The sequence below is a fragment of the Lytechinus pictus genome, chromosome 10 (genome assembly GCF_037042905.1).
Source record: "Lytechinus pictus isolate F3 Inbred chromosome 10, Lp3.0, whole genome shotgun sequence".
Lineage (NCBI taxonomy): Eukaryota > Metazoa > Echinodermata > Echinoidea > Temnopleuroida > Toxopneustidae > Lytechinus > Lytechinus pictus.
Genome location: NC_087254.1, coordinates 21284677 through 21393534, shown reverse-complemented (window position 1 = coordinate 21393534; position 108858 = coordinate 21284677). Strand labels below are relative to the sequence as shown.

Sequence of the window (108858 nt, the reverse complement as noted above, 5' to 3'; positions counted from 1 at the left end):
TAATGATGATGATAATAATAATAGTAATAATAAGAATGATAATAATATGAACAATAACAATAATAATAATAATAATGGGTGTTTGTATTGCGCGCATATCCATCTTGTTAGGTGATAAATGTGCTCCAGAACTATATTACCCCGGCTAATCTTGGTAACCGATTCCGGCTGCTCTCAGCTTTTTGAGGAATTACTTCCTGCCGGTACTCAATAACCTAACTTGGGTTGAGCGCAGCACTTTAATTGTTGATAATTTCTTGCTGATGGAAATTACGCTATGGCTGGGATTCGAACCCAGTACGACCCTCTGTTTCAAAGTCCGGAGACTTATCCACCGCGCCACAACACTCCATAAGTTAGATGTCGATAATTAATTCTATGAAAAAAAAATACGAGATAAATTTTGTATGGGTTTCTTTCGCAGCGTGTTACCCATACCCTTGTCTTCACGGAGGAACGTGTATGGAAGAGCTTGATTTCGCTGCTCTTGTCTGGGAGGTATGTAGGAATTAATTGTGAACAGCATGAGGATGATTTTAAGAAGAAAAAATACTCCATTTTCATTTCTCTATTCGTGTCTTTCAGTTAGTAACTGAATAGATAGGTGTGTACCACAATTTTACCACATTGTCAGCTTTCCTTCAGAGTACTTAACCTTGAATATCAAAATCCAGAATATTCAGATTCAACTTCTTAATAATTCATCTTATTTCCACATATGCATATAGCTCAAAGACAAATGAACTTGATAAACCGAAGAAACAAAATGAAAGAGTATTATACAAGGATTAACATTATAATGATGCAGGTGCGGTGTCATGGTACTTTGATAAGAATTTCAATAACTGGTGTATTGTTACTCGGTTTTTTTTTTCATTGTCTTTCCCCCGTCTTTTCTTTTGATTTAGCCAGGGAGCACTCGAATCATATTTGACAGGTTTTGCCTAACAAAACCTCGAAATGGGGTCTAAGACAGGGTGTCAAATACGGGGTCTTGGGGGATTAAGATCTATCGAGCAGAGTGAAAAAGTGCCCGGGGTCCGAGGAACTGTATTAATGTATTCGTCTTTTTTTTTATCTCTTGTATTTTTTTTTTGGTCTCGTTTATTGTATTTTTTTCATTAACTTTCTGATGTATAATCTATGTTCTAAAATATTAATTTGAATTATACATATTTTTGTGAGAACGTTTAGTTTGCAAAGCCATATCAGGCTTTTCCAAAGGTTCTCCTTTTCCATTATCAGTCTCTGTACATGATGAACATTCTTTATGCATTATTGTTTCGATTTTAATATTTGTATATACATATGCATTGTTTGTAATAATTTGTGTAAACATGTTTTTAAGAGAATGGAATAAATAAATGATCAATTCAAATTCAATTCAATGTGTAAGTGCTATGCACCACGATATGAGAGCGCATGTTTACTTTGTGGAATGAGCCTTCAACCCCCTTCTACATCTTTTGGAACAAATGGACAATTACTATAACAGGTCTACTATCAACAAATCAAATTGAATGGTTTTAGTGGCTTTAAACGTTATCGCAAAGTTTTTACTATAACAATTTTTTAGCTTCCCATGTTTCTGATATACGATTTCTTTGTCGTAAGGGGTGACACTACATTTTCTCCTGCCACAATTGCTACGGTCTTGGTAATTGTCATAAAATTCGTCAACAAAAATATTTGCAAATCATAGTTGATACAGATAGACTACGTGCGAATCAAAAGAACAAAGTCTAAGCTTAATCATATAAAATTATCGATATAAAAAAAATCCCATAATCTAAAACATTGCGAGATATAACTAAATGCTCAGTTGAATAAATTTACCTTATCCCTTAAAATATAGCTTTACCCCCACTGAGTCTATAATAATAGTCTCGCACCCCCCCCCCCCCACACAAAAAGTAGCATGGATGCACATTACCAATACATTGCAGATAACACTACAACTAATTTCAGTTGACATTCTTAACAGAACCTTGATGTATTAGAAGAAGCATACTCACATTTGATCTCCACAATTTGAATAGCGAAACCTCATCCTACTTAGAGTATAAGTATTCACCATTAATGTTGTCACCCGTCAAAAAAATAATAATTACAAGTGGTGACCTAGATTTCACGGTTTCAATGCAAAAGGAGTTAGAGACTGGCCGCTTCAGCGGGGGGGGGGGGGGGGAAGGGGTCACCGCCATTAAAGTACAGCATCCGCGAGAAAAAAAAAGTTGTTGAAAAGGGGCTGTATATATTCGCGGGTAGGCGAGGAACGTGAATAAAGTGTCAAAGGGTCACCAAACTATTATAAAAAAATTAACACCCAAAATCATAATAGCTAATAAAGTACTCATTTTTCTTTTTTAATCTGTGACATCTGCACTGGGCAGTGGGCAGCATCCGCGAGAGAGAAAGAAAAAACGCGGAAAGGTTTTTTTTTGCAAGTAGGGGCTGAAAGCGAATAGTGTAAAAAACGCCAACAATTAGAAAAAGTCTCCTAAATCACGATGTCCTCAATCTAACAGGGTATGAAATTTACTATATGATATTATACACATATTTGGAATATCTGCACAAATCCGTGCTTAGAGTGTTCTAGCGCTTTATTTCCGATTGGTCTTATGCAAATTTGTCCAATTGCCAACTCGTCTAGTATAATTTGGTCTACCATCAGTTTGTCCATTATCCATATGGTCTAATTGCCATTTCGTTCACTCACCATTTCGTCTCACGACCAGTTGGTCCAATAGCCATGTAGTCCATATACCGTTTGATCATTGTACTTAATTAATTAAAAGAAAGTGGGTATTACTAGTGGACCAACTGGTTATACGATACGAAATGGTCATAGACGAACTGGTGATTAAACGAAGTGATTATTGGACACATGCAATGGCTGTTAGACGAAATGTTGATAGACGGAATGACATTAAACTAAATAAAGGTAGACAATATGATGAGTGGACGGGTTGGGAATAGACGAATCATATAATAATAATAGCCAATTTTTATAAAGCGTTTTTCCCAGAATGGCACAAAGCGCGTTACAGCATATTATTACCCCGGTCATTGGATTAATTTCAATCCCGCACGAAAAGTGCACAATTTCCACTCCCTGGGGAGCATTCCTTGCATTCATCGCAGCCTCATTATGGCACATACAATATCTTTCGCATCCTACCGGGTACCCATTTAGCACCTGGGTCGAGAGTGGCAAAGTGTGGATTAACGCCTTGCCAAAGGACGCTAGACCGTGGTGGGATTCGAACACACGACCCTCTGTTTACAAGGCGAGAGTCAGAACCACTACACCACGGCTCTTCGGCAGTTTAACCCTATCTTAACTGGGCTGTTTCAGACCAACATATACGGGGGGGGGGTTAGATCTCGGCCGTTGATCGCGCGATCATCGCGAAAATTTGATCGAGCGTAGAGCCAGATGTAAACTACAAAACTGTATAGTAGAATTTTCAAATAATTAAATGTTTATTTTTTAATTAATTAATTATGCAAATGAGCGTATGATATTTTCCCGAATTTTGTTTTTTGTGTATGTTTTTTTGCGTTTACCACAATTTATGAAGCTAGTAGAACGCTATTTTTGTGAACATATAGATGTTTACAATCCTTACAAAAATCTACAATAAAAATGTTCCTCCTATCCTAATTTTAATTAGAAAGCCTTTTATTTTACAACCGAACATTCACGAGATCTTGAAAATCGTTCGCTTGTAAAAAATAAATATTTCATTAAAATCGGGTTTAAAATATGAAATATATGGCCTTTCAAATTTCGCTTATTTTTCATGAGACAGTTATATTCAGATTTTGCAATATAGAATCTCTCATTCGAATCGAAATAGGGTTAATGTTAATTTCACATTTACAAAGATGCCATGCAAGCTTTGATTCATATAGGCCTAATGAGGGAAAATTTCAATATTTCATAATTAAAAAAGAAATAGTGAGTTGATGATGTTATAGGTTCCATCGTTTGCATAACGTACATCATGGTCCTGACCTTTGGATCCTCTTCCAGACTCAATTAAATCCTCTTGTTCCCTACACTCATTTAAAGCTAAAGTTAAGGTCATGTTACTATCGGAATATGCAAGGTAAACTTTATGGTCATAATCGTGTTCTCTTCCTTTTCCACCATCATCATTATTTCCACCGCGATCACCACCATCATCATCACCTTGCATATATATATATATATATATATATATATATATATACATTATATATCTTAAAATTGGCTTCAGCAGGGTAAGGTAACAAAATAATGCTGATGATAATGCTTTAATTGCCAAGCATATTAATTTTGCTTACAATGGCAATCCAACTTCTGCTGATTTTATGTTAAATGATACATGTCTGATTTATTGTCAAAATAGATTTGTTACATTATGTTATATTATATTGTTATGTAGAAGAAAAACAATAAATCAAATCAAAATCAAATCATTATATAGATATATAACTATCTTGTGAAATCTAGCGAAAAACCTAGATGTCGTGTCTTTTTTGTATCCCATTTCAATGGAATTTCCAGCGTTGACCTTGTTTGGGTTTTCTCTTTTATTCAAATTATTACTCTTTGTGAATTGTGGGAGCGTGCTCTTCTTCTTTAAGATCCATCATATAATCTTGTGATGACTGAGAGTATATCATTTTTTAAATTATTCACTTGATATCCTCTCCGCTGTTATACATTTTTAATCTCTCTCTCTCGCACAGCGATCTTTATTCTATCCACTTTTACTTGCCAAAATTAATTTCCATTAATGAAAAAAAGATGGCCCATGTCAAAATATTAACTACCTACCCATTTTAGTGTTGCCAAACAGTTCGTACCGATTATGCATTCGTACTCATTATACGACAAATGAACTGATTTTTCTCTCTCTTTAAAGGTCAAGTCCACCTCAAAAAAATGTTGATATTAATCAATAGAGAAAAATCAGACAAGCACAATGCTGAAAATTTCATCAAAATCGGATGTAAAATAAGAAAGTTATGACATTTCAAAGTTTCGCTTATTTTTAACAAAATAGTTATATGAACGAGCCAGTTACATCCAAATGAGAGAGTCGTTGATGTCACTCACTCACTATTTCTTTTGTTTTTATTGTTTGAATAATACAATATTTAAATTTTTACGAATTTGACGATTAGGACCTCCTTGCCTGAAGCACAAAATGTTAAAATAATGGAATTCCACGTGTTCAGGGAGGAATGAAACTTAATTTCACTTGACAATGACGAGAAAATAAAAATATTTCATATTTCATATAATAAAATACAAAAGAAATAGTGAGTGAGTGATGTCATCAGTTACTCATTTGCATACAGACCGAGATGTGCATATAACGGTTTTGTGAAATGAAGCGAAACTTTAAAATGCCATAACTTTCTTATTCTACATCCAATTTTGATGAAATTTTCAGTGTTATGCTTGTTGAATTTTTCTCTTTTTATTCAAATCAAGTTTTTGTTGGGGTGGACTTGTCCTTTAAGAAGGATACTTAATTTGTATGGATCTATAGGAGGCGCCCAGTATCATCATATATGTGAAATAAGATATGTGGAACTGTCTCGGCTTCTTTTAATTTCACTCCCATTGACCTCGTATTATAGTAAAAAAAAGTAATGTGGAGTACCACAAGGATCCATTTTCGGCCACATGTTGTGTTTTATTCATACGAATGATATAGTAAATGCAACATCATAATTAATATACACATTTGTTCGCAGATAACAATTTTTCAACCTAAACAACTAAATACCATAACTACAACACTATACTGAGTTACAGAAATTCAATTCGTCAAGAGGACGAATCAGGTGATGGTCTGTCAATCCCTATTCATTATGGCCGGAAGACATCAAAGATTATGAAAATAGTTTGTCTCACTTTTGGGTAAATAATTACATTGATATATCGGGGGAAACCGACAAAATATAATGTGAATGGAATACATGAATGCGAATACTTGGATAAAAAAATCTTTCTCCGTAAAGAAATATATAATAATTTGCAATATTATATCCATAATTTATTTAACAATACACATACGGCAGCCAATATGTGTTTACAAAAGGTTCATACATAAAAAAGAAAACACAGATGCACACTAATACAGGTTTACGATAAAAAAATATATCACGTATTTGTCATAAAAGATGGTAAGAATAAAGGGCGATATATTAAAATCCTTCACCCGGAATCGAATCAAGGGTCCTGGATCACCAAATCGGACATAAAGGAAGCACTTCACACTAACGACTAAGAAATAGGCTGCAACTGAGCAAGAAACATGAGAAAGGTGCAAATTTTCGGGAAAAGATGCAGACCGAGTAATATATATTTGCAACTTTAAATCTAATTGCATAGCACTGTCACATTTTATGGCTGATCTTGTATGGATTTTTGTTTACCAACTGTGGTGATTAATCGATAGAAACGCAGACAAAAACTTCTAGAAATCATGAAAACAAATATGGACAATATATTATTGTTGAAGCCCGTCTAAAGCTTTTTTAATAATGTGAATATCTAACATTTCAGTCTTGCAAACTCGTAGTGGTCTGTGGTCACTGAGATTTTTTTTCAACCATTATTCTTTTTTTTTTTAATTTCGATCATATAGGCATGTAACACAAATGTGAAATATTGACACTTGATTGATTTTTCCCAACATTAAACATTTCACTGCTCTTGCAAGCTTTACAAAAGTCGGCAAGGCTCACTCAACGTAATATTTTGCCAATAATCATACTGTCATCTCATGGAAGAGATCGAATCCCAAGAATGTATCAGAAAAAAATAAATCGTAAAAAATAACATCCACGTTGTACTTTTTTTACAATTGCCTGGAGCTTTTAAAAGTGTAAAGTTTTTATTGATACGCACTATTATAAACGATCATACCTTATTGATACTAATAAGCTGCATATTCTTAATCAATGTATGATTTTAGACAGAATCACTCAACTGATTACGCAATCTTATCATTCACTATTCTGATTTCTTTCTCTAAAAAAAATTGGAGTATTTATGGATCTATCGAAGGCGCCCAATTCAACGAATACAAAGACCATCGTCATGATCGTATATTTTTGTAATGTATTCAATTGTCTTCTCCTGATTAGAAAAGTCAATGTGTTTCTTTAATAAAAATACCACAGGATTTTTTCTTCTCTCAGTCATTTTATTACCATCATCATGGTCATATTTTTTTCTGTATCATAATTTATATTATCATTATAGTTTTTATCATTATCAGCGGTATCATCATTATCAACGGTATCGAAGTTACCATATTTTCTTTTATTATAATCATCTGCATTTGCATGAGGATTGAAAAGTTGTATAAACGTATGGTATACATCTGTAACATACTCATGTTAAGCAAGGGGCGTTGTGGCCCAGTGGATTAGTTTCCGGACTTTGATACAGTGGGTCGTGGGTTCGAATCCCAGCCATGGCGTAATTTTCTTCGGCAAGAAATTTATCCACATTGTGCTGCACTCGACCCAGGTGAAGTAAATTGGTACCCGGTAGGATTCATTCCTTTAACGTTTTAGCGCGTATTGATATGGCGGCTCAGCTACTGCCAGGGTACTGATGCCAAGTATCAAAGCGCAGTTGAGTATATGCGCATGACTGCGCTATATAAATGGACATACTTATTATTCATTATTAAGGTAAAAGCTGTGTCTTCTCATAATAAGCGAACGGTGCCATCGTGAACAGAAAGTAGTCCGTCTGACTGTAGATTAAGAGTAGACCACTTTACATTTCGATTTTGGAGTCTGTCTGCAATCTTTGACATCACTAAGAATTAGAGAAAAGAAAAGAAGAATGTTGATGGCATCTCTCTAATAACATGATTTCCTTGGCAAGCTCGTAGAATCCGTTTGTGAAAAGCATGTCATTCACCTTCTTACGTTCTTTCATAGGATTTGACAAGAAACTGGTATCATTTGGATCAAACTTGTCCATCCATTCTGTCACCCAGTTGATCAATAGTGATATCGTATACTTGATGTCACGGTTTCCAGGTGTACCTACCTGAAGAAGACCAGCCAACTTGGAAATCATTTCTTCATTCAATCTGCAGAAAATATTGTGAAGAGCGACTGGATTTGGTTTCTTGCTTTGACGACGACCTGTGCAAAATGGGAAAAAAACATGATGGGAAGAACGTGTGACCAAGTGGATATATTTAATTATAATTAGTGCTTTCTCAAGAAAATTTGTAGGACATCATAATCCAATGTGAATATTAATGTCAGTCTTTTGGGTATAATAATAAGATGAATAAACGAAATTGATTTTTTTTAATTGAATCTGATTGCCCTCTTCATGACTTGTATCACATTAAATTATGAGATGAATTAAGCTTGATCGAAGTCGGTGACTTATACAGTTGGAGATAATTTGAATTAAGTATTTGTTTTATTTGTGTCAACGATATTACCTGATAATACTTCATTTGCGAGTTCTCCTTGTTCAGCAGCCATCAGAGCAGCAACAAGTTTATTTCGGTAAGGATAAGGAACAGGATAGATATGATGCTTCCAAAGTACCATGGTCTTAACACGGTCTATATCTCCTTCTTCATCAAGACATCCTTTCAACTCTTCCTCCTTGAACCCAAGATGTTTCAGAAAGCAATCCATTTTGTCATTCCCGATGTATGTCGCGATGTTGATTAATTCGGTCAAGCTGAGTTCATATTCTGCGTAAAATTATATAAGATATTTATTGAACAAATATGAGTCGAGTCTAACAACTTATTGATTTTATTGAACATAAATTTAGAAATAATAAAGCTTGGAAATGCACTTTGAATAACAATTCAGTTTAAAATGTTTTATTTTTAAATTATACTCATGCACGAGTGACATTCGAATGAGAGAACCGGCACGTCGATGATACTAACCATTTGCACCATGCTCATGAGCACGTGTGCATTTAAAGAGCGCCCTAAAAAAAACATGATTGATGGGGGGGGGTGGGGGCACTTCCATTTATGAGTGGATACCACGCATGACCAAAGAAACACGTAGAAAGGATCTCTTTTTTTTCTTCAAAATATGGCACGTTACGTACGTAACGTAATAAATGTAATAAGGCTACCAAAAACGCTAAAATAATGAAAAAGGGGTATACCTTTCGCTAGGAATTCGTGTTTACGGTCCAATTTGCGAGGGTAAAGACTAAAATATTTTTTTGCACCTTAGGGTTCCGGGAAACTTACTCATTAGTTTGTTTGTTAATTTGCTTCTCTGATGTAATTGTAACGCATTGCAAATGTGCATATATATTTTAGAAAAGGGAATGCTGCTAATGCTGTGGCTGTTAAACTATCGCTGTACTTTAGGGGGTCAAAGTAAGGAAGGGAATACTTGTCAAGGGTACCGTTTTGTTGTTCATTATTTGTCAAGGGTTTCACAGGCCAATACTTGTTAAGGGGTGCATTTTCAGAACATGGAAAATACTTGTTTGGGTGCTTTTCGAAACCCCATGGTCACGCGTGGTATCTATTCGTCAACGGAAGTGCCTCCCCCGGGGATTGATCATAGAGTAGGGGAAGGCGGGGTGAGTTGAATATAGGGGCAAGTTGAGCCACCAGCCCCAGGCCAATAATGAATGAGTCAGACATTGTGGCGGTGTCATGTAATGATGACCCATTACATAACCCCTAACCCCACCACAGTGTTTTCAACTTTGAAACAAAAAGTACTTTTTAGAGGAAAAAATACGAATTTCAGCCAAAAGATGAAAAAGGGTGATAAGTGCATTTTACCCACACACGTCTTTAAATATAATAAAGATATAAGAACAACATACATTGTTAGTTCAGGTATGGATCTTCATTCTTGTCATAGTCTTTTACATGATGGATCCATACAAATGTGTGTATGCGGGCGAAATTATCGCAATAAAATCGGACTGGGGTCAGCTAGCCAACATGGGGCAAGTTGAGCCATGGTAATTCCTATGGTAATGTATGTATATTTATATTTACATGACTGTTCTTTTCCTTTTAAAGGATGTTAGTATTTAGCAATTTTAGAATTAGCAAATGAAAAGACTTTGAATAAAAAATTGACATGCTGGTTCTTCCCCCAATACATTTTGTACATAGTTTTTTGGCTCAACTTACCCCACAGATGGGGCAAGTAATATTTGCAACATAAATTTGTATGTCTCACCTAGGCATACTGAACGAGCGACATCAATTAAACCTGCATCATTCAGGGCTTTACAGAAATCAGTTCGATCCCGTTCCATTCCCATGATTCCAGTATATTCCCTCTCCATGAGCTGAAGAACCAAACAAAAGATTCCCCCTTTTTCGACCGGCTTCGGTTTAACCACGATGTACTCCTGGACCTTCTGTTGTTTCAGTGACAGCTCTTTTATCAGAGGAAGAACATCTTTCATCACTAAGTTGAAAGCCACGTCAGCTAATTCTACTTGATTGACGGATTTCTGAGCTGTCTTGCCTACGATACATTCTGAAACAGAGATGGATGGAAGACGAAAAATTAAGATTTTATAATTCATGCAATTTCTCTTTCCATTTATTTGATTTTTTTTTGTTTTTCAAATGGTATATCAGTGTCATAATTGCAATCTGGTTAAAAATTACTAGCTAAACTGTCTTTGAAAGTTTTCGATGTTTCTTAGTGCTACATCGGAACAATTGAATAAGTAGCAATTTAGCTTACCATCAAAACAAAGTTCACCGAGGATCTTTCGTAGCTTATCGCGAAGTTCTGCCGTGAATTTGATATAATATTCAAAATGTCTCCAGTCTTTCAGCACTTTATTAATAGACGACTGTTCCCGCCCGACTTCGATTCTGTCTACCTTTTTGAGGAATTCTTCAACAGTGGCTGTCGCTATAACCAGTTTGTCAATATCCTCTATCTCCTCATCCGTCACACAATTGTCTGTAAATAAAATGCACAAATGAACGCCAAATCCTTTTGAAAAAAAATCTTCTAATAAAAATATCAGTGATATTTCTCATCAAGTCTTTGACATAATTATGTTTCAAGATTAAATATGGGATGTGGTTTGGACATTTTACAAAGATGCAGAAACAAATATTTCTAAATACTTATCTCCTCTCCCCTTTTCAGTAAGGGGGGATATAGTCTTTGGTATAGGTCTACTGTTTCATATTAATGGCAAACTAAGGGAAATATTAGTGCTCGTCATTGTACATTCATGAATGTTCATCAATCTCTACGATTCACTATTTCTTGGCAATATTAATGATTTTTTTTGCACATTTAAAAGAGACAATACGTTATGGTAAATATTCGAACGGTTTTTCACATTTCTTCTTTTTCATAGAAGGGTGGTTTTACGATTGTTTTGTTTTGTAATAGTATTTATTTAAATCATTCAGTTCACATAATACAAGTAATAAGATATTGCAAAATGTTGCAACATCAATCACAAAGACAAATGATTATTCATAATACAGAAAATTATACAAAAATATAGTATTTTAACATATTCATACACAGTGGCGTACCGTGGGTCACGGCATAGGGGGGGGGGGGACACCAGCAAGAAAAAATGGAGTCACTCAATGAGCGCATCGCGCGGTCAGTTGCCAGGTATACCATGTATACTGACCTAATAGAGACTTAAGGACAGTGCATTTAAACGGATATAATGCGAGCGCGAAGCGCGAGCTGAAAATTTTTGATATTCAGACCTAAAAAGGGACATTATAAGGACTATTTTTAAGGAATTCATTAAGAGTATACGTATGTCACAATAGTCATCTAATGCGAGTGCCAAGCGCTTGCTGATTTTGTTAGAATTACATCTAAACACATGAAGCACTTTTTGTAGTCATTGTAATCATGATTATCATATGCATCTCACTAATCAAATATTGCGAGCGCAAAGCGCGAGCTGAAAATTTAGGAAATTCAGACCTGAAGAGGGGCATTCTAAGGCTTGTTTGTATGAATTTACTAAGACCATATGCATTTTACTAACCAAATCATGCGAGAGCTGAAAAGTTTTGATATTCAGATCAGAAAAAGGGACATTTTAAGGACTGATTTTAGGAATTTAAGAGCAGACATATCTCACCAATCCACTAATTCGAACGTAAGCACGGACAGGAAACGTTTTATATTAAGATCTTAAAATGGGGCAATCACATTAAGTAGTCATGAAAAAGAAGCATATGTCACTACATAAAAAAAACTCGAAGTGCAAGGAAATATATTTGGTGTATAGTGACTTGAAAACGGGAGGTTTTAGTACAACATGATTATATATCTCGTTAAACAGACAATGCGAGCACCATGCAGGAACAATGAATACATAGGCCCTGACAAAATTATGCTTCATAAAGTTATGAAAGAAATGTTTCTTGTGTAATATAACCTAATTCTAATATAATATAACATTATAATGAACAATAATTTATTTTTTCCCACTACGTTTCTCTTCCTGTCTCCCTCTTTTTCTCCTCCCCCCTTTTTTTTTTTTTGGGGGGGGGGGGCAGCCGAAGGGGGGGGGCACATGCCCGCCCCGTAGTTACGCCACTGTTCATACATGCGGATAATTATCGTAACAAAAATCTAAACATAAGCCAATTATACCCCCCCAAAAAAAATCACAAAAGCAAGTTATAACACTTATGCAAAAATTCATATTCCATTGCTCAATGATTAATAAAAGCAAAATAAGATTCATAGTGTAAAAAAGAAACGAAAGTGGTTCATATCGTAATACTAGAATAATGGACTTGATAAGTTCTTACCACTGTACATTGTGTTCTTAATAGTTTCTTGCCGAAGAGATGTAAATTCTTGAAGTGCCTCGTTCTCTGTCCTATTTTGCAAGATGGTGTCTCTGAATTCCTTCAGTTTCTCCACTAAACAGCTCTTGTCATGGGATCCATCCTCATTGTAATCAAATTTAATTCTGTCATAAAACTCCTCTTTCTTCTTCAGTGGAAGATACTTGACATATTCCATAAATTGAATTATATCATCATCATACAGACTTCCATGATCTAAGTTAGAAAGATAGGTTGGCAATGATTTTTTTTTCGTTAAAAATAACATTTTGGGTTCCAATACTCATATTGTTCTTACAATATTCTAATTTATTTTTTTTCTCTCCTGCATAGCAGAGCGAGACTATAGGCACCGCTTTTCCGACGGCGGCGACGTCGTCAACATTGAAATCTTAACCAAGGTTAAGTTTTTGAAATGTCATCATAACTTTAAAAGTATATAGACCTAGGTCATGAAACTTGGACATAAGGGTGATAGTGTATCACTGCAGATCCTGTCTGAGTTTCAGGTCACATGTTCAAGGTCAAAGGTCACTTAGGGTCAACGAACTTTGACCATGTTGGGGGGTATTTGTGGAATTGTCATCATAACTCTAAAAGTTTATGGATCTAGTTCATGGAAACTTGGGACACAAGAAACTAAGGGGGAAGAAGGAAGAATGGACATTTATAAAATATATCCCTGAATATCTTGTGCATGAATTGGCATCATAACTTAGAAAGTTTATGAATCTACATGTAGTTCATGAAACATATTAAATAAAAGGGTAATCAAGTATGAATGATTGTTTTGCACATGTCTGAGGTCACGTGATCATGGTCAAAGGTCATGTTGGGTAAATGGACATAGTATTTTATTATCATATGAGTGTTTTCTTTTGTAAATAATTATTTAATAGCTGTTTTCAAAGTCAGCACTGCTGCTATATCGAATCGCGTAATGCAGGCGAAATGCCAGAGGCGTTCCACTTGTTTATTATATAGCATATAATTTTAGCAAGTATCTTTAGACATATACACTTAGAATAAATAGGCGGTTCACGAACCACGAGTCTCGCCTGATTTCGCAATCAATAAAGTATGCATTATGATCTTTTGACCCCTAGATGGCATTTGACCCCATCATCCTTGTTAAAACACATGTGGTATATTACCCAAGGATCATTTGAAACAAGTGTGATTAAAACTTTAAAATTGATGCAAAAATAAAGAAATGAGAGCAAGTTGGACAAATTTGTTTAAAAAGGATAAACATGACCTCATATCATTTGACCTTTTGATCTCTAGGTCACCTTTGACCCCATCAATCTCATAAACTCATATTTGACATTACCTAATGATAATAATGTACCAAATATGAACACAATTGATGCTCAAATAAAGAAATGAGAGCAAGTCAAACATTAACATTAAGTTAAACTTTTATATTTTCTGTAAGTGATTATTAGGTTTCTGTTGAAATTCATTCAGGAGAGACAAAAATGTTGATGTCAATGACGAATAAATTTACATATTTGTATTTTTAAACATATTTGTTCAAGAGAGCAAGTAGCATAGAAACTTTTTACACCTTGGTACTGCGTAGGTTTAAAATAAAAGGCAATATATTATGTGGAAAAGGAGGAAGGAAAGAAAGAAAAATATGAAAGCAAGAAAGACAGGAATTACACAAGAAACTAAGGGGGAAGAAGGAAGAATGGAAATTTATAAAATAATAATGATAATCAGCGGACTAAGAGAGGTCGATGGCCTTGGGGGTGGGGAAGAGCCAAAAGATTTCCCGGTCATATCATGATGTGACACAGGATTTTTCATTTTTGTCTCGCCTGCATGCATAGCAGGGCGAGACTATTATAGGCGCCGCTTTTCCAACGGCGTCGGCGTCGTCAACATGAAATCTGCAAGGTTAAGTTTTTGAAATGTCATCATAACTTATATGGACCTGGTTCATGACACTTGGGCATCAAAGTAATCAAGTATTACTGAACACCCTGCCTGAGTTTCTGGTTACATGATTAAGGTCAAAGGTCATTTAGGGTCAATGAACTTAGACCATGTTGGTGGAATCAATATCGAAATCTTAACCAAGGTTATTTTTTTGAAATGTCATAACTTAAACTGGATCATACATGTCAAGGGTAATGGTTACCTCAATAGGCTCCACTCCACTTCACTACCGCTACACTATATGCTACACATACCCGAACTTCAAGGTACAAAACTCGCTCTGATACTCCGAGTGACAAGGGTGGAACTTCACTGGTGGAAAATTTAAAACTCATGCAACATCATGCCCTTACAATTCATTTATAACAACTCATCTTACATTTCACAAAGTTTCACCTCTTTTCCACGCTTCTATCAGTCTCAAAATTTAGAGCAGTATCGGTTTCCTCATACGTCATACGTATTAATGCACTGCCGATTCCAAAACATCGCAAAATTAATGATAATAATAATGATAATGATAATAATGATAATAATAGTAATAATAATAATAATAATGATAAATGGATCTATCGCTTTTGCCACAAGATCTATTTTCATACTTTTTTATTTGCAAGATTTAAACTAAGGGCATGCATCGTCCTGATTTTTTATAGCTCTCTATGTGGCGTAAATTATTGAATTGATCTTTTACATACCAAACTGTTCTGCTTTTGGATGGGGATGTTCTTGAAGTGTACCTTCATTGCGTCGATAAGTGATGGTTCCAAAAGAATCTGCCATGGTTAGAATATTGCAAATCGTGCTTTTACAATTCAAAAAGGCTTTCATTATGTCGAACGATTTTTTTTTCAATATGAGCATCACACTATGTTATAGTCAGACAGCAAATTGGCCAAGTCTGGTTTTCTCTTTTATGTGATTGGTGTCATCACAAGGAACAACTTTCAACTTGGTGACAAATTTCTAATAGTCATCTAGACCATGTTAGGGGTCAAAATGGGGCCACTTTGTGAAAACGCCCCGATTGATACAACACATTGTTTGTCTTGTTAATATACTGAACAAAAAAGGTGTACAAAACCATATACCCTTGACCTCCCGGTATCCCGGTAAAAGGTTATGACCGGAAAGGTCAAACGGTCAATAAACTTTAATTCATTAAATGGGAAATTACACTGGAAGTGTTAATGAGCACATTTCTTCGTGTGTGTTTTTGCATGTGTGTACTTTTTTTCGATTTTGATAAGTTCATCTACAGAAGTCCTTATCCAGAAGATATAGAGGGTCAAGGAAAGGTCAACATGTTTTTGACGCCCATGGAAAAAAAACGAGCTGCTCAGCAAATAGCTCTGTGTATTGGGCCATCCAATTAAAAACTAACCGTGTCATTGCATTGTTAATATTTTATCAATTGTGTTTTATCATAATTTCGGAAATGAAATAAACAAACCTTGTAGATCATACCGGCCAATTCTGATAAATGCATCATCGAGTCTACATCTCTTCTCGTAATTACTGCATTCCTGTTCATTTATCCAGTCCATGATCATTGTGAATATATCAAAAATGTTGGTATCTTGCTCGATACCATCGATTTGATAGACTTTGATGTCCCCCTTGGTCAGCCTCATACAATGTCTCCGTATCAGCTTCTCGGTGATACCTCGTACAGGATTTGGTGAGAATGGTTCAATGAGTTTATCAGGTACTTGTGTTTGGAAAGGATTAAACAAATTGTAAACATCTTCAATGTACAGTATATGCATGAAACGTCATTAGGAAACTACAAACAGAAAGGAACTTGTGTTCCCTTTTGATTGGATGATCAACATGATCAAGGGTTTGATTGATTAATTGCATTTATTTTTTTCATTCCAAAGTTCAATAAAAGTTACAAAATAAGGCAAAACAATAAAATACAATACACAGAAAAAAAAAAATGGAACCCAGTGGAAAGCATAGTTTGTTAATGCGTGGGTTCCCTGCAATAAACAGTTGATTAAAATTTATAAAATAAGCCCGGGGGGCCACTTACATTGACGAGTGGATACCATGCGCGACCAAAAAAACACGTAAAAAGGATGTCTTTTTCAAGATAGGGCACGTTACGTACGTAACGTGATAAGGGTGTCAAAAACACTAAAATAATTGAAAAAGGGTATCTATTTTCGCTAGGATAGCTACGTGTTTAGGGTCAAATTTGCAAGGGTGTAAAAAATTAAGACTAAAATGTTTTATAAAGGATGTACTTTTGCCCCAAGAGTCAACACTACGTGTTTAGAGTACGATTTGGGCGAGATGTGGGAGGTGGGGCTGTACTAAACCCAATTATGTGGGTGAAGGCCGGTAGGATGACGTCCGTGACATAACAATAAAAATATCGCTGTACTTGTTTAGGGGCTCAATTCAGGGAACTTGCCAAGAGTATCGTTTTGTTTCCAATACTTCTTAAGGGTATGGTTTCACACGCCAATACTTGTTAAGGGGTGCATTTTCAGAAAATGGAAAATACGTGTTTAGGGTGCTTTTCGAGACCCCATGGTCGCGCATGGTAACCACTCGTCAATGGAAGTGGCCCCCCCGGGAAAATAAGTGTATCATTTCAAGCATCGCGATTGGCCAATACGCGTCACATGACATCCAACTTTTTTGTGTACTGCTAGGAAGTGCAAAAGGTGCGCAACGAGATTTGACATTGCACGCTTGTTAAGGTCTTAAAAGCGACTCGAGCTTAACGTGTAACTCGCCGGGTAAGTTCGCGATAAAGTGTTCCATTGCAATTATAATGTACGCGCGCGCACTGAATGGGGAGTTTGTGCGAGAAAATCACTTCAGTTCAGTTGTACACAGTACCACGACGGTACCATCAATATTCCATAAAACACGTGAGTATTAATACAGAAAGAATAATACAATTTCAGTTTATGTAATATAATTCGGCGCGTGAATTTATACAATCTACGGTCTAACGCATTCGATATTCGTATGTAATTGCCTTGAATACTCTTGCCCAGGCGCGGACCATGGGGGGCCGAGGGGGCCTTGCCCCCCCCCCCCCCCCTTCGGCCAAAAAAAAAAAAAGAGAGGGAAAGAAAGAGAAAAAAGAGGGGAAAGAAAAGAAGAAAAAGAAGAAAGGAAGAGGGGGAAGAAGGGAAGGAAAAAGAGAGAGGAAAAGGGGGAAGAAAGAGGAAAGGAGAGAGGGGAGATGAGGAAAGGAAAAGGAGAAAAAAGAGAGAGGAAAAGGGAGGAAAGAAGGAAAGAGAGAAAGGGGAAAAGAGAGAGGAAGAAGGAGAAGGAAGAAGAGGAGAAAAAAGAGAGAGGAAAGGGGGAAGAAAAGAAGAAAAAGGGAAGAGGGGAAAGGAATGGAAGGAAAATGGAGAGAAAAGGGGGAAAGAAAGAGAAGGAAAAAGAGAGGGAAAGGAGAAAGAGGGGGAGGGAGGGGAAAGAGAGAGAGGGAAAAAGAGGAAAGAAAAGGAGATAGAGGAAGAGAAGGAAAGGGAGGGGGAGAGGGGGAAGAAAATGAGAAAAAAGGAGAGAGAGGAAGAGGGAGGAAAGAGAAAAAAAGAGAGGGGAAAGAAAAGAAGAAAAAAGAAGAGGGGAAAGAAAAGAAGAAAAAAGGAGAAGAGGGGAAAGAAAGATCAAAAAGAGGAAGATGGGAAAGGGGGAAAGGGAGGGGAGGGGGGAGAAAAAAGGAAGAGGGGGAAAAGAGAGAAGAAAAGGGGGGAAGGAAAAGGAGAAAAGAGAGAGAGAGAGGAAGAGGGAAGAAAGAAGAGAAGAAAAGAGCGAGAAAGGGGGAATGAAAAAAAGGAAGAGGAATAGGGGGAAGGACGAGAGGAAAAAAAGAGGAAGAGGAGGAAAGACAATGATGTTCGAACAGGGGGCCGATTTGATGTTCGAACGGGGGGGGGGGGGCGAATTGATGTTCGACGTAGGGGCGCTATATTGATGTTCAAACTAGGGGGCGCCAAATTGATACTCGAGTTAGGGGGGGGGGGCGAAATGATATTCTAACTAGGGGCGCCAAATTGATGTTGGACATACATGTAGGGGCGCCGAATTGATATTCGAACTAGGAGGGCGCCGAAATGATGTTCCAACTTGGGGGAGACAAATTGATGTTCGACCTAGGGAGGCCAAATAGATGTTCGACGTAGGGGGGAGGGAGGGTTGCACCGAATTGATGTTCGACGTAGGGGCGCAAAATTATGTTCGACATCGGGGGGGGGGGCGCCGATTGAATGTTCGAACTAGGGGGCGCTGAAATTGTGTATGGGTAGCCTATAGCTTAAAAAAAATTAAACTAGTATAAGTTATACAAGTTGCATTCTTTTTAAGCCATATACCTATAATTGCATAGGTTACAAAGCACATGTTAACATCGTCAACAATGTTAACGATTATGTTATGTTACATTACATTACATAATAAAAATTTTTATCATAATTTTTTGCCCAGGGCCTACGTCTTCATTGTTCCTGGTGCTCGCATTGTCTGTTTAACGAGATACAGTACATAATCCTGGGGGCCGTTTCATAAAGCTGCTCGTAAGTTAAGAGCGACTTTAAGAACGACTGGTGATTATTTAGCATGCAAAAAAGGTTCACCAGTCGCTCTTAAAGTTGCTCTTAACTTGCGAACAGCTTTATGAAACACCCACCTGTTGTACTAAAACATCCCGTTTTCAAGTCTATATAAACCAAATATTTTCCCTAGCACTTGAGTTATGATTGTTTTATGTAGTGACATATGCTTCTTTTTCATGACTCAAAAAGTGATTGCCCTATGTTAAGATCTTCGTATATATGAAACATTTCCTGTCCGTGATTACGTTCGCATTAGTGGATTTGTGAGATATGTCTCACATATAATTCCTAAAATCAGTCCTTAAAATGCCCCTTCTGATCTGACTATCAACAATTTTCAGCTCGCGCTTCGCGCTCGCATCAATTGGTTAGTGAAATACGTATGGTCCTAGTTAATTCCTTCAAAGAAACCTTAAAATGCCCCAGGTCTGAATTGTCTAAATTCTCAGCTCACGCTTCGCGCTCGCAATATTTGATTAGTGAGATGCGTATGATAATCATGATTGCAATTACTACAAAAAGTTTTTCATGTGTTCAGATGTAATTCTAATAAAATCAGCAAGCGCTTGGCACTCGCATTATAGATGGCTATTGTGAGATATGCATACTCATAATGGATTCCTAAAATATATTCCTTAAAATCTCGCTGTTTGGGGTCAAAATATACGAAAACTTCAGCTCGCGCTTCGCGCTCGCAATGTTTAGCGAAACAGGTACCTGTCATGATTACACAAATTTGATTAAAATGTCCCTTTTTAGGTGTGAATAAAAAAAGTCAGCTCGCGCTTCGCGCTCGCATTATTTGATCAGTGAGATACATATCCGTTTAATGACATTGTCCTTAAAATGTCTCTATTGGGTCAGAATAACTAGCAACTCAGCGCGCTCACTCAGTGTTTCAAAAATGTTGCTGGTGACCCGCGGTACGCCACTGTGGACATATCAATGACAATTCCTTGCATATTTAAAAACATGATTGCAAAAAAAAATGTCAAAATATTTCAGTCATCCCCCCACCCATCAACACGGATTTACGCCAGTATAAATGGTGTTACCAAATTTTCGTTTGCACGAGCAATTTTACGATTTTTCTGGCTTTTACTGCTATCTATTCGGAAATCAAAGTTCATAACTGAAACATCAATTTCTTCTCTTTTCATAATTATGAGAACCTCTTCGTAAAATATGAATGACGCACGGTCGAGAAAAAGTTGCATGAAACATACTTGATTCCTGACCTATTCGATGAATCGTTGGAAAAGAAACATTTCACGGCAAAAAATGTTCAGTTATGCCAAATCGAATATTTGTTTCCTTTGAATTATGGCTCAAAGCTCATGACCAGTTGACCATCATAGTCATGAATGTATTTCGACCCTAGTGATGTCCAGGCGCGTAGCCAGGGGGGCGGTGGGGGCGGTCGCCCCCCCCCCCCCAAACGTCCCCAAAAAGAAAAAAAAAGGGGAAAAAGAGAAGAGAAAAGGAAAAGCGAAGGAAGGAAAGGGAAGAAAGGTAGCTTTGTGGACTTTCTTTTTATTCTTTTTTTTTTTCTCAAAAAAGAAACTCTTTCACTCTTGCTCTGAATTTAAAAATATGAATTTTGCTTCCGCGCTGCGCGCGTTTAATGACAATAATTATTGCAGTTCTCCTTTGTTTCCCTCACCCTTTCTATAACTCTATTTTTCCACCTCAGCTATATGTGTTTCTTGCCAGTTAAAGTTCAAATATACATTAGGGCATGAAATTAGAGTAAGGATAGGCCGAAGTATGAAGTTATCGGTTTTTTTAATTGATCGCGTAACTTCTGGTCGGGTCGGCTCCGGGCGGGTAAAATCTTTATATCACTTTCTGCCGTCAGTTCAATATAGGCAAATTCTCCCGCTTTTCAGCTCATTTTTATACTAAACAACCATAATATGGGGGCAAACAGGTTCCTAATTAAAAAAGAGGAAGGTAAAAAAAATCGTACCGTATCAAATAAAAAAATACAATATTTTACTTAACTTCTACTTAACTTCATATCATTTCCCTGCACATTCATCTCATGTTCTGCATGTTTTGCGCCCTCAGTGTGAAATTGCGAATGACACTTGAGTTTCTTTTTCATTCAAAATGAAGCGCATCAGGATAAGTCAAAGAAATTATACATCATCCCGTTTTATATAATTTCAATAAATCTCAGAAGTTTCAACTTTTTGCGCACTATTTTCCTTGTAATGAAGTTCAATAATCTTATAAAAAAATTGAATTAGAGCCGATTGGGGTATTAGAGATATCTGCATTGATTGAAACGTCTGCCTTTTTAAATTTCAGAGATTCATTGCTCTGCGTGGGGAGGCATATCTTCCTCTCAGCAGATATCCTTCTTCTCATCTGTTTTGCGAGTTAAGATATGCACTGTCGCTAAATTATTTGTAATCAAATCTGATCTTTCCAAGGAAAGTATTCAATGTGACTTAGAGAATACCCTTTTTCTCGGGACCCTTTTCTTTGCAAAAAAAAATGATAAAATGCTTTAGCTTCCGCGCTTCGCACGGGGTTAATATTATTTTAATTTCCTCCGTTTTATCCCCTTTTTGTGCGTTCACAATCACTTTTGAGAACAAGGTTTAAAATCGCAATATAGTCAACTGAATTGGGGCTGATATAGGTACTAGAGACAAGAGAGGCGGCTCCTTTTGATTTTAATTTATGAAACACCGAAAGCTTCGCGCTTCGCGCGGGAGGGGGGGAACTCCCCCTCCCTGCACCCAACCCCTAGGGAACGCGCTTCGCGCGCTTTGTAAGTACTGGCATTTACCGCCTCCTCCAAAATGACATCCTGGCTACGCGGTTGGTGATGTCAGTATGTTATATTGAACCCCAGCCTGTGAGGATAATTGACTGACGGCTAGTCCATATGGGGAGCTAAAAAATCGGCCTTAGAGCTGAGTTCCAGTGTATTTCCTACCCTGCTTTGGGGCCTTCTCATACAATAGTTGACATAGACTCTATGATATTTGATATTTACCAAAAGAAAGACTGGAACATTTCGTGCATCACTCTGAGGATTTTGCTTGCAAACCGAATTTCACCCCCCCCCAAAAAAAAAAGAGCCATTATTTGCCGACAAGGTCAAAACATTTCTTTTGATGTATAATTACCATTACTATTACATACATAATACAAACATGCATAAAAACATTTTGGACTTAATGATTTCACAGATTCAAGTAATCTATTTCTATAACGGCTTTTGGGGTAATTTTCCAAACGATATTGGATTCGACGTTTTTCTTTCTTTGTACACTGCAAAATCCTGCATTGACCCTAAATTACCTTTGACCTTGGCCATGATTATATAATATATCCAAACACTTACAGATCTAAGTAGGCAGTGCACTCCCAATTAGTAAATGCTGAGTGCTGACTACTGAGTCTACCTCAACTCTATAATAAAAAGCATGTATATTTTTTCAAGAATATATTACCCAAAAAAAACACTAACTTTTTGTCATGCAGAATATGCAATTTAGTTATTGCACAACCAGTGTTCATACGCGGCGATACAGGGATGTCATCCCCGTAAGATTTTTCAAGCCCTGAAACAAAAAGTAGAAAAGAAAAAAAATGGGAGTACCCAGAAGAACGAAGTATGCCTATACAATGCAAGAGAGGTTTATGTGTGAAATAACTAGACATTACCCATTCGGCAATGTGAGTCATTTTGGCACGATTATTACTTGACTTGAAATTAGGGGCCCCTAAGAAATCCTGGATCCTTGCCTGGCTCCCGCTCACATAATTCTTGCAAGGCCTACTCTGATGAGATCTTAAACGAGATTGAAAGCATCAAATGTTTAAAATAGAAATCGCTCGCGCTTCGCGCTCGCATTGATTCTTTTTTAAAGTGGTATTGCATTTATTCATGATCACATCATTATAAAACCATTATTCAATTGCCTCTTCTTCATGTGCCTATGAAATGAGATAATTTAACATGCATTTAAGGCACTTATGATTGCCTGGGGGAGGGAGGGGCCGCCATTTTTCCGAAAAGTACACAGGGGCGCCAAAATCAGGTCGAATTTGGGCCCCTCCCTACGAAATCCTGGATCCGCGCCTGCTCTTGCCAGTATTGGCTGCTCTAGGGCTAGGTAACCAGGGGCTTACCGTGTATTTGGCCATAGACAAGGGACTAGGGTAATATGTGTAAATAATGAATAATGTGTGTGAGCACCAGCACAGTAAAAGTATTGTGGAATTGAAAAGATGTGACGAATATGCACTTTTGACACTGACGAGTTATAAATTAATGTTCAGTGATTTTTTTTTCTCTAAAATGTGACAAAAAATAGGAATATACAAGAGGTGAGGCACGAAAATGTTAAGGAGGCTTATATTGGATGTATGACCCGCGGTCTATGAGAAAAGATGAGCATGAGAAGACTGATAAAAATCTAAAATCATCTTTTAACCAAGACGGCGATTTAGCTAATTTATAAAGAAATGCTATGCGCTGAGCTGACAATTTTCCGAGGCCAAAATCAGAATAAACTAAGAGAACGATATCTTTGCAGATCTTGCTTTTCTTCTTTTACAAATAAACAAGTTTTTCCAAAGAGTTTTTCACCTTAATAAGAATTTGTTTTTCTACTATTTGAAATGCTAACTTTCACCTCTGACATGGCAATAAATACCCACGTTTACAACGTATAATCCTACTCTGTTTACTATTATGAAAAAAATAATCAGTTTATTAATGATTCAAACCACTGGCGTAACGAAAGAGACTCTGGCTCTATTCTCAAAGGTTCTAAAACTGGGGGGGGGGAGAAAATAAGAAAGAGAAAGAGCTTGAGAAGGGAAATGGTTCAATGAGTCATTTTTTTTTTATATGTGCACTAGGTACCAATTAGTACAAGTGCAGTACACAGGGGAAATGCGTGCACCCCATGAAAGTTGAGGCTCATAATAGAGCTTTTCCCGCTCAATTTCAGATTCAAATCTTTTATTTCAATTTTTATATGTTAAGCGTCAACGAATTTGAAATCATGGTGATTATTCGGCGATTGTATTTCATGTGCATACCTACTTTTCCTGTTAGTAATATTTGAAATAATGTGATGGAATGAACTGGAATATTTTTTTCTATAATAAAAACACAGGTTGATGGAGACACCCCTTCCGAATACGCCATGATTGACATACAGATGATCACCCATGAAATTTAATGAAGTTGAAAATATTTTTGAAAGGGACAGCAGTGGCGGATCTACTTTCGAGAGGCACAATTTTCTTCTTTTTTTTTTACTGCAGCAATGTGTCTTGCGTAGAAGTAAGCATCAATGAAAATGCTCACATAGTCAACATTGTCATGACTGTCGGTTGAAATAAAAAAATATATATATAGTATTGCTCTTAAAACCTTTGTAAACGAAACGTAAAAACCCATGCATAAGATGCCAAAAAATGTTTTTATGGTGAGAACTATGGAAATTGTAGAAACACTCTATAGGCTTCTGGTTAAGTTTTTTCTCCTTCTTTTCGTTTGTAGTCCATTCTAAAAATAAAAATAAAAGGAATTCAAGACATATAATAACCTGATGAATATAAGTTCCCTTAGGTCTTTGCCTCCCCCCTCTCCAAATGAAAATATGTTAAGCATTGCCCCAGATTTACTTTTTAAATCCATGTTATTCTAATTTGTAAAATATTCACGCACAAAACACTATTGATTCTGGTTAAGTTTTTCTTCCTTTTTTGGTTTGTAGTCCATTCTAAAAATACAAACAAAAAAAGAGATTTTAGACATATAATAACCTGGTAAATAGAAGTACCCTTATTGTCTTTGCCTACCCCCCCCCCCCCCTCCAAATAAAAATATGTTAAGCGCCGCCCCAGCTTTTACTTTTTGAATCCATGTTATTCTAATTTGTAAAATTTTCACGCACAAACCACTCTATATGCTTCTGGTTAAGTTTTTTTCTCCTTTTTGGTTTGAAGTCCATTCTAAAAATACAAATAAAAAGAAATTTAGGACATATAGTAACTTGGTAAAAAAGTGCAGCATATTTTTCATTAAGAGCAAATCATACATGTAGGAGGCAATCGTGTGCTTGTGCATGTAGAGGATCCTATGCGTGCATCCAATCCCAAACAACACAGAGGCAAACACAGAGGCAGTGCGCGCACACACTGGACACATTTTCAATAAGCTAGGGAGCGAGTTACGCTATAGCAGTAGTTGACACTTTAAGACCTTAACACACGCTCAAGCAAACCAGTGGGACTAGTGGGCTAGTGCGGTAGAAGTCCCGGGAGAAGTCCAACAAAACTGTACTGTAACTTTTTAAGAATTTGTTTGTGTTGCTATTTTATAAAACAATGCACCGTAGGCCTACTTTGCTCTGTCGTGCGTAAAAGTAAATGCAGAGAAAGCTCGGTTTCTTCAGATGGTGCTCAATGGGCACTCGCCGCCAGCGGCTCGTGCACAGTGCGGCACCTATATAAAGAAACCTCGCGTGCTGTGCATTTCCACTAACGCACTCGGCTGCATGCATTATTTGTATTTTTATTTCATACCTTTCTTCAATGAAATTCAAATCGTAAATTAAAAAAGGTTAAGGATTGTCAGGGTTTTGGAAATGCCTGATCAGAAAATTGTTCTAATTTATTTGGTTTTTAAATCAAATTAGACTAACAAAGAATTACGTCATTAATTTTGTCGCCGCAAAAATTAAAAGCGGAATAGATAAGAAAATTGTCAGTGCATCAAAATGTTGAATGATGGGATAACTATATTTTTATTCGTGATTAGATCAATATACATCAATATCTTAATATTTGGCATACAACTTAATTTATTTAGAATTATATCATATAACATTATAGTTTTACGAATAAAGCTTTATACAAAGCCCTGATTAACTGTCCTACTTACTTATGAAGAAGGTCCTGTCTACAGATCCACATTTTGTTTTCTCCAGGGCTAAGCTTAGTAAAACAAAAGGATTAGCTTTCAATGGTCCGTTACTCCACTCCATCAGATCATTTACTGCAGATTGTACGGCAACTCCCATTGTCACTTCATCACTAAAAACCGATGATGACACGTGACCTGGATTCAGCTCAGCCAAAAAATCTTCCACTCGTCCGCGATCATTGATATGCCAAAAAATATGCTCAAAATTTTCTTTAGTCATTAATTTTGAAGTATCTTTTCTGTTTTCTGATAAAAGGAATAAACAATTATAAAGTGAAAGACGTGAACTACATAATAAGAAAAAATACTTGGCAGAAACAGGTTAAATTATTAATAGACTCATTTCCTAAATATATTATATGGTTCAGCTTTTTTGCATGAAAAAGACTTCAGGGTTATTTGGTAAGTTTAGCATGTCTAGAAGGAAAGTTGTAAAGTCTTGGGGAAATACGAAACCCCCATTGAATTATCTACATAGGAACTGATCATCGTTTTAACATTATACGTTTTAAATATTAGTTCATGATTATAAATACATGCATAATGATATATAAAATAGTTACCACAGAGACGTTTCCAGATTCGTTGGTATTTTTCCATGTCGGGGTCGAATGCATTCTTAAGAGCGTTTTCCAAGCTTTCAGCTTCATTTGAAGAATCAATCATATCCTTCCAGGTACACAGCTTGCTGTATATTTGATGTTTTGACAAACCTTTTGTACTGTCAATATTCAATGTTCCAAGTAACTTCACTGCGTCCGCTTCTTCCAAAAGATGATTCCATGAAACCAGACACCAAAGTTCGTAGAAAGAGATCTTTCCTGAAAAGCAAGCATGAATTATTGATGTGGTTACTTCCTTGAATGGAAAGTGAAACGCTTGAAATGCCTTTTTTATGTTGAAGGTGAATATCACTCAACGAATAATCAAAATGAAACTGACATCTCCTTAACTCCAACCCATAGTAACCTGCCCAAATTATACAGGTATCGTTTTAGACGGGTTTACAGATACATGACTTTTATGTGAATTGGTCAGCAAAGTTGAATGGAAAAGGTTTAAGCTGGTATCTAAGTATCTGGTTGTTTTTTGGTTGCGATTTCAAGAGGTTTTAAGAAATTCAACTAAACAAAATATGATTAACTATAGATGTAAAAACAAGTATTGAAAGAAAAAAGGAGGACTAAAACTTTAAAAAATGTAAGAAGCGAGATATGCCTAGTGGTCTATATAAGTACTCAAGGAGTTATTTTCAAGGGATTTCATAATTTTCAATTTTTTTTCAAATTTTATATTCTTGCTTTTTTCATTCCAAACAAAATTAAACATGCTAGAATTCATATAGCGATGTAAGAAAATCGTGTCGGAAAGAAGGAAATAATAATCAAAAAATATATTAATTTTATTGATTCAAATGACAATCAAATATATCAATAGATTTGAATAGGAACCCGATCAGGAAGGGAACAAGCCTAATACAATGCGGGATTATGAATACTTTTTTGTTCGATACGTTTGAAGGTCAAGTCCACTTCAGAAAAATGATGATTGCAATCATTAGAGAAAAATCAGACAAGCATAATGCTGAAAATTTCATCAAAATCATATGTAAAATAAGAAAGCTATGACATTTTGAAGTTTCGCTTATTTTCCACAACATAGTTATATGTACAATTTAGTCACATGCAAATGAGAGAATCAATGGTGTCCCTCACTCACTATTTCTTTTGTTTTTTATTGTTTAATTACACAATTTTTTAATTTTTACGGATTGGAAAATAAGGACCAACTTGACTGAACCATAAAATGTTAAACAATGGTAGTTCCACATGTTCAGGGGGGAATAAAACTTTGTTTCAAAGGACAATGAGGAGAAAATAAGAATATTTCATATTTCATACAATAAAATCCAAAATAAATAGTAAGTGAGTGAGTGATGTCATCAGTTCCCTCATTTGCATACTGACCGGGATGTGCAAATAACTGTTTTGTGAAATTAAGCAAAACGTACAAATGTCATAACTTTCTTATTTTACATCCGATTTTGATGAAATTTTTAGTGTTGTGTTTGTTGGATTTTTCTCTTTTTATTCAAATGAACTTTTTGTTTGGGTGGACTTGTCCTTAAGAGCACAGAATACAGAACGTATATATAGAGATTGAGTGCAGATACCTGTTAGTTGTAATTGTTGAGGGACTAATAGCGACATCTCATGATCGCCGTTATTTTCTGCAAATGAATATGGTGAAAATATCATAAAAAATCAATAAACATTGTCTGCCCATCTTTTATATATTGTGCATTGGTCATGGTGTTAACTGAGCATGCTGACAGGTAAGTCCCAAATTTTATATCAAGAAAATTATCTCGATAACTTTCATTAAAATGACTTTGATTTTTGTTGGCCTAAAGGAACAATCTTTGCAATAGAATTGCCAAACTCAAGTCATTTTGTACAATAATATTATTCTAAAAAGAAGAGACATTAAAGAGGAAGAGGAGGAAAAAGAAAAGAGGGAGATACAATGGAGAAGAGAATGAAAAGAAGAATAATACGAAGAGGGAGAAGAAAAGAAGAGAGAAGAAGAAAAAGAAAGGCTGCAAGTAGTATGTTAAAAAACAAGAAGGAACAAAAGATTTTTCATAACGAATAAATCTTCTTACGCGACCATTCGGCATTCCCTGTCCTTTCTCTGCGTTTTCTTCTGTGCACGACAACCATAATTACAGCTGCAAAACAGGCTACAACTAAAATTGGCACCACTGAAATGGAATCAATATGATGAGATTTATTAGAATATAATTGTGGGGATGGATTGACATTCTTGGGTATTGAATAAACATGAAAATGCAAATTAATCAAATACTACACGATCGCATTAGCAAGTAAGGCACCTAAACGATTGAGAAGTGTATGAGGGCGGTAAAGTATCATAAAAATTTAAAATTGAACAATCAGTTACACACATTTGTTGGATCTCTTATGACAATGAAGGTTTCTCAATTTCTCACGACACCGGCGAGCCTTCGCACCGCCATGCAGAACTAATTCTCGAGCACAGTAATGTTTGAAAATACAAGTCAAATCACAATGGACAGCTGAGGGTTCTTTGTCGAAAATAGATTAACCAGGACAGCAGATCGTCCTAAGTTTCGGAGCTGACGACAAAATAACAAATTACCTCTTCCAAGACGACCAATTTTCGACAAAGTCTTCTTTAATTGGTTGCCCATCGTCACGAAGGTCAGTTGACAATACATTTTTATGTTCTTGAGAGGAATTTTGAGTCTATGACCACAGCTTTATATGGCCAGAGATACAATATCGATATCACTAATTGCATAAGGATAATACTCTCCTTTATCAAAATCTAATTCTGATGCCGGATGTTGCTGATCTGTGTTGTACTGCTTTTATGAATACTGATTATCTCAAATCGTGGATTTTCTCTCATGCATGAACGGGTCAATTGAGCATTTAGATCATTATACGGATATGCATCGTAAAAACTCCCGTCACAATTTGAAAGTACTATTTGCATGAGGCATGTTTATATATAGGCACTATAAATGACACTTTTAGCTGTACAAAAAAAATATTGGGTATATGTCCTACCAATTTTGACGATAGATATGTTAATTGGCGGAATTGTTGAACTCGATGTGGTGTTTGCATTCGGACTCATTACATAGACGGTAGCAGTTCTTTGATCTTGAGATCCAGGAATATTGAAGGCTACACATGTATAAGGTGTACTACTGGGTTTGGCTTCAGTGGAGATTGATTTGCTCTTTGTTCCATCTGAATTTATCCATTCCTTTGTATCTTTAGTCCCATACTTCTGAGATCCATGAAGGAAGAAGAGATCTACATTTGGGAAGTAGTGTCGAGCTGTACATGTGATTGTGATGTTTACTGTATTGGGCATAGAAATCGTACAGTTCTGTCTCTGGTATTCCTCGCACTCGTCTAAGACAGGATAGGGTTCCGTTGGTGATGCTTTTGAAATTAGAGGATAAAGATAGATATGGAAAATAACACTTTAAAAGGAGGTAATAGACTACGATCCTCCAATTTGGCTACACTTTAACAAATATTGGGTAAAATGCTCCATGAGGATAATTATGTGTCCAACCAATATTGGGCATTTCTTTAGGGCATTTTTATTTATCCAGTGTGATAAAGATTTTGCCCATTCTAAAGTAATTGCTGCTTATTTTGTTCACCTTACTGGACAATATGCTTCCCGCATTGGGCATTTTTAAAATACTGCCCCAAATTGGTTGGACACATATTTACCCTCATGCTGGTTAAAAGTTTGCCCAATATTTTTTACAGTGTACGCATCTGGCCTGTTGAGAGTCCATCCCAACAAAAATTGGTCTGAATAATAATAAAAAAATAATTAAATAAAAATGCTGAATATTTCATCAAAATTTGTTGGAAAAGCTGTTATATTTTAAAGCTTTGCTTTATTTCACAAAACAGTTATATTCATAAATGAGGAGACCGGTGGCATCATCGACTCACTAATTCTTTAATAATTGAATCGCTGTAATTGCAGACAGTTACTAATAATCTATTGATTGTTCATGACTGTATAGTATTTTAATGTTGAACTTTTGTTGTAAAATAGCTTTCATAATCAATGAAATCAGTTCCGAATTTAAATGCGTTTCTGTTTACTTCTTTATGTTTGCATGGTTCATGACAATGAAGTCATCACATCACGTGCCCGATGGCGCCAACTTCAAGTTTCTTGCCTTTCTTACATAACTACGCCACTTCCATTACGTAATGCATGCATGTACACGTATACGGCGTTTTCATTTTAGCAAATTCACTCGTCCTACATAGCTTTGACACATTAATTTCATTACTTAAGAACCATATTTCACCTTGCCACTTGGCTTAAATGATAACATAACTAATAAACTTTTAGATAACAAATAATACTCACGTCATTTGGCTCGTATAAAAAAATTAAGAAATTAAACAACTATGGGCAAGCAACACGCTTCCCATGACCAGACATAATAGCAATACGCCCTCAATCGGTAAATTCAAATCTAATAAAAAATAGATTTACAAGATGAAAGAAAAACGGTCATCATAACGAATTGAGCAATTACAAAAATCTCATCCTGTACACGACATCCGATTTTTATACAATTTCAGTGCTATGCTTCTTTGATTTTTCTCTATTGATTCAAATCAACGTTCTTCTGCCAAGTGGGTGAAACTCTTTTCATGTCGGAAAGATTATCCAAAACTTGCTTTCTTGACAGATTATGATTATTTTCCTTCAATATGTAGTTCAAGTTGATGTATTTGCATTTAAGTTGACGACCTACTCATTTACGTTTAGTATGTGCATGTGTGGGTGGATGTGGTTGTGGGTGTGTATATAGATGTGTGTTTGTAATAGTTTTCCATTCTATTTTAGCATATTAACCTTATTATATATATATTTTTTTGTATATTAGTATACCATATATTCTCTTTTAATAATCATACGTATTCCAGGGCCCCACTCACAAGCTTTGCTTTTAAAGGGGTCCTAAAACCAATTCGTCTATGCTATAGTGATGCGTGTTTTTGTACTTGATTTACGTTGTGTATTTCAATTTTTATTATGATGTGATGTTTTTGGTTTTAAATAAAACTTGAAAAATCATTCTCTATTCTATTACATTTACTCCGAAGAAATTTCATCGCAAGAATCTAAAATAAATCACAGTTTTACAGTCCAAGTTACATGTATCTGTTTGAAATTACATCTTATTTTATTTATGTATTTATATAAACCATGTGAAAATATAAAATATTGACCTACCCCCCGTCATGAAATTTGCTTTTTACTTACCGAATACTTTTATGTCAGTGAAATTATGAATCAAGACTCCCAAGTAGTTCGAAATCCTGCAGATGTATCGACCTTGATCTGCTATGGTAATGTTTTTGATAATCAAAGAGTAGTTGCTATTCATCTCACATGTCTTGTCATTAACACAAGACCCTGAGTCTTTCTCTCCTTCAACCCAGGTTATTAAATTTGGAAATGTACTTGGGTCATGACCCTTCTTCCAATAGACAGCGACAGGTACTCCATAAAACTGACATTTCAAGTTAGCCATGTCTCCAAGTTTGAAGATTTTGTGAAGATCAGTATACACTGCGTCTTTTGGGACATCTCCAGTGATACCTGTTGAAACGAAAATATGTGAGCCCATATTCTAATTATGTTAAGAACAGATTAAGGACGTTCCACAGTTATGTTTGTGCGCATCATGATCTGCGCATATTTTACACTCTGCGCGCTGACGTCACAATGGATGAACTGGTGATTAATCAGCTGTACTGTGAGCTGATTTTTCTCCTTATCTTTTATAACTGCAGATCCGATGTGTTATTTTATGAAGCTAATAAACTGGAATTATTCCATGGACCATTTTTTTATTCCTCTACAATTTCAAAATAGTTTCTCTAAAGTGCCGCAAAGTATGATGAATATGACCCCGAGTTTGAATAAATGGAAAAGTGGTTCGGAATTTTTCCTCACATAGATACAAAGCTTTTGGCGCGTTTTCGGGTGTTTTAAGAAGCAAATTTGCTCTAATCAGAGTGCTGATAGTTTGAAAACAAGCACATTAACCCATATGTTTTAATGTTTGCACCTCTTAGGTATACCTTCCTCTACAACTTTGCAAAGTTTTGTGAAAATGACATGGGTTTTGACTAAAGTGCAGCATTTCTTTTACTTCTCAAGTTTGTTATTGAAATTTTTGAGGTTGAGTATCTTTCCCGCAATTTCTAAGAACTGAGAGTGTTGTTAAACTTCAATGAGCAAACAATTGACAGCAATATAAATCAATTATCAATCTTACGGATACAATTATTAATCATATTGCAAAATTTGATGAAATCTTTATAGATTTTGACTGATTAATAGAGCTTTAAACTCATGGTTGTGATCTCGTGAGGTCTAAAAATGCCAAATTCTTTTGGATGCGCAATTATTAAGAACATTATCCATTTTGGGTTAACTTTGAAGCTCTATAGCAAAAAATCAAGCACATGGACCCATGTAAATTTTTGTATATTTGAAATATTCAGGTTCTAAAGTATATATGTGCAAAGTATAATGAAAATGACATGGATTTTCAATGTTTGGGAGCAAGACTACGGAACCATTCGCATTTTAGACGGTATTAACAGACTTTTGCTTGTTTTCGGCGCATTTTGGGCTGTTTCAAGCCAACCCGCAATGCTTTGGACATTGATAATTTGAAAATGAGGACATGGACTCCATAGTTTAAATATCTTAACTTCTTCAGAATATATTCCTCTACAAATCTAGAGAGTATGATGAAAATGACATGGATTTTGAATGTTTAGGAGCAGAACTACGGAACCATTCGTATTTGAGACATTTTGGATGGTATTATGTGACTTTTACTTGTTTTCGGCGCATTTTGGGCTGTTTCAAGCCAACTCGCAACAGTTTAGACACTGATAGTTTAAAAACGAGCACATGGACCCCATATTTTTAATATTCTAATGTCTTTAGAATATATTCCTCTACAAATCTAGAGAGTATGATGAAAATGACATGGATTTTGAATGTTAGGGAGCAAAACTACGGAACCATTTGCATTTTAGAGGGTATAGACTTCTGCACGTTTTCGGCGCATTTTAGGTACATTTCAATATTTTCAAGCCAACTCGCAACAATTTGGACACTGATAGTTTAAAAACGAGCACATAGACCCCATATTTTTGATATTTTAATGCCTTAAGAATGTATTCCTCTACAAATCTAGAGAGTATGATGAAAATGACATGGTTTTTAGTGTTTGGGAGCAAAACTACGGAACCATTCGCATTTTAAACGGTATTATTAGACTTTGCTCGTTTTCGGCGCATTTTAGGTGGATTTCAATACTTTTAAGTCAACTCGCAACACTTTGGACACTGATAGTTTAAAAACGAGCACATGGACCCCATATTTTTAATATTCTAATGTCTTCAGAATACATTCTTCTACAAATCTAGAGAGTATGATGAAAATGACATGGATTTTGAATGTTAGGGAGCAAAACTACGGAACCATTTGCATTTTAGAGGGTATAGACTTCTGCACGTTTTCGGCGCATTTTAGGTGGATTTCAATATTTTCAAGCCAACTCGCAACAATTTGGACACTGATAGTTTAAAAACGAGCACATGGACCCCATATTTTTAATATTTTAATGTCTTCAGAATACATTCTTCTACAAATCTAGAGAGTATGATGAAAATGACATGGATTTTGAATGTTCGGGGGCAAAACTACGGAACCATTCGCATTTTAGACGATATTATTAGACTTTTGCACGTTTTGGGCGCATTTTCGGCGATTTCGATGCCAACACGCATCACTTTGGACACTCATAGTTAAAAAACGAGCACATGGACTCCATATTTTTAACTTCCCTACACCTTCGATATGCATTCCTCTACAAATTAGCAGAATTTGATGAAAATGACATGGATTTTGAAAAAAGTGCAGCTTACAAAATACTTTTTAAATTTTTGAGTAGATTCACGTCTTTGAAGATTTGCTTTTTCCGAGTTTTTGCACCATTCTTGCCAAATGAGGGCGCTGCTGACTCCAAATAGATATAGTTTTACCAATTAAAAGGCTTTCTCTTACTTTGGTATACACTTTCATTGTTATATATCTTGAAAATTTGATGAAGTTTGATGCGATATCCACTGAGTAAAGATGATTTAAACTCATTTGGTGAATTCGTGAGGTCTAAGAGAGGCAAAATTCTCTTAAATTGCGCAAGATTGCATATCATTCAAATACGGCGACTTGGAAGACCCGTAGAAAAAAAATAAGCACATGAACCTATATTATTTTTTGCATTTTCATAATCCATAAATACCAGAGTAACTCTCTGCAAAATTTGGTGAAAATGACATGGACTTCATTTTAACTGTGGAACGTCCTTAAGCGCCTTTATACACTTTCAAAAACAAACATTTATATCCGAATTTGTTAAAACAATCTCGACCTTTTGACGCAATCCCGCGAAACTCTAATCATTACATACTTTTTAAAAAAATTCCATAATCCAATGAGGAGTAATGTGACTGAAGTAGGATTCGAATAATAGGATTTCACATCAAACAAAATATTGGGAGATGAAACAAATACGAAAAATGTCATGAAGATGCTCCAGTATAGACAATATGTGACATACAGCTCAAGCAGTTTGGCCAACATTGTGTTTAGTGTGCACTCTAAAAATAAAGCGCTAATTCATTAATTTAGGAGCCTGTGTACAGTACGTCCCATAAAAAGGATCGAAATTTACTGATGATTTATCATATCGTAATCACAAATAAAATAGACAAAATGACCCATTATTGTTAAGCCTACACTCTCCTCTTTAAGCTGATATAACATATAAGATTCCTCATTCGCAGGTCTAAAAAGTTCAATATCTTCTCTTTTGATACCCCATTGTTCACCGAGAAATCGGATGATTGAGACGTGGCCATTATTTTGTATTATGGCGGCATTGCAGAAACTTCTATATGTGGCATCAACAATAAGAAATATAATATAATTTCAATGATTTTCATGGAATGTATGCCGGAGCGACTACGTGCTCGTGAAATAAATGTTTTGAATACTCCAATTGGATCAGATGCATGGGGTGCAAGAAATAAAGGAAATGCATTTATCAAGTTTATAATCAAACTTATTTACAGAAAAACAATTACAGAAAACTCATTGACTCGAAAGATTTTTTTCCTCCATTCATTAGTTTGCTCGGGAGTTTTCTTCTGTTTTCCGTCTTCTCTCTCTCTCTCTCTCTCTCTCTCTCTCTGTCCGTTATTTCTTCAAACCGTTGGGATGAAAGCACCCCCGTTTCTCGATCCCCCCGTAAATAATGATTGTAGTTCAGCTTCTGACTGTAATGCCCAGTTATTACATTTGCTACATACCATGTGTATAGCAGTTTTCAGGACGGCGAATTTGACCAGTCCTGAGACTGAGATCATAATAAGTACATGTAACAGCACATACTTTTCGCACGACATATCGGAGAGTATACAACACTTCTACATAAAGTTTCTTATTTCTGTTCAACTTGGATAACCTGCTCTTATTAGATTCACAAACTATTTTGAACGTGATATTATGGCGAGTGTGGTAAAGATAGATTACACTGACCTGACACAAAGCAAACTGCTAAAACACACCAGACAAATGCTTGAGCGGGCACTCGTTGTAAGCCTTTAGTTTTGGATGCCATCTTGGGTAGTAAACGTATGTTATAATTCAGTCTAATGATATCATGCCAAAACAATAAAATTATTTGTGTAAGATATATGGAAGTATCAAAGGTAAATTTATATTTCAATTTTATTGACATCGTGCTGATAATAATGTAATTGCGTGTCAGGTGCAATAATCATAAAACTTCAGGTATCATAATCAACTCTAGGCGGCTTTTCTTAACAAAATAGTGGTAAACAGATAAAAAGTGAATTAATTCAACCACTTTAAATCTCTTTGAAAGAGAACTTTAAAAATCCATACATTCACCTAAGGGGTCATTTAGGGGCCCTTTTCTACACACCAGAATATACACCCCTTTGTTTTGCATCACCGTTAATCTTCCCTAAATTTTACTAAACGTTCAGTCTTCAGCATAAACATTATTTACACCCCTGACTTCTACAATGGAACATTCTCAAGCTTTCAAGGTACTCAAACTTGAATTTTATAACACTGAATACTGAGATCAATCGAATTCATTTTATATGAAAAGTATGTCAATTTAGTACAATGATAAACGAACTCTGCATGATTACCATGTTTTACTGTTTTATTAATAACTTATTGCAGTCACTGCGTTCAGAAGTTAAGAGGGTTCACTTCAATATTTCAGTCAATATGTTTGTAGTAGAGGTTTAGCTACTTGAGTGAATACAGTGAAAACATTCACAACGTATACGGTACATGTTTGAACTACTACACTTTCATTTCTACTGGTGCCATTCAGATAGTAACTATATATATTCAGATTCGAATTATAATTGACTCTCTCTCTCTCATTAATCGATTATTTTCTTTAAATATGCCAATTTAGTACAACGATCAATGAACTCGGCAAGAGAATCTGTTTTATAAGTAAAAATGCAGTCACCGGAGTTATGAGAGTTCACTTCATTATTTCGGGCAATATGTTTGGATTAGAGGTTTTGTTACAATGATTAACATTACATGAGTGAATACATTCACAAAATACTAGAAATGTGTGAGATTTTAGAAAATTTGATTAAACGCCGGTAACTGGGGCCGAGGAATGAATTTGAAAGTAGAGGGGGGGGGGGGGAAGTAAAATAGGGGGAGCTGAAAATGCATGAAATCATAGTTTGACAGCCATTTAAAGATTTTTGCACATGCTTGTCGAAAAAAGTGGGAGGGGCTGAAGCCCCAGCCCCTGAGAGGGTGGTATTAGGGATAGTTATATATTTATTGAGGATAAAATTTGTACCTTGAACTTGCAAGTCAATACATGCATTCTAAACAATTTACAAGATGCATTTTGTGTTGCTCCAACCCTTGCCTCATGGAGAAACGTGCATGGAAGAGCAGGATTTAGCTACTATTCTCAGGGAGGATATGTGGGGGATTTGTTGTAAACAGCATGGGAATTCTAAAGAAGAAATACTACACTTTCATTTCTATTGGTGCCAGATAGTAATATATATATATATATATATATATATATATATATATATATATATATATACAGTGGCGGACCGTGACCCGGAGGAGACAAAGCATTGGAGGGGCACTGTATTGTTTGTGAACAATGCTGTGCCCCTCCAACGCTTTGTCTCCTCCGGGTCACGGTCCGCCACTGTATATATATATATATATATATGTATACATGTATATATATATATATAATAAACACAAGTTCACAAGGTTGACTGGAGGTTCATCAAATTTAATTGCAACTCTGAGTTTCACGCAACCTACGTGAGGTGCGATCTTCAGGCAACTGATAAAACTTTTCAATACCATGTACATTGAACAATGCATGTCGCGATCGCGCGAAGCGCGTTACACCAAACACGCACATACTGGGCGCAGGAAACTAGGTAACCAGTGCGCGCTGAGGTTTTTATAATTTGAATGTTTTTCAAATGTTTTTCAAATAATCGATACTCCGCGATGGGTGGTTGATCGATTAATCGATAAGATGAGATGCCATAGAATTGATAATAATGAAAGTGAAAATGAAAATTATGCCTATAAAGGCTGCATCACTAGTATTGGTGATGTCACTGCATTATACGATGTGCGTGCATGGTGATTACGGAAGATTGTCTTTGAAATTGCATAACTTGACCTTGTTTTGGTGGCGGCATTTCGAAACGAGTTCTGGGCGTTTGTTCAGCAGTGACTGCTTATATTATCAGCGTTCATAATGAGAGGTTTTTCGGTGAGGCACAGGTCACATCTCTTTGTCTCGTTGGAGTATGCTTGCGCATGGCTGGCGATGGACCACTTGATGGTATACGGAGTGTCGCATCGTTTCAGGTCCCATATAAACTTCGACAGTTCCGTGCTGTTCTGGTACCGTTCGTGTCGGAAGGATTGGAGGTGGTTATAGTATCTGGACTTGAAGGGGGGCTCCGTGAGGCCAATGTAGGTCATCCTCTTGTCTGGGGTTGTTACTTCCGCGTTGTAGATGACGTTGGTAGCCAAGCAATTCCCTTGGAGAGGGCAGAGGTCTTTTTTTCCGGCAGTTGCACGTTTTGCTGTTTGACTTATGTCTACCTTCAGGGCTTGCTTGTTGTGAGTTTTGATGATGCTGGCGACGTTCGGCATGCAGCTGTAACTCACTTTGAGCGTGTTTCTATTGAAGATGCGATTGAGTTTGGATTTCTTTGGGAAGTGTTTGTCGACCAGCTTTAAGAAGATGCAGCCGATATTGGTTGATACATTCTGATATATATTGGTTGATACGTTATTCAAAGCTCTTCCTGTGAAGGACATCGAGCACTCTATACAAGGATAGAATTCCCGAAGTATATATATATATATATATATATATATATATATATATATAAACACAATTTTACGACATTGTCAGCTTTCCTTCAGAGTACTTAACCTTGAATATCAAAATGCAGAATGTTCAGATTCAATTTCTTAATAATTTATCCTATTTCCATACACATGAATATAGCACAATGATCAATGAACTTGATAAACAGAAGAAACAATATAAAAAAAGAGTATTACACAACGATTAACATTAGAATGACTAGGTGCGGTGTCATGGTACTTTAGTTCGATAGGAATTTCAATAACTCGTGTATTTCGGGGTTACACGACAAATTTTTACTGTTTTTTTTTTCATTGTCCCCCCCCCCCGTCTTTTCTTTTGATTTAGTCAGGGAGCACTCGAATCATATTTTACAGGTTTTGCCCCACGATACCTCGAAATGGGGGTCTAAGGAGCTGATTAGACTACACATGCTACAGGGCCGGTGTCAAATACGGGGTCTGGGGGATTAAGATCTATCGAGCAGAGTGAAAAACTGCCCGGGGTCCAAGGAACTGTATATTAATGTGTACGTGCTATGCACCACAATATGAGAGCGCATGTTTACTTTGTGGAATGAGCCTTCTACCCCCCCCCCCTTCTACATCTCTTGGAACAAATGGGCAATTACTACAAGTCTACTATCAACAAATCAAACTGAATGGCTTCAGTGGCTTTAAACGTATATTGCAAAGTGGTCATTATAACAAGTTTTTAGCTTCCCATGTTTCTGATACATCTTGTACGATTTCTTTGTCCCAAGGGGCGACACTACATTTTCTCCTGCCACAATTGCTACGGTCTTAATATCTTAGAGGGCATAAGGTTAGAGTTAGAATTGTAATAGGGTTTTTGGTTCAGAATAATGTAAAGATAAGGACTAGGTTTAACAAGTTTTGTAGTTGGGTTTTATGTTTGGCTTAGGTCGCACGGGCCTAATTACAACTGGCAGGCAAAAGATATTCATTTGAGCCAACCCATTGCTCAATTTTTAAATTTGATATTGCTGATTGACAAAAATGAATGAATATGACTGACAACCTAACACTGATTCTAGGGAGGGTACCTACTGAACTTACTTTTTCCAAATTGGAAAGATATTTCACCACTATGGAACTATATTTTTACTGGCGGAAGAATTAGGGTCATTTTACTCTCTGAAGTGATGAATTTGGTCCCGTCAGGTGTAGTCTTCGTAAATGCTGATTTATTTTTAAAATGAACCGGTCGAGGTACCCTTTTGTGGTCAGATATGGAATGTCAGACATTTATCCTATCCACTGGTAGAAAACATTCAACCCTCGAATTTCCTCCTTATTTTTTATGAATTCTTTTTAAGTGCCACTTTAACACACGAGTCTATGGGAAATGAATTAGGCCTGTGAGCCCCTTAATGTGCAGATTTTCCATTGGAGCAATTGTTGCTCGAGCAAAATTGTCATGGAACCTCATAAGGCTGGGTGTTAGTCTGCAGGCACAGACCCTAATAGAGCATAATGTAAGCCCTGAAGTAGTGAGACTAGATTCACTATGTACTGTGACTGGCTCTACAGAGCCTTTGGTGTGAAGTCTTCATTCTAGACGTGGTATTGGTTGAGAGTCAAATACGAGTCTGTGCTTGCAGACTAGCTGCGTGCATGGATAAGCCCCAGATGATATCTAATTCTCATGGCAGCTGGATAAAGGGGAAGTCAACCTGAACGTCAAGTTGGTTTCAATAAAAGCTGCATATCTATAATAAAATAACAGAGTTGTGAATTTCAAGTTTCAACTTTGTGACAATGTCGTTATTAAATATAAATTCTCTTGCTAGTTTTTGATGATTCATGATATCTGATATTACACTGGGAAGGAAAAAGGTAATTTCATGCATTGTATATAGTTGACCTTGAATTGTCTTAACCATCAGTCCGTCTCTAAAGGACAAGTCCACCCCAACAAGAAGTTGATTTGAATAAAAATAGAAAAATCAGACAAGCATAACACTAAGAATTTCATCAAAATCGGATGTAAAACAAAAAAGTTTGGCTTAATTTCACAAAACAGTTATATGCACATCCTGGTCTGTATGCAAATGAGGAGACTAATGACGTAATGCACTGAATATTTCTTTTGTATTTCATCGTATGAAATATTCTTAATTTTATCCTCATTGTCAAGTGAAACAAAGATTAATTCCTCTCTGAACATGTGGAATTTGCATTGTTTTAACATTTTATGCTTCAGTCAAGTTGGTCCTTATCGTCAATTCTGTAAAAAATAAAATATTGTATAATTCAAACATTAAAAACACCAAAAGAAATAGTGAGGGACATCATTGACCCTGTTATTTGCATGTCACTGAGATGTGCATATAATTTTTTTTTTTTAAATAAGCGAAACTTTAAAATGTCATAACTTTCTCATTTTACATCCGATTTTGATGAAATTTTCAGCATTATGTTTGTTTGATTTTTCTCTATTTATTGAAATCAACATATTTCTAGGGTGGACTTGACCTTTAAAGTCAGTTACCGTGAGCTGTATGATATTACATTTGTTTTATTAAAAAAAATATTTAAAAATGGTTTGACGTACTACTGATGAAGTGTGTCATAACAGAAACTTATTTTAATGCAAGAAATTACAGTCATTATGAAATAGACCAACATAATTGAAATATCAGACAATGATAAACACAAAACCTGAGCCCCATTCATCAGTTCTCCTTTTGTATGCAAACAGCCTCATTAATCATTTTATTAAATACATTTATAGCAAAAAAATTATAATCATTCTTTCATATCAATGAATCCAATTTTACTAATATTTTATTGCTAGATCAAAAATAAGCACTTATTTTGGGCAGACTTTTATCTTTAATCATCACAAACTTTCCAGATCATTATCAGACGTTCATCATTAACATCACATCTTGTCAATTAAATCTTGGAAATTAATAGGCTGGTGATGTTGTTTATCTATTTTAATCAAGCATTAAATCATGCTATCATTACAAAGGTGCTTTCAACACATCTTTACGACACTTACAAATATGAAGATATGAACAGAAAATTAATCATTACAATAAGTAAAAACATACTCTATGTCCTAAAACATGTTTATAGAAATACAAATAATATTCAGTTAATATTATAAAGTAGAAGAAGAAACAAAAAAGAAAGAAAGAAGAAAATAAGGAGAAAAGAACGAATAAAGAAAGAGGGTAAGGAAAGGTAGAAAGGAAGAAGACAAGGAAAAATAAGAAACAAAAGAAAGAAAATAGGACAGGAGATAAAGAGTGAACAAAGTGGGAAGGAGAGGGAGAGAAAGAGAGAAAAGGACCTAAGAAATAGCGAAAAGGTCATACAAATATATTTTTTTTAAATAGCGAAAAGGTACATATCAAAGTTACCACCTCAAAGCTTTAGCAATAAACAGGCCTGAATATTTAACAATAATTCTTAGAAATCTTAAGAGTTCACATATTTATACAACATTACTGTTGAGTGTATGTTTCAAGGGGAGCAGTGTATGTGAACAAAGAAAAGTTCTTCTGATCGCCATTCATATGTCAAATAATAGTCCTCAGATGTAGTATTATCAGGCCAAAATTCATAACATTTTAAAAAGTAGGTTGAAACAATATCTTGCGCAGATTTAATTAGTAAATTACGAAATTTAGCAGGAGATTGAGAAAATTCCATTGTTGGTCAATGCATTGTTTCATTAAGCCCCAAGTTTTTAATGAGTTAAATGTTTATTCATATCAATACTATTCAACAATAGAATCAAACCATTAAAAAGTGAGTTTAGTGCTTTACAAAATATAATGTTTTTTTGTTCTCAATGTATTCACCAAGCAATAGAAATCATGCAAAATATTCATAAACCTCTGCTCTTGTAAAGCCTCTCTAAAAATTTCGGGTCTCCACTTCTATCCCACGTCACTTCCTCACCCCAAAACCCTATTACATTTACTTTCAGAAGACAGGATAATAATAGCGATGAGCAATTTTGCAAGTTCATCGGTATATATCTATCCCCCAAAATACCCTAAGACATATCCCAAAATATATATAAGAAATCAATCTATGGAGGGTCAAATATCAACTCTATTATGGATGTTAACTATCCAAATGTTAGCTAGGTTAACACATTGACTTAATACACAATAAGCATGAGTGAGTGACAATGCAGTCCTCTTACTGTAGTGGGAACGGGTGAGGGAAAAGTTTGGGAGATAACATTTGTAATTTGTATGTGTCTCTTTAAGAATTCCAAATGCAAAAACATATTTTCTTAGGAAAATATCTATGGAATTTATCAGAATACATCAGCTCAAATATACTTTTAAAAACATGAATAATTTTCTTTTACTTTTATATAGCATTTATTAGTTATCAAATTCAGAAGAATGTTGCTAAACCCCAGTCATCAACTATATACATACATATATATATATATATATAATATATTACACTGTAATCCTGTAAGATTATACATTGTAATATCCTGAAGCATTTTCCATGTTTACATTTATACTATTTCTTTAAGCAAATGACGACATAACTGTCAAAAAAATTCTGCTTGAGTGAGCACCACTTACTTTTGAAAAGTTCGTAAAATATGATTCGCGCAGAACTTAGAAATAGTTAAATGGCTATAAGTAAATGTAATCATAAAGAACACACCGAATTTAGCTAGGAAGATTGATTTGAAGATAACTTTTACCCTTCTACACACTTCATAGAGCACCATTGTGCCCCTTCCCCTCAGCACACACCAAGGCCTTCGTGATGATATCTGCTTTACACTGATCTGAGATTAAAATGAAATGGCTTAGGCTTGATTTTCACTTTGTCAATCATTGCCAAGCTTGGGGAAAGTGTGGATAAACTAGTATTAAATGAAATATGAAATGTGGTCACTCTTTAACCTGTTGCCTACTAAAACCAGCTGGTCCCTGTATAAAGCCTATGAAATAATAGAATTCAGTAGTCAAGGGATTAAATGATAAAAACTTAGAGAAAGGATTCTGGAGATATTTGAAAATAACTTTTTTTTACATTTAGTTATATGTCCTCAGATCCAGATGGCACAAAAATGGTAAAGGTTATGCTTACCTACAGCTAAAGTGTTAATTTGGGTGGCAAAGATGTTACAAAATGTTTGATTTTATCTGTTTTATTTCATTTTGCTTAAAATGCCAAAGAAATGTACTGCATGGTGCACTTGTTTTCACCTCATTTCTGCGCAAAGCGATTTCTGGGAGTTTTACAAAAATGGACAGTGCTCACTCAAGTGTAACGCTCTCTCAAAATGTTTACTTTCATTTGATAGAGACCCAAACCCAAGAATATATATAAAAAAAGTATTTTAAATCTTACAGCAAAAAAGCAACATATTAAAACAACTATTCTGTTAATCATAAGAACAGTAAACATAATGAAATGAATTAAAATCAAGCATTTAATCTCTTATTGGGGTGTAAATCTGTCATCACCAGTTGTATCAATGAGCATACATCGACCTCTGGGTGGATTTAGTGTAAATGAATTTCACAAGCTGATTACATAAGGCTAATTTTGTTTAAGCCCTATGTTTGTGACATCAAGTGTGCAAAAGTAGAGATCTATATAGCACACCAATGAAAAGCTACATCACCGACTAGGGTAACATCACATTGATCAAATTAACTTCTAAAACATGAGCAGCCCTGAAAATTAGCATTTTCCAGGCAATCAGCATGCATAAGTATTATAGTCCCCTATTTTTAAATCATTTTATCAACTTTACATTCTTATTCGAACAAATTATTCACTTGATTGAAAGCCTTGTTAAAGGCTCAAAATCTGACATTCAATCTTACAAAACAGTAGTGAGCACTATATTCATTTGCATCCATTGGCTCTTTGTAAAAATATGAATTATATACCATATTATCATATACACTTATAGTGAACTATCTTGGTAAAGTTTAATATTTATAAATGTAGGCCATCTGAATACTTATTTTACAAATATTGTGATCATACAGCCAGGAAGCTATACAATACAAAGATTAATATAATTGATTTCCAGCTCAACCTGTGCTTGAGATATAATACTAAAAGAAAAAAGACAGTACCTTCATTCTTGTCAGGGACCCAACTCTTGTGATTGAGACACCAATATCATATTTTATACTCTTAACTATCAGATTTTTTATCACATCTTTCACACAATTATCATATAATAATTATTCATCATAATTTGACAATGAATTCAAACTTTGAAAATGAGAAATCTTGAGATGTAACTTAATAAAGATAATAGCAGGTTGCAGTATTGTTGTTCGTGATATAAAAGGGCACTTTGTGTTGAAATTGGGTGCAATCAAGTGCATGCTATCGGAAGTAAATAACAAGGAAACAAGAAGCCTCGCAGGGAAAAATAAACTTAAACATTCAGCAAACAGAATGAAATAGACCATCAACAAGGATATAATACCCCTTGTTTAAGAATACTTTTGGCAAGTGGTAAAGAACAATTATGAATAGTTATACTTGTAATGAGAAATTAGAAAATACTAAATTTACCAAGGGATCAAATAAAATGGATGACTATGGACCTTTATAAGGATACAAACACACACAAACAATATAAACTGACATTACATGTAGCATGCAATAATTGAAACAAAAACACATTCACATAACTATGTGAAATAAAGCAGTTTTTAAAGGAAAAGTCTATCCTTAAATCATCTGCTTTAATAAACACAAATATTAACATTCATAAGAAATTCATCAGATGAAATGTTAGTGACTTTTTTTTGTTTGTTTAAAATTATGCAATTTGTTGGGTGCTCTCACATGTATGCTGTGAATGGTTAATACACATACTGCACTTTAAGAAGAAATTATTCATATATACATGTATTTTGAACAGACACATTCATGTACAAAACTTTATGAAACATATTTCTCTGTTCATCATAAGCCTTAAGACATGGCCATTTATGAAATTTATAGAACACAATATATGAAAGAGCGGTCCAAAATATCTTACTATAACTTAATATAAAAATAACTTTATTACAAAAACTTTGATGTGTTTTTTTCATTGAACTTTCATGGACACGCTTCTCTGGTTTTTCAGCTTTCATCAGGACCAAGATGATATTATTATAGACTCTCCCTTCCTCAAACTATTAAAAGCACCATCAAAGAAAATAAAAAAAATATATTCAACGAAAACCCCCAAAATATATATATATATCTTTAAAGTATAATCTGTCTATAAAAATAAAGCTACAAAAGACTTTCATATATATAGATATACAAAAATCATTTACATCTAACAAACATCCTTAGCTGACCAATTGGAGCATTCTTTAAAATTCAATTTTGTAAAAAAAAAGTTTTTGTCATTGTTGATGAAAACTTGGAAGACCATATTTCTTTGCATTAATATAAATGTTGAGCAAGATATTACAAATGTTCATAGCACCATTTTACTTGTTGGACTCTATAAATATCTATGATAGTATATGTTAATGTTCAGTTAATAGAATTTCTTACAAGCATCTACCATATCCTCTTTAAAGGACAAGTCCACCCCAACAAAAAATTGATTTGAATAAAGAGAGAAAAATCCAACAAGCATAACACTGAAAAATTCATCAAAATCGGATGTAAAATAAGAAAGGTATGACATTTTAAAGTTTCAAATCAACATTTTGCTGGGTTGGACTTAATCTTTAATATGTGAATAGTAATATGCATGATACATTTACCAAATACATCAGGTTTAGGTAACACAGCAGTTCAGATGATTGAAGTATAACTTAAAAAGATGCTAACATCCCTAGTTCTATGCAGTATAGAAATATATTTTCATCAGTCTGTCAGACCATGTTCAGAGAATGTGCCCATTATTAAAATAATAGGGAAGATTAATAACTTATTAAAAATATATATCATTATATCAGTCAGACCAAGCTCAGAGAAGATAGGTTAAATACCATAAATATGACAAACTGAAACCCATTCAATGTTGACTTAAATAAATGTAGATTTTCACATAGTTTAAAAAGGCAGATCCTAAGCCTTACAACACAACTACTTGATTAAATGTCAAGAACTTCAGATAGATAGTTGTAGGAGAAACTCAATTGACAATAACTCTTTTTTACCAAGAGTAGGCATTTCAGCTCTTATAAACTACTAGCAGGTCTCCCAAATATGTCACTACCATCCCTCACCATTCTAAGCTGTTGAGAGGCTCCCTTTGTCTGGGATCCTGGTGAGTTTCATTAGGCTTGTCTGTCTTTGAAAATTCTGGGGGGGGGGTTATATTTTTGAAGTTGAAAACAAAAACTTTTATTTTTACAAAAAGGTCATCCAAATCTAAAGGGCTCAAAGAGAATATTGGATACATTTAAAAATTACCACAAAATGAACAAGTAACTTTTTATTGATACTTTTATTTGTTCCTCCGACACCACACATGGCTCAAGTAATTGATTTTAAACACGACATGTATGAATACATTTTTCTCAATTTGGGCAACTAAGGCTAAGATGAAACTCTCACTGAAGCTACAGACAAAATATTTCTTTGTCACTGAACTTGATAACTTTGAGTAGATTTCCAAATGCTGTCTTACAAAATGTGCTTTGTATATTGTGAAAAAGTTATCACCAAAAGGGTGAGGAGTTGGTGTTTCATTAAGTGTGAGATAAATTTGGAATACATATATTTTGATGGACACTTTATGGACTTCCCAAAATTCACTGAAGTTCCAATGACTATGATTCCTCCCGAAGAATAGCAATGAGATCATAACGTTCCAACCTCTTCAGCTCAATTACCAGTTGATCTGGAGTGAATGGCATGTCATCTGGTGCATTGCACTGCCAGTATGCTAACACTATTTCTGTTGAAGTGCACTTGCCAGTCTTACAACTTGCATCATTCACCACCTCCATGTCTCCTTGTTTCAACCCTAAGAGGAATGAAGATAAAACACTCTTTAATAAATTTCAAAACAATATATTACCCCAAAAGAACCAAACAGAATCACTGTACTCTGTAGTGCAGCTGATGCATTTTATACCTTCATTTCAAGAAATATCTATAAAAAAAAAACATAGCCTTAACCCGACAACAGCTGGGGTTGGGTGGCAGTTGAATCAACCCCTCCACAATAATCGCACTATGCAAAATTTTTAAAACATGCTTCTCATTTTCTTGCACATCTTTCAAGATTTTGTGACACCCAGGTAAGTGGATCCAAAATCACATAAAATTTCTTAATGGTATATCAGACCCAAATTGGTCCAAAACATGTTTTTGTGTTCAAAGCCAATGAAAATGGATTTATTCATAAATATATGATTACCTTTCACTTTCTTGTCCTGAAATCAATTGATTTTAAGTTTTTAACATGATTAGGCTTTAAATAGTTTCTGCATCATATTTGGTTAACAAAACGAAGAAAAACAAAGAAAGAAACAATTCATTTAACAATAAAATGCATAAGAAATGGACTTTTAAACCAATGTTATTTTTAAAATAAATGCCTGTGAGCAACTTGCCAAATAATTATGTCCATTCATAAAACTCACAATCTAATACTAAAATAGGCTATCTACTTTTGGGAGACACAACATTTATTGCCCTGTGGGTTGTAATACCTGTGTCTTCTACTAAAGGTAACAAACTTCTTTGTATCCCTTGAGGCCAATTTGTATCATATTATTACTACCATTATTATCATATTATTATTGTAGAAGTAGCAACAGATACTAAATTGTATTTACTAAAATTAGCTCATGCACAAACTATACAAGGTGATTACATCAATTTGACTTCTAAAGACTAAACATTTTTTTTTATAAAACTAGCAAAACAATTAAGCAAAATTAATAAGTACACACAATTAATCTTTAAGACCCAAGTAGACCTTGAATAATTTGATTATGCCAGGTTCACATGTCAAACCTCAAATAAACTTACCAACTCTCTCAGCAAGATCTCTCCAGTCTTTGATAAGAAATGAGGACTTCTGAACATCAAAGTATTGACAGAACTTTTTCAAAGTATTAACAGAAGGCATGAAATCTTTCACAAGAAACTTTCCTGTCTTAGCTTGTTGTACCAATTCATGGAGCTGTAGCAAAGAGAAACAAGATACAATGAGAAGAAAAGATCAGGGATCATCTTAAGGCAACCTTTCATTGACAAATCACGGGGAAATCAAGGCTTATCTTAGAACAGAGAAGGGATTCAAGTCTTTAAATCGGCTGCATGCCTGAATGTGTTTATGTAATAGACGCTGGCATGTCTGAGAGGTCTATAGGAGAGCAATAGTTAGTAGACTAACCAACCAGAAGTAAACTGCGTGATTTCACTTTGAAACATGTAACTTCAGTGTTTATTTATTTTGGTTTAGCAATCAAGAGAACTGCTATGAGTCTAGAATTTAGGATTGTTGGAAACTGGAACTGCGATGATCAGAAGTAAATAACGATCACGAGTTCGGTCAAATTCGTGCTGTCCGAACTTTTAACGCATTAGTCCGACTGGCGCTCATGACGGACGGATTATATTATGCAAGACAATTGGCCTTTTGCAAATTTCGTATTGTTTCAATTTCCCCATGATTTGTGAGTGGCTGAGCCCTTTAAACTCTTTGTATGACAATAATATAACATGCAAATACAGCACAATATGGAAGAGTCTGAACAGTAATAATGTTGAACCAAGTGCTGAAGCTGACCTAGACAGTGTCAATATCCGTTGACAAGCATTTTTTCGGGCTCAAGAAAAGAATGAGCCCTACTCCAACTTCTGAAGATTCACATACAATCATGTTTGCTACATGTGAGCATATTGAGTCGATCATAGAAAATCCATGTTCAAAAACTGGTTAAGACTCAGTCTGGCAGGAACATCAGTCTACTTCTAATTTTGAATTCAATGTTTGCAGAAAAACAGGAGCCATATGGCGAGTCAGAAACAGCCAATTTAACATTTTTTTGTACCAGCTACACCCTGGGTAAATATACCTTTATTATTATTATTATATTATTATAATTGTAGAGTGAAAGACGACTGCCCTCTGCAGGGTGATTGCTTAAGGCTACCGTCTTCAAGGCTACCATCATCCATGGTCAAAATGATTATTTTGGTCTAATGAGAGGAATCTTTAAGGAGACTGAAAACCACACTAGATCAATCCACGAGGAAAAGTACGAAAACGAAACAGACCTTTCAAATAACAACTGAGGTCTACAATGGAAGGGGACAAATCACAAGCTTCATGGGACATCTTGAAGAGATTAAACCTAGGAAAGAGAAAAAGTGGGATGTGCCATATGTGCAAACTAGCAATAGCAATAAATAAGGGAACTCAATCCACCATCATTCAGAGATAATTACAAGTGCCATACACGTGGTTTGAATAAAAAGCCTGTTTTTTACTCACTGTACGGCCGCCATAGGGGAAATATGACTGTGCCGTTAGTGCTATAGTTGGATTTATAGCGCTTTACCCGGACGACACAAGGTATTATCACACTGCCTTATAACCTTGATTTTGAGAAATTTAATTTAGGCCTAACTTCTCTGCCCTATTCCCTGTCATTCCGTGCATGTACTGTTATTAAGCCATTGTAAAAAACCAAATTCTCAACCCACAGACAATTATGTGGAAAAGTTCTGCACAAATGCATTTTCAACATTGGCATTGCCTTAACTGTAATGTGTAATTCCATTTAGCACTGAATTGTCATATTTTGGTATTGTTATTTTGCTTAATAGAATTGGTTGAGATAAAGTTACATACAGATTAGGGTCTAACCTTACAAAGAGCTGCGATTGACTATATAGAAATCCATCATTGTCATGATTTTTTTTCTACACGCAATTCTTGGTAAGACAGGACTCTGGTTTGGTTTATTTCGTTCGTTTCCCTGGGCCCTTGAATGGTGGCAGCGGTGGGATAGTCCCACACCTTCAAAATGAGTATGTAAGAATGAAAGGTAAATCCTGAAAAAGCACAATGGTCACTGTTGCAAATGGTAGTATGCAAACAAAAAGCTTTTTATCTTTTTTTGTAGTTTCCCCTGTATTATGGTAATAGTAATTACTCTAATTATGTACATGTGCTATATTGTGTGTTTCCTACCATTCATTATGACGTGACATGACATTTGGTCCTGTGAAAATTGCTTTGGGCTTTGTTTTGTCAAAGATGTAGGGTTAGGATTAGGTTTGCAATAGGGTTTTTAATGATAGGTTTGGGGAAGGTATGGGGTTAAATCCAGGGTTGAAGTTAGTAATTCGATTAGCGTATGAATTTTATAGCGGAGCATTTGTCGCCAGAGCAAATGTCAAGGAACCCATTTTAAAAGCACTAAATGAAAAAAAAGAATAAAAAGTCAAATCTGACATAATTTACCGGCCGTTTCCTTGGGGGTATACTTGGAGGCTGAGGCTTTGGAGCAACCACAGGTCCAACATTGTCCTTGACAGGTAGCTTCTGGAGAGGAGGGTTGACATAGTGGGTGTTATTATCAAAATTCATGTATGTATTCGGATCCTTAGGTTCTGTTGAATGGTCAACTATGTTTGAGTCTCCACGGGTGTTCATATAGGTTGGATTGTTCTTTAGAGTTTCCTTCTGTTTTAGTTCCTTTTCCTCACAAAAACCCTCATCAGATCGTCTCAGTATTTGAGGTGAGAGATGATTCCTTTCTTGGGCATTGTTAAATGTGTGAAGATCTTTAGTAGGTGGTGATGATGGTCTTTGAGGATGAGGGTCCAGGTGAGTACTTACAAGGTTACTGTGAGAATGAGGATCAACAAGGGCCACATGGTATGGAGAACCGGGACTTGGTGTCCTAGAACTGGGAATAGGCCTAACAGCTGGGCTAAGACTACTGCATGCAGTTGGCGGACTGGTTAATGTACAATCACCAGAAGAGTTCCCAAACCTTTCACCACCTACTCCATTGGAAGGAAACACAAAGGGGTTTTTTGAAGTCACAAAATTATCTCCTTTCAGGGGGGTAGGTGAGGGTGTCGACATCACTGAATCAGAACTTGCGATGCTCTCTCTCTCCCTGTTCAAGGAATGTGTACTGCATATGCTTGCATTACTGTTGTGGTGGTTAAACGGCGATGAATTTCTATTTCGCGGAAGGTTCTGCATAATGTTCTCTTCATCTCCATCTGCGGAAATGTGATTGACTGATGGGATGGATGACTCTACATTCTCTCCTGCAATATAAACATCCATGTGAAACAAATATAATGCTGAGAATTTAGTCAAAAGTATATCACACTGAACATGTTGTTTGCTACGTCAATGGCCTAGTGATATGTTTGATATCTGAGTTATGAGCAATACCAATTGCATTGCACTAACTACCACTTTAGAAAGTACATTAATTTCATGTTAAATACCACAATACATTGTATGTGCTTTTCCTGATGTGTTTAACATATCAAAACCGGGATTTCCTATACTGTGGAAGGTGATACACCAACAATTCAATATCCTCCATTCACTAAAACTTCAAGATATTTTTTTATATGATTACCTATCATGCAGTCATAGCTCCTCTGCCTATATTGGTAAGGGCCCTAATAATAGCATCAAAATATTTCTACAGGTTGAGTGTAAACCATTTGAACATACAAAAGGATTATCCCACAAATCCCCACCTTCCCCAGAAGGTGCCTAAAATTCACATTTCACGTTTTCAAATCCATGAAAATGACCATTCATTGTCTTCACACATTTTCTTGGAAGTATAATTTATTCTTTATCAACCACCCCCACACTTAACAAAAACCAGATATTCACAAAAAGTGATTGAACGATTTTCAAGAAATCCTAAATAACTCAGGCTTTATAAAAGTATATGCATTTTTTTCCTGTGACTTACCATTATCATCTTGTTTCAATTCACTGCAAACCATCTTTATCTTAGAGGCGTGTTTTGATCGAGTGACCTTCACTTCATAGTAACCTGACAACATAAAAATAATATTAAGAAATGTTATTCATACATCCCTGAACGAAAAAAAAATTCACAGACATTTCAAGCTATAAAGTGATAATGTCTCAGTGCCAGACATTGCTGTAGTGGTTAAACAACTGAAGTGTTCCTCTACATGTCATTGTCAAACTGAAAACAAACCTCGTCATAAAAGCTCAATCATTGGTTAGACCTGAACATAATTTGGCCCAGATCTCATTATTTTGGCAATCAATGAAAGAAATGCTATTGGTTGAATCAATAGTACCTTTAGAAACAAATGCTTTAGATTTAAACAAAACCTTTCAAAAAAAAACCCAATGCCACATTTTACAGAAGGCTTGATCAGTACAGGAATCTTGTGGCCGAGTTAAAAAGTAAAACATGTTTACAGTACAATCATTGATTTTTCTTACCTGGTTCGTCATTACCAATGACTGTAAAAGTGAAGATACAGTCATGGCAGTCTGGATTGGTGATACTAGAGAGAGGCCAACGTAGCAAGTGCCTAGGAGGACTAAGCAGAGCTAGACATAAGCTGGATGTATTGAGATGTAAAACAAGCTTCTTATATTCTTCTACAGCTGACCCTTGCATTGGAGATACTTCCCAGCTTTCTGTAAAACAAGAAAACATTTTTTTTTTCTATATCAAGTGACCTCAAACCTGGGCAGGAAAAAGGAATTAGAATGAACTATCTTGCATGATCTAAACTACTGGCAATTAATAGCCTTAACTCTGTAGCATGCATACAATAGCTAACAAAATTGTGAGATACAGGGAAATATTTTCCCTACATTTGCAAGGAAGCTTCCTTTGAAAGAAGGCTATTCAAGGTTTCCTCAGTAAGTCCTCATTATCAGAGGTTGCTACAGTGCATGGTTTCTACCAGTAGGCTATGGATCTTAGTTTCAACCATAACGCTTTGAAAACCACTTTTCACTTTCATACGCACACACAGGTACCAGGTTTCAAATGAATTTTTCGTGGGGTTGCTTTCCAAAGTACATATCCCAAACCTGATAGTTTTATTGCATGTATCATGACATTTGTGACAAATACTGTACAAGCTGTTATGATCGGCCATAACATCGCGCAAAAATATTGACGCATTTTGTAATCACTGCCAATGTCCCCAACAGCAAAGCTTTGCTATAGCAAACATCCTGTGTTGTGAAAAACATGGTAATATACAAAAAACAAGGTTGAGAAAGTACAGTTAGTTATTCAAAAAGTTAGCTAAAATTTCACTTTTTAATTTCTCCAACAAAATCAGAGGCTAAATTATTTCCTAACATATTCTTATCAATATTTATTTATTCACTGTATTTTTTTATTGTCATCTGATTGACTCTTTACACAGTTACATTGGCAGCTATTTGCATACTGATATTTGTATTAATATTCATAGGTCACATGACGAGAGGTTTTTTAGAGACTTGTGCAAGATTCTGTTCACAAATTTCAACATTTCTGCACTTAAACCAACTTCTTAAAACATCCAAACTTCCAAAGATTGCTATGTATGATGAATTTTCAGATCTAAAGATACCAAAAAAATGAAATTTAAGTCACGTTTTCACACTTTGTAACTGTTCTTTATAGGGATATATTCATGTATAAAATACATGTCAGTATAGAGGATTTGAGGAGCAAATTTTTGCACAAAAGTCATGTTTTGCACTAGTTTTGCTTCTCTGAAATGCTGTGGGAGTGTTTGGTACATCTTCCGATCAGGAATTCAACGACCCACTAAAAATTATGTACGCGAAAATAACAGCTTATACAGTAAGCTGTAATACTCATGATACCAGAGACTCCCGGGGGGGCCACTTCCATTGATGAGTGGATACCATGCGCGAACACGGGGTCTCGAAAAGCACCCTAAACACGTATTTTCCATGTTCTGAAAATGCACCCCTTAACAAGTATTGGTGTCTGAAACCCTACCCTTAATAAGTATTGGAAACAAAACTATACTCTTGGCAAGTATTCCCTGAAATGAACCCCTAAACAAGTATACAGCGATATTTTATTGTTGTGTCACGCGTCCGTCGGTCGTCGGTTTTACCTAATTTACACACCATTTTGGTTTATACGGCCCCACTTTTCTCACCTCGCGCAAATCGGGACTCTAAACACGTAGTGTTGGGGCAAAAAGGACATCCTTTATACAACATTTTAATTTTGTTTCATCATCCCCGCAAATTTGACCCTAAACACGTAGCTTTCCTAGCGAAATAGATACCCTTTTTCATTATTTTTGTGTTTTTGACACCCTTATCACGTTACGTACGTAACGTGCCCTATCTTGAAAAAGACATCCTTTTTACGTGTTTTTTTGGTCGCGCATGTTATCCACTCGTCAATGTAAGTGGCCCCCCCCGGGCAGAGACTATTCTGATCTCTTATCTCAATTATTTATAAACTATTATTATCATTCAATCTGAAGAAATGCTAAATGGAGAAACTTCAAACTTTCCTCATAATAATAATAATAATAATAATGGTGGATTCTTTTAAAGCGCACACATCCATCCGGCATTGACGTTCAGAGCACTATGTACAATCATAAAAATTAATGACATAAATACAAATATAAATGATGTTGATAATGCTTGTGATTACGTTTTAACTTCATTCAGCCAAGCTGACTGGTAATTTTCTTGATAATTCAAGAAATATCTTCAGATTACACAGATCAATTTTAGTTACACAGTCTCATGTCATGTTCAAGAAAACCCTTTTAAAAATACTGAGAATATGAGAAAGGTAGTTCAAAAATTGCTTTTCAAAATAAGGAGAGAAAACGGGCTTCAAATAGTGAGACCCCTCAAGCAGGTAGAACTTCATAGAAATATAATTTCACAACAATTAAAATTTTACTTGATGAAGGGTTTCTGGTTTTTAAGAAAAGCTCAACTATATTCTGTAGTCACATTAGTTACGTAAAAAACTGCTACACATGGGAAATGTTGTGTAGAAGTAAAAAAAATGTGGAGCAAATTGCGATGCGATACCATGAAAAAAAAGATTATATGTGAATCTGGTGTATAATGACATTAGTCTACACATTATTTCCAATTCCTGATATTGGTATTTGTAGACCATGTTCTATCCTGTAGATTAGAAAAATGATAGATAGATACAATATGCCATTTCAAAAAAAATAAAAATAGTAAATTTTGAACCCTACTCTGCTGTATGTTAAGGTTCTTTACACTAAAACTCAATTTGTGACTTACTGTTTATTGTGCACAGTGAAGAGTTGTAAGTAAAGACTTCATAAGGAAGAAGAAGAGGGGTAAAAGAATAACGTAAAGAAGAAAAGGAAATGGAACGAAACTTACGGTGTTTCCATTGTTTCTTCACAACTTCATTCCATCTTTCAAACTTTGAATTTGATTTGTCCAATGCTTCTTTATCATTGAAAAGAATGGATTCGTCCTTCAAGATGATAGCCCAATATAACATATTGCGTTTGTCATTGCGTTGTTTAATTGTTCCTCTTTCTGTCCCAATAAAATTGCTGTCGGTGAGTTCATAGCGTTTCTTCAAGTCAGACTTTGTTCCATGTGCTTGGCGATAAATGCTGAGGCACACATCATCTACATATGAACAACAATGGAACAATAATTATTTTTATGGAATAAAAGGAGGAAACTCTGAAAAATGGGATTATAAAGGATTAAAAAATAAATCACAATATTGCCTCTATCTTAAAATATGCATACATTTTCCCAAATAAAACACATGACACTAAAATTGCCAAAGGAAAATGAGAATTGCACATCAACTGCTTCTTTCAACTCATAGCCTAATCAAAGTAGATATGAGAGAATGTTATTCACAGGACAATGAGTCATGTTAGCACATTCATTAATCAAACAATGAATGTCCATCTCTCATAGGTCCATGATTTGAGCACGTGCCCCGCCCCCTCTCCCATGACAACAGTACAACACAGAGCTTTAACCCAATGCCTAAACCATTCAGCCATGAGTAACTGACTAACTTTGAGTGTTCTAGAGGCTATGTAGCCTATAGGGGGAGAATATTTCTATGACAGAACCCTATAACATAAAGATACAAATTCATTATTGTCAATTGTTGAAAAATTCTGTAAATTGTTTTCCACAGACCTACAGCCACCCTGATGTGTAAATTTCTATCGTATATTTTTTATTGGGGCCAAGAGTAAAATTAATGCAAAAACAAGCCAACAAGCATTTTTCAATTCAATCGTAAATATGAATAAAACAATTAAATAATAAAAGGATTAAAAAGAAGAGATCTTTAGTATTAAAGCATTTGACTTACCCGATGTCAAACTCTTTTCTAATACTACCCATCTCTGAAAAAAACAAATATAAACAACAAAATTAGCAATGTAGGGCAATACAGATAATTACTTAGAAATAATATATGTGTAAGCAGGATCCACATAATGAACTAGAATCATCTTTCCTGGTTCATATCAGCATGGACCTATTGGGGATTTTTAATTTCACAATTTGGGTAAATTCAAGGAAATACTGATTTTTATTTTAAAAAAGATATGCAAACAGAATACTGTTGTACTAATGATATATTGTGAAAGCAGGATCCAAAGTGTCCATAAATCATAAATGACCTTCTAAAAGGCATATTTCATTTTCATGGTTCATCAAACACATTTCTGAATCAAGAATTAACAATGTTGGGAACTAGTGGAAAAAATTATTGATTTGCAATTAAAATGTAAAATACATATGTAGGACATTTCTAAATACAGCTTTTATATAACGGTATTCATTATACAAATTTTGTCATATGTCATAACTTGGATGTTAATTTTAAACACTTTGTATGTACAGTATCTTGATGTTTGTATAAATGTGCTGTTTGATATGAAAGGAAATTAAGTTTCGATTAAACTGGAAATCAGTTCTCTGATAATTATGTAGGTCATAGGTTTCCTATAATAATAACTGAATGGTCAACAATAGATGAAAAGCACAGATATGCAGCACAGCACTTGTTCCTAATGGCTCTCCACGGTGAGCTTATAGAGTTCACATCTAATTCAAATTGTCCAATATATAGCTTTCCATACTGTTCTTCCAAATTATCTTCAGGTACGATCTTTAAAGGTTTCCATGGTCGGACAGATAGCATGAAGTAGTTTATAATTCACCACATGATCGTCATGTGAAGTTGAATGATGGTAGGAGGAGTCAAAAGTGAAACTAAAGAAAGACAAAAAAAAATCAAGTGTTCTTTCTTGGAATTGCTAAGGTCCTTTGAAGAAAATTAAAGTGTCCTTTCTTGGAGCTTGGAAAGAAAACGAAATCAGTGCGTAGGGAGAGGCTGGCATGGAAATACAAGATGGAGTTTAAAGTTTAAACAGGTGCATAGCCAGAGGGCGATGGGGGCAGTCACCACCAAAAAAGGAAAAAAAATTGATTTCATATAACAAAATTTCTCTCCTGCTCCGCTCAGTAAAATTAACTTTTCCCTTTGTTTCCCACACCCGATCTAAAGGGCTATATAGTGTATTTCTTGCCAACAACTATAAAAATATACATTCGGGCATGGAATAAGTGTAGAAATAAGTATGTAAATGATAAAACATCTTTTTTTCTTTCAAATATTGATGACACAAAATGTCCACACTTCTGGTTGGAGTGGATAAACTCTATCATATATGGAATGTGAGCATTTTGTTGTTCTGTAAAGTACATTTGTATGTTAATTATGCAATATGGAATTCTATCAATCAGAGCAAGGAGAGAACCATAAAGGCAATAGCTGCTGATCTTCACAGACCTGCCAACCTTCTACAACCAAAAAAAGTATTCTTATAAGGAAAAAAAATGATTTTTTTACCAAAAAAAATTCTGAAAATTTGTCTCAATGTAACAATCGCCAGCCTATTGTAGTGAGATCAGTGAAAAAACATGTGATATTACTCTTCTTGAACACTTTATAATTCACCCTTTTAAACATGTGCTTGTAGGCAAGAATTTACTTGTTCTTTTCATGCAACAAGATACTGGCCTGACAGTGATTTTTACTGGTCTGGGACTGTCGGACCGGCGCTAGTGTCATGCGCTGTGTATAATACATACTGATACTCCATGATCAGAATTTTTTTTTTAAGTAACAAATCATAAAAAAAGTATTGGTGTATTTATAGCAAAAAAGAGGAACAAATACGCTAAAAAGGGAACGGTTGGCATGTCTGCCTTCATGCTATTCCCTCTTTTTATTTTTTTCTACTTTGTATTTTTATGATCGAAATAATAATAACAGCTTTAGTGAGATATGCATTGTTTTCAGGTTATTTGGCAGCCAAGGCTACAATTTGTGATATTTCTGATTCATCGGGAGAAGGGGGAGGGGGAAGACCATCTACCATTAACTGCTGTACAAAATTTGCAAATCGAAGGGGGGGAATATCCCCCATCCCCTATTGCAGCCTATTATTGGCGGGGATGATGTTTTTCACCAATTCATGTCGTTGAGGGTAAGGTTTTGACATTTTTCTATATAGCTGATTCGCAATACAATGGGAATATCTTTTCCTTTATTTCTTCTTTCAATCCATCTCAGTTCCCTTTATAGTTATATTTCGTTCATTCAGTGGATTGAATTTCTTCTTTTCATATATTTGACCAGATACTAGAGTTTCTGCCTTTTAAATCAAAAATAACATCACACATGAAGATTTCATAACTATCATACAATAGATGTATCCTGATGTATGTTATAACTAGGTCAGGTATGAGGTCATACAAACTTGAACATATTCTTCGCCTCCCCCTGCTGTTTATACAATCAACCAAGCCAACATTGTTTGTATGCATTGTCCTTCTAGTGTATGAATGCAGAAGAAATGGGTCTCAATGAAATTCAAAAACATGAATGAAATGTGTTTGAAAAGAAGAGAGGGAGAGGAGAGAGAGGAAGAGTGACCAAGCTGATTGCGAGATGGTGAACTCAAGGTGCATGATTTGGATTGAAAAAGAACCAGGGCCCTGTATTACAAAGAGTTACGATAGATCCAATCAATCTCAGCTGTATCGAAATCCATCCATACCATCATTTTTTCTACACACTGAATTTCCAAGAGAATGATGAATGTATGCATATACATCATAGCAAGAAAATATTCTGAACAAACGTGCAGTTTGGATGTTGAAGTTGCTGGCCGTCCATAGTTGTGGTTGATCGGATCAATCACAATTCTTTGTAAGACGGGGCCCTGCCATACAAAAAAAATGAGGAGCTAGAACTAGCTGCCTCATCCCTACAGCTTTGATCCCTCCTAGCCATTACATATTACTAGACCATTCTTGAATAGGAGACATTGGTGAACATGAATAAAATAATAATTAAAAGATAAATCTATTAATAAAAATGAAAAAAAAAGTGTTTGATTATAAGAAAAATTCTAGGAGGAATTACATTCATTCCTTTAGCTCTTTTCTCTAAAGAATTTCATTGCATTATAAAAATATTCAAGAATATAAGTTAAGCTTTGCTATGTACAAGCATATTTAATGAGGCTGAGTAATGTTTGGTATTTCTGAAATGTACAAAGGCAGACAATAGGACTGCCAGCAGTAAAAAAGGACAATAGGATTTTGGCTATGTTGTTTACATTGTTAATTTCACTGAGGTCATTCAAGAGTCTTCTAGAATTAGGATTGCTCTTGAAACAAGGAGAATGTTCTCTTTAAAGACAATACTAGAAGCTTCCAGAAAAGTGGAAATTTATAAATATAAGCTGGCAGTTTCTACAAGGTCGTCATCATATCAAATCAGAACTCAAGGGTTTCATACCAGACTTTATGTCAGAGCATTTCCAACTGGAATAAACATTTATCTTCTGTGGAATTATTTGCACACCATCAATGAACTGTTTGCAGTTATTTTAAGAGAGGAATTCTCACCTCTTGAGATCATCAACCTGTTCTACAGAATATTTGTCAACCCATGCATTGCTGAAATCGACTATATATCATCAACTTTGTCTTGTTTTCACGGACATTTCAACTCACTACAGTGGTCGCATTCAACATCAATGTCATCATCGCCAGGATTGTGAACTTTAATTCAAGGAATCTTTGCCAGCCAATCTGGATATTATTTGGATTTAAACCTGGAATATATAATTGTGGACTAACCAGACCTGATTCTTCAATATGTAAGATAACTCAGTATTTTGTTTGATTATTTTGTCATTTGTTGTATGTAAATAAATAAGAAAGAAGATCAAATTCTTTTGATCAACTGTTTAATTATTTGTTGCAGTATCGTTACAAATGTAAAAAGCTATCTCTTGCTTTGTTTATCAGTTTCATTTCCATTGTTTCTAAGACTTTGAAAGGTCACATGTTTGTATGTTTGTATGCCATTGATTGGCATGGGAAAGCCTATTAGGAACTACAAGTAGTTTCATTTGACTTTATTCCTGGACAAAATGGCATTTCCCTCCTTTTTTAATTTCTTGTGTAGATATATTTCATGTTTCTTTTACATGAAATTTAATGCATACACGTATACATTATTGGATGAATGAATAAATACAGTTGTAATGAAGTACATAAACATTATGGTCCTTTTCAGGAAAATAATTTCAGGAAAAAGATCCCCCCATCTCTCCCTCTCTCTCTCTCTCTATCTTATCTCGCTATTTATCATCTTGCCTTTCAATTTGAATTCAATTTGAAATGTTTTGACTTCTAGGCAGACACAACTGAATTTAGGACCATAGCAAGTCCTGGTAAAATGTAAATTCCTCCATGGTTAATGATGTGGTTCAATCTTACTAAGGTAACCTATTGGCTACTGAAATATGTAAATCACAAAGGCTACATAAAGAAACACCTTGTTCCAGTAGACAATGGCTTAAACATAAATAGTTGGTCTTACCAGGGCTGCTCTTGATTCTAACACATGAGTCAATGATCCTTCAATGATGACCTCATGACCTTTTCCTTCCATTATGTCAATCTTCTCAGTTGAATCTGTTACATTCCATTTTGCACCTTTCACCTGAAAAACTGAGAAATGAAATCTCTGCAAAAAGGTTCTTCTTAAGTTTAGCCTAGATCTCTGATGCCTTGATTTGGTATTGGAAGAGCATATTCCTGGAAATAAAAAACATGAACAATAAAAAAAAATCATTAAAATTTACATCTGAATACAAATTTGATTTGCAGTCACTCTGGGGCTCTTGATGAATGTTCAAAATGCGGAAGGGTCCGATTTTCAAGCAAAGGCTTATCCAAACTACATTTTAGTGGAGGCTGTGAGGGATTTTCTGTTAAAATTCTTCTAAAACCACCGAATCTGTTTGGAGAGATGATTGAAGAAGTTGGAAAAACCTTACTTCAATTTTGAATGATAACTTAGGGTGCCATATTTGCTGGATCCAAAATTGCCACTGAATGAATTGAAATTTAACTATATTAAAAAGGGACACAAAAACTGTCCTTTCTTTGTTATTGTCACATGATGCAATTAGTTTTAATGTCTTATAAAGACTGAATATTGAATCCCCCCCCCAAAAAAAAATAGTATACCTGGCAAGCTTACATAACAATTAATCAAGTTCCAATCCAAAATATATATTTAACAAAAGAACGGTCATTGCATGGATGGCCTAGCTTGATCTTATTGATACTCCTGTTCTACCTAGTATTAATGGTGGCAGCGGTGGGATCATTTCGAGGATTCTTTATAGGGTTTTCTTGATAAAAATCAACATGATGCTGGAGTGATCTAGATATTATAATTTTGGGTAGTAGCTTTCTGATATTCTACCTCTAATTTTGTATGTATGTTTTGAACTTAGACTCTTATTTGGTAATATATATATCAAATCTTTCATGAGGGCTGATGAGTATCCAGGGATAGCGCTAGCTGGGTTTTTTGATGGGGGGGGGGGGAAGGTGACCTATCTTTTTTAATATTTCCAGATCACTTTAATTTAGAGCTACATGACCAATAGGCTTAAATATTTCTGATGCTTTTTGTGCCTCTCTCTCTCTCCCTTTTCTTCAAAATTTCTTTTTCCAATCCTCTTTTCTTTTATTTTTCACCACTGAAAAAATCAAAGGGGGTGGCCTACCCCCTTTTATTACCCATCCTTACTGTATCACACCTAAATGGGACTATAATATGCTTTTCACACTGAACTTTTTTTCCTTAACCCCGGGAAATTGGTGGGGCTAAGGGGGGCCTTAGCCCCACCAATTTCCCGGGGTTAAGCTTAGTCCACTTGGTTTTCACACTATGTTTTAGCAAAGTGGGCTAGCACGGCAAATAGTACGGTACTATCTGGCCCTGCAAAAAAGCAGGGTTAGCCGGCTTATTGTGGTGCTAGCACCACAATTGCGGTGCTTAGAGATGCAGTGTGAAATGAAACTGGGCTAAGGAAAAGTGGGGCTAAGCAATAGCCAATCACAGAAGTTGAAATTGCACGTTAATCACGCTCTGTATGGTAAAATAATCAATATTCATGAGCTGTGGGATAGTCCGGGTTAAGGCGTTAACCCCGGCTAAGCAGATAGTATGGGGTTAAGAAAGACAGTGTGTGTGAATCCAAAAAAAGATAGTATGGGGTTAAGGATAGTCCAGGGTTAAGGATAGTATGGGGTTAAGGAAATGCAATGTGAAAAGCATATAAGACTATCAAATGACCTCTGAATTAAATTGGACATGGCCATTTGCAATGTGTTCAATTTCAGGTAAAAAGAAAAACCTGTTAAACATCATGAAAGTTAAGGAAAGAGGAAAGAGGAAGGGCTGATATTATATTAGTCAGCTGAAATATCACAATTGAGGACATCATGTTAGAAACCTTTTTTCGAGACTCCCATGATCTCTGGTATTCCAATCAGTTGGGAACACATTATCAAACATTAAACAATCAGGTATTTTAATTTCAAGTTTCTAACAACTAAAATTCATCAACTTATTTCCACATGTTAATATTTTTTTAGATAGTGTGCCAGTTTTTATCTCTAATAGATTCCCATTTTGCCTTGGGATATCATCAGATCATATGGGATCCGATCAGCTTTAAAGGGGAATCCAACCAAATAAAAACTTGTTTTTATAAGGAAAAAAAATCAGATAAGTTGATGGATGAAAGTTTGAACAATATTGGACTAACAACAAGAAAGTTATGAATTTTTTAAAGTTGTAAATATTGGTAATCACTGTACCCATGGAGACTTCAAATTGGCCGCATATGGGATGTCATTGTGATGTAAGGCAAGGACTACTCTTCCATGTACTCCAATACATATTATGGCTAAAATGTCATTTTTCCAAAAAGTTTTATTTCAAATTATATTTTTCTTTCATGAGGACATAACAAAATATACTACATGGGTTATATTTAGATATACTGCCTCAGGGGAATGGGTACTTAAGAGAAAACCACAAATCCCTGATAATAAAGTACATGGCCTATGGGAAAGTTGTCCTTGCCCCTTGTCATAATTTACTTACAGTTGCCAATTTGAAATCTACATAGTATTAGTGATCTCAATTTTAAAGCAGCTATAACTTTCTAATTGCTTGTCCGATTTCTATCAAACTTTAACCATTCTGTTTGATTTGTTTTTCTCCTTCCCAACACAACATTTTATTGCCAAGGCTGGATTCCCCTTTAAGTACGGTAGTTTCATTTTCCTTTATTTATCTAACCACCCCCCCCCCCCCCTCCCGGAAATAGACATATGCAGGCCAAGGGGACACTCATACTTTTATGACTAGGTACACATGTACAACTCTAAGCTTTAGTTTATTTACTCTGCATTTCATTAATACTATAATAGTTTAAAATACATATCAAAGTACAACTAAATCAACATAAAATTATGTGGATAGCAAACAAAATATTACAAATGATACTTGAAGTAGTGTCAGACCTTTTTTATCTGGATGTCAACTAACTAACATATCATTTTATTCCAAATCCAAACTTACTAGTATTAATACTAAGGCAGTGCAAAGACAAGGTTGTGAAACAGGAAACCAGTACAGTAGTACAGTTAGTAGTACAGTACAGTAGCGCTGATCAGATATCATCACATTCAATCTCGATGCCTTCCTCGCACGTACACAACAATTGAGTTTTATAAAGTTACGAACATTGTTGAGAACTCGCGAGTTCCCTTAAATTAATCTAAACCTGTCACTTAAATACACGGCAACTTACGTTTGGATGAATTCACCGCTCAATAATACCCCGTGCATTCCGTCAAAATATGTTGGCACTCCTATTATAAGCAAAAACAGAGTCTCTCGTCTGCTCCACTCTTATACTGTACACAATGCATTGTACTACACGGAATCATTCTACAGGTGGCCGGTGAAATATGAGAAGAGCGAGCATGAGAAGCATTACGCGCGAGAAGGACGAGGCGAGAGTTTAAAGTAGTTTATAGAAATTTATTCAAAATTTCCACGAAATAAGAGATGCCACAGGTATACTATAGGCTTACAATAAAATGCAACAATACACTGGCACAATATGCAACATGAACAGTTTGCAAGACATTCAAATAAATAACAATGTATGCAGATGCAACAAATAAGGGAAGTAATTTGGAGGGACTCCGTGCATTAGTAAACCAAGGAGATATCACCTCTCCTTGATAAAACGGGGGAAAACACGGGTTAATTTTTTTTGTCGCCATTCACTTATTGTTTTCTTCTTTTCATCAACTGAAAAGTTGTCATTCGTCAACGACAACCCTTTTTCTTCCTTCTTACAAAAAATTCATAAAATAATAATTGACCACCTGAAATTTTGCCATAGGTTTGCTTTAAAAAAAGTTTCCTCAGTGCAAGAAAAGTGCCGGGAAAAGTGCCGCATCCACTTGGATCCTGGCTCAATGTGACGTACAACATTTATGAAAAGTGCCCCTGTCTAAAAGGCAAAGGGATGAAGGATATCAATTTCATTTGTTTTCTTCAAAGTTTAGGTGAATTTGCTACTAAATAATTAATGTATCACTACAGTCAGTCAGCCACGAAAAAAACTCAGCTAGCTTGCATAAAATAGATTAGTATTTAAAGGGATGATCCGGGCTGAAAGTATTTATGGCTTAATAAATAGAGTAGAACTCACTGAGCAAAATGCTGAAAATTTCATCAAAATCGGATAAAAAATAACAAAGTTATTGAATTTTAAAGTTTGGCAATATTTTGTGAAACAGTCGTCATGAATATTCATTAGGTGGGCTGATGATGTCACATCCCCACTTATTATTTTGTATTCTATTATATGAAATAAGGTTTATTCAAATTTTTTCCTCCAAGAACTAGAAAAATGGGATTGACAACTGATTTAGTGCATTAGATATTTATTGCTGCAACTTATTTCATTATAAGGGAGACATATTATTCACACAACCTGCACACAAGTATGAAATAATGAAAAAAAAATGATTTTATGTAATAACATAAGAAAGCGGAAAGTGGAGATGTGACATCATCAGCCCACCTAATGAATATTCATGAAACTGTTTTCACAAAATATTGCTTAACTTTAAACTTCAATAACTTCATTATTTGTTATCCGATTTTGATGAAATTTTCGGCATTTTGCTCAGTGAATTTTACTCTATTCATTAAGATATAAATATTTTCAGCCTGGACCATCCCTTTAAAAAAGAATTGAAAACCACTCATCCGAAGCATGTCAGTGAGTCAGGGGTACAAGTTATGAGTAATGAAAATCAAAGCGAATCTCTTTCAAAATTAATTGTTATTTGGATTATATAACGCATGCAGAATATGGCATCACATTTCAGGAAAATGTTTTGAGCAAAGTAATGTTTCAAAAGATTTTTATCCTGAAAATCATGATTCTCATGTAGCCTATGATACAAATATGGGCGGGGGGATGCCCGTTGGCATACATGAAAAACAGTAAACATCCGGGTTTAGTGCGGAATACCGGCCAGCGAGTACAATAGCTGCTTTTAAAATAAAATGATCGAAGGTATTACCTCCGCGGTATGTTTCAGAATGAGTCCATGTCCTTGTGAGGTGACCGACAGTTTAATTGGCATTACTCCTATAGATTGTATAAGTGAATAGCGTGTCAGATGCCAAAACTTCTACATTTCTTTTGTTTCACTGATTTATCAAAATGTCTATTTTTTCATTGAAATATATTTATCTTTCTTTTCGTCTATTTTTTCATTAAAATGTATTTATCATTCTTTTCATTCTTGAAAATGCCCCTGAAATTAACGAAGATGATGTGATAACAGGCCGTTATGTCGTGTGAGTGCGGGTGTGTACCTAGACTTAAAGGGATGCTCCGGGCTGAAAATAATATGATTTAAACAGATAAAGGATAATCAGGCAAACAAAACAATGAAAGTTTGATCAAAATTGGGCAATTAAGGAATAACAAAGTTATGGCATTTTAAAGATTTGCATTGTTTCGGTGAAACAGTTCTAGGCATGTCTTAATGAATATTCAATGGGCAAATTAATGATGTCATATCCCCACTTGTTCTTTTGTCTTTTATTATATGAAATTAGGTTTATTCAATTTTTCTACCAAGAACTGAGGAAATCGGATTAATAACTGATTTAGTGGCATTATTCATTTCTGCAACTTATTTCATTATAAAGGAGACACATTATTCACACATGAATGAAAAAATTGACACAATTTATGATTTCATGTAATAACATAAGAGGAAAATTGGGGTTTGAACATCATTAGCCCACCTAATAAATATTCATTGTGACGTTCATATAACTATTTTCACAAATATTGCTCAACTTTAAAATTCAATTACTATTCTATTTTGATGAAATTTTCAGCAATTTACTTTGTGAATTTCACTTTATTTATTCAGATACAAATATTTTCAGCCCGGAGTTCCCCTTTAAAAAGAGGGGAGAGAGTGAGTGCGAGTGTTTGGGTGAGTGGGTATGTGGAACATATAATCTTAGTTTAAGTTATTTGTTGGGAGGTGTGCTTGTGGGAGTATATATGAGCAAGGGTATCTATACATGTGTAGATGTGACGTGTGCGTATGGTGGGTGTGGGCCGGCTGGCTGGCTATTTTGGGAGGAATGTCATTTTGTTCTATTCATTGATTTCTTTTTGGGTTTTCTAGGAAAACTCTTTACCCTAAAAGGGAATGTTGGTAGTGGGTGTAGTGACTCATTGCTGGGTATTATGTGATCATAAGGAAATTGTGGTTTTGAGATATCACACTCACACCTATACTTTGGAATGCTATACAACTACATTCTTCAAATTTACTTGAAATCCAAGGTTCATAAATACAAATGACTCTGTTTATAATTTTCAGGCCAAGGACGAGGTTTGATTACCTTGAAACATATTCCGTTCATTAAAATGTATATGTTCTATTCATTATTTTGTCTTCCACATCTTCCACACATCCAGATACTATACAGATATACTCAAGCAAGAATACACCCACCATTTTAGCAACCAAATTTCATGGTGACACAACATTTGCTCAGGAACTATTGCTCCGGGCTTTTAATATTTCGTCTAAGATATAGGGTTAGGGATGCAATAGGGTATAGTGTTGAATCCAGGGTTGAAGTTGGTCATTCCATTAAAGGAGAAGTTCACCCTGACAAAAAATTCATTGTAACATAGCAGAAAAAAATATTAAAACGTATTGCCGAAGGATTGAGGAAATCCATCAAAGAATAAAAAAGTTATTAGAATTTCAATTATTTGATTTGTGACATCATACACAAGCAGATTCCCTACAAAGCGTATGGTGTAAAAAAGGTCCTTTTTTCAGAAAATTGAAAATGGTTTTTACTGTACCTTCAGTATATCAATAAACATCATTTCACACCCTTTTCTAAAAAGAAAACAAAAATATGTCATCATGTACCATTTAAAAAATTTAAATTTATGCATATCATATTACATATGGGGCAGCTGCTTTTTTATGACATCACAATTCAAAAATATTTAATTTATTATAAATTTCTTATGCTTTAATGGATTTTTTTTTCATACCTTCACCAATATTTTTACATATTTTTTCTGCTATTTTTACAACAAACTTTTATTCAGGGTGAACTTCCCCTTTAATGTGTGGAATTTCCAGTGGAGCGATTGTCGCCGGAGCAAATGTTATAGAACCAATTCCACATCTGAAAGCAATAATGCACTTGATATATACTACCAAATCAATATCACTAAATACAGTAATCATCTCCACAGCTCATACCATCCTCACAAATGGATGAATCACAATACCACTGATTCAAACAAATAAAGCAGTTGTAGATAATTTGAATTTATTACGATTTTTAATACTTTAAAGGTGTGCTTTGCATCAACAAGACTGGTTGGAGTAAAAATATATATTAAAAAAACTTTATGTATTTATACATTCACATTGAATGATTTCATTTATTAACTTCAATAAAGAATGGGTAACCGGAATCAAAGTATTTTGTTTCATTGTTTCCACACACTTACAATGGTGGTACTGTCTGAATTAAATACTGACCAGCTTAATGAGAAAACTGTTAATGTAATAGCTAACAAACCATCTTCCCAAACTACAAAATGACACATATGCACATTATGACAAATCTTCTGTCAAGATTGACACAAATCTTGTGACACAAATCTTGTGTCACGATAGGCTCATCAACGAAACACTGCAATGTTCTTGTCTACAAAGTCAAGTGGATACAGCATAATGAATTTGGAGAAGCAAGAGGCTTTTTGTCACACAAGGCTTAATAAAAACTGCACGACTGAATTCTCTTAAAAAGCACAAAATGATTTGTCCAGAGTTGCACCGTAGACAATGTTCAACTTCATTCAAGCATCATAGTGCAGAATCATTCAATATGGCATCATATGGGTGCGTCATGGTCTAGTGGTTCTGACTCTCGCCTTTGAAACAGAGGGTCGTGGGTGCGAATCGTAACCAAGGCGTTTTTTCCTTCAGCAAGAATTTTATCAACACTGTGCTGCACGCCCAGGTGAGGTGAATGGGTACCCAGCAGGAGTAATTCCTTGCATGCACTAAGCGCCCGTTATGGTAGCTCGAGCTAAAGCCGGGGTAATAATAGCAGCGCTTTGTATCCTCTTGCAAAAAGCGCTTTATAAATCCAGCTATTATTATCATATGATAAATCCTAAACTTCTCTTTGAAAAATAAGTCATGACCCCATGTCACCATCAAATAATTTCCCAGAACTTTTTTTTGGAAAAAAGACTAATAGTATATAATAATCCGCTTTATATAGCGCTTGATACATCGGAACGACGTGTCTAAGCGCTTTACAGATATATTATTACCCCAGTCATCAGATTCAATCAGTGATTCCCGCACATGCATATAATGCATGCTAATATTGTCATTAGTTGAGCGATTTGTCTTAAATGTCTGATCACTGGAAAATGTTGTTGAGCATGAAATTTAGATTTTTTTTTTACTTTAACTTGAAATAACAACTTATCTATATCTGATACACAACAAATGACCATTCACTTGGTGACAGACCAAAAGGCAAAAAATTGGATTACTGAGGTCGAAGATGAAAAATTGATGTTAATTTTTTTGTTGTCCACTTTTTGTTGCTGCGGTGTAAACAGAGGTTTTAATTGGTGTTTGTTGACTATCCTTCTCAATTTCATAGTGTGATAGAATATTTCCCTGATTACGCCTCACATGAATAAGGAACAAATTTACATGATAAAAAATGTACATTGGGTACTTTAGCACACAGCAATAGCATGGTTTGACAGGTATCATGAAAATTGTTTTTATGTAAAGTACTTCAGAGTGCAATATTGAGATCCTAATAGTGTAAACACAATTTTGGGTATCACACTATGAATAAAATTGTATGTTGGATCTTAAAAAAAAAGAGATTTAGCACGATACCTGTGCATTCTTCATCTTATATTAAATAAATAAATCTTCCATAAGGCTACCCTGTTGTCATTTATACACTTGGCCCTCCAACATAAAAATAATCATTCAATATCTACATTCGATTGTAACTTTTTTCTCCAGTTCTCCAGAGGACAATTGATTTCAAATACCATACTTGTGAAACATGCCCCAAGTTTCTCAATCATTGAGAGTGTACACAATGCAGATAAATAAACAGAATGGCATGTTTCTGTCATCTTATATGTGGCCTGGCAAGATACGATTGTCCACTTCTGGCACATAGGCTTCATATTCCTACTAATTGATTTCAGATTGATATAAAAAATGCAATTCTGAAGGACTGTTACTTATTACAATATTTTACCACTGATTATACACATGATCACATTTAATAATTGGTGATCATGAAGCTCATAGATTTCTCTTACATGATGTTAAGTAATAAACATATAAAAAAATTCATCAAATATATTCCACTAATCCAGAATAATTTATTACTTGAAGGTGTGTGACATAAATATTCAAGTCTGACTAAAATTAGCAATAAAAATCCCATATGTGTGTGTGTAATACAATGAATCACTTCATCGGTCAGATCATGTTTTTGAGACATGCTACATTGTATTTGAATCAATGAGATTATAGTATCATGTGCACATTGGCACCAAAGCATAACTTTTTAATCAGACTTAAAACTCTTTGTTAAACAACCCCTGGCATGAAATAGTGGCAATATCAGGACTATCTATATTGAATTTTATTACCCTGCATTTTCTCATTATAGAGAAATGCTAACCTTGTTGCACTTCCCAGTATTTTTCTCCATATTGATTGTTGTATTATATTCTAAGTTTTTTTTCTGTATAGTGAATTTTATTGCCCTGCATTTTCTCATTATAGAGAAATGTCCTGGGCGTACATTGTATTCCTTTAATGTGCAGATTTGCAAATAAAGTGATATATAACAACAATTCATTTGTTCACCCATGAAGAGAAAAGTTAGTGAATAGAAAAAGTAGATTCTGCACTTTCTTATCATTCCAACCAGGATTTTTAATAGCCAAAATGACTGATTATGTATATATTGTTTGAGATTTCTGCCTTTTTAGACTTCCATAATATAAAACTACAGATATCTATTTTTACAAGAGTTCAGATTTTATGATTTAAAGAGCAAGCCAAACTAATTCCTGATGATTAGATACATAAGAGATGTACCTACTACCTGTCACAATGTAATTATCAACTTGCAAATTTGACATTGTTATTTAATATTGATCTCATTTTTCAAACAGCCATAACTTTCTTAATTCATGTCAGATTATTTTCAAACTTTCACCATTGTTTTTTTTTTCTTCTTAATTTTCCATTATTACTAAGGCTACATTCCCCCTCTTATTCTATCTCAAATATGAACACCATATCTGTAAAGCATAAATATAACCCTGTATACTGACCATCTTCATGTGTCATATAAAAAGCAATACTATTCAGCAAACTTCATAACCCATCGAGAAAGCAATAACAAGGTTCAAACTAAATGGTCTAAGTTAACAGATATGATTTGAAAACACATTTTGTGCCATTTCATACATTAAAGAGGACTTACACTTTTTTTTAAATTCTGAGCACTTGGTTATCACATTCATTATTTGTTAATATTTTTGAAAAGGCAGTATGCAGAAGTTGACATTTTAATAGCAGCTTCTCCATTTCAGTCTGAAAAGTCCCTTAATAATTTCAAACATGATGAAATAATTCTTTTAAAACAACTGACAAGTACAAGCGATTGAGATAAATTTCAAACTGATCAAAACCTAAAAGATCATAGCCAAGTTCAAAGGCAAAAAGAATTACAAGAGCCAGCCCGAGAAATAGCGTTGAAAAGTAAATGGATCTTCCAAGGAGAGCAAGAAAGATATGTCCCTGTATCATTGCTTTCCTATGGACCTAGCGAGTCACTCGCCCTGGGTTCGAGTGAGGAATGGCCAACCTGGCTATGTCTTAATCGCCTACGGTCTAGTGCAAAGTCCTTGTGCAGAAATGGGGCTACAACATAGACGGGGAGACTGCTTGCGAGTGTGGGGAGGATCAGACGATGCAACACCTTCTGGTCTGCCCCCTCCTACCAGAGCCATGCACTGCCGAAGATCTAGAGTCTTTTAACCTCAAAGCCAGATCTTGTACCTTCCACTGGACAGGTCTTGTGTAGTGACCTGACAAGAAGAAGATTGCGAGATCTGTACCTGAAGTCACCCAATGATGTAAAGTAATCATGAAAACAAAAATGAGATGGATGTCAGACAGAAAACTCAATGAAACAATATTTCCCTGGTGCCTTCTTTTTGTTGGCAGAGGCATAAAAAGACATAACCCTAAAAATTGTGGGGTCAATGATGAGAGTTTTAAAAGGAACGTCCAACTTAATGTTTGGCTGGTTTTAACATGACTAAAAACATTGAGACACAAATTGAAAAGGTAGAATATAGATGTAGAATCTCATGTAAAGTAACATTAAAAAAGGGTTGTGCTCTTCCAGATAAACACTTGCAATTTGAACAAGCATTCATACCAATTTTTCTCTTAATCACTTTTTTTTAACTTTCTATCGGGAGAGAGTACATAAAATAGAAAGAGAATGCTGAAAGATTTGATTAGAAAAGCACTGGCAAAATTTCAAACAGTGTTATTAAGTTGTACTTGATCATTTTTTTTACAGTTCATGATTTCATTATTTCAAGTAAAAAAATAAGCCCTTTCTCTTATAGTATCAAACAAATTCAATACCAATATAGGCTTCTTAACATCATGGTACAAACATACAATATTGCTTTTTACTACATGAAAAGAAAAGCCACCATTTTGAGATGCAATGTTCTTTGGCTCAACATGTAGGCTTATAGAACAAATTCTTCTGTACAACCATCATATACATTTTAAATATCTAACTACATTAGCAGTTGACCTTGACATATCATACAAAACTTGTGAGTTGTGACCGATTTGTGACCATACATGTAGCTCATTGCTTCAGTTCAGAAAAGAGAGCAAAATTAAAATTGTGATGAAATTGTTTAGACGAATACATGTAGGCCACGATTATCGAGGGCAGATTTTTAATCTGTCGTCAGAAACCATTGTTTATAAAGATTACAGTCCGTATTCTGAAGTCGGTTTAAATTAAACCCTGGTTTAAAGTTGTGGTTTAAGTATGGAGAGCCAAATGGGGCATGAATCCCTAACAGTAAACATTCAATTATTAACTCACATGACACCCAAATTGTCCATAATTGTCTGGGAATGATAACTGAAGTATTTTCTTAATTAAGAAAGCAAAAGGAAACAAAATATCAAACATAAGAAATATAAAATATAAAAGTAATTTTTGATTTCTTGGCCTCCCATAATTTTAGTACAGAGTTAGACCGTGGTCTAAGTTAAACTTGACTTCAGAATACGGGCCTATGTGTATCAATTACTCTTGATTAAGTATATATTGAGCAAGAGTCAAATAATGAATGCATGCGTTTGTCACATGACAATAAATTCATGCTTGTTACTATAGTTTCAGCATAAATAGTCCCACTGTGTATGTTCAACGAATTTTATGTGATCAGTGGGCTCATTAATTAAAAAAAAGTGTGCTCGTTTAATGCTGTAACCATAATAACTAGCTCAAATTCAGCCAGATGCATATTATTGGACTGTTTCTCAATATGAATTCAGTGTAAATGTACACATGAAATCTTCATAAACCATATTTTTAGATCAGAGGTTAAAAAAACTACCTTTGCAGGCACTCAAGCCAGTGGCTCCTTGCATCAATGAGCACACTACTTATAAGTGTCGCATAAACAGATGTCGCTTGTTCTACAAAGCAGTTATGTTTGTCTCTGATATCTCAGCAATTTCTAAACCAATTTACTCAATTAATAACTTCAACAATTTTCATTTTTTTATTTGCTAGCAATGAAATGGTTATTTTAATTTTTAATTCACATGGCAAAGTAGGTAGATATCCAAAGCATGAACTACCCTACTACTGAACCTTACATTTAACTCATTGCCTACTGGATGCAGAGGATGCCTGAACTTCATCTAAGGGATTTAAATAATTCTGTAATCAATAGAATAAAATATAAATCCTACATTTGGTTGAGTTGGAGTCCATTTTGGAAGACGAGGAGTTTGAAAATAATACCAAGAAAGAAACTGAGTCTCAACATGACAATCTATTATGAGTATGTATTTGATCACACATATACAGACGTGTAATGATGTAGACTTCTTATCTGCAACTCCAACCTAGATACAGACATCACAATACATAAGACACTTCATCATGTTATAAATCCACATATTTCATTTCTAAACCTAGTTTTAAAAAAGGGTTGATTTGCAGTTTCTCAAATAGAAAGTATATATATATATCATTTTGTGACTGTGAAAAGTACTGCAGAATTGGCAAGCATAGAAACGGCAATATACAGTGATATCATCTAATCCTTCCATTTGGTTTTATAAGTCCAAGCTCGGACTTGGGATCTGGAGAAAGGGAGCTCCAATGCTGTTGTTCACACGGCCTAAATTGTTCGCATTGTTGTTGCTCAGCCTCCTCGTCTTCTTCAAAGTCACTCATCTTTGTTCTAATTGGTTGCGATGGATAAGATGTACAGAATGCCATGACATTCCAAAAGTGCTCTATCTCAGAGTCTATCCACTCTAACAACTCTGAGCCTTGTTTACGGGCTCTCTCATTGGCTTCTGCCAGCAACACAGGCGTGTCACGAAGCGTAAACATGTAGCGCATGGCGGAGAAGTCCTTGGAAACATAGGCATTATTCGGAGGACCGTTATTGATTTGATAACCACCTTCTCCTTTGATTGTAATGCCGTTTTTAATTGAAAGAGGTACAACAAGAAAGTCGACTTCTGTGACGATCATCCAGTTGAAGAGTAGTCTAACGGTCCAGCGACCAGGACGTAAAGGTTTATTGAACTCAGGTTTGTGATGTGTTTCCTCCCTATCGTGCTCGACGCCGGTATCAAACGATGCGGCGATGTGATCGGTGGGGTCAAACCACGTGAGGGTTACAGTGAAAGCTTCTCCTAGACTCCATCTGATGAAGATTGTTGGGTCATCATGAGGTCCAATCACCCCCTCAAACTTGCGGAAGACTCGCTCTTTGGGATCAAAGACCAGTCCAACCTATCAAAAATCGAATGACAAAATCAATAATAGTTGGATAAAAAGGCATAATGAAAATATAATTATGTGTTTGGACAGAAGCACAATAATAGCTCCCAACTAGAAAATATGTACAGGAAGTTGTATACAGATGATCAATCTTGCAGAATAGAGAACTAACCAAGATCATCACCATCAACTACAAGGAAAGTGTTCTATACCAAATACTTAATGGATTGGATACCCTTTACAAGGTACTTCCTAAATAATCAGAATGAAAATACTGTAGGACACAAATATTGCGATACTGTGTGGGAAATTCTTACTAAACTGATGTATATTAGATCTGTATCAAAGATCCAAATATTACCTCCATACTAAGAAGCCGTTTGTAGGGGCCAATCTCGTTGACTACTCTGAATTGTTTCTGAGGCGATAACCATGCTTCCATTAGAGTTGACTGTCCATTTTCTGCATAACCTTTGACCGATGCTACCAGCCCTTGAAACTTGTCCCGTTGGAATAGATAGTGGACTTGGTAGGGTTGAGGCATCACTTTGAACCGACATTCCTTCTCCTGCACACCCCCCTGCATACACAAAAAATAATAGTTCATGACAAGAATTGGGTTCTTTCAACTCTAAAATAGGTGGGGCGGTGTTGCTTTACCTGGCCCAAGTGCAGCACAATGCGGATGGGCTTTTTCTGGATGAAGGATATCAATTCATTGAGTGCTTCTTCCTACTTTTTTTTTTTTTTTTTGGGGGGGGGGATTTAGTGAATAAATCCTGGTCAGGACAGTGTTATTTTTCCATTATTATTTTGAAATAGAATGTAGTTGATATCAATAGCTGGTCAGATCTACAATATGAATCTGGGAGGCTTATCAATGGTTCCATGTGTCTAACGAAGGAGAATAAAATCCTTCAGTAATGGAGATGCCAAAATAATCAATTCAGCTTATTTCACAGACAGTAATTAAGTACAATTTTGGCAATCTATTCAGATCAACCCAATGACCTCACACCTATGCAAATTTTTACCCTAAAATGATCGGACTCTCAAGAGTTTAAAAAGTAAAAGTGTGAGTGTTTTGTATCCAAATAATGTTATGTGCTCAGAAAACATGGAACTCATATCTATCAGAAAGTTATTTTAACCCTAAATCTCCCGGGTATTTTTAATCTTGTCATTCCCGGGGGGGGGGGGGGGGGGGGGGGCCATTATGCCCCCTCCCCTTAAGATCTCAGCCGCGGATTGCGCGATCACAACAAAAATTTGCATGATGGTAGAGAATGACGTAATCTACGCAGTTGCATTGGTAAATTTCACTGAATTCATATATTTTTATTTTATATGAATTAATTATGCTAATTTATTCATGAAATCAAACTTTTTGCTCTGATTCACTTAAATAAAGCTCCTAGAATGCTATTTTTTGGTGAAAATATTCTTTATAGCATTCCTAACAATTGTGAATGAAAAAAAATCTGGTACCAAGACCGATTTCTTATGTATTTTATTGTTTTTTTAATTTCTTATGTATTTCTTTGTTAATAGCTAGAGGGTATTCATTTGTCTCGCAATCTACTATGGTCAACAAGGAAATTCGTGATCACTGATCCGTTGTGTGATTGGTCGGGCGTTTCACCAATCAGTGCGTCGATGTATGGTGCGGCCGGTGATCCGTATATACAAATACGACAAAGTTGGCGGGCTCGCTAGTTTACCGTGGGTGGGGGTTGACTAGCTGAGCGGTCCCTCGCTTGGGGCCGGGAACGATCGGGTCGGCGTGCACTGCCAGGTAAGGGGGTATTGTGCTGTCGGATGGTTCGCATCCAGAAATCGGGGATGTCGATCCCGCTGTCTCTGTTGAAGTTGTTAGGACAAAGACGTATACTAATAGCCTCCTTAATCCTGCGTGTATACCAATGTCTCTCTTTGGCAATGCAATGTACACCCTCCCAATCTGGGTGGTGTTGCTTCTCCCAAGCATGTTCTACCAACGCCGATATGTCGGTTCGCTGTAACCGAACATCGCGCTTGTGTTCAGAAATGCGTTCAATTATCGGTCGGGCTGTTTCACCGATGTAAGACCCGTCACATCCCTGGCAAGGAATGTTGAATACTACGCCATCACGTCTGTGATCAGGGATGGGGTCTTTGGGGTGTACAAGCTGTTTGTGTAGGGTGGTGTCCGAGCGGAAAACCGTTCGGATACCGTGACCTTCTAATCGGTGTTTGAGTTGTGGTCACTTTATAAAGAGTTGCAGCCGCACTCGAAAGCTTGTGAACTTGTAAGCTAGTGAACACTTTTTGCGAGAGTGATCACGAATTTCCTTGTTGACCATAGTAGATTGCGAGACAAATGAATACCCTCTAGCAATTATTTCAGTCCGCAATAATGAACCTATTTAGTATTATTTCTTAGTTTTTTTTACTTTTTGTTTTTTTATTGTTTTTTCGATGGAAATCGTTCCAGACTTAATTGTGATCATAAACAAGGCAAAATTAATTAAGTTTAACCAGTAAAAGTAGAAATAATGATATATTTATGAATTTTGGCTAATACACAATCTGCATTGGATTTGTACATGAAATCACGTTTATGAGCAATTTGGGGTGTGACATGCACTTACACAATGTTGCATAATGTCGTAACTGCGTACCCGGGCGTCACAAATTTGGTCTCAAAATTTGCGCGAGACTTGAAAGTAAAAAGTCAGTGAGCGGCGAGGTCAAAAAAATCTGCGCAGCAGATATATTGCGAAAATTGTTGGGGGGGGGCCATTATGCCCCCCCCCCCCCGGGAGAATTAGGGTTAAGACTTTAATTTTATAGTTTTGTGGTTTATGTTGTGAGGTATATGCATGCAAATTTTTGGGGTAGTCGCATGGATGGGATCAAAAGAGGGGCCATCATGCCTATAGCATGTGAACAAGTTCTTATATTACATGTCTCCATGGGAAAAAATTATCAAGGGAAACCAAACTAGTGGTCTAAACAGACAAATGGTCCTCCTTTACAGGTGGTCACTAAAGCAGAATTATAGTATTTACAAACCTTGACTGCTATGTTGATATACTTGGCCATAAGTCTCACAATGGCATGGTAGAAAGTTTTCTCTCCATCTGAGGCCACAGTGCGTGTATCCTCTTCATGGAAGCTATTCTGCCAGTAGATATCAACACCCGGTGTACCGACGGGATAGTTGCCATAAAGCCAAGTATCAAGCTGATTTATCACCTCTTGGTTAATGACAGGCTCAAATTTACGGGCAAAATATGCTGGACGCGTCGTCTGAAAAGGAATCAATTTTATAAAAAGCAAATTACACTAAGCAAAAAATTAGATGGTCTCTCGACTAACGCTAAGTGAAGATTGACATTAGATCCTTGCCTTAACCAGAAGCAAATTAGACTTAGCAAAATATCAGATGAATTCTCGACTAACGCTAAGTGAAGATTGGCATTAGATCTTTGCCTTATCCACATCAGTGCATTGTAAAATAAAGAGAGAAGAATGTACTTACAATTTATTTTAACATATAGTAATTGTTTACCAACCATTTTATAGATAAGCTTAAATACTTAATTGATCGTATAATATATTTCATGTTTACTTTTCAAGTTATAGGTGCTCATATATTTTTTAATAACCTTCAGCATTGGGGGAAATAATAAAGCTCTTCCTATATCTTGTAGGAGGCCTAATAGCAATTAACAAGAACAAATTTGCAATTTGAAATGGCTTTCTTGACATTTTGTGAGCAAAAAGCCAATAATTCATATATGCATTTTTTTTTAAACAAAAGATGTGTATTCACCCTGAAAATAGCAAGAAGCTGTACCAACACGACTTGGGGGGTGTTTCATGAAAGTTGTCAGCACTATCTAAATTGTCAGTGCTGACTATTTAAGTGAAATCCTTGCTTTTGATTGGCTGAAAAGCTCTGCCCTCTGACTGTTATTATAGTAACTGTCGGAGATAGACATCTTGTCAGTGCTGACAACTTTCATGAAACAGTCCCTTGGTCATCCAAAATTCTATCATCAAAATGACTGAAGAGATAATGAAGCACAATAAAACTTACTTTGATTTTGTAGAAATCTGCTGGTTTAAAGTCATTAGGTGAGCATCCACACCAATCCACAATCTCTTTATATTGACATTGGCAACCAAGTTTTCTCTTCCAGTTAGTCACTCTAAGATTGTTATCCACCAGAGTATTGCAGAGTTTACTGTTCTGGAGCACTGTATGGAAAAAAGACTGAAAAGAAAACACAATCATGGTTATAAAAATTACCCTGGAATGCATCTTCTGAAATTTCAGGAATGTAAACCCTCTTACAGACCTCCCAACCTGTACAACTGAATACTTGGGAAGAACTTATTACAAACAGTATCTGGGTCCCGTTGCATAAAAGTTACTACTAAAGTAACTTAGTCATCCATTGGTAACTGCCATGGTAACAATGCTCAAGAGCCAATCAAAATCAAGGATTCCATGAAAGATACCATTGGATGGCAAAGTTACCATAATGGGAAATTTTACGCAACAGGCCTGGTACTATAAGCATGTACACAAAATTCTAAGTTTTTTAAAACTATCTGACAATGTAAGCTCTTTTGTATGATCCCAAATTTGTTAAGTAAGGAGGTAGTTTTTACCTTTGAAGAAAATCAACTTTTTGTGAAGAATTACATAAATGAAAAGATTTTTAATCCATCAAACAAATAGCACCTGTAAAAGTGCAACCATTCACAAAACTGTATTCAGAATAATATTGGCAGAAACGTGGAGTGGGTGACTGTATTGGTTCTCTCTCAAATGTTGTCACAATTTTTAATTTTAAATAAATGTTTAATTTTTCATACAAAAAAACTTGATGACAGAGTAGGCTTGTTCTTTTGAATTCAAATTAACTTCAGGAGACCATTTCATTAAACAATATTCAGTGATTTTCACAGACCATTTGTTATTAAAGCTACTGAGATCCTTGCATTTGATTGGCTCAGAGCAAATTTGTTAATGAAAATCACCAAGTATTAATTTTTTTTTCACAACATACTTCCCTGGTGTCTTTATCCTTATACATTTTGTACAAATTCTGTGAGAAAGTAATGAACTGGCAGCATACCTCAGCTGGGAGGAGAGTATATTTGTAGAATTGTTTGAGTCCATTGAGCAGACTATCATTGCCTTGTGCGATGTATTTTGAGAACTCGTAATTAACAGTAATCCAGTCCGATCCGCCATCCATGTGAATGCCTTTAGGTAGCTCCCTGTCACCGATACGCCACATGTGGTTATCACATTCATAAAACAATCGGTCCAGTCCTTGCTTCTTAATGAATCGACTGCATGAAAGAATTACAGAAGGGGAAGAGGGGGAGAGAGAGAAGGAAAGTGAAAGAAAATATAGAGGAGATAGTGAGAGAGAGAGGAAAAAATCAAGAGAGAGAGAGAGAGAGAAACAGAAGAGCAAGAGCGGGAGGAGGGAAGGAGAGTAGGAGAAGGAAAATTGATAGTTAATGGTAGAAGGATAGAGAGTTAGAGAGAGAAATTAAAATATAGTAAGGGAGCAAAGGGTGAGAAGGGAAGAATGAAATAGAGGGGAGGGGGGGGGGTAAAGAGAGTGAGAGACAGATTGGCGATTTAAATAAAACTTAACAAGTATACTGATTCCCATTAAGCTAACTTTCAAACAATAGAAACAAATTAGTCTCGGAGGAAAGAGCAAAACATACAAGGCAGAATGTTGGAATTGTGAGAGATAATAGACTAGGATATTTTCTGGTTAAGTTTGTGTAAAGCAACTTAGTTGAGTATCCATCTCTTCCAAGACAATTTATACATGTAAGAGCAGACATTTTGGTTTAAAGGAATATGAAATTTTGCCCAAATGTAAGATTTTAAAAGATAATCAAACCAAGATACATGTACTTTGTTTGATAAACTGCCATGCCAGGGAGGGGGGCAATTGTGACACTCTGAACACTGCCTCGTACCCATCCACTTCCAACCTCAGAAATGCACCCTTAAATGATATTCACTATTTTCATAACAAAAATTAAAAACCTCAATATAACAAATGAGAAGAGCCATGCAGTCTATATGTTTATGACATGAACAGGAAAAGCCACTAATTCGGAAACCCTAAGTGGTTGAACAGGAAAATCCCTAATTTGATAGCCTAAGTGGTACAATTAGTGAAATCAACTAATTTGATATTCTAACAGTGTCTTTCTCTAATCTAAAATGCATAATTAACAATACTGTAAAATACACAAGCCTAAAGATGCTCGTAATAAAAATTGAATTTAAAAATAATTGCCTCATGACCAAACGTCAAATAGCGTACATCACTACATGGTGTAAACTGCATAAAGGAATGAGCAACTATTGATGTGATGAGTGAGAAACGGCTACCATCTGTGTTTTATGGGATGGGTAGCTGTTCATTTTGAAAGTGACATACATCCCCCCCTTCTCTTCCATTGTACTTGCCAACTAGACATGTATATAAATTTCTACCACAACATGCAAATAAAATGCTAAATAACAAATCTGACAACTTTCGTCTAAGAGAAGTAATAAAAGCTATAGACCTATGCCTCACCTGCTATCATCTCGACCATGAGATTTAAGAAAGTTGTATCTTCGATTCTTTGACAGAAAGCCAACCAGGAGCTCATTAGTTCTGTAAATAAAAAAAATAAAGAAATAACTGCTTAAACCTTCAATGATGCTGTAGATATGGTGCATTAAGAATAATCATCTCTATGCTATGTGAGGGTGTCTAGTTCTAGCCAGAAGAAGAGTATGTGCCTACTGCAGGAAGAATTTAAAAAGTAATTCAACAATTAATTGTAAATCCACAATACAAGCTCCCGATTGGTAGAAAATTAAGTTGTTGATCTTGATTGCATCTCTATAGACTTGAATTAGCCCATCAGAGAACTGTGCACTAAGCATGCTAGTTCAATGAAAATTAAAAGAAAATTCTTGGAATCGTCGGCAGAGCATCTCAATAACTCCTGGAAATAGATGTTCTATTTCTGCTTCACTTCCAGCTAAGGAACAGGATTTACGTTCATGAAGAATACATTTTACCTACAGAGTCAAATTCACGCTTCAGCTCATGCTACCTGAAGGCGAGGCTGATTCAGAAAGAAATTGCATGTTTTAGCTGCCTACTGAATAATAAATTAACATGATCCATAGATGAGAGATGCCTTTCATTCTCAAGTCAATAACTCTCCAATATTACTCAAACTTATAGAATATTGATGTCTTTCTTGCTCTCAATGTATGAATGAATCCATGGAATGAATCTCACGACTTTCTTTTTTTTTTTTTGGGGGGGGGGGGTGAATTTTAAGCTTTAGCCACAAATACAACAGGAATTATCGCCACACTGCATAATATGTCAACCTGTGAAATGGTTTTTTGGTTATATATAATAAATTTTCTTTAGACTAGAACACTGACAAATATTCACACTGTTTGACACAAACAGGCAAGATTCTGTAATGAAATATGAAAAAAAGGATGAGCTTGGAAATAAAGTTTTCAAATGAACAATCCCAGCAGCATGGCAAATAAGACATCAATCAAGCACTCATATGTTGACTACCAATTTATAGGCTGGTACTATATACTGGTACATTGAAGTGGGTTTCCCTGATTGCATTTATTTTTCATTTCAAAGCAATTAAATATTAAAGATGTCTGGTTATCATCCATACATCCTAGCTTCCAGGGTCCATTTCATAAAGCATCACTTCACATAACACCTATAGTATATCTGGTGTTCTGTTTTTTTAGCTTTATGATCTAGCTGGCATTAACAACATGTTGCAGTAAGGGTGTGTTTATGCTTCCATTGCGAGGACAGAATCAGCGTTTTCAAACGTTGTTTCAAAACGCCGATCGTAAACGTGGTTCTGGGAGTGCTGTTTATGCTCAACTTTTCAGAGGTGAGATCACGAACTCCAGCTGGCTTCGCATCATAATTTTCGTTGAGCAGGAAAGCGAGGTCAAATTTGGCGCGCCCTTTTTCGAAAGTTTTTTTTTTCCGAGTGTTGTTATGGGGAAGGTACGTCAACTGTTATTAAAACATCGAACAATTTCCGATATTTTAGTTATTGCATGGAGCTACTCGACATAGCCATATAATTTCTACCATGGTGAGGATAATAGTGAGAAAAAATATTAAAGTATACATAATAAGATAATAAAACATCTATTTGTTTATGCTACTGGGGCATCTGGCGATGTCTCCTCATTATAACTCATGTTACAGGTTTTTTGGTAAATCCCTTAACATTCATCGTGATGACAAATTGGAAGAGTAATACAAGTGATAGTACTTAAATCAATTATCACACATGTAAATGTAACAAGGGAGATGAGAGGTAATTCCATGGAGGTAACATGCGACCATGGAGCAATGCGACTGTATTTGCCCGCGGACTTTCATCTCAAGCATGTACCAAATGATGTCATTTAAACACGTTTACGATCGTGGTTCTGTTTACAGTTCCCCATAAAGCCTGATTCTGGTCAAACAACGTTTACAAACGCACCTTTTTGTGAGTTTCCGATCGGCGTTTTAAAACGTCATTTAAATGAAAGTAAGCATGGACGCAACCGTGCTTTGGACTAATCACGTATGGAAACGCTGATTCTGGCCTGAAAAGTGGAAGCATAAACATGGCCTAAGTCTTTTATAACTTGGGAACAGAACAGCTTTATGAAACAGTATAAAATCTGGCACTGTTTCTAATCAAACATTTATGAACAAGTACACAATATTTCAGTCAAGTAAAAATTACATTCAAATATTGGTTGAAAATTGTTAGTTGATAGATCACGCTTTACTTCAATGTATCACAGATGAACATTGTATACTTTCTGTAAAACAGAAGCAGGCTAGATTTGCAAGACAACAATAATACTTGCAATACTTGAAATTATTCTTAACCATACAATTAACTTGTATTAGATATATTTCTTGCAGCCCCCCCCCCCCCCCGACCTCAGACAAGGTCTGAGATGAAGGTACATGTATTGTCCATGGCCTAAAAATGAATACAGAAAGAAAATAATCAATCTACTCAGTCAAAAGAAATTAATTTTCATCTGTGCATAATGTATGAGATGTGGTACTGTATAATCATTCTAATTGCTTCAATCAATTTGTTACTGGGAATGCTTGATGAACAACAATGAAGAAAAATGCCTAATTTAATTCAGTTGATCTGTATACCTTGACGGTTTAGGAGAGATCAATAAGCGCAGACGCCATCTACATGTAGACGATGGCTAGCTCGCTTCAACTCTCTCTTTCTTGTAATTCTACAGGCAGAGCTGCACAAATTTTGTAATCAATCAAAAACAAAAATCAAACCCAAGTCTCGCAATTAATTGCCAATAATGAATTTGAATGATGGGCTGTTTCATGAACATGAATTTCAATTAACAATCAATTTTAAATAGAATTTCTTACAACACCCTCAAGAATCCCTTCTATTTGTAGGCTTACTAGAGCTTCTCTCTGTCAGTAAACAGTGAAATCCCCCCCCCCCAAAAAAAAAAACTATACAAGCCACTTTACAACCAGATGATTGAAGTAGTGATCTTGACGCCAATAAAAACAATTTGAAAAGAGTTGTGACAAGACCTCAGGCAATATGTCACTCTGAGCTCTGGATATTTTCTATAGGCTGAGCTGGAACTTTCTATTAAACCACTGTATGTAAAGAATGACCATGAAAATATCACAGCCAGTTTAATAATAAAATCTTATAGTATACTGGTCTATTCAGAATTAAACAAAGATCTGACAAGTGACGTTTTGACAATATTCAAACTTCCTTTGTACTGGGAATCGTCTCCCATCAAAGAAAATGGCAATTTGCCCCCTTAATGTAACAAAAAAAAGCCTTCTCACTGTAACAGAGCTGTGCTTTGATCTGTTCTCTCTATATAAGTCTAAAAATAAAAGATATTCTCTTTTACAAATTTAATCCATATATTAATGATAAAGAAGGGGGTACATCCACAACAGAAAACTTCCTCAAGCCATTGAAAGTTAATCGTCGACAGTATGTATCGATCAATAATGCATAACAGTTACTGAAGAGGCGAAGTACTTAACAAATACGTGCTAGGACATACAAGCACAATATGAACTATAAAATCAATTAGCTGTTTATCATAAGGGAAGGAAACAGTGTACACTAACGCAAACATTGCGGCATATCTACATTAAAACTCAGACCCTTCAAATATCAATCACACGAACAAGCAATGAATCTGCAATCCCTTCCAACATCTGACATGGAGTAACGTTTACCAACCTTTAAAGGAGAATGAAACTCTTGGAGCAAGTTAGCTTTTGTGAAAGCAGAAAAATCAAAGAATAGGATCAACAAAAGTTTTGAGTAAAATAGCACTAGCAATAGAAGAGTTATGAGCATTTGAATGTCGAGATCACTACTGCTATGGAGATCCTCCCATTGGCAATGCGACCAAGATCTATGATGTCACAGATGAACAACTCTCCCCTTTTGGACACTGAAAATATACCCCAAAATATCTCTTTTTCTCATTCTAATCATATGACAAACGATTCATCAATGATATAATGTTGTGAAACCTCTTTACTTGTCCTCTCATAAAGAGAACACCTCACCTTGTGATAGACTCTATAAAAGTGAGAATATAAGTGAAATAATAAGTAATGAGGGAGTTGTACGTGTGTGACATCACATATCTTGGTCGCATTGCCAATGGGAGGATCTACATGGCATTAGTGATCTCAATATTCAAATGCTCATAACTTTCTTATTATTCATTCAATCTTCCTCAAACTTTCAACAATATGTTTCTTTGATTTTTCTCTTTGATATGGATTCAGCTGGTTTCAAGGGTTTCATTCTCCTTTAATTCCCTCTCCCCACTCCCCCCCAAAAACACTTCTGTAGCCACTAACTTCTTTGGTTGGTACTTAACAAATATTTTTGATATCATCCTCCTATAAAAAAAAAGAGGCATGTACATGTATGGGACACCTGCCCTCATTGTCCCTGCTACCCCCACCCTGAATCCAGCCCCATACACCACACATACATCTCAGTATATTTTTAAAGATGTGGGAAATCAATGTCCTCTGCGTAGACGTAAGATAATTTAAGGAAGTATGGACAGAAAAAAAAGGAAATTCTTGGCATCCTCACACAGTTCAATTCATGCCAAAATCTATAATCTCATATCTGTATGTCTGTAAAATTCATAAATTCATAACTTGTCATGGATATCCCTGCCTTTGACATCAAAGAATTCCTAAACACTTTCATTTAAGAAATGTAAGCCTCCCTATTATTATTTTGTATAATATTTTTAGTGACAGTCTTGTGAATTCCCCAAAATTATCTCTTATTCAGTCATTTATTTAATTTACAGTATATCCACAATGTTTCAGAAGAGTGAATCGGGAAGAAAAATGGGTGCAATTAAGGAGAAGATAAAAAAGATGGGTCTGCAACGATCATTGATCCAAATAATGTGAGATAAATTTCTTTTCCTTGGGTAACTTCTCAGACACCTTTGACTTGAACTTGGACTTTTCTTTCTCAGGTCCTTTCTACAATGATGTAAAAACATCTTGTTTTACATTTTGTAATTGTAAATATAATTGCTTATTGATCTACTGTCATGACAATACTGATTAGGCTACTTGAATAAATGGAGATGAATTTCTATATTTCAACACATGAATCAATAAATGCAATAAATTTCAGGGACAGTCTGCCTCAACAGTTGCATACTCTCTTGAAAAGACTCATCTTTGTGAGGGTACTTATGACATGGATAGGTGGAAAAGTGTCATGTAGAGTTGTTATGGTTTTAACTGACTAATTTGATCTCAGCCACTGAGATGTGATGATTCCAGTACGTTATGACAAATAGATTGTAAGAGTTACTATTTGCTTTGTCCAATTAAATTTCTTAGCCTAGAATCACAAATCGAATTTCAGGTTTGATTTCTGAAATCACAACCAACTAAGAATTGATTGAACAAAATCAGGGATTAAATTAACATCTTTGAAAACAATGTTTCACATTTTGAAACGTCGTGTGGTCCATTGGTTAGAGCATTGGACTCATAATCGCAGGGTTGTGAGTTCGAATCCCCACTCTGCCATTGTATCCACTTTGATAAAAAGACCCAAGAGTAATATCTGTCGTCTATAAGGTCAGCCATTATGCCTAATTAACCTACATGTAGACGCAAAATGCTTCCTAGGTAATTGGTTACCAGCTTGGCGTTTACCAGCAAAATGCTGTCCTGCCGAGTTCCTATGGGAGTAATACCAGAAACAGAAACAGAATGCAGCAAGAAAAGGCATTTACCTACATTTGCCACTCTTCACCCAGGTATAGTACATGAGTATCGGGTTGGAGGGATTTCCTAGAATGCTCTAGCACCTGATCATCATAGCCATGCTACAGCCGGGATAGTACTATGGAGTAGGCCTACTTTATAGAAACACTAAATAAGTGCTAAATCGGCCTAGATGCTAATGTTGCATATTACTCATTAATATCAAACATTGAGAAAAAACATCTTGATTTCTGAACAAGGCAGCAATTACAATGTTCAGCTTTTATAAATGCTTAGAGCTATGTCAAATTATCAGAAAATGAGGAAAGATCCTCTTCTCTGGCAATTTCTCACCTTGTCCACAAAGAAGTTGTTTGGGGGGGAATTAATACAACTAATACCCTTTTTACACAGGATATTCTTAGCCCCGGACTATCGCTAACCCCGTACTACCCTTAACCCCGTACTATTTTTTTCCCTTTTCACACATGCCAAATTGTTATTGCTAACCCCGGACTAGTGGTAGCTCATGAATATTCACGAGCGCACTGAGGGGTCATTCGGGTCATATCCAAAATCGTGCGCGCTTTAAATACATTTGTTGATCATTCGTAGTACAAGTACTTCACTCGGAATTGTTTACCGGCTATACGATAGACCTAATTACGTTATTTGCTTCATTCTCATCGCCGTGTTCGCTGTTCATGAATATTCATTATGCTTACCTCTGATTGGACAACAGGGCAAGCACTGTTGAGGGGCATGAATGGGAGCGCTTAGCCCACTTTCGTTTTACACTAGCGATCTTAACCCCTTACTATCGCTCTTAGCACCGCAATTGCTGGGATAACCCTGCTTTTTTGCAGGGCCAAATAATCCCGTACTAAAGGTGGGGTTAGCCCACTTTGCAAAAATGCTGTGTAAAAAGAAAGTGGGCTAAGCTTAACCCCGTACTATAGGTGGGGATAAATGGCAATTTAGCCCCACCTATAGTACGGGGTTAAGGAAATTTTAGCGTGTGTAAAAAGGGTATTAGTATGAATCTAATAATCCAATTTTGATAGCGTGAGCAGTTATAAGGTTATTTATAGGTACTAATCTACAATAATTATGTACTAGAAGGCCTAACTTTACCTGATGGGAAAGTCTGACTCGCTGAGATTGATGAAGAAGTCCCATTTAACATCGTTCATTTGAAGCAGATCCTCCATAGCTCTAACATAGACCTGAAGTAGACTAGCTCCGCCCCAGATCGTTGCATAGCGCCAAGGAGTAATGCGGATATTGGTGAATTTCTCTGCGATGGCACTCAGCTCACGGTGGAGGTAATCAGAACGCTGAAAAGAAAAAAAAACAGAGGGCAGTTTTATAATGGTGTCGTAATGTTACATATACTGTACTAGCATTGAATAGATACAGGTGTTGTTGCATAATTATATTGGTAACATTCTCAGTAATCACATTCAGCTCATGGTGTAGGTAATTTGAACACCTAAAAACACCATTTCCAGACCTGCCAACCTCTAACTGTATTCTGTGATAAAAACAAGTGGAATGCCTCTGGCCGTCTCACCTGCATCACGCGATTCAATATAGCAGCAGTGCTGATTTTGAAAACTACTATAACTCGCACAAGATGTTCAGTGATACTTGGTTACTCTCATTTCCACGTTTTATGAACTAGACCAATACACTTATAGAGATATGATGGCAATTCAACAAATACCCCCAACGTGGCCAAAGTTCTTTGACCTTACATGACCTTTGACCTTGATCATGTGACCTGAAACTCGCACAGGATGTTCAGTGATACTTGATTACTATTATGTCCAAGTTTTATGAACTAGACCAACACACTTTCAAATTTATGGCTGTAATTCAACAAATACCCCAATTTGGCCAAAGTTCATTGACCCTAAATGACCTTTGACCTTGATCATGTGACCTGAAACTTGCACAGGATGTTCAGTAATACTTGATTACTATTATGTCCAAGTTTCATGAATCAGATCCATAAACTTTCAAAGTTATGATGGTAATTCAACAGATACCCCCAATTCGGCCAAAGTTCATTGACCCTAAATGACCTTTGACCTTGGTCATGTGACGTGAAACTCATGCAGGATGTTCAGTGATACTTGATTAACCTTATGTATAAGTTTCATGAACTAGGTCCATATATTTTCTAAGTTATGATGACATTTCAAAAACTTAACCTTAGGTTAAGATTTTGATGTTGATTCCCCCAACATGGTCTAAGTTCATTGACCCTAAATGACCTTTGACCTTGGTCATGTGACATGAAACTCAGGCAGGATGTTCAGTAATACTTGATTAACCTTATGGCCAAGTTTCATGAACTAGGTCCATATACTTTCTAAGTTATGCTGTCATTTCAAAAACTTAACCTCAGGTTAAGATTTGGTGTTGACGCCGCCGCCGCCGCCGCCGCCGCCGTCGGAAAAGCGGCGCCTATAGTCTCACTCTGCTATGCAGGTGAGACAAAAACTGTATTTTTCCCCAAAAAAGTGTATTTCATAATAAAATGCTTGGTGCACTCGCTCATCGCGGCGCTCAAGCTGCATGCAAGCTAAAATGCGCACTGCTCTTGCAGATGAAAAACAACAACATAACAAGTGTATATCTTCACCTTTTAAAAATGATTGGGAAAAAAAACAAGTTACCTGAAATTACATTGATCTAATAACCATATTTGTGTACGTTTTATGAAATAGAGACATATAGAGATTATTTTTCTCAATAAATTATGATTTAGTAAAAAAAAAAAAAAAAAAAAACGTACTGCCGTATTTTGGTTGCAAAAACGTACTAAATACGGCTGAAAACGTACTGGTTGGCAGGTCTGCATTTCAGGAAGCAGTTTCATAATGATGTTTACATGGTTTACAGGAGACTTAAAAAAAACAATTGTAAATTTTGGTTTTTTTAAATATGGTCATTCAGGCTTTATTGAATTACAGGAATACTCATATTCATTTTGTTTCTCGGCAAAAAGGTATCAAAGTGGCAAATTATTAATGATATGAAAACAAATAATAGAAATGCTCAGTGCATCCTGGGTCAGTATTCATGAAATATAGCAGTATTTCAGGGGAGTGTAAGTCTGCTGTATCCAACAGTTACCATGTATTAGCGCTTCTCAGTCAATCAAAATCAAGGAAAGTTGTCAGATCTGACAACTTGTCAGATGGTACTAATAACTATTCAAATTAGATTTTTGTCTTTAAGCTAAAAAATATTTAATAAAAACTATTCACATGTCAGTCACTTGTCAGGCATAACTACACAAACAGCTTTGTGAATCAGTCTCCTGTGCCGACATCATATACAATGATTCTGACATCAATCCAGCTCATATCTGGAAGAAATTTGCTGTGCTTTTGTGGTTTTTTTAATCAGATAATTAAAAAAAATGACCATAAACATTGGCTAATATACATGTACAAACAGAAAACATCTTCTCGAGGAGCAATTTACCACCCTTTCACAAAGTAAAAATAATCGTAATTTGAATGATTCCAGAAATTTTTAGCACGTGTGAAACTAAACTTGAATCATGAACGCGAACCACAATCACAAATTCAAATTCTACTCTGTAGGTGAATTCCAGTTAAGTTTCACAGAAATTAGAGTACGAATTTGTTAATGTGAAAGTCCGATGAAGACGAATTGCAATCATTATTACAATGATGATTCAAGACTCACGTGTGAAAAGGCCCTAATATACATGTAAGTAACAAATAGTGAGTGATTTTCACTGACTATGTCTTATATACCGGTACTACTTTTAATAAGCCTTTCATCCGATTGGCTCAGAGCAAATGTGTCAATGTAAATCACCAGCAAGGTGCTTCATAGAACACTCTTGTGAAGACTATGGGTGTGGTTAATATCGTTTTCAATATCAAAACGGCAACATGAATCATTATTGAAAACGTGATTAAAAAACGCAGATATTATGAGAAACAAAGGGTGTGTTCAATGTCCCCCATTCTCGGTCGTAAAAGTAAATGTCTTTCAAATCGCGATTTGGATGAAAATTTGAACGTCGAAAAAGATACGTTTGTAAACGCAATCACCTCAGATTTTATGACCCTAAGCAGTGCGAGTGCGACATTAAACATGATTGAGTTTTGAAACGTCTTTTAATTTGTTCTCGCAGTGGAAGCCTACACAAGCAGGTGCCCAATTGACCTTTCTTTTGATGGTCGAACTGTGCAATAAGATGCGCTAACGAAAGCGTGAAATCAACATATAAACAGCCTTATATTTTTTACACTGAACGGTGCACAGCTGATCGTGTTTGTGTTCTGTGTTTTGTAATTGAGTTTTCAATCATGATTCATGTTGCTGTTTAAGTTTTACAATCGACACTGAATATTACTTTACATCAACATATTTTCAAAGTGAAAAACAGGATGAAAATACCAAGAAATGAAAACAAATCAACTAAACGGTTCCAATCCAAATTAACATATAATTAACAGAGAGAGAAGAGAAGGAAGTTGAATTTAAAGGGAAATTATTGAATAACAAGGAAAAAAAACAAAAAAAGTATTTATAGGACACTGCACATCTAACAAAAAAAAGATATTAATGATAGAATAAGTGGCGTAACTACGGGGGGGGGGGGGGCATGGGGGGGCACGTGCCCCCCCAATCGGCTGGCAAAAAAAAAAAAAAAGGAGAAAAAGAGGGAGAAAGGGAGTGAAACGTATTGGGGAAAGAAGAAATTATTGTTAATTATAATGTTATATTATGTTATAATTATGTTATGTTATATTACTTTAAAAAATATAACTCTATGAAACATAATTTGCGCAGGGCCTATGTCTTCATTGTTCCTGGTGCTCGCATTGTCTGTTTAACAAGATATATAATCCTATTGTACTAAAACCTCCCGTTTTCAAGTCAATATACACCAAATATATTTCCTCGCACTTCGAATTATTATTGTTTATGTAGTGACATATGCTTCTATATCATGACTACTTAAAGTGATTGCCCCATTTTAAGGTCTTAATATAAACCATTTCCTGTCCGTGCTTACGTTCGCATTCGTGGATTGGTGAGATAATTATGTCCATTCTTCATGAATTCCTAAAATCAGTCCTTAAAATGTCCCTTTTTCTGATCTGAATATCAAAAATTTTCAGCTTGCGCTTCGCGCTCGCATCATTTGGTTAGTGAGATTCGTATATGATAATGACTACAAAAAGTGCTTCATGTGTCATTTACATGTAATTCTAACAAAATCAGCATGCGGCTTGGCACTCGCATTAGATGACTATGGTGGGATATGTGTACTCTTAATGGATTCCTTTAAAAAAATAGTCATTATATCCCTGTTTGGGGTCAATATATGCAAAAATTTAAGCTTGCGCTTCGCGCTCGCATATTTTTGTTAGTGAAATACGTATGATCTTCGTGAATTCCTACAAACAAGCCTTAAAATGTCCCTCTTCAGGTCTGAATTTCCTAAATTTTCAGCTCGCGCTTTGCGCTCGCAATATTTGATTAGTGAGATGCATATGTTAATCATGATTACAATGACTTCAAATAGTGCTTCATGTATTTAGATGTATATTATTCTAACAAAATCAGCAAGAGATTGGCACTCGCATTAGATGACTATGGTGAGTTATGTATACTCTTAATGTATTCCTAAAATATAGTCCTTAAAATGTCCCTGTTTGGGGTTAATATATACAAAAATTTCAGCTCGCGCTTCGCGCTCGCATTGTTTGTTTAGCGAGACAGGTATGTATTATGATAACAAAAATTTGCTTATAATGTCCTTTTTAGGTCTGAATTTCAAAAAATTTCAGCTCGCGCTTCGCGCTCGTATTATGTGATTAGTGAGATACATATCCGTTTAATGGCACTGTCCTAAAAATGTCTCTATTATGTCAGTATACCTGGCAACTGAGCGTGCTTCGCGCGCTCTTTAAGTGACTCAAAATTTTTGCTGGTGCCCCCCCCCCAATGCCGTGACCCACGGTACGCCACTGGATAGAATCCTAATATAATTTCCAAATAATCACTAAATTATGCCATCAATCCTTGGTAGCATTTGTTAATTTTTTCCTTAACTATTGATCAATTCATACAATAACAATCTCTACAATTTCAAAAGAATGGAATATCAAAAGGAAAATTCACATGATCAAACCTTCACTAAATTGTATACATGTATGTACATGCATCGGCCCTAACAGATATATTAAAAAGGAATGCGTATAGCCAAAGGAGAGGAAAAATAAACAAACATGTACCTACAAACAGCGTAACAGGATAATTAATCTAATAAAACACAGATGGCATAGTGGAGCCAGATGAAATCAATCAGCAGTTTGATATGATGGGGAAAACAAGTTTACCATCCAGGCTCTGCTTCTGGAAAGTGGTCTGAATACGCAGCCTAAGTCCCTTACTGGGTAAACTTGTAGTTGTACAAGTCTTGTCTCAAGACCCACATGATGATTAAAGTTTATAGGGGGGGTCATAAAGCTGTTAATAATCTAAGAGCAACTTTATGAATTACTTTTGATCCTTTCTTGTGGTAAATGATATGCACCATTAAATGTTCATTGGTGATTAGTTAGCATTATTAAGCGCGTAAGAAAGGTTTACCGGTTGTTCTTAAAGTTGCTTTATGAAACACCCACCAGGGTCTGTATCTGCAGACTAGAGGATTGAGGTAATTAGAGCCTGGGGTAATATGGGCCCCACACAGCGGCCTCACTCTCAGCTCAAGTATGAGAAGGACAAACAAGCTATCACATGTGTGCATGCTACCATAGCCACCGTGTCTAGTCGAAGTACTGCAAGTTGAAGAATACTTTACTGAGCAGTTGCAAAGGACTACTGTATTTCATCTTTCAAGTTGCTTCTCCACTTTGCACAGGTGAGTATATACCTGTTTACTAGTATTATGTCCTTTGTTTGATGTGTTAAATAACCAAAGTACAAGTATGAGCCAAGATGTAATTATTAGTAAGTATTATGAATGAATAAATCACATGCAGGCTCTACAAAATCATAAGTGGGGTAATGTGAGTACCCCTACCATTATTATATGTAATCCAGGTACTGAGAATAATGAATTTACTAAGATATTTCAATACCATATTCATGATCTAAATTACCTGTATGTGAAATGCATGAGAGAGCTAGAGTGGGGGTGAATAAGGCCATGGGGTAAGTAAGGCTGCCTGTTTGCTTTTAGCTCATGCACTGCTCAAGAATGCCAGGGTCAAAGGATTACAGTTAGTGTAATTAACTAATATTTGAGACAGTTCCTTGGCACAGATTTTGAGCATAAACAATGCAAATGGCCAGAAGGAGCACAAACCCAGCAGCAATTCAAAATCAAAATTTTGAAAGTAGCATCGCCAAATTAAAGAGGAGGGTACTGTTAATGTAACTACCCAGTATTTGTATATAAATTTATCTTAGTTTACGCTACGGTCACAAATACCTTTACAATCACAACACGAACTATTTTTATAAATACATGTAGGCATATCAATATATGCTATAATATCGTAAAGTTATTTGAGACTGTAGCATTCCTTGTGTAAGCATCCATGGGTGTCGATCAGTGTTCATGCTTTAGGGGGATGACTGAAAAAAAAATTGTCCTCCGTGGGGGGGGGGGGGGAGGAGGTTCTCCAGGGGTGGGGCGAAATGAGCCTAAATTTCTAGGGGGCAGACATGGTGTAAAGGGCAAAATTATCTGAATAGCTCAGAGCGAGCAAAGAGTGCAAGGAAACTTTCACCTTTAAAATACAATCTGATTTTGTGATAGATTTTGACATGATTTTTTCACAAATATATACATTTGACCCAGGGGCCTGAAAACGATTTTTGACAAGTAAAAAAAGGGTTTTCACTGCAAAAAGAAGAAGGTTTGGATCAAATTTCTATATTTCGGCATATCCACTTGATTTCCAGGGGGGGGGGGGCTACCTATGGTGTATAACATATGCAGCACCCCCCCCCCCTCAACAAATCTTGGTGGTTTTTCAGCACCCTCAATTCCCACGTCCATGATTTCACTCTGCCTGTTTCTTTTTATACTTTTCTTTCTTTTCTCCTTCTTTCTTTATCAAGAAATGTTTTTGAGGTCTATGACCTTCAAGCCCCACATCTGTTCGCTAGGGGGGGGGGGGGGGTCTACAACAAAACTATGTACTACGTACATGTACTAGATTATAATGAGAGTGCGTAGTATAAGCTTATTTTTCTTTTTTTAAATTGACAGGAAAATTAGCCACTTAGAGGATTCTAAAAGGCTATTTTGCTATTATACATTCTTTAAAATTTTAATTCCCATTTATTTGATCATAAATATGATTTTTACAGTAATTATGGGGGATGATAACACAGGCCATTCCCCCATCTGATGTATTGGGAGGATATATCCCCCATCCCCCACCCCACCCATGATCGACACCCATGTCAAGTGTGTAAAGTAATATTGTGCATGCCAGAATTGTAGTTAAAGGACAAGTCCATCCCAACAAAAAGTTGATTCGAATAAAAAGAGAAAAATCTAACGAGCATAACACTGAAAATTTCATCAAAATCGGATGTAAAATAAGAAAGTTATGACATTTTAAAGTTTCGCTTAATTTCACATCCTTGTCGGTATGCAAATGAGGGAAGTGATGACATCACTCACTCACTTTTTCTTTTGTTTTTTATTATATGAAATGTGAAATATTCCAATTTTCCACATGTTGTCCTGTGAAACAACGATTAATCCCTCCCTGAACATGTGGAATTAGCATTGTTTAATACTATATGGTTCAATCAAGTTGGTCCTTATTGTCAAATCTGAAAAAAATGAAATATTGTGTAATTCAAACAATAAAAAACAAAAGAAATAGTGAGTGATGGACATTATTGACTGTGACATTTGCATGTCACTGAGTTGTGCATATCACTGTTTTGTGGAAAATAAGCGAAACTTTAAAATGTCATAACTTTCTTATTTTACATCCGATTTTAATGAAATTTTCAAGCATAATGCTTGTTTGATTTTTCTCTATTTATTCAAATCAACATTCGTCTGGGGTGGACTTGACATTTAACTTCACCACTTCCGCTCTCTTTTTTTTCGATGTGGCAAATGAGGCCGCCTGGATTAATACATTTGATTAAGACTGTATGGTTACATCTGTTAAAACAGTAAAATACAGTATTTATAGACATATCCACACATGATTATGTACAATGTATGTGTCCACTACCATTACCAATAAAAAGATTATTCCTTTGAAAATGGGGGTATTGACAATGTGAATTTAGTTTGTTACTGATTGCATCAAACCAACTGAACTATTTTTACTTTGAATAGGATTTAATCGGGCGGCCTCATCTCATTTGCCCCATTTTCGGTGGGGAAAATGAGACCACCCAACAAAAATATTTGGCGCTCATTAAAGGACAAGTCCACCCCAACAAAAAGTTGATTGGAATAAAGAAAGAAAAATCCCACAAGCATAAAACTGAAAATTCATCAAAATCTGATGTAAAATAAGAAAGTTATGACATTTTAAAGTTTCAATTAATTTCACAAAACAGTTACATGTACATCCTGGTCAGGATGCAGATGAGGAGACTGATGATGTCATCCACTCACTATTTCTTTGTATTTTACTATGTGAAATATGAAATATTCTAATTTTCTCCTCATTGACAGTGAAACAACGATTAATTTCTCCCTGAACATGTGGAATTACCATTGTTTGATACTATATGGTTCAGTCAACTTGGTCCTTATTGTCAAATCTGTAAAAAATGAAATATTGTGTAATTCAAACAATAAAAAAACAAAAGAAATAGTGAGTGATGGACATCATCAACCGACTCATTCTAATGACACTGAGTTGTGCATATCACTGTTTCGTGAAAAATAAGCGAAACTTTAAAATGCCATAACTTTCTTATTTTATATCCGATTTTGATGAAATTTTCAGCATTATGCTAGTTTGATATTTCTCTATTTATTCAAATAAAATTTTTCTGGGGTGGACTTGACCTTTAATATGCAATCTAGACTGATTTAATTCTAACATTTCTAATGGATAACGTAGGTCTACTGTAGGTTTAGTATTAGACATTTTATAATGTTTCTACTGCTTTGCATTAAAAAAGATATATATGACTGGAATGACCAAAAAAGGTGTCCTTATTTACCCCACTCTCCCCTACATGTTATTAAGCCCACACTTATAGAGAATATTTTTATAATTTTTCTTTTAGGACATACCTCGCATAAACGAATTTTCATCATTGCTCGAAATCTGGAATATCAGCAGCGAAAATGAGGAATTACAAACGTAAGACAGAAACCTCTTACACCAAGCAGTCTCTCATAGATGCAGTTGAAGCCATCAAAGAAGGCAAGATGGGACTCAAAAAGGCAAGCAAGATATATGGAATAAGCCGTACTACGCTGCAGAAAAGGGTACAGGGCAAGATTTCAATTGATGTCTTTGGTGGTGGTCGCAAAACCGTTCTTCCCAAGCATGTTGAGGACGAAATGGCCAGATGTCTTGGCATTCTAGCAAGCTGGGGTCTTGGATTCACTAAGGCTGCGCTTCTAGACCTAGTTGCCGATTATGTAAAGACCTGTAACATTGAGAACCCTTTCACTGATGGTAGACCAGGAATCGACTGGTATAAAGGATTCATGGATCGGCATCCTTCTCTAAGCCTTCGAAAACAAGAACAGCTTCGTTGCAGCGGGGCAAAGCTGACAGAGAAAGAAACTGTAGACCACTGGTTCGAGCTGTTAGGAAAAACTCTAAAAGACCTGAGTCTTGAAAACAAACCCTTCCAGATATATACAGTTGATGTGAACGGATTGCCTCTGGACCCATCTAAGCTGAAACGGATAGCAGAAAAGGGTCTGGAGAATGTCTTCCAAATTATTGGAAGCTATTCTGGAGGATCAGAGAGAGAAAAAATTACAGTGAGCGGATGTGGTTCTGCTTCAGGACATGTGCTACCTCCCTATGTGTTGTACAGTGGAAAAAACTTGAATACAGAATGGACCAAGGATGGGGTCCCAAATGCCAGATACAATACATCACACAATGGCTGGATGGAAGCTGTCACACTGTTTGACTGGTTCCAAAATATGTTTCTCCCCAACATCCCACAAGTCCGGCCAGTGCTTCTCATTTTTGATGGCACTGCATCGCACATTACGTTTCCTCTAGTAAAGCTTGCTTCAGAGAATGAGATCACCATCCTACCCATTCCTTCTAGCACAACCCACTATCTTAACCCTCTCAATGTCAGTGTGTATGGACCTGTTAAAACAGCATGGGAGAAGATCCTTCTTGCCTATGCCACAGAGAATCTTGGAAGAGCACTTGTCAAAGATGAATTCCCTAGGCTTGTCAAGGATCTCTGGAATGAAGAAATGAAACCCGAATCCCTTGTGAGTGGTTTCAAGAGCTGTGGAATCATGCCTTTCAACGCATCGGCAGTTCCAGAATCCACATATAAAGCATCCGCTGCATTGAAGCCAAATACAGTTCCGTCATTTGTGTATAAACCAGATGTCTGCAGTGATTTCCCATCAACCTCCAGAATATCTCATGCTATGCTGCCATCTGCAATCCAGCCCGAATTCTGTAATGATTCTTCATCAACTTCCGGATTATCTCGGGCACCACCACATATGTCTTGGCATGCTATACAAATGAAAGAAGTTGAAGGAATCAGATCACCTCTTACAAGTTCTCTGTGTGGTAGCACCTCTTCTACATCCCCTTTGAATATGTCTGTGACTCCAGACTCGAGTTCTTCAACCCAAACTTCTGCTGAAAACTCTACTCCTGCCATTGCAGAGTTATTTGCAAAACACATCCAATCAAAGGCAGAATCAAACAGACCATCAAAAAGACAATCAGAAAGAGTATTGAGTGAGATTGTGACAAAAGAACATGTGCAGCCTTTGAAGCAAGAACATAAGGTGAAAAGAAGAAGAAAGAGTGAAAATCCGAGGAAGACAATAAAAAGGCTGGACAAAAAGTATCAACAACATGAAAGAGATGAATTAGATAATCTGTTTGATGATCCAGTGGAAGTTCTGCAAACTGACAATGAAACCCAAAAGGATGGCAAAGGCATTGAAAGATGTGATGCTTGTGGTAAAATATATGATACCACCAACTCTGACCAGTTCATTGGTTGCGATCTTTGTCCAAAACGGTTTTGCAAGAGTGCCGTCTGCTGTGGCCTTGATCTCTTATCAGAGGGAGATGTTACGACAGTCAGCTTTGTGTGCAATTATTGCCAAGAGATCATGTACAACAGACGAATAACAACACTTATGGAAATGGAACATGGACGAAAGATGTATGCTATATCATAAGCATTGCTTAATTAATTTAGGGTACCATACTTACATGAAGTTGGTCAATTAGAGGAAAATTAAGCTTTGTTATTATTAATATCAAGTATTTCAGATCTGATCTGGAGGGTAGCACACTTCATTATAGTTAGTTACAGCTGAGAATTTAATCAATTCCACAAGGTTTTGAAAGAATCCCATTCTACCAGTTTTTTTTCCACAAATTACCCACTTGTCATAGTTATTAAACATTAATTGATATGCAAATGAGAAAAACTGAAAGCTGGTAACATTTGATAGGATGTGAATACTAGACGTGAAGGAGGTTCATCATGGCGATGGAAGCAGTTGAAGAAATTAATTGGTTGTCTTACGACATGTGATATGTTATTGTTCCTCTAGTCTGATACTATTACCAGAGATATTACATGTTCTAGTTAGTTAGCATGTTTTATTACTTATTTTTGAAAATGTTAACTACATACAGATTTCTGACTGTACACAGTTATAATTGATCTCTGTTAGTTTTGAACATGTAGCATCAAAATCTAATCAGATCATTGTCATCCTCGTACGCTTACATGAGCCAAGTTTGAAGTAAATCCCTCAAACCATTATTTGGTATCATCATGAGAACAAAGTATTTCAAGTAGGCCTATACATGTATATAGAATTTTGGGACTTATTTGGCTCGTGACTACAAAAACTTTATCAAGTTCAAGTGTGAATGCACAAATGAAATATCCCATATTTAGAATTGAGTACAGGTTCTTGCAATTTACTGGTATGTTATGTGATCTCTCTGCTAAGGGTTCCATGAAGGTGGGTATGAAAGAAACTATACAGTGGTGTTCAAAAGTTAATGAACCGCACCAGAAAATAAACATATGTAAAGAGTTCAATTTCTGCCATGTCTTTGATATTTAATTGTGAAGTCAGGTGTTAAAATATTACATTCAATAAAGTTTAATTCTCTGGGCTCGCTGAACATTACAGTGTTATTGTCTACATTTGACACTCGGCATGAAGGAGTGTATTTTGTGGTGGGTTCACTAACTTTTGAGGACAATTGTATGCATGCATGGTGTCATGCGGTTAGACACAGCGATGAGAGCAACGTATGGTGATGGGAGATGCTTGAAAGGAAGAAGACAAAGGAATGATGGAAGTTGACGAAGTTGATGAAATGAATCAGATGGCAAGGAAGAATTGTGTATGTTTGTAAGGGCACATGCTGCAGAGAGATGGTGAACATGTTTTGAAAAGGGTTTTTACGATCGGGGTTACAGGGGGTCATGGATGAGGAGATGGCCAAAGAAGACAATGTAAGATGTGCAGGAGGGTTAGTTTGGATTTGGATGTACTGAACCTGATAAAGTGGATGGAGGGATTAAGAGTGATTGCTGAGAGTATGAGGTAAATCTAAGGTGCAGGTTAACTCCTCAAAGGGAACAAAACCGGGCTTAAACCTGAACTTCTTGCTGCTACTACTACTACTAATGTATTTAATGATACTACGGCTACTGCTGCTACTACTACCACAACTACTGTTCCTACTCCTCTTCCTCCTCCTCCTACTACTACTACTATTACTACTACTAATACTACTACTACTTCTACTACTACTACTACTTTTACTACTACTACTACTACTACTACTACTACTACTACTACTACTACTACTACTACTATACTACTCCTTCTACTACTACTACTACTACTACTACTACTACTACTACTACAACTACTAATACTACTACTACTACTTCTACTACTTCTACTACTACTATTTCTACTACTTTTACTACTACTACTACTACTCCTTCTACTACTACTACTACTACTACTACTACTACTACTTTTACTACTTTTACTACTACTACTTCTTCTACTACTTTTACTACTACTACTACTACTTCTACTACTACTACTACTACTACTACTACTACTTTTACTACTACTACTACTACTACTACTATACTACTCCTTCTACTACTACTACTACTACTACTACTACTACTACTACTTCTACTACAACTACTAATACTACTACTACTTCTACTACTTCTACTACTACTATTTCTACTACTTTTGCTACTACTACTACTACTATACTACTCCTTCTACTACTACTACTACTACTACTACTACTAATACTAATACTACTACTACTACTTCTACTACTTTTACTACTACTACTTCTACTACTTTTACTACTACTACTACTACTACTACTACTACTACTACTACTACTACTACTACTACTACTACTACTCCTTCTACTACTACTACTACTACTACTGCTGCTACTTCTGATTACGAACCTGATCAACATGGATGTAGAAGAAATGATCTCGATGGTAGAGAAGTCTGATCAGCCTCCTGACTTGCCTGAGTGCACGACCATGGACGACCAGTACATAAGCTATCCTAGCCCTCTCCTGATCCATCGACATAAAGTTACCATCGCTCTCTATCTCATTGGCAAACTTCCCTGAAATATCAACAAGAAATTCATATCAGGGGTGTTTCACAAGGGTGGCTGTAAAGTTAGGAATGACTAACTGGATTATGGCAAGCCAAATGTAATTCTCAATTATTTTGAATATAATTTCTTTAATTAAGTTAAATATTTTGGTTTAAATGTTTTTTCATTTTTTCTTACAACATAAGTTTTGCATGTATCTTGGTGAAAAGTAATGTCTAAAATGATTTAGGTGAATTTATAACATAAAACATCACTCTTTGTAGAATTGTGAAGAGATATCTGGACAAACATGTCTGCATTTCAGATTGTGCTTCAGGGAAGCCGTCTCATTTTACTCTAATATGCTCATAGTTACAAATGATTTTTAATTAAACTAAATACTACATGGAGATGATAAAAAATTATTTTCTGAGCCTTATGGTTTTACAAGGTACATGAAAATACAATCCTATTTACAATTTTTAAAATCCCTGCAAAAAGGCTGCTATACACCTGCATTTGTTTCTTTCGATATGACCACATGCAAGCAGAATGTCAAGTACAGTACTCGATGACCCAAACTAAAGGAAATACTAATCCAAGAGAAAATAGATAAAAACAGCTGTTTGAGGGGGAAGCAATGCCTAAAATGGGGCCTGTGTATAATGACATACCTGAAAACGGACAATGGCGAGGCAAAGAGAGAGGATATAAGTTTCGTTCAGAAGTGGCACAGACCGTGTTGGTAATATCCTGTTTGCATTCATTCGTCTTTGCACGACTCAGTGCTGATATGGCATCTTTGCTTTCAATGGGGCACTTGGACGTATACTCCAGGACGAGCGTTGCATTCCCCGTTGGTGTAACTTTCACTAACTTGCTGCGGTATCGCTGTGATTTCGAAGAGTTGCTGGTGACGATGTCCGCTTCTTGATGAATGGGGTTGGCTTTGTGAGCACTGTTTCCGAGTTGATTTGACACTTCTTGATCTATAGGCTCCCTTCCAATCCCTTCAGCCTCGCCCTTGACCACACCCTCGGCCATGCCCCTACCCACACCCTTACCCAACCCCACTCTATTCCGCCTCCTGTCAAGCGGTAATGTTTCATGTTTGGGAGATTGTTCAACCTTCGGTACTATCGTCCTTTGATAATCAAATTGTTTGTGAAGTTCCAATGAAGGTGGTTGTTCATCTTTTATTCGTCCTGGGGGATCCTTTCCACCATCTATAGTTTTCTCCTCGGCCTGAAATATTAAAGAAAAAAATTAACATAATGTTAACCATGTTTTTCTCCATTAAATATTCATCTACATCCCTAATTCCACCAATGTTGAAGACGGCATATTGCAAAAGAAAAAAATTGAGTGACAGCTCCAAGTAGGCTCTGGCAGTATCTGTGCACCGTAGCTAAACAAATCTAGATTAACCTCTTCTGGTACATTTTACTTTCACACAGGCCAAAATTGTTCCTTTTTTACTTTCAGGGGCAATTTTTTTTACAACTTACTGCCTAAATCTGCAAAATTTTATATTTTTTTTAATTTTCCAGGGCTCCTTTGAGAACTTATGAGCGAAATCGCCCTGAGCCACCATGTCAATTTTCTCCTGCTTTAACACCTTGATTTTATTTGTTCACTTAAGAAAATACGCAACTTGGCTCATTTCATGCTTTGTACCATGATTGAAAGGGTGATACATTTTAAAATTCACCCATCTAAAAACATTCCCTTTATTCTTTTCTCAAAATACAAGTTGAATTACAATTCCAAAGCCATAGCCAACAAAACCACATCTGTCATATTCGTTGTGTTTGAGTTCCTAAAAATGGCACTCAGGAAGTCTCTTGACATTTCCTTCCAGCCTCCGTGAAAAGCTATCAGATTCTCATGAATAATAAATGAATACTTAATAACTCATACATGAAGCAAAGGCATGATCAGAGCTTTAATTACACTTTATATGCAATTTTGAAAGGTGCTCAGCAAATGAGAACAGTATTCATGATGGAGATATAATGACATCAGTGACTGAATACACTATACCTCGTTGTATACAAAATTGCTTCTGAGAAGTTCTTGAATTAAAAAGATCTTAAACAGGAGACATATTTCATCGAAGTATAGAATCCTTTTAAAATTCATGAAATGCAGATTTTTAACTAATAATTCTTTCAACAAGCTTTGAGTAATAGTTCAAATAAAAATAAAATTCACTCTACTGAAAAATATACATGCAGATATTCATAACAAGTATGTATGCCTTTTATACACTTTTTAGAGATCAGTTTAGGTCTGACTCTAGATGTAATGTGATGTACTTCCAAAGGACTTGAGATATTACCCTGATTAAGAGAAAGACACTTTGTGCATTTAAACTTGTCCAGATTTAAAACTAAAAATAAAATCTATTTTCAAAACTCAACTGAAGCAGGTTTTGAAGTCTAGAAAAAGTTGATAACAATGGAATTCACCGGCACTTTTGAATAAATGCTTATTGCATTTTTAATGTTATCTGCAAAATATCCAGATTCACAGTTTATACTCAACTTTTCCAAGATAAACTGCTTCATTTCTTAAAATTATTTGTGTGTTTAAAATAAAGTCAATTCCACTTTCAGCTACTTTTGTAATCATAACTGCAAACTAAACAACGTTTGTTTATAAAAACAAATTAAGATCACCACTATACTTCTTCTGATCTAGGAAGAATGCCATTGTGATTGGTGGACTGTCTTTGCACTCTCAAGCACTGTGTATGGCAAACCTGATTACTTTTTGCTTTCTTATTGAAGAGGCTAGATATAATGACTTACATATTGTTACAAGGAAAATGTTTCTCTCAATCAATCAAAAGCAACTTTGTATTCTTTTGACAAAGTTAATTTATCTATTTCAAGGAATGAATCTTACCAAAGTCCCATTTAACTATACCTGTGTCTAGTGCAACATTGAAATATATAGCAGAAATGGGCTGAATTGATATCAAACTCCTGACTCTAATAAAATGACAGAGTCAGAACCACTACCAGTATAGGATAGCTGATGGCCTGATATATGGAGTCCGAGATTTGGTCTGACACATAACCATCTCGACAACATGTACCAACAGTTAGACTGATTCTATAAAGGAGGCTTTCAGACCTATCCGGTCCTGTACATTTACAATAATTGGTTCAAGCCCCCCAAACCAAAGATTTTTAGTTCTCGCATTCATATTCACCCTACCCAGACCCTTTCAGGGTGATTTCTCAAAGGACTTGCAGTATGGTCTGAGAAGCAAACGAGGTACGTGAATAAAAAAGCTTGCTCAGTAGGTTAGCAACCAAAATGCCAAGCATTACTGGGATGGGAGAGTTTTTTTGTAATTTGCTTTCTCACTGTGAGGATTCCCCGCGAACTTGGAAAAAATCCCTGTGATAATTCTTGTAATTTTGACAAGTGCATGTACAGATTAATTTATAATGTTATTTTATTTTTTTTTTGGGGGGGGGATATTACAAGTAGTTTACTTTACACTGGCAAATATATGTATATAGCTGGTATTCCCTGATCAGGATAGCCTGGATTGATTTCCTTATCAATTTGAGTTGGTCTAAAAGCACCTTTAGAGAACAATGTCATTTGCGAAGATGTAGCTGGATTTGATATTGCAATGACAAGTTTTGACAGTTGTCCTTCATCATATCACTATCTAAAAGCCATTTTAATACGAAGGGTTCATGAAAGCACTCCCGTTTGCTTATCCTAATGGAGTCAATGGGTGAATGTATGTCGTTATGAACACAATTCCTCTTTCCATCTTTGTTTTAGGAAGATTCTCTGAAATCATCAGAGCACTTTTCATTTGGCAAAAGATTATAATACCAAAGTTACATTCAAAGACAAAGAAAAGAATAAATATTCTTCTTTGCAAACGGATGACAAATGGACAAGTGATGGACAATGACAACATTACTATCAAGTACAATTGGATTGCTACATTGGTGTATTCAGCATTCCACATAATGAATTTCTTTCAGGGGGAGGGGGTTGTTATCACTTTGCTATAAGGATAAAAGGAAATAAGAGGTTTTCAGTACACAGGAAAATGCTTATTATTGGATCTTCTTAATATTTCTGAAGTCAGGAATAAACATGCAAGGAATTATTTTAGCATGGAAAAGCTTTTACAGCAATTACAAGACAACGATGCCCTTTTCTGCTTATCATGAAGTCAGGTTATTAGTTTTAACAATGAGTAAAGGCATTTTTATTAGTAAAGTAATGTAATAAATCTGGTCAAAATGTAACTGAACAAACACAGTTTATGTAGGCCGACCATATATGCTAAAATGAGCAGGAAAACTGTTATCATTTTAGTTCCCTCTCCAAATAATAACAAATTATAAATGTAAAGAACAATGCTACAGAATATCATTGGTTACTTGTTCAAAACCACTGAAATGTTGCAGCATCAATTTTCACAGTAATCAAGGTCAGATTAATTTGTTACCATTTTGACTCTGACCATTTAGATGATTGTCATGGCTTCAGCATCTCTCAAAATTCATAAAAGACATTCAAACACCTATGTAGTTATTGCTTTAAAGAGAAAGCTTTATACAAAGATTGCACTTTGAAGTTGAAATTTTTGTTCAATTCCATGCTCAAGTCGTGAATTTATGTCAATTTTTTTTAAAGCCAAAATCTGGGGCACAATATTCAATTTTCTTTTATTCATCATTTTTTACATCATACTGTATGCATCAGATTTTCATTTTGTAAAATGTAAGATTTTCAGTCTTTCACATAACATATATTTTAAAATGCATACTTCTGAAAATGGACTCGAGCTTCAAAATGAAATGGGCTTTAAGAATCTTGATGCGTAATTCAGTTCACCTGCATGAAAATAACTTGACTAATGAAACCAGCCGACTTTGTGTCGTTTAACATCCATTACTGTCATCTTATACCCTAATTGTAATGG

The 108858-nt window shown here is 35.7% G+C and overlaps 5 protein-coding genes across 8 annotated transcripts; 1 reads left to right on the top strand and 4 right to left on the bottom strand.

Moving 5' to 3' along the window:
* Positions 1-5757: 5757 nt before the first annotated feature.
* On the bottom strand, positions 5758-31399 carry LOC135155674 (uncharacterized). Of its 3 annotated transcripts, XM_064105542.1 has the most exons (14): positions 31317-31399; positions 29972-30355; positions 29020-29118; positions 28528-28584; positions 26918-27175; positions 26313-26600; positions 16258-16515; positions 15503-15580; positions 12819-13073; positions 10750-10974; positions 10231-10536; positions 8490-8750; positions 7830-8178; positions 5758-7778 (listed from the first exon to the last, which is right to left on the bottom strand). In XM_064105542.1, the coding sequence occupies exons 2-13, from the start codon at positions 30282-30284 to the stop codon at positions 7844-7846; spliced, it is 2733 nt and encodes a 910-aa protein (XP_063961612.1). In that variant the 5' UTR covers positions 30285-30355; positions 31317-31399; the 3' UTR covers positions 5758-7778; positions 7830-7843. The 3 variants fall into 3 exon arrangements, with proteins under 3 accessions (XP_063961612.1, XP_063961611.1, XP_063961613.1); XM_064105541.1 differs by having other exon boundaries at positions 5758-8178; XM_064105543.1 differs by lacking the exon at positions 28528-28584 and having other exon boundaries at positions 5758-8178.
* Positions 31400-44916: 13517 nt separating this feature from the next.
* LOC129269267 (uncharacterized) lies at positions 44917-65861 on the bottom strand. Its single transcript, XM_054906742.2, has 9 exons — positions 65718-65861; positions 62417-62634; positions 57818-57851; positions 56848-57105; positions 53914-54114; positions 53405-53488; positions 51913-52733; positions 49467-49620; positions 44917-48453 (listed from the first exon to the last, which is right to left on the bottom strand). The coding sequence occupies exons 2-9, from the start codon at positions 62486-62488 to the stop codon at positions 48257-48259; spliced, it is 1821 nt and encodes a 606-aa protein (XP_054762717.2). The 5' UTR covers positions 62489-62634; positions 65718-65861; the 3' UTR covers positions 44917-48256.
* Positions 65862-73906: 8045 nt separating this feature from the next.
* Positions 73907-90604, bottom strand: LOC129270325 (xylosyltransferase 1-like). Its single transcript, XM_064106052.1, has 8 exons — positions 90599-90604; positions 90160-90362; positions 83254-83334; positions 81772-81991; positions 80724-80900; positions 79694-79930; positions 77001-77219; positions 73907-76651 (listed from the first exon to the last, which is right to left on the bottom strand). The coding sequence occupies exons 1-8, from the start codon at positions 90602-90604 to the stop codon at positions 75938-75940; spliced, it is 1857 nt and encodes a 618-aa protein (XP_063962122.1). The 3' UTR covers positions 73907-75937.
* A 5148-nt stretch (positions 90605-95752) lies between these two features.
* On the top strand, positions 95753-102578 carry LOC129269981 (uncharacterized). 2 transcript variants are annotated; one of them, XR_010294855.1, is made up of 3 exons: positions 95790-95953; positions 99319-101993; positions 102094-102408. XR_010294855.1 is itself a non-coding variant. In XM_054907419.2 (2 exons), the coding sequence occupies exon 2, from the start codon at positions 99380-99382 to the stop codon at positions 101441-101443; it is 2064 nt and encodes a 687-aa protein (XP_054763394.2). In that variant the 5' UTR covers positions 95753-95953; positions 99319-99379; the 3' UTR covers positions 101444-102578. The 2 variants fall into 2 exon arrangements, 1 of the variants encoding a protein (XP_054763394.2); XM_054907419.2 differs by having other exon boundaries at positions 95753-95953; positions 99319-102578.
* A 1150-nt stretch (positions 102579-103728) lies between these two features.
* Positions 103729-105135, bottom strand: LOC129269979 (xylosyltransferase 2-like). Its single transcript, XM_054907418.2, has 2 exons — positions 104564-105135; positions 103729-103916 (listed from the first exon to the last, which is right to left on the bottom strand). Exons 1-2 carry the CDS (start codon positions 104931-104933, stop codon positions 103729-103731), a joined length of 558 nt encoding a protein of 185 aa, XP_054763393.2. The 5' UTR covers positions 104934-105135.
* Positions 105136-108858: the final 3723 nt, after the last annotated feature.

Excerpts from the sequence above, each read along its gene's own strand:
- LOC129269981 (XM_054907419.2), top strand. The coding sequence starts at position 99,380 with ATGAGGAATTACAAACGTAAGACAGAAACCTCTTACACCAAGCAGTCT.
- LOC129270325 (XM_064106052.1), bottom strand. Across the intron at positions 83,335-90,159 it reads GAGTCAGACTTTCCCATCAG|AACTAATGAGCTCCTGGTTG; the intron begins GTAAAGTTAGGC and ends TTTTATTTACAG. Across the intron at positions 81,992-83,253 it reads CATGGTCGAGATGATAGCAG|TCGATTCATTAAGAAGCAAG; the intron begins GTGAGGCATAGG and ends TCTTTCATGCAG.
- LOC129269979 (XM_054907418.2), bottom strand. The coding sequence starts at position 104,933 with ATGGCCGAGGGTGTGGTCAAGGGCGAGGCTGAAGGGATTGGAAGGGAG. Across the intron at positions 103,917-104,563 it reads TCGCCATTGTCCGTTTTCAG|GGAAGTTTGCCAATGAGATA; the intron begins GTATGTCATTAT and ends TTGATATTTCAG.
- LOC129269267 (XM_054906742.2), bottom strand. The coding sequence starts at position 62,488 with ATGGAAGGAAAAGGTCATGAGGTCATCATTGAAGGATCATTGACTCAT. Across the intron at positions 57,852-62,416 it reads TAGAATCAAGAGCAGCCCTG|AGATGGGTAGTATTAGAAAA; the intron begins GTAAGACCAACT and ends TGTTTTTTTCAG. Across the intron at positions 53,489-53,913 it reads CATTGGTAATGACGAACCAG|GTTACTATGAAGTGAAGGTC; the intron begins GTAAGAAAAATC and ends TTATGTTGTCAG.
- LOC135155674 (XM_064105541.1), bottom strand. The coding sequence starts at position 30,284 with ATGCCCAATACAGTAAACATCACAATCACATGTACAGCTCGACACTAC. Across the intron at positions 29,119-29,971 it reads CATATCTATCGTCAAAATTG|TGGTGCCAATTTTAGTTGTA; the intron begins GTAGGACATATA and ends ATTCCATTTCAG. Across the intron at positions 16,516-26,312 it reads AGACAGGACCTTCTTCATAA|TACCTGATAAACTCATTGAA; the intron begins GTAAGTAGGACA and ends TCCAAACACAAG.